The following is a 144179-nucleotide window of genomic DNA, read 5'->3' on the forward strand; positions in this document are numbered from 1 at the left end:
AGTTTTGCTACTTTCACCCAGATAATGCTAACTTCGTTCACAATGGATTTCAGTTAATCTCTCGGCTCAACAATATAATTGTTTATTTTCTACTCCTAAGCATTACAAATGGATCTATGATTATATGTTTGTCTGTCAAAAATATGTTTAAATATGAGCCAGCCCAAAGAGAAAGGCTTCCCCTGTCTACTCTCTGTTCCTCCCAAGGTTTCTTCCTCATCTACTTTCAACTGCTGCTGTCGCCTTTGGCACTACTCTCTGTAAAGCTGCTTTGGAACGATATGTATTGTGAAAAGCGCCGCACAAATAAATTAAATGGGATCTTGCGGTTAATTGGGCTCAATGAATGGATCTTCAGACCCTGCCATTACAGCATTCGAAAAATATTTTTGGGTGAAGGACAGTCAGACATACTGGCAGACGCAACTGAAATGCTTACAGCACATTAGTTACGTACATGTTGTTTTTGTACAAGCATATCTATACCAACTTTTGCAATCACATGTCCTCACATGAACAGTAAGCCATGTTTAGTATGTAGTTGTTGACAGTCGTTCCTGACAAAGGCCAAACATCTGACCCATCTGTCTGGTGAGTAGTGGTTCCACTGAGGTAAGAGTTTGAACTCTGTTCTGTTCTAAATCAATAAATGTACTATCAGTAAACAGGCTTATTTACCATGGGGGAACAGCCCACCGATCATCATGACCTGATTCCCTCCTTTCAGTCCCATGGACACCGTCCAACACATGCATCACACGTACTGCACGCCATCACGTATACGAAAACGAACAAATCCGTATTAACTCACAAGCTCACAGGGCCTGTTCATTCACAAACAAAATAGTGTTCACATTTACATAATGCTATCTTGTCGGTCCGCTACAGAAGATTACAACTTCATTTCCCCAACAGGCAGTTTTGTTCTAGTGCAAACAGGTGACTTAAAATGAAACAACAAGCAAATCTCTAATCAGTGCGGTATTGTTCTCAGCAAGGGATTTGGCCAAGCAAGGTCATTAAACCTTACCCAGAAGTTTAAAACTTTGCATGACTCTTTGTCATCACGTCAGTCCACACACACACCCAAGCGAACGAACAGCTGACGGCAGTGAACATCAACAACGCGTGTCCGTGAGAGGGAGGTGGTGTGCGTTCGCGTCATATGGCCCGCCGCGCTCTGATTGGCCAGTGCGACTCACCAGACATGACCGCGCTTGTTTTCTGCAGAGGAAGCGCGCGTGTGGCAGTATTGTACTGTGGAATGAAAGAGACAGCAGCGTTTCGCGAAGAGATGATGTGACCGAACAACACATCCGAAAGCATCTTTTGTTAGCTTAGCGTTTTGTAAAAGAGGTTTGAAAAAGCACAGACGCGCTGCGGTTTAGTGGAGAACACTGCCTAAGGATCAAGGTGGGTTTTCATAGCCTGTACTTACACTGACAACTCAGTAAGAACAGTTTGCGTTGCTGGGCTAAAAGTATTTGTAGCGTAATAGCTTGGTTTGAAGTATTATTATAACGTTTCTTTGAACATTTTCGTTTCTCACAGTGCCAAATGCCAAGACTAGAGGAACACTGTTGGAGCTGCTCCTGTTCATCCAGTGTACAGACGAAGGACCTGTCAAGCGCCAGCTGGATTGTTTGTAAAACGGGTGAAATGATGTCCATCATAACCTCAGTGCTGAGCCATGCGTACGGCTCTGTGCACAGCCTCCAGTCCGCTAATTTAATTCGACGGGGGCTTGTATTGTTTATCGTCGGAGTAGTTCTCGCCTTGGTGTTAAACTTACTCCAGATCCAGAGAAATGTCACATTGTTTCCAGAGGAAGTGCTGGACACGCTTTTTTCCTCGGCCTGGTGGATTCCCCTCTGCTGTGGCACTGCTGCTGGTAAGTCAGTAACGGTTGGGCTCGGATACATTGTTTTTTTTTATTGTGTGTGTGTGTGTGTGTGTGTCGATAGGACAAAAACTTTCCGGTTGGTGTGGGCCTTTTGTTATCGTATTTACACTACGTAAGAGTCCTCATACTGGTGATTTTGTTGACATTGGGCTCTGTCACTATCGGTTAGTACTGCCCTGGAAACAGCCGGGCATTTGGGGTCATTCTTTGGGGTGCTGCTCTTTGATTGGCTGCGCTCACAACGGGTGAGCTGCGAGGGAGGCACGCCATTGGCTGGTACGCCGAACATGCCACTTAGCTGAAAGAGAAACACGGAAGTCGTGTGCAGCAGAAATTAATAAATAATTCGGTCACACACAACTCCTCCCCCTGCATTCCTCGCAGTCCTCATATTGCACACATACCAGTATACATCTTTTTCGATAGAAAATGGCTTTTTGTGAACGTGCACTTATTTTTTTTGTTACGAAATGTAGTCAAACAAATAATACAAATTAGATTCAGATATCAGATGGGACTTTTTGCTCACTTTTTGAAGAGTTTGTGTTGTTTAAAACACTTTTGTTTTCTCTCTCCTCAGCTGTGGTTGGTCTCTTGTACCCCTGCTTGGATCACCATCTTGGAGAACCACACAAGTTTAAGCGGGAGTGGGCAAGTGTGATGCGCTGCATTGCTGTTTTTGTGGGCATCAATCACGCCAGTGCTGTATCCTTACCAATTCCGCTCATGAAACTGTAGCCATTGTGGACTTGATATTAAAACTTTGAACAGTTTTGATATCTGTGTTGTTTTAAAGCTGGAATACACCGCACAACCTTTCTGAATAGATTTAAAAAAAAACATGAGGCATTATGTCCTTGCTAACTTTGTAAATGGTCACTGAAAAAAAAAAATAGGCATTAGGTACTAAACAACTGAGGAGCACACAGTGCCAGACTTTCATGTTGTTTTAAACTCAAACTAATGTACAAAATGCACATCATTGCTAGGAGATGCTTGATAGATGGAAACAACATATTCTAACATTTGTACAAAAAAAAAGAGGGATAAAGAGAGTCTGAGTCTGTGCCAATCTGACTGCTCAGAATTGAACTCTTTCGCCAACTACCACTGACTCCTCCAAACTGCATTTCAGGGCAAAAATATGGGCTAAAGTCATGTAGCGTATTCCAGCTTTTAGTCAGAAACATACTTTTACTAGACTTAAACTAAACTTGTATTTCCCTTAAGTCAAAGTACCTCACAGAAACTGGACTTTGCCAATAATGTGCAGCTTTCATTAACTCTGGCTGCCCTGTCTCTGGGCCTCTGGTGGACATTTGACCGTTCCAGGAGTGGCTTTGGTCTAGGGCTGACCACTGCTTTTCTAGCCACTCTCATTGCTCAGCTGCTTGTCTACAATGGCATTTACCAGTAAGTTATGATTCACGCATATTGAGACACTGCAGTCAAAAAAAGTTTGTGATGCATCATCAATTACCAAGTGACAAGCTGAGTCATAGACTCACTTCTGTATTTATATTACATGTTCAGTCATTAAATAGGAGATTTTTGTAAATGCCTTAATGTGTCATTTTTCCCCTCATAGCTTAAAATGAACAGTTGTTATTGATTATTATTGTTTTTTCAGTACATTTCTTTTAATGTTTCTCAGGTATACGTCTCCAGACTTCTTGTACGTACGTTCATGGCTGCCTTGTATATTCTTTTCTGGTGGAGTGACAGTAGGAAACATCGGCCGACAGCTAGCTATGGTAAGAAACGTTCCCCTTTGTTTTTTGCTCACCAAACCCTTTTCCCGTCTTTCATATTCCATAAAATCACTGACGAACAGCACCTCTGTTAGATTACTCATGTATTGTCTTTAGTTTCCTTGAGTGCTCTGCACTAGGCCAGATGGCACTTTTGTGTTCACAAATGAAACTTAAATGGGGCACATATACAGAAGCAAAAGTGAAACTGAATATCCTGGAATGGTTCATCAGCTATTCACAGGACTCAGTATAAATGTTTAGCTCTTCTTGTAAACAGCCTAAATGTTTTAGGAAACAAATCAAACTTGAAGCTAGATCACTACACAGTTTGAGTGTGTAGAACTGAACACACAACTTTAAGCACTATTCAGACAGGATTAGTTTTGTAAACATTTGAGATATATGAGATGTATTTCATAGACTTGGTTGGGTTTCAGTTGGTGTTAAAGCTTTTAACATTAAGAAAAGGCAACACAATGACAAATTTAACTTTGATTTTTGTATCTGATGAGTTCATCCATATTGGATTTCTTTCAGGATCAAGTTGGATGAAAAGTGGTAGACGATTAGATGTTTGAAAATATAGATGATTTTGTGGAAAATCTAGACTGTACTTTATGCGTTATACATTTGACTATACACGTGTAAAAAAATTGCTTTTTTATCAAGTGCATTCCTTTATAGTGAGGAGTTTGTTAACAGTTACCAGTGCTGTGTTGACATCCTCACTATCTTGCTTCTGGGCTGAAGCGTCATGCCTGAACATCTCAATTAGCTGCTGATTGTAGTCTGAGGCATGTTTGTGCCATCCCCTCCAAGCCTTCTCAGTCAGCTGTGCCTCTTTGTCTTGCTGACATAACCTCATTCTTTCTCAATAAGGGCGTGAAAGCAGATTACGCTCCTTGTTTTTCATGCTAATGGTCAGAGAGATGGTAAACAAAGTGCTTTACTGGATCCAAGTGGTGCATTCTACATGTTGTTCCAGGGTGTTTTTTGTTTTCAAGTTGGCACCGACTGATTCCGCTTGACCAACTGGGATTAGCGCTCTGCTAGGATTTTTCTTAACTTTCTTCATGAAGCGGCTAGTTAAGAGATGCAATGGACTCTGAAACTAGATCTGAATATACTAAACAGAGTCTTCAGATGGCTGTATCTTCTAAATATAACTCCAGAATTAAAATTCCACATCTAATAGTACTAATACTATTCAAGCAATGGCAAAGATGGTATTATGATTACCATTTAAACCGTTTGCACTAGACACTGTTTGGCTTTGGAGGATTAAATGTTCTCTTAGAGATTGCTCTTTTTGGAGACTGGCCAGCTGAGGCATGTGAGACGGTGTTGGCCTATGAAGGGCAATCATATTTTACAGGGTGCCACATCCACGCAAGCCTTGCATAACTTGTGCATATATATATATATATATATATATATATATATATATATAATATGAGTCTTTAACAGATTCAAAACCAATTTTGTGGTGCTGGAACATATTTAGGTAGTTAGAAAGTAAGCCAAGTGCTTTGACTTCCAATACTTAATACTTAGTCAGTTGCTGCATATTAATTTATTTTAGTTTTTTTCCACAGAGGTACAGTTTATGCCTGTTCTTTTATTTTATGGTAATTAGGGGGTGAATGCAAATCAAGCTGTTTCCATTTTTTGGTTATGCTAGATGTGCAAACACTGCGTTTTCTGTACTAACAGACTGTCTGTTTCTCCACAGGGCTCAACTGAGAAGCCTCATAATGACTAAGTGGGTGTCAGAGGTCATGAAGTGAGCTTCGAAAAGTGCCAAAAAAAGAGGGCCTTCAAACTGAGACTCTATAATGGGTGTTCCTGGTTTCTGTCCAAGCGTAACTTCTGCTCTTAATTTTGCTCCTCTTTATAATGATACAAGAAAACAAAGAGCAGGTTGGTCTGAATTGGCCCGGTGTGCCAAGAAGAGCCAAAAGAATTCCCCGGCATTCATTACTACCATCAGCGTTGTCGTTGTTACAGCTCCTTGTAGTAGTGTTACTGGTAAAGTAAGTCTCCTTATTACCAGGTTGCTGGAGTGCCACTATTGGACTGTACAAATTCATAGCTAGTCTCAGTTTCACTCAAGGTGAAAAGTGGTGAAACTGTGTATACAAATGAGTGTGTGTGCTGGTCCGGTGGATAAGGCCAGGAAACAAACTTTGCCCTGGAGAACCGAAAGAGAAAACAAAGGGAAAAAAAATTAAGACTGTGCAAAATACCTAAACTATCCAAAGAGGTCTGTGTACTGTCTGTATAGAATTTGTTGTAGTTTGATTTTGGGGAAAAAATGCTCGCAGTGCTGCGAGTCTCTCATACCGACTGACCACCTTGAGTGTTATTTTGAGTACCAGAGAGGTTTGATTTGCCAATCACATTTGTGCCGACTGGTTAGCATAATATATTGACTGAATTGATTGTGTTTTTACCGTACTTTGTTGCTAACGCAGACCAAAAGTAAAACTAGGAACATTAGTTTTCCAGAATTCTTGAAATAAGAATCAAACATGAGTTAAAACATCAAGGATGCTCCTATTTGTATTAATGTAAACTCACAGAAATGGTGTAATGAAGTCCATTTAAAGGTTTCTAAATCAAAAGGATGAGAACTTAGGATAGCTAAACGTCCAGAAGACATTTGTACTGCGGCCTCGAAGGTTTGCAATCTGTGATTGCCTTTGTATTATACAATTAAGTGCTTTTGTCACTTCTTCTCCAGTACAGTAATTTTTCTTTTACTTTGTACTTTATTCATTGTGTATTGCTTATCACCTGTAGCTGCTTCTGTATCTAACATAAGAGGACTCACTAGGCTAGTGTGTAGGTAGGTTTGGGGGTCTTAGCAAATGAAGTGCAATCAGTTTCTTTGAGCCTGCTATTCTTTCATATTTATTACTTTTTATAATGTTAAGTTACCCCAGACGACTCATATGCAGTATAGCAACATACCAGCAATAAACACAATGTTTATACATATATGTGAAGGTGTAATATGACAGCAGACTCATTTTTAAAAGAAGTCACACACAAGATAATCTTGCAAATTATACCAATGACCATTTCCACTGTTCTGGGGGGAAAAAAAAAAAACACCATGTTGTTCCGTGTCTTTACTAGCAGTAGTAAGTTGGGGAAATCATTTTAAGAAAATGCTGTGTGTTGTATTTTGGGAATGTTTGAAGAAGAACATGAGGGAATGTTTTAAAACCGTGACAAAATGTTGCTCTCAGGAGTAACAGGCTCTTTTTGAACCTCTCTGCTTCAGGGAACGAGAGATGTAAAACTGAATGAAAGCTTTATTTAGAGGAGAGTGAGAAATGCAATAATGTGTTTCTAGGAGTGTGTGTGCATGTGTGTTTTTACCACTTCATTTATACTGTTTTAGGTTCAATGAATGAAATTCAATAAAATTGTGTGTTGTACAATGGCCTTTTGAGTTATTCATTCACTCTTGAGATTTGTGGGCTAATCATAAAAAATGCATATGTTTTATTCATTAATAAGAAAAATGGTATAATTTTACTTCATACTTCATACAATACTTCATATTGTTATTGTTACCTGGTTTAAATTATTTAGGCAGGTTGGAACCAACCAACAGGCAGAAAGTTTGTGATATTAAATGTTAAGTAAAACATTTTGTTTTTATTTATATATATCTTCATTTCTGAGTGTATGTGAAACATTACATTCTTGTAGTTTTTGGCCAATCTAATTACTATCAATACCAGCATGTTATGTATCGTTGTACAATAGAATATATTGTTTCCAGTCACACATTTAGTGTGTACACAAGTAAATACAAAAAGCAAGCTGATCTTAATTTGTGACATCAGTCATTAAGCTGATCAACAAGTTTTTTCCAAATAAATCCTTCTCTCGTCTCTCTGACCTGATTCTCTTCTCCTCAGTTTGGACCTATGAGGAAGGAGTCATCTGAGATGACTTATCCTACCCCCTCAGCTATTTATATCAGCAATTAGGATTGACCATACATGTAAATGTATGTGAAAGCACGTACTTGATAACCTTTTACCCATCCTACAATTTATATTTTCATAATATATATTCATACACAAAACCCCCATACATATTCCCTGTTACTGTTCAGCCTATAACATCTTTCCTTCAAAGGCAAACATGAGCTGTCCGGGTGCATGTTAAAGAAATGTTTAAGGGAAGAATCCTGATGTGCCACAGAACACACTAATGCCTCTTCATGGCAAAGTATACATTGTGTGCCTCTTTTAGAGTTGTTTAGCACTGGGTGCTTGATTAATGTTAATTTGTCTAAGCTGTTGTATATAGCTTGGTGTTTTTGTATTTGACAGTAATGATTTGACTCAGTGGTGCTGCTTGCTGTTATGAGTATGCTTATAAATGGAACCAAAGTTAACTACTATGTTTAGAATTTTTTTATACATAAGCACAAAAGTATAGCTACTGTTGTTTGCTGGAGCAGGGAAAGACAAGAATCTTCAGAACTGTTTTCCAACCTTTCATTTCAGCTGGTTCAACAGCTGCCCAGGAAGGTGGTTGCAATGAGATGGAAACCTCCCTATAATCTAAGGCCGCATTTACACTGCGGTTTTTGATGCCCAGTTCCGGTTTGTGGACTATTTCCCATTTACAAATCGAGCACTAGGCCTAACGAACGGCACCGGTTTGGAAGGATTTAGATTACAATGGGTGGAGAATGACGCCATTGCCCCGAATTGTATTTGTTACTTCTGAGGACGGGAAACAGATACGGGACAAAGGATATGGAACTCTCTTTTGATGTTTATGGTATGTTTTTTGTGGTGTTGTCTCTAACTTCATTTCTAGGTTGTTTGGAACATTAACACAAATCGATGTATGACGTCATATTTGTTTTTGGACAAGATACCACTGATTCTAAAAGTGCCAATTCTTTTCATACACAACTAATTATTTAACTTGGAAAATAAAGATGTAAAAAAAAAATTGGGCTAAAGCTAGCCAAATTATTAAAATTTGATAAAAGAAATTAAATAATATGGTACCACTTTGCACAATATTACAAACAGAAAAGCTACAAAAAATGAATGGCGCCGTTTTAAAGGTGAAGCAAACAACAATGACAGGGGTTTCCAATTTTCTTTTTGCAATAAAAATGCAGTTATTTAATCAAATAACCAGCATAATATACATATACAAGTGTAATCATACATCGACTGACAAGATAAGGCTAATTTAGGAAGAAATGCATACCATCTTTTCTATCTTTTTAAACACTTATTCCCTCTAGCATATAAAAATACTTAAGATGCAGTCAGACATTATCCAATATAAAGAGTAGATCGAAACAAAACATAATCCATTACAAATGGTCTATGTGTGTTTGGAGAGAGGTACCAGATGTGACTGTGGTTGCTTGGTCAAATTCATATACCAAGAAAAGTGAAGAAAAAATATTGCAGTATGACTTGCACATAATTAAATGTATTACATATGGCGTAAATTGACACATTTTGTCCCTTCGAGAAACGCTTTCATAAAATTGGTTCCAATTCAGTTCTGGTTCCAATCAGGAGATGGCAGTATTGCACATTTTTCAACAGTACTGCATTACATTAAAGAGGGGCCCCTCCTGGTGGCATGAACACTGCCTGTTCCTAGTCAAACTTCAACAGTGACAAGCATGTCATTGTGTGTAAAAGATGTCTCTTCATATCTACTACAAAAGCCAGATGTTCAAAAGTGATTCTGGACAAGTGAGAACCAAAATAACACCAAAATAAGAGAAAAGCTTTTAGCAATGTTTAAAGTACATTTCAGCATTTTTGTTAGTTACACAAAAACACAAAAATCAGCAACACTTGTTGAATAAAAAACAAAAGCATAAAGAATGTGTGAAGTTGCATCGGAATTGCACTTAGCACGGTGGTGAAAGTGCTTAGATTTTAACTTTGGTCAGGGCAATACAATAAAAATACATGTTTGTAGCATACATTATTTTGCCCTTGAACATGACACTTAACCTCAGGTTGCTTGGGAAGTCTGTTCCTAAAAACTGTGAAAGTTCTTTTCAATGAAAGTTTACAATCAACCATTCTGTAGGGCAAAAGAAAGGTACAAGCTTTATCTTTTGAAAAGATAAAGAACAACAAAATAAATGTTTGTGCGTGTTGGTGGATTTTCCACGTGTTTGTATGGAGATGACTTGCAGAGGCTTTAACAGGCGTTGAGGATTTAGATTGCTCTTTGGCCCTGGGTAAGGGCCCCCCCACCGCTCCTCTAATGGAAGATGATTCAGTCGAACGGACGAGAAGACAGAATCGCAATTACCCAGACTTATTGAACTCACCCCTGACATTTCTTTGGCTTCTGACTGAACTAGCACAGGAGTACAAGAGGACAGGGAAGTGGAGGAGAGATGAAGGGGAGTGGGGGTTTACGAAAAAGAGAGAGAGAGAGAGAGAAGATAGAATATGTTAATGACAAAAGAGACTGAGACACTAAGAAAATATAGATCAGACAGAGTACACAAGCTCTCTTAAAGGTGTCGTACCTGAAAAGATACAATGCAGCCATATAGGAACATGCACAATTGGACAAAAACACAGAGGCAAAATTAACCAGCACCTTTTTCAACTAACAAAATTATCTTAAATTGGACCGCCAGGCTGTGAAATAATTTCTGCCTCAGTCAACACTGTCACTGATTCTAGGGATTGACGTGTGCATGTTAAGCCACAATGGCAATCTCTCTCCGTTCTCTCATTCGGTATCTCTCGCTCATTGTCTCATCACCGTCTCACTCAATCTTTGAGGGTAGCAAGATAATGAATTGAAGAATTAGACCTAATGGGACACAGACCAGCGACGGTGTTACAGGAGGATGCAAAAAAAAAAAAAAAAAAAAAAAAAAAACAGAGCACCATTTCAGTCCAAATTGCCCGCGATGCCATTCAAATGCCAGTCTGGCATTTAAACATGTCTCACCCCTCACAACTGACCAGGACTTCCATTCGCCTCAGTCAGTCTGATTCAGCCCCGCTTGTTCTAATTGGTTTATGAATTCCATGGTCGATCACAAGACAAGGACTCTTATAGTAAAGGTGGTGGCTAAGTGCTTTTGGGTAAGGAGGGTCAAGGTCACAGGATTCAATTATAACAATAATCAACAAGGGTGTAGCTGTCATTATAACAGCATAACCCCCTTTCCCTTCAGGAAATATGTATATATATAAATATATGTAATATATATTTATATATCTCATTTAGGATTCACATCCTAGTCTAACTAATGCCAAATGTGTTTAAAAAATTCAGGTGTATGAAGGGAATGAGTGAGGACGAATTAGAGGTTAGGTCATTTATTACCAGGGCACTTTATATCAACATGCCATATAATGAAGATTACAACTGATATTCTTCTGGCATTGTACAAATGAAAATCAAACATACTTCCCTCTTGTGTGCAGTGGAATGAATTTCACAGTTCTGCGATGGCTGCAGAAAAGTAAATATCAGGTGGTGACACATGAAGCGTCTGATCCGCACAAATCCTTTACAGTGCAAATGAAATACACATGGCATTACGGTCTGGGATTAACTGTCTGCTGACTGCCGTTAGGCCTGCCACTATTACAACCTAATCAAGCACATGAAGACACACTCTAATAGTAGGCCTGTGCTGCAAACCCCTGTTCTTCAGGGAGTTTTTTCCTATATTTCTAAATGGCAATGTTAAAAATGCAATGGATAAACAAGTAAATAGGCAAGGTTTAAATAATTGTTTAAACAGATGTATCTACTGTTATTTAAATAAATGATAGGGAACAGATTCCATACTGTACATTTCCAATATCTTTTCAGAAATCAGCATGTGATGTTACTCAACCTGTAGAAAGAAATATGAAAGAAATAAACTTATTGCAATTTCCTTACATGTAGGACCAAAGTAATACAGTTTGTTTTTCAATTAAAATTGTGCTTTTATTTTCAATTTTACAGTTTGTATTTTTCATGAAAAAAAAAATCATGTAAAAGAAAAGCATTCACCTTGAGGTCAGTGGGCTTTTTATGGCATTCTGCCATGTCATTTTTAGATAAAGAATGTAATTCAATACCAGAGTTTTTATATTTAGTTATATGATGTAAATATTTTGTAGGGCCCCCTTTCAATATGTCTAAGAACTCCTTTGCCCCATCCCGGCCTCTCAAATACTTGTATAGCCTGAGACAGACAGAAAAATAGGATTTTAACTTCATCAGCATGAGCTGTTAACAGTTCACACTCCACTTTTGATTATAAAAAAAAAAAAAAAAAAAAAAAAAAAAGTTATCAACAAAAGCAGCATTTTGAACAGAAAATGAATACATTTTGTAAAATAGATTATTTTAAAAAGCAGTGTATTTTAAAAATACTGTTATTCCCTTGGTACATCAAAACTGTAAAACCTAAAATTAACTTTTAGGCAATAAAGACAATGTCTAGTGTTTTAATTCACAAATAATAAGCTACTTAATCTCAATTATTTTAAAAAAGCCTAAACAATGCACCAATTATTATTTTCTTTTAATTTTTTTTTCAACCCTGTTCTTAACTCATCCAAGAGTATCTTTATACAAATAACCAGCCCTTAGCTAATTATTTAGTAAGCCTAAATAATCATTATGTTCAGTCACCCATCGTCACCTTAATACGAGCAGTAGAAGGAAGGAGAAACGGGCAGTCTAGACTGGACACAATAGTCAAACAACGATCACAACCTTTATTTCTAACCCATTGGGAGCGTAACTTGCGTCCGCCCTCTAGTGCGTTATTAAACGTTTATCGGGAGACAGTCACGTTTATTCACACATTGTCTTTCATCTGTTAGTTCAGTAATCTTTATTCAATTTACGTTTATCACAAGTCGAATTTAGACTTGATGACGAAAACGATTCCATTTTCTTCAAAACACTGTGCAGAGATTTCTCCTTTGAATTCTTTTTTGACAAGTGATGTCAAATTTGTGCAGTCAAAGCATAAAGGCATAGGCAGCTTATGTACCGGAATATTTTAAAATTGAATGAAGAATACGAAGTGCAAAAACAGGGAAGTGGAGATAAATAGATTAGTGTGTGAAAGATGGTGAAATAACGCATTCCCCATCACAAAGCAGGAGAGCAGCTGTGGACGGAGCAGGTTCCGGTCGAGTACAGACGCACAAAAGAGGACTCCAACTTTCTCAGAGGGGCACTGGAAGGGACACTGGGGTAAAAGAAAAATACCCTAGCCACTGTGAAAATATCTGAGGTAGAAATTTATTCTGTATTTAAAACTTTAAAAATCGCAAGAAACAGACTGGGACCTTTGGCCGCATATCAGGTCCATGCCTTACCATGATTGGCAACTGGTAAAAGGCCTCGTTTCAGGAAGCCCTCTCATCTCAGCTGTGGTCAAAATAAATATCTTAGGGGTTAGGTTAAAGGTGGGGCACGGGACACATGGAATCAGCCTCTTCTCTATATATACATGCTTTCATGCTGAACCTGAAGATATGATTAGTGATGCCACACACGGAGATTATCCAACCCCATTTCCAGAAAGAAAAAAGCAACAACGAAACTTTGATACAAATGGCACTGTTAAATTTCGACTCATGTCAAACTGTAACCTATCAAATCAAGTGTTTCTTAACCAGCCCCCTTTTTTCTTTTATACTTGCTTCGTTACATATGAATTCGCCAACTTATGACCTTTTGCTGTTGTGTGCACGGTGAATTGACAGACTGGGCTAGGTGTAACTTGCTTATTATGTATTTACATGCTAATTAATTTACAATAATAAGTGACGCTAAAGTGAATTAAGCAACAAGTGCACAGTGAGGTGGAAGTGAGAAAAGTGTTTAGAGTCAAGTGATTATTGTGCACATGTCACGCGCCACACTTGTCGCGAGGGTCGTAAACAATCAGAAGCACGTGAAACAGGTGCCAGTGGAATTTAAAGCATCTAAACTCCCGCGAAGAAACCAGGATAACGCCCTGTGACCCACCCTGGGTGTTCAGACATCGGTATAGGTAACCAATAGCATGCGGACCAGGCGATGTCTAATGTAATTTATCGTTTCTTATTGTTTTCTGTAGGTATACCCATTTTAAGGCTCCCTCTATTTTTTTTTTTTCAATAGGGATGTAAAAACTTAACACTACTTAAGTGTATAGTCACCACGTGGTGTTTTAGTAAGTAAGATGTCCCAGCGCTTGAAGGGTGCATATACATTTACATTTATTCATATTCAGAGAGGGACCAACATTAACAGTGCATATGAAAAACAAACAAAGCCGCTATATTTGAGAAATAATTTAATTTCTTTTGCTTTTTAAACAGAACTAAATATATAGCACTGTGCTCTGGAAATTATTTAGAAAAGCGGGTGAATCATCTCCCAATCAATCAACGCTTATTCTTCAAATTTTGAGGGACCTTTTAACTTTATTTTTAACTTGATTCAATGTATTATAAGACAAACTAGCCTTACTAACATGCTAAAACTTATAAAAAAGTATATAAAAAAATATAAATATAAAAAATGAAGAATAAGTCTTAAAATAATTTTAAGAATTATTCTTAAAACGGAGAATAGTTTCTTAAAACTGCATATATAGCTTATTAATTATTAGATTAACTGGAAATGATAACATGAAATGGTACTAGGTATTATTAACGAATTCTGGTCTCATGCTACAACGTTAAGTTCGTATAAATTGACATTACCTAAACAGAAATTCTGAATTAAAGACTAAGCGTGTTTTGTTAGTTTAAAGAAACAGACCCTTTAGTAATGTTTAAAACATGACATACGCAATAAAATTTAATGACATTTATTTTGAAGAATCAACAATTTTGAAGTCATTAATAGAAAAAAAAATCTCGTACCTTTTCTAAATAAATCACTTAAAAATCATATTACTATAGTAGAATATTCAGTAGAAACGTGCTAACTTCGTTTTAGTAAAATAAGGTAAGAACAAACCGCCCATAAAACAAAATGAACATTTGAGTAACATCTGTCCCTAACACAGACTACAACAAATGAACAACATGTAAATGACATGAAATGAACAATTTGGAACAAAGTGAAAGAAGTTTATGCATGGCTGTAGCCTTCATTCACAAATACAATACAGATAGCATAATGCATAAAATTACGCACACTTGTTTTCATATAAAATATTTTTTACAACTTTTTTGTAAAAATGTTTTCAATCATTCCAATTTTTCATTTGAACCCCCCAAAAGTGAATTAATTAATGTAAATACAACTTATTCCAGATCAAACATAAAGAAATATTTCTAACAATTCATAACAGTGTAGACAAGATTTTTTTTTTCGCTTTTGTAAAAGTTACTGACAACTGGGCACAAACCAGTCTGAGAAAATGCGTTTGATCCGTGATGTTAATGAAATATAATGTGGGCTGACATGTCTGAGAGGCACTCTAAATGCGAGTTTTCACGGAGAGAAAATGCTTGGTATTTGTGAAAGTGAAAATGCACCTGTGACACTTTCTTGCATTTGAAAAGCCATCTGACATTACACGTCTAAAAATATTTTAAGCATCATCAATGATTTTTAACGTTAGTTGGGGGAAAAGGTCTAGTCAAGCAGGCAAAACCGTTTTGTCTCTCCGATTTACTGAAATCTTCAAGGTGGGATGACTGGAGAGAGATACAAGGCTAAAGCTTTGACTGTCAATGAAGCCATTTTCTCCAAAAAGGGTCTCAAGATGGGAGCAGCATTCAATTAACTTGATCCCATCTAAAGAGCCTTAATTAGGTTTGTGGAGGACGCCACATGCACGGTGGGTCAGGGACAGCGAGACTGCGTCGACTGAAAGGAGACTTATTTACGCCAGAACGATCAGACGCTTTAGAATTAAAGGCATTAAAACCTATCAACTCTATCCTCCCGGCGTTTTCAAAGTGTCCACTCTGCTAGGATCCGGACCCCGACAGTGTCCTGGCTTTGATGGAGGAATCTGGATTTAAAACAAGAAGCATCAGTCATGCATTTAGACCAGTACCCACAGAGGTATTGGTTTCACTTTTTTGTACTGGACCAAATATTGGCCAGTGGATTACTGACAGTATTGCTAAAATAATTTCACTTAAGTCGCGTATGTCAGGTACGAGTACGCGACTTAAACAATATTCCAATCGTAACAATTAAACAGCTTTACAAATCTTTGGGAAGAAAAAAGATATTTGAGTGTAACATCGAAAATAACTGTCATCGTGTCATTGCAGATCCAAGAGTTGTGGTTGGCTGGGCTGGATCCTGCCCTGCATGGTGTCAGGACTCATATCGCAGGCGTGCTTTGACTGACCGCGTTAGTATGAGTGTTTGCGGGTCTTTGAGAGCAAGACAGTGAGAGAGTGAGAGAGTTGAGGGGGGTGTGTTATCCTTTATATCAGGCTGCAAGCTCTATGATCACCAAGGCTCGCACACACATACACATACACACACACCAGCGCGTCCATTCACAAATCGAGTCAGCGCGTCAGCACCTATTGTAGTGACTGAGCCAGTGGCATATACTGTGTGTTAGAGCACAAGAGAGCCCAAAGACAACACACCGAGGGTCAAACACTAGGCACTTCCAACCTAAACTGGTACAACTCATTGATTCAAAATAAAACTCTGCCCTATACGCTGACTCTATCCATTGATATATATGTATATTGATAGGCCTATAGGGAGTCCTATTAATATAGTAAACACTGAGGTCATCGGTCTTTTCCAGAGCAGACGCATTTTCCTGTGAAAATTGAGGGAAAAAAAAAAAAAAGAAAAAGAGAGAGGGAAAAAAAAAGAGTAAGGATGTGTATCTGTTGGAATATTTTAACAAAAACCGAAAAATGCATTTTAAGGGGTTTGCTTATATCTGTATTTCTTCTGAATCTATGCCTGTGTTTAAACATTCATGCGTGAATATTAGCTGTAAATTTATACATTTTTAATCAAATTACCTACGCCCTCGCTGGCACTGACTTCCTTAATTGACGGGTGTTGGTTGGAAAACACTTTTGCCTTCCAAGTGTGATCAGTGTTTGCAGTGTCCTCCTTACAAACAGGAAAATGCTGCATAGACTATTCCTGTTGCATAACTAAAAGAATATTTGAAAATAATATTAATAGAATTGTTACGTTTACCCAATGTAGATTAATTCATTTTGCTTTGTACGTTATTTTGTCTGTCAAGTAAAACAGAGAAACATTATCGCACTCCGTCTATGCATAAATCAATATCTAAAGATGAAAACATGAACGAAACTTTTAGCAGAGTATAGCCTCTTTCTAACATATCACTAAAGCTTACTTTACACAATGTAAACACAAAAAAATATCTTGGATTACCTAAGAGCCAAAGTTATTGTCTAACCACAGTCAACAAAAATGGTAGCTAGAATCGGTTTATAAACAAGACTAAACGTTATATTTAATTGACGTCCTATACCCGGTGCCAATATTTTCTTTGTTGCTTCACTTGTAGACGTTTCTTGGGTGGAAAGCGAATAGAATTATTTAGAAATATATATATAAATATAGAATATAGAAATATTTAATTTCCTTAAAGTGCTCAGGAAGAGGTATATAGAATTGTCAACCAGACCTCATTGTTTTGTCTTTGGGCATAACAACGCAGTGAACTACAAAGCTCATCAAAATCTTTGATGAATAAGGTAATTGAGTAAATGACAAGTAAATGAAATGTCCCCCAGGGTGAGTTAAACTTTCTTTAAATTTTTTTAAAAAAAATCAACATATAGACAGGACACGCACGTGAACGTTCCTGTGTGCACGGTTGACACGTCACAGACAACACAAAAGACGGAAAGACTGATGTCATATCAAGGCAAATAAAAACATCAACGTATGGCCTTAATCTTATGCACAGTTACGGCTACCTTAAAGCTTTAATGTCTTATAAGAGCCGCTATAATGTGTAATTGCCTGAGAGAGAGAACTGCCTGAAAAGGTATCACATAATAGTGTAATCCATCATATTTTGTAATGTAATACAGCATAAAAAGTTAAATATTCAAGATTTACCCTTAAATAGATGCACTTTAGAAAGATATTACTAATGATTGATTGGGTTTTTTTTGTGCTGTATAACAGTCTCTTGGCGGTTTGTTATGGGAGGGGACGCCTCATATTGGTTAGTGACATCACAGGATACATACAGTAGAGGATGAAGCAGCAGAAGTAGAGGGTAAATGAGGAGACAGGGATGCCTCATTTATAGAACATCAATGATCTAATGCATTGCGGTTTTATTTTAAATAACCTAAGCTCTGGCTCTTACAACCCTATTAATGCTGGGATGATGCAGCCTAACTGTTGTCTGATAATGAATTTATTCTACGCGCAAGAAACAAATAATTGCGTAAAATGCAATTCGCGCTTATGCCAGGGCGAGCGTTTCAGCAAAAGAGAGACAGTGGTAGAGGGCAGACCACGGCGCTTGCGATCTGTCAACCGCTCTATTGTCTTTCACCCATTCCGCGCATGGAGTCTACAATGAATATCTTGCGGGTGATTAAAAATCGTTGTAAAAGAATGCCCTCTTGTCATTAAAGCCAAAGCATCCTTGAAGACCCTTAGATTAGAGCCGTGTCCTTTCCACTCTTGAGAAAGGCTGTATAACAGGCCAGTGGCTATTATACCGCAATGGACTATTCCCATGGTTGTTGTCGGGGGATCTCCATCATACAACAATAGGCCATCAGTATGAATGTAGCCAATATAAAACATGCCTAAATAATATTTTTGGCCCACAGTTTATTCCCCCCAACAACAGACATAAATCATGCTCACAGTAAAACAACATTACCCACAATGAAAATCAAATATATATATATTCGGACTGTAAATAAAAAAAAAATAATAATAATAATAATATTGTGTCATTAAAAGGTGTATTAAAATCATGAAAATACAAGGAAAAAATCATGTCTTATTAGTGGCATTAAAATAAAGTGGTTAGATAATATCCACCAATTTGAAAAGAGACTGCACGCTCTTGGCTCGCCACAGAAAGTTTATAATGGGAACTGCAATCACAGAAGGCCTCTTGAGAAACCTCTTCAGTTAGAAAAGCTATAGCTACTGCACTTTCATTGAGAGAAGCTAACCATCTATACTGGCAGCTCCAACGGGGTGATGTCTCTACAAACGTTATATTAAGGGCACTAGGGTCGTTGATAGTGTTGATTTCGATGTGATGTAAAGGTCACAGTCAATGCTTAGGCTCCTTAGGCACTATTCATAGACATACCGACTCTCGGTTGCCTGATTGAGGACAAAAAATGAAATGACTCCGAATCACAACGATGTGCGCGATGCATGGATTTGCTGCTCCGCAGTACCTGGAGCGCGCTAGACAGCAGCCGTATCTGCAAGGATACAAGGATCCAAACGTTGCCAGAGTGCCTATGCTCTGGTTAAAGCTTATCAAGTGAAAGAGAAGTTCTACAACTTCATTTTTGGCGCGACTATAGGCAGTTCGATATTTTTTTTGAAATACCAGGTTATGTTTAAAGAGCCATAAGGATGCAATCATCATTACTGTTAGAATATGGACTGCTCGCGTGGACAGATAAAGAACTTTCGGCTTGTATCCGTTTTCGTTTACTTTTTCTGGTTAGTGTGCAGTGTATAGTGCGTATAGCCTGAATAGTGCGTACTCATGATTCTGTAGTAGGAATGCCGAAAATCTTTATCGCTGTTAATCATGTAAAATTGAATACCGTTGCTCTGAATATTGAGAAACTTGAATTTCTCCTAGTGCTCTTCAGTAAAATGTCATCATACATCAAGAAAATTGTTATTATGACTTGGAAACACCAAGCACACCATTGCGGAACGGTGTTGCCTCCACTCGTTTGGGCTTGACGCATCCTATTTTACATTATGCGTTTTTCCAGTTGATCAAAACTGCGATATAAATAATGCAATAAAACAACTGACTTTGTATGAAAACTTAATAGAACTCAATAGTATCAACAGTACAACAATTTTAAGGAAAAAAAATCGGATTTTAAAATCTGTAGTTTCGTGAGTGAATTCGGAGAGTGAGTTGACGACCAAATCCGGTTACATGATAGAAATAATCTGCACAGAAAACATATTTCTGCTACGAGTAAACCTCTATGATTAAAACGTGAAGACCGTGTTCAGTATGCAGGCTGCGTTTTTGGCACTGCCTGAATTTGTATTTTGGTGAAGCACTGTGTCTTTAAAAGTGCAAGGATGAGTGTTGTCTGTTACTCTCGAATCAGGGCCATGTGACTAGCTCTTGACTATTCTATTGGTCAAAGGCACGTGTCTAGGATACCGGAGTGTAACGTCACTGGGGGCTCGTATTAAAAATAAGAACAAAAATCCGGAGTGAAAGTATTTCAGGAGCAGTTAGGAGCCCCACTTCTCTGTCCTCAGAGTAGCCACTGACGTCCCGACAGTTGCATTGCGCAGAAAACAAATAGCAGCAAACTGGCAAGTTACGGTTCATCAACCTTAAACAGAGAACATTCCGTGATTGGAAGGCGTAACTATGTTTTTCCTTTGTGACCACGGTGCGCAAAGGCTTTTTATTGTCGCTAAACCTCACTGACAGATTTTCTCGCTCAGTTTTAAAATTTTCCTAAAGTGAACAAAGTGGACGGAGTCGCCCGTGGAGTGGGGTGCGACTGCCTGAGTGCGGGAGAACGATAAAGGGTTAAGGACGGAAAGTGGAAAGTGTGTCTCAGCATGGATGAGAATGAGCAGAGCGCAAGAGACGCGGAACAGCGAGGAGCGGCGGACGAGTCCAACAGTGCCATACGACCCCTTCTGCAAGCTCCAGGGAACCTGCAGCTCCCGCACCGAATCACAAACTTCTTCATCGACAACATCCTGCGACCGGACTTTGGCCGTAAGAAGGAAGCGAGCATCACGCGCGATGAGGGCAATCTCGCCGCGCGAGAGAATCACAACCCTACGGGTCCTAGCACGGGACAGGTGGGAAGTACTGTACCAGCAGAGGGAACGTCCACAACACATAGCAGCGGAGGAAAGAAGGCAGAGATAGAGAGCGAAGAGCCCCTGAAGACCCGCGGGGAGAATGTGGATCAGTGCCTGGGTTCAGAATCGGATAGTTCACAGACCAATTCAAATGGACAACCTAACCAGCCTATGCTGTGGCCCGCTTGGGTTTACTGCACCCGATACTCGGACAGGCCGTCGTCAGGTAGTACGTCTCCCTTTATTTTCTTTACACCCTGCGTCAAGAAAATCTGTTCAATGTATGCAGAGTACTAAAAGTTCTAATCTGCACTACATTTCGATTCTACTCACGCATATCCCAAATTTGGAGGGCCATTGCAATTTTAAAACAAACCCAATACACTGAAATACAAACCGCCAAATTCTTGAAAACATAAATAATTTTTACTAAACACACCGGGTTAATTACAGTCTCACATCTTTTGTATTTCTAAACATGTAGCTATACTGGAAAACTTACGATGGGATTTCATGTTATCTAAAAGTAAACGATGCATGCTTACGATCGTCAATCAAAACGTGCAGAAAAGCACAAAAGTAGTTTTAACACAATTTACGTCAATACGACCAAACTTACTCCATTGTTTCAGAGTTATTCTTAATATATTTAAATCGTCTTTCGTTTCAATTCCATACCGTTTGCTTGTGGATTGGGAATGATAATGTAGTCTACCTATTTTTGTTGTCGTTTTAACGAAGAGATTAAGAAACAGAATGTGTCGGAATGGATGTGCTTTTTATAAAGTAGTAATCAAAATATCACAGAAAAGCAATTTTAACGTTGAAAGGCTGTACATGAGACGTTTTTCCCTGTGAGCCTTTCGTCTTTGTTGATATTTCATTAGCATATTTTTGACAATGGAGCAGGCCTCGCATCTACTACATTCTGAGTAAGCAGTTGCTTATGAGTGCTTGTGTGCAGTAAAGTATGTTTCGTAACTTGAACATTTAACTAAAATTGTATTTGTAATATTTCAAAACAGAAGGACGAAATATGTGCGTACTGATTGTCAGTTCAGCGTAAACTCGAGCAAGAATTGTCATTTAGCCTAGTTCGTCGATTTTTTTTTTACATTTAAAATATTTAGAAATACGGTGAAGCACTACTGACAAAATTTCTCACCTCTCAGTTACAGCTTAAACTAAAGAGCAGAATGCTGGTTGATAACCCACCTTTTAGACACGAGAGAGCGTATGTTATACTATGATTCGTACTCTAGCATTTTATTTTCGTTCAAAGAAATTAATCAGCCTATTTACTAAAATATTGTCTTCTCGCGCATATTGATTTTCGCGTTAAAATGTACTTAAAAGTCAACGTCTTCTCGTGTTAATAGCACGTTCATTTTGTACATACCCAAATATTCATGAAATTATTATTCAACTGCAGTCGGAGCGTTTTAGCCGTCGTAAAGCAAATTTTGTATTTTTCTCGGACTGCTCTCGACTGACACTAGCCTTATACAATTATGATCTCGAATGGGTTAATTTCACGTAAGATCGCCATATAACCATACTCATACCATTTCGATCCCTAAAAAGTCTTTTTAAACAAGAAATGTCCGATGTGGAGCAAGGCGCGAATCCCTCATTAATATTCTGCTTCATCTCTGAGGTTTCCCGCATTACCTATTAATGTAGCCTCCACTGAGCGACATACACACGTAGAGAGAGAGAGAGGGAGATAGAGAGAGAGAGAGAATCCATACTGCTCACACCCAAATGTGACGCAAAATAAATAAATAAATGGGTAAATAAATAAATAAATGAAGCCTACGTAAAACAGATTCATAAATTATAACTCTGCGTTGAACATGTTTACAGCCCCCTTCTCTTCAAGACCCTGCATGAACATAAATGCAGATTATATTAGGCCTGTTGTACAGTTTGTGCTTCGTTCTTAAAACGACATGTTATTTCGTCCACGCTCGCAGGTCCTAGATCTCGTAAACCAAAGAAGAAAAACGCAAGTAAAGAGGACAAACGACCACGCACGGCCTTCACGGCGGAGCAGCTTCAGAGACTCAAGGCCGAGTTCCAGACCAACCGCTACCTGACCGAGCAGCGACGACAGAGTCTGGCGCAGGAACTGGGACTCAATGAATCCCAGATCAAAATCTGGTTTCAGAATAAGCGGGCCAAAATCAAAAAAGCCAGCGGCACCAAGAACACTCTGGCATTGCACCTGATGGCGCAGGGACTGTACAACCACAGCACCACGTCGAAGGAAGACAAATCAGACAGTGACTGAGAAGGAGAAAGTGGGGAGGGGTGGACGTGATGGGTGGGGTGGAGGGGTGGGGGGCGCAAGGTTATATTTACAATGCAATAATTCAAAAGAATAAAGGGCCAGTTAATAAATATACCAGCATTACTGACGTTAAATAGAGGCTATATCGAATTATGTCAAAAATACATTTATTGAATACAATTCTCTTATGAAATAATGGTCAAATTATTTCAAAAAATAGGCTATATAGGTGCCGTCTTTTGCACTTGGGCAGAGTGGCTCTCTTAAGAAACAAGTGTTTTTATCGTTCTTCTTTGTCATGCTGTCACTAGAACCAAGCGTTTTCCACTATTAACACAACGGGCGTTTATATACATTTATTAGTTATGTGGAAAAAAAAAATGCGAAAACCTTGCTTAAGTCCAAAGAGTCTTTTCTGCTGCATCCAGGCAACTGTGAGTACTATGAAATGCATTAGAGTTGTTTTATTTCCACGTTTGTCGTATCCTATTTGATTTGATGTTTGATATAAAAATGGACGCAGCAATCGTCGGATCTCAGCAGGATTTTTTAAACAAAAAAGAAGAAAAAAAAAAACACTGTTCTTTTTATTGTAAATAAATTCACAGTCTTAGCCTGGTTAATTTCTAATGAGTGAATTGGGGGAAAAAAATCGAGAAAAAAAAAAAAAAACGCGCAAGAACGTCGTTAACAACAGTGCATTACATTGTAGGTTATCTGGTTGAAGTACCATGTGAAATAGCCTAACATATACGAAATAACAATGGATTAACCTTCATAGCCTGGGCAAAACATTTCAACTAGGTGCGCTAAATAAATAAACAAATGTACCGCAGCGTCTTAAATCGCATACATAGTTTTTATAAAAGAGCAATATAATCATCTTTTGTAGCAAAGTATGTTTTAATCATTATAATGCTGCCTATAAACGTGTAGCACTGACAATGATTTCGCTTATGCGCACTCTTGACAAAAGCCAGGGTAAGCGCCACAACACATCACACAGAAATAGAAACAAATATATAAATATACAGCTATATATAAACACACAACTACCGAATAAAAAAAATAAGCAAACCAGCTGTTTACTGTATGACAGATGTTAAAATACTGTTTTAATGTTGACTTCATATTTGTTATGTATTTATATAGATTATATTAAGGAAAAAAAAAAACTTTATCCAATGACCGGTGTTGCTTTTTATGTGAGAGTAGATTTCTAAGGTGTTTAAATTGCTTATTTATATTGCAATAACTTCTTTATGTGAATGAAGCGATGTTGGGGCCTTTGCATGAAAGCTGCAAATTGTCATATTAGGGCATATTCACGCGTGTTTAGAAAAGTTAAAAAGGTATGATCGAGATTTAAGTTGCAGACTGTATCCATATACCAAATTGTGGAATTTTTACTTTTTCAATCTTTTTGTTTTATACCTGAAAATAGTGTGTGACTATATAGCCACCAAACTTAACACACTTTGCCTTACAAGTTCAAGTGCGAACTTAATAACACAGAACTGTGCCGAATCAGAGAAACAGTATTAGTTCAATTGCATATGAGCATATCTATGAATATGGCCTTCTATCTGATATACGACCTACTGAATTTACTCATCAGCGAAGATCTATCTATAAAAGCTATGTTGAAAGCTGAAATGAAAAAAAAAAAATGAGATAATACAATGCTATTTTTATTTTGTGTTTACAGGTAATGTTTGTTATATGTGTAAATAATTTGTATCACGTACGTATTAATTGTGTAATTAACTGCCTCCTGAAATCTTGATAAGAATTAAATAAACAATAAGAATAATAATTCTCAATGTCTCCATAGCTTATTTATTTGCTTCTCCTGTTAGATTTAATAACTATCTCGCGCTTCAGCCTTATCTTGCTCTTTGGTTGAAAAGAACGTGCCATACTCTCATCAAATGGGAGCTGAGCCCAGCGGACATGACGTCACAGCATTGGCACACAAAGCTTTACCAAATCAGGAGTGAGTCGCTAATGCACCACCAGTAAGGCATCTGAGAAGCATTGCAGATATTTATAACGCCTATACAATAAAAACCCACAAACACACAGCCCATTGGGTGTTTTTTATCTTCATTTGTTTAACTTTCTGAAATCTTTGTATCGGAACTAAATCTCTGCATCAGCGAATTTTTGTTGTAACACTTTACCCTGCCCCATGCACTATGACTGGGACGACAGAAACAGAGTCATTGCCACAGAAGCGCTTGAAAGTTTACAATTGACTTCATTCCATATCTAGCCTTTGAAATCACGATTGCAAATTTACAAACACTGTAAATCTAATATTTGCCTGTTTGCTTCACACTCACAGAAATGCTGACACAAGAAAAAAAAAAATCTCTGTAAATCTCAGAAATCTCAGTAGCCCAGTCATGCGTATCCATAATAAAATATGCTCATTTTATTGTTAGGCTATAGTTATAAAAATACAGAATCTATGAACAAATTAAGAACATCTGCAGGACCGATCTGACGAACGGGACGTTCGGGAAGACGGGGACTCAGACTATATGTTCGGGGGAATTTGTGTACAGATTTTTTTGCTGACAACAAAAAATTAAAAAAGATATTTCTAAACAAAAAGTTCCCATTACATAGATATCAACATGCAAATTAGACTACATGGATTAGTTTTATTTAGACCTGGAACAGAATCAATGATTTTGGATAATGAATAGGCCTACAGCTTTTTAGAAAAAAAAAACAAAAACCTTTATTAACTCCTGTTAATACATCATAGGAACAACCGCTGCTTTTAACAAACGCATTAATTAACACCCATTGTTAGTATAATTTAAAAGAATCGCCACGCAATTCTTTTTTTGTAGTTAATTTTGCGGTGTTCATTTTAAACCGGACGCTGATATTTCACTCAAATGTTCAATAACAATTAAAAAAAAATCTCATTAGTTCAGAATCTCATAAAAAATTATACTGATCATTAAAGGTCACAACCATAACCTTCAATCACCAGAGAAAATACACAGATCACTGGTCAGCTTTTTTAAAGACTGGCTTTAACCAAAAGCGTTCCGCAAACAAATAACTGTAGGTACATTTAAAATATAAATCTGCATTTATATATATATATATATATATATAAACATTTTTGAATTGTGAAAAGTACACAAATTTAGTCAAAATATTAAAACAAGTGCATCTGAGGTCAAAGCCAAATTTGGTTACATTAAAGTTTTATTGTTTATATGCGCAGTACAACAAACTTCATGTAAACGTTGTAGACCACCTAATACAATATCTTACAATACAGACCAACAAACTTCATACAAACTTTGTAGACCACCTAATACAATATTTGCAGATGAACAATCATGTTATTTATACACACAAAATAAAACAAAAGCAGAAAATTTGCCTCCAAGCAGACAAAATGAGCTAACAACGTTTTCCGGGACGATTAAAACTAATGTTTGCAGAGGGGCTGCCGGAGAGCTCAGCCAGACATCAGGACTCAACTACTTTTTAAACACATACAAAAGACACATCCTTTTTGTATCAGTTAGGTGGGTCACTCAAACACTAACTTGACTTTCCCTAAAATATGTAAATGATCTTTAGTTTAAAAAAAAAATCATCTGGTCATAGTCTACCTGTCCTCTGGGGGGAGGTGAAGGGGGGCACAGACAACTGGCATTTCCCATGCACTGACCTGCTCAATGACAATGCCTCATCTACATTTCTTTTCTAGCGCCCCTTGTATGAGGAAGTGATGCCCAATGGTTGAGGGGAGAGGTCCCTGACTGGCTTTCTATAGAGCAGAAGTATGTGTGTTTGTGTGAGCAAAGTAATGAGAGAGACAGACAGAGCGAGAGAGTGAGAGAGAGAAAGAGATTTAGAGACAGAGAGAGAGAGAGAGAAAGAAACCCCAAATGAAGGTCAAAACCTCCTGTCATGGCTGCAGGTGGCTCATTTCCTCTGCAAGGAATAGTCCCAGTCCTGCCCACACCCCCTTCAGCTCTCGCTTTCTTCACCTTACACCCACATTTAACTTTCTCCATCACACACACATACACTTCATTTATATATTAACACCTGAACTATCCTCTCTAATTCATATACGTCTTAGAAGATAGTTTGTGTGTAAATTATGAGCACATAAAAATGCTCAATGAAAGATTCTAGGGTAAGGAAGTGTATTTACAACAGTGTGCTTTCGTTCATTTATACATCACAAAATGACACAATTTCTACCAAACTTCAGCTTTGCCTAATATCATGGCGATTCAGACAAATGACAGAAAAGCCTGAGGTGGAGGGAAAGTATCAGAATACGGATGTCTACTCGTCTGCTTTCCATACAAAAGATCCACACACCCTCGATGCCCCCCCCCGCCCCAAACTCCAAACACTCCCACTGTGCTTTTCTGCCCTGAGTTCTCCAAACGCTTCCTATGGACCACTGAGGAATGCGCCTGCGAGGTTCGGAAACGTCATTAAAGGAGTGAGGGATGCAAATGGAGGACAAAAGGGATGACATCAGGCCGATTTCACACCAGGCCCTCGGATGGCCAGACCCAAGCCAGGGTCCTCACTACGCACGGCAGATCAAAAAGACTGCTGCACATACGCAGACCGGTCCGGCAAAGCAACGAAAGGGACGGTGAAGAATGCTAATCTGCAGGACAAATATATTTTAATCTTGTTACAATACAAGTTAATGCTGCAGCTAGCTGATGGGAAAAGAGCATCTCTTATCTTACCTCAACTTTGTGTTTTACAGGTGCACACCTACAATTTTAACTCTCAAACTACGCAGGACTTTCACTGAGACATCCCCTGACTGATATATACCTTTATACTATTGCATAATGAGATGATATAGTTACAAGATGGAGTCAGTTCTATCATAACTAAACCCTTATCTTAGCACCTTACCGTTTTCAGAAAGCAACACACACATGCACAGGGGTTGGTTTTTCATTTAGGGGAAAGCTCCACTGGTGGTGTCAGTGACCTCTACTGAAACCCCAGCAGGGCTCTGACATGCAAAGGAAATGAGTCTGAGTGAATGAGTGCGAGTGTGTGTCTGTGTCTATCTCCTGAGCACCTTGGTAACTCTTGATCTCTCATGTATGGAACTCCGGCAATGGGCTCCTAAGAAGTCAACTCAGAGGACAAAAGGAAGCAGAGGCATTGAAACTCCAGTCTCTTGCTTTTTCTCGCTCTGTCTCTCTCTTAAGTCTCACACACACATACCACCACCACTAATTTAAAAAAAGCTTAATGAGAAATTTTAATGAGCACGTAAGGTACAAGTGCCAGTCATTGAAGTTAGTGCACCTGTTAACAGTGATTTCAGACTGAAACAGATATTAACAACTCTGAAGTTTAAAATAACTTCATGGAGACCACAAAATACATTTTTTGTCTGTCCTCTAAAAAGTTTTTTTTTCGTAACACTTTATTTTAAGGTGTCCTTGTTACACGTTACATGTACATGTAATTACATGCAAGTAACCCTAAGACAAACCCTAAAACTAACCCTAACCATATAGTAAGTACATGTAGTTAATTAATCTTACTCAGTACTTAAATGTATAATTACAGTGCAACTAGGACACCTTAAAATAAAGTGTAACAGTGTTTTTTTTTTTAAGTTATTCATTGCATACATATTAAAAACAATTAAGAATAAAATCGTACTCATGGAGGCATGGAGTGCGTCTATTACACTACAGTTCAAAAGTTTGGGGTCAGTATGATTTTTAAAAAATCCCTTATTTAGCAAAGATGCATTAAATGTATCAAAAGTGACAGTAAAAAATCATAATATTACAAACAATTTCTTTAAATAAATTTAATTCAGTTAAACTTTATATCGATCAGTTTCCACAAAATATTAAGCAACACAACTCATTTTTTTCAACACTGACGATGATGATAATAATTGTTTCTTGAACAGCAAATCAGCAGAATTATTTTCTAAAAATCACGTGACACTAAAAACTAGAGTAGTAAAAACCACAGAAGTAAATTTTATTTTAAAATATATTAAAACTGAAAATTTTGAATTTCAAAATGGTAACACTTTACTTTGTTTAGTTCGTCCCTGTTACACATTACATGTACTTTCTATTATAACAACTATAAATTATGCAGAATTACATGCAAGTAACCCTAAGACAAACCCTAATCCTACACCTAACCATATAGTAAGTACATGTAGCTAATTAATATCACTCAGTACTTAAATGTATAATTACACTGTAACAAGGACACCTTAAAATAAAGTTTTTTTAAGTTAATAATTGTATATATATTAAACACATTTAAGAATAAAATTGTACTTATGGAAGCATGGATGAATATCTATTACATTACAGTTCAAAAGTTTGGGGTCAGTAGGATTTAAAAAAAAAAAAAAATTATTCAGCAAAGATGCATTAAATGGATCAAAAGTGACACTAAAAAAGTCATAATATTACAAACAATTTCTTTACATAAATTCAATTCTTTTAAACTTCATATTGACATTTTTTTCAGCATTCATAATAAGAAATTTCATGAAAATTTTGAATTGTGAGAATATTTCAAAATGGTAACACTTTAAGTTTTGTTTGTCCTTGTTACACGTTACATGTACTTTCTATTATAATAACAATAATTTATGCAGAATTACATGCAAGTAACCCCAAGTCAAACCCATGTAGAAAATACATGTAGTTAAATAATATTACTCAAAAGTACTTAAAAGTATATTTACATTGTAACAAGGACACCATAAAATAAAGTGTATCCTTCAAAATATTTTTGTCTTTACGCTATTTTTTATTAAATAAATGCAACCCTGGGATTTGGTATTAATAAAACAGCAATGCTGAATATATTCCTTAAGTTTCTAGCTTTTAATAAAAACAAAACAAATGCCCTGCTATTTAAAAATTAAAGTACAATTAAAGTAATCTGATGTAGACATGTTCACATGCACTGTAGTGTACTTGCACACCAAAAGCTTTTTAAAATCACTCAAGTGAGCTAGTGAGGCTTGAAAACTCCTCTTTACATTTAAAATGTGTGCAGTGTCTAGAGAAGCACAGCACTTCAAAATTCTAATTAAAATAACCACACATTACATCTAATTAACCGTTTACTCAAAAACTTAAAAATCTGACTTCAATGCAAATGAGACCAGGGAATATTAAAAATCTTATTAGACAACTGAGAACATTTGGATGTAGAAGTTTGCTTCTGTCATTACTCAGTGAGATATATCATTAACTAAATCTAATATAAAGAAAATCAAAAGCTCAGAGGCGTCACTGTGGCACTTCGCCTTTGGAAACAAACTGTGGCTGACCTTTCCAGAATGGTTACTGTCATCTTTCTAATACAGCACGGCGACTTTTGACCTTATACTGTACGACATTTGGAGACATAATTGGCCGTGACTCCAACTAACCATGAGCAGGACAAAATAACCATTTAAAACATTCTATTCCGTTTAAAGGTCTACAAATATTAAGCGAATGATGTGTGTATGCTGGCTCCTTCCTGATATACATAAAAAAAAAAAAAAAAAAAAATGTGGGTACATGTTTAAACTTAGTTTCAATGCACATTATAAAGGTTTTCTTAGATTTTATTTATTTATTTATTTTTTTTTACAATTGCACCTACACTACAAGCACTCATTACTCAAACATAAATCCTAAAATCAGTAAAGTTCATCTAAAATGCAATGAGCTGTGCTTATTTAAAAAAACAAAAAACAAAAAAAAAAACAGATGAGATTTAAAAAACAGATTTACAGATGAGCCTAAATACTGATTTATCTAATTTGAGGCTCAATTACTTCCAGTGCTGGGAAGGTTACTTTGGAAATGTAATAGGTTACAGATTACAAGTTACTCTATTTAAAATGTAGTAAGTAGGGTAACTATTTCAATTACTTTATAATTGTAATGTGACTGATTACATTTGATTACTTTTCAAAATTTCTAATGAATATCAACAGTAACCATTTTGAAACATTTAAAATAGGCAGGGTTAACAGGATTCAACACAGATCACTGTCAGACTTTCAAAATCCTTCATCACTTCAATTTAAAAAAAATAATTTTAAAGCACAGCCACCACAAAATCAGACTTTAGCACCTCTTTTTACTTTGAGACCGTTTTGAGTTAAAATACTGATTTAAAATAAGATATAGTCTTTGCATATATGACAGAAAATCCAACAATTAAAAAAAAAAACAGTCCATCTTAAAAAATAAAGCATATACACAAATCCAAATAAAAAATAAAACAGTTTTCAAATAAGCATGTGTCCTATTCTGTGTCCTGAAACACTGGTATCTCATATTTTACAGCAGTCAATGCAATTTGAGAAAGAAATCAATTAAATTTGTATGTGTGTGAAAATATTCAGACATAACTCCCTTCATAATCGTTAACATTTTCATAAGTAACTGTACTTTAATTACACATTTTTCTCAGTAGCTGTAACAGATTACAGTTACATTTATTTTGTAATTAAATTACGTAATTCCGTTACATGGTAGTTACTCCCCAACACTGACTACTTTTTATATCAATATTTGATATTTATACTGATATTTTAAATGACAAAGGGTGAGTGATACAAGCTTGAACAAACAGGTCGGACATCAAAAACAAGTCTAAGATTGCATTATCACAGTGTCAAAAGAAATAGAAGTTATTGTAGCATTAACTTAAGCTAAAAAGCTAATATTAAACTGATTTTTAAATATGCTATATATCTGTATTGATCGTTTGTAGGTAGTTAAAAGCTGTTTTGCTTAGAAATAGTGGGAGTAAGAAAGTAGAGAGAACAGTGCAGTAAAAAGAGATATACATACAATTACATTAATATTACTACCTGTATCATCTCTGCAGACACATCATCTCTGTTCCTCTTCACTATCCTGTGACAAACAGACAAATTCACAAAAAGAAGATCAGTGAGACACATCAATGCAAAATACGAAAAAAAAATGCAGACTTAAAATCCAAGTATACAGCATTCAAGTATACAGAGTGTAATTTTCAGTCCGACATGCAATGATCTATTCATTTGAACTGTCGAGCTCCATTTTATCATCAACTCAAGCTGGAAAATAGGGAGGGTCACATGTTTTCCACAGAATAACCTTGACATATTCTCCTAACATGCTCACATGCACAAATGCATTCAGAGAGAGTCAATATCAGAGAGGGCAAAGGCAACGTGTCTGCTCTGTTATAGTATAGTCGGGGGGAGTTATATTACATCCTTCGTGGACCTGCCTTGCTGCCTCTCTATGGTGTGCTGGCAAAGCCAAGCACAAGACAGGCAAACAAACTGGGTCATTGTTTAGACTGTTTCTTGGTTACAACGATTTAATTAGACACTTTGGTGAGTTAACCTTTGCCATAGCATCTTAAATTACATGCTTTTGACTGCAAATTTAGAAACGTATAGTTACACGGAGTACAGAGTACCTTCATAAAAAACGTAATTGAGGAATTAATGATACAGCAAGGCAGGAGAAGAGTCTGGAAATGCTCACAGTACATATTGCACAGTATATATTTTTACATTTCGTGTACATTTTAAAGGCCTCTACAAAACACAATCAGTACACTTGAACAGTTCAGTCAAAGAATGGCGGGGAGTGTAAACACCTGAGCAAATCTACTCGTTTTCCAACAGCAATCCAGATTCTTCACTTTCAATCATCTGCCATGTGGGAGTACAGCAGTGAAAAACCCTGACTACATCCATTCATCACAAATGACATACATATGACAGCCTTCATTAAAACGTTCATGACGTTTTGACTGCCATGAAATGCATTTACTAAAGCATCCCCCGTATGAGGTAAATTACTCCTATTACATTCTTCATGGTTATGTACAGCGGTGAAGAACGCGTTCAGAGGAAGGTGTCTGTGTGCGAGGATATGGATGATTGAAGCAGAACATCTAGTTCGATTTTTTTAATCCACACAAACTCTTAGCGGCTTCGTTTTCTTTCCGAAACATGGGCATGGAGGAGCTGGCGTTAATAGTGTCAATGTTAAAGGTTTAAGACGTTTAGACTGCAAAGGACACAAGATTCCGGTTCATTTTACCTCAAAAGTGACAAAACATGGGAAAAGGCGAGCAGGGAAGATGGGGTGGGGGGATTGGGGAAATGGAGGGGTGGGTGGAGAATCGGTGTTCTCTTGGCAGCTCACTGCAGCTGCCATTTTCTTGGCTCTGAGTGGCTGGTTAGAGGGCGGGGCAGGAGCAGCCACACAGAGTACGCCATAACAACCCCCCACCACCCCGCCTTTCCTACAAACGGCCTCTATAACGGCCGTTCCAGGGTCAGATTTATCTAATCCGCTCAGAATCATACCTGACAGAACACTTGACCATCACAGACTCTAGATCTGCTGAGTAAACTGCTGCATGACGGCAAAGCAGCAGTAGCGGTGCAAGCACCCACCCACCCGCACAGGAACAACAACAGCGGCACTTCCTGCACTTTCAGTGCGCAAACTATGCCTACAGCCATTCATAATGAAAGGAAAACCAATGCGTACACACAACATTCACACCAGCATTTCAGTAAGATTTTGAAATCGCAATATTCCTGTGACCAAATTTTTCACCTGTCATCAGGTTTTGTGCATCTAACTCCCAAAAGGCACAATCATCATATTTTACCAGAGATCTTGACTCAGCATAATGCAAGAAAATAAGGTAGAAAATAAAATTCAGTGCCTTCCACTTTAAGTGTAACAAATATTTTTCATCCCTGTGTGGATTAGATATGAAACCAACGTTTTTTAAAATAAACTAATTAAAATAAATACTGTAAATAATGGAAAAAATTACATAATTGACATTAGGCTGTAATGTAATATTACAATCAAATCTAAAATATAACGCATTTGATATGCTATTCAAATGAATCGTCAATTAAAACTTTACCCCAAAATGAAACAGAAAAAAAAAAGAAAAAAGAAAAATAATATTGTAGTTTGGTTAATAAAAATACTTACAGAAAATGTGACGGCTCACAATGTGGGAAACGATCATTTTTTCTGACTTGTGTTGGAACATGTCACCAGGAATGATCCCAGTTTGAAAAGTTTAGAGAAAAAAAACAAAAAACAAAACAAAAATCTAAAAATACTACTCTGTACACTTCTAAATTCCTCAAACTACTGACCCTAGTTATCTTCAAAAATAATAAAGGAGAGAGAGAGTGAGTGAGGGTAGAAACGGTCTATCAACAACATGAAAAAGGTCACATTATCCATTTGTTAACAGCAGAGTCTAGACAGGTCAAGGTGCATTATGTTCCTTCCCAAATGCCCCGTCTCAGTATCTCCAGAGCCTTCACATGATTCTCTTCAGAAGGAGGGGTCAGCAGTGGCCAAGTGCAGGCTAATCAGGGCAGAGGGTAGTGTGACCCCCCAGTGTCTCCACTTGGCTAATCAAAGCCCCCAGCGCTGGGTGTCAGGCTCTGGGCTGCAGAGGGCAATGGGGACAAAGATAATGGGGAGGGGGGGAGTTGTGTCCACTCTCCTTTGTCTCCATTCAGAGACAGAGACAAGCTTCCACTCAAACAGATGACATTAGGGCCGGGTTCTTTTACTAAGGACACCCCTGATTTCGGAACGAATGTACAGACAGGCAGACAGACAGACAGACACTTCCATATAAACACACACACACAATGCTGCTTTCACACCCCTACACCATCTGGGGCCTTCATATCCCAAAAGGGCTGAGGAGGGAAACCAGGGTTTAGCACACCTCCTCTTTTCTCCCTCCCTCCCTCCCTCCTTCCTTCCTTCCATCTTCTCTTCTTCATTACTCGGGGCCTGTTTAAACAGACAGCCAGGACAGACATGGCAAACATACTGAAAAGCTTCTCAAAATCCTCATGCAAATCACAAGCCAATCTGTGTAGAGAGAGACAGAGGCATTTTGGGTTTGGGTGGAAATAATTAACTCGCTTTTCTATGCTATTTCCACCAGACACAGATGAGTCTGCGAGGCCTGTGCTGTGGAGGGCACTGTCCAAGTCTACTATGCTAAAATTAGTTTTATTAACTCACCACATCGCACACAGGACGATTATCATTATTTTTTTCTTGCGCCGTTGAATCACTTCGATATGACAAAAAAAGTAGACGCATATAACACGACATATCTATCGCAATGTAAAACAGTTAATCAAATTTATCATTACTTTCACTTTAATATTTCGATTTCTTTTTAAAATTCACCTTTCCGCTTATGATGCATTTTAAAAAAAATAAACGCAAACATGGTCTCTGAACTAATAAAATCAAAATCAAAAGCTAGAACATTTTTATACAAAAAACTAGAATTAATTACGACCATGCTAAAAAAAAAAAAAAATTACTCAGATATTGCCATCATGTTCTTTTTAAAGTTGCTTCTTAGTAAACATAGTGAAAAAACAATGTTGATGCTTTATAGCAAATAATTGTAATTTTAATCAAATTATCTCTTTGTTTGTTTACTTAAGTCTTTAAAAAAAAGAAAAGTACAATGTCTATTCTATTAAACAGTATCAATTACCAAGAAAACTAATAATACAATACATGTATAAAATAAAACATGCATAACATTATCACAGTTTATTCACTACAGTTTAGAAAATGGTAATAAAATGACAAGAACTCAGTGAAACTGTGTTAAACTGTGAGTTAAACTGAGTTTGAACAGTTAAACTGTGTCTGAACAAATTTATCTTGATAGGGGTGGTAGAAAGGTATATAATGGATTACAATCAACCAAAAATTCAGCTGTTAGTATGACAATATTTACACAACTATCAATACTTTGTTGACCAATTACTAAGCAATGCTTAATTTTGTTCAGTCTGTAGTGTAAAAAGGTTGCATTAGCAATTAAAGAAAAACACTTTGCACGCAAAATGGTCAGGTCAAAGTGTCTGAATAATTTTTGGTCCCAAATATTTATAACTTTTATTGCTAGTCCACTGTACGAAGACTTTTTGGGTATAATATGTCACAGTTTACTTTATTTTCCTATCCTCACTTACATAAATGAAATATAGTGTCCTGAACCCACTAGTAAAAAACATATTTTAAAATTATGTCTGAATAACTTTTGGTTTGACTGTGTATATACACACATTTATATATGTACACTCTTAAAAATAAAGGTGCTTTAAAAGGTTCTTCACAGCGATGCTGTAGAACCATTTTTGGTTCCACAAAGAACCATTCAGTCAAAGGTTTTTTTAAAGAACCATCTCTTTCTTACCTTTTTACAATCTGAAGAACCTTCTTTTGCCACAAAGAACCTTTTGTGAGACAGAAAGGTTCTTCAGATGTTAAAGCTTCTTTATGGAACCATTTAGACAAAAAAACACCTTGATTTTTAAGTGTGTGTACATATAAAGAAAAACACAAATATACAATACGATCATTTGCATGACTTCTCTGAAGCTGTGACGTACTGTGATTGAAAGTTGCTGCCATTATTACTTACATGTCAAAATCTGTCAAGTCAATTACATTACCTCTTTTGAAGTATATATATATAAAAAAAACACAGCTGAGTTTGATGGACATCCACACAGCTGGAAAGCCAAAGACAGCATGTGTATCTTACTGCATATTTGCCTGAAGCACCCGGTTAATGAAAGTCTGCGGCAGCATCTTTATTAAAACGGCATGAGTGGAGGGGGAAAACGACTAGAGAACATGAAGGAATGAACAAAAAATAGCTACACAATCTTTTCTGTCTTCTAACTGACATAAGATTTTAAAAAGAATCTCAGGGTGAAGTACATAATGTGTATTTGATATTGAGTAACACATTCCTATAAGCACATACTGCGACAAATGAAACGGCCTTTCATTCATGATTTCTAATATGCTCCCATTAAACAGAAGGATTCTGATTGGCTAGAGAGGACTGCATCATTTTGAGGGAGGCGTCTAACATTTCCCTCTTCCTAAGTTCTAGAAACTTATATCACAACATTATATAATCACTGAGATTACAGAAAGCACAGAAGCCAAATTATAATAAGGCACATAAGTGACTGTGTGGCATTTCATAATGTGTAGTTTACTGGCAACAAAGGTTAACAGAATATTGTCACATTCTGTACATCTATTGGTATGTTTCATTCATTTTGAATAATGACTTAAACACTTATTTACCGTGATGCTTACAGTGATTAACTGGTTGGACAATGTAGATAAACTACACTATAAAAGTGTATATTTTAAATATTGGTAGCAAAACTAGACACTAGACTCAAAAACAAAACAGCAGATAAAACTTTCATGAGAGATTAGTTCTAGTTTTATTTTCAAATGAAAGTTAAATACAATAGTAAGCTAATGTTTTCTTTTCCTTCCATAAAACCATTGATTTTTGCCATGGATTTTTCCCTGTAGCTTTTAAAGTAATCCAACAGAAACAAATAAAAAATAAAAACAGGTCTTATCTTATGCATATTTATTCACTCATTTAACACTTCTGACCATTAAAAAACCCATCAGAATCACCTAAAAAGTATGTGAGAAATAACGAAAAATTATAGTTGCAATTATAGTTAAGAACAGGTAACATCCTTACAGTCTTATTTATAGGGTTATTTGCAACAATAATTTTTCGTTAATCAATTTAAAAAATACTCGCACTTTATCTTTCACATTTAAGAAAGCTACGTTTCAAGCTTCGCTTCCTGTTAAAAAATTCAGAGAAATAAGACTTCTAGCTTGCTGCAGAGAACATCTAAAAGGGTTACATTCTGTTTTAAAAATACTGGCAGCGAAGATAAATTACAAGTGTTATTTTTCTGATGCTCACACTCCACAACTTCTTGAAGCATCGGCCAGAACAGGTTGTTCTTCATTAACTTTCTGCATTGGAGGCCAATTTTGAGAACACAAATGCATTTATATACATACACACCTTTCAAATATGTAACTATAATGCATAATACGCATAATAATGTCACAATGCAATGCAAACCTTTTTAGTGTTTTGTAAACAGTTCATTATGTTCATGCAAAATGTCAAAAAGTAACTCCTTAATTTTTTTTTGGGGGGGGGGGGTGAAATGTGACCACAAACACATTTTTGTGAAATTCAACCAAGGGCAGTTGATGTCCTTGCGCTCATTACAATCGAGATTTAAGGTTAAAATTCATATTTTATGAACAGAGCAAAATAGTAACTTAAGAACCTGTTCGTCTTTTCTTTTTCACTTTTTCTTAACTCCACAAGTTCATTTCAAATGGTCCTGCAGTCTGACAAATGAATATTTAAAAGTATAAATATTCAAATGTAGTTTCCCAATTATTGCAAGGTCAGAAAGCAGCAAGTAATAACAGAATGAGCAAAATGGTTTTTAAAAACATCGCAGGAAATTTAAACTTTACCAAAAAAAAAAAATTAATTCACTGTGTACCAGCACAAAGTAACTGGTAAGAAAGCATTCGCAGAAGGAATATTTCACACACAAAAAAAATAATAATTTTCTTTCCACGATTGTTTCATTGAATCGCCGTGGCCGGCAACTTTTCAATTTCTCTGGCTTAAGCCTACTTGAAGTTATTGTTATAAAATCTAACTTTTCTTGAGGTGATACTAACACCGGCACAGGTTCATGAATATAGAGTAAGGTCAGCAGCAGTTTATTCCCCGTGTGCCACGATGCACCAACATTAGCCAGACTCAAACTGTGAGTTTCATTCTGCTAGCCTTGTTATAAGAGAAATGCTGTCAACTCTGAATACATTGCTGATTCACTCTCACCTGAACAACAGCAGCATAACACAACACAGCATGACTAATCACCGAATATCTAACCCCCCTTCCAAAAGACATTCATGATAACATGTCCACAAAAACATATCAGTCTACTTCCCCTATTAAACTAGTAGTGAATACATAAAAATGACAGACAGAGGAGCAGACAGAAAGAGAGAGCGAGACAGAAAGAGGTCATCACTAATGAGGGAAGCAGGTGACCCCTGCAATTCAACAGTGATCCTATCAGCTTCCTCTGTGTTGCAGGGGTTAATCCCCTTTAGGCACTAATTGATAGGAGATAACATGATACTATTGCCAAGGCCCTATTTGGCGCAACCCCTGCACTCTCACACGTTGAGTGTCAGTGGGAGATCAGACGTGAAATTGATATTTGGGACGTTTGCGTGCTTAAGCGCGCCTCTTTCTTATCGAAGAGTTGCAGTGTTCATTTGCTGTTTATGTCACAGACTCTTTGCTGGGATTAACCACTTGGCCTTTAATCACTGTGACCAGTTCATTTGGTTTTCAACCCATCAACACATGCTTTAGCAGAACAGCATCAAAACCAAATTTACCCCTAGAACTGTTAATGAGTCTGAACGCTTTGACTGTTTGGCGAGCCTTAGCACCTGACGGAACCAAAATGGGGGTCAAGGTTAAATCTCAGCGTCACCTCCCGAGATCAATCGAAAAAAAATATACAACCGCAGCTGAAGACAGGGAAAGTCAAACAGCATGGCGGCATCAAAAGACCAAATGAAGATTGCATATGAAGCGATATCTGACATATCCGCAGGTTTGTGTATTTCAGAGATTTAATGTCAAATAGTGGCATACAGGGATTCATCGGCATCGTTCAGACTAATTAAAAGGCCATTAAGTGATCAGCAGCTGTGGAAAAGGAAAAATGTGTGTTTGTGTGTGTGTGTGTGTGTGTGAGTGAGAGAGAGAGAAAAAGAGAGGGAGAGAGAGAGATGAGATTTCATTAAAATACTGTGCCTTTAGGGAGGTTGGAATAAACAAACCTTCTTTCTACTTCTCCTTCAAAACTTAATAAATCATTCAGACAGCTTAGAAAACATGCATATAACAATAAAAAATAAATAAAAAGTCAACCATAACAAATAACATCATGCGTATAACTGTTTGCAATGAGAAAAGGAAGCAGAATTCATCTGAAAATGATTGTTTTTGAGTTCCACAAAAGCCTGAACAATGTTATTCAATTTTAAGATTTTAAATTACAAGCTGGTCGAAACATTCAAATGAAATCGCAAAAGAGTTTAAAATCCAGCCAGGGTGAACAATGCGTAACATAATGCGCTCGAAAACAGCATCAACAACCTCGAAAAGCCATTAAAGAGGAATACAAGTATACAAGGACACAGCACTTTAAAAAGTCATACAAAGATCACATCGAAACAAAGGTAAGCTGTGTGATTTGGCCTTACATTCTGTTAACAGAAAGTGAGTTGAATCTGTAAAATACAAGGACTTACCAATCATATGTGCAGGAGTTCATAAATTAAACCAAATGAACTACCCTCAGCGATGACTGGCATTTCATCTGGCATAGCCTTGAATCAGCTAATCGCTGGCCAATGCCAGCGTATCGAATCTTAAGTTTACTATCCGGCTCAAATAATCATGAATGCTATGAAAGGACTGACATGATGGCATGCAGTTGTATGCCAATACTCAGGAAGACTGTTCTAACTTTTACAAAGTACAAGCAACATCTTTGTTTTAGCATTCTCAAAAAGTCATTTAATACATTTTATGCTTAAAAGAATTCTAAAAATAATATAAAACCTCCAGAACTCTTGAATATTTCTGTGGAAAACGCATTTTAAAAACAGCACACAGTGCTTATAATTTTAGAGTAGACAGTTATGCAGATATAAAAGCAAAACATTATATATAAACATGGAACGAATAAAGAATTAACAAATAACCTGAAATCTGAATGAAAATTGCAAACATATTCCTAAGCAAAAGGATGTCTGACTTTTATCGCAGCAGTACATACCATTTTAGCTTTATCATCGATTTGTTTGGAAAAAAAACCTGCACATTCGTCAGTTAAACAACATTTTAGAACCTCTACAGCACTGCAACAGTCATATTTGTTTTCTACTGTTGTTACCTTTTCCTGTCCAAAACGACTATACAGTATTACATAACTTCTCATTTACAACAGTTAACACTTAAAGTGTTCAACTTAAAACTCAAAGATTAATACGTTAAGCGTTTACTAAATATTATCAGCGCTCAAGTATTATACAAATACACAGGGCAAATGTGAACGTTTCTATAATTTGTTTTATAAACGTTGTGTTTAAACTTAAAATGCGTTTCATACTGTTTCTCCTAATCGTATATATCTGAGTAATCACGGAAACACCCCTCATAAGTCTCGCATTTCGAAGCTTTTCCAGTTGCGAGCAAGAATTCAGGGCCAATGGGTCACTCAAGAGGCCGAATCTTCCAGAACATTGTGTACCTCAGATAGTGAAGCAGAAGGCCCCAGACACTAAGCCACAAATCCATCCTCCAATACACACACACACACACAGTCAATGGCACCTTTGTGGCTTTATACACTCTCTACACTCCAAACAAGTCTCGTTCGTATCATATTTGTTTCACATGAATCCTTCAAATATGTTTTTATCAGTACAAATAGACAGTTACATCAAAGAAATTAAAAGAATGTTTTTATTACAATAACAACACACATAACAATATTTACAAAATTAATTCAGTCTACACACCGATGAAACAGTCGAACCTAAATTTACATTATAAATACAAGACCACACTGATTTATAAAAGCAGTTTAAATACTTTTATTACATTTATTTAACGTTAATAATAATAACAACAGTTGCTGTATGTACAACGAACTGACAAAACAATATTTTTAACATTTTCATAATCACAGCGATGCTTTAAAAACATGCGAAAACACTTTAAGGTAAATTCTTTTTGCAAAATTGATTTGCTTTAATAAAGATTTCACATATTTTCATTTGTCCTGTTTACAACGCAAAAACTGAGACATAGTGAAGCAATCATCTTTAGAGATACTAACCAATGATAGAATCATTAAAGAATCATTACACAGAATTTTCTAATGCACGAGAACGAGTAAAGAATTTGAAATTAATGCTTTAATAAATACATAAAGTTAAGAACACATTCAAAGACTAAACTTTCGGGCAATCTGTAATTTGATATATTTTAGCTGTCTAATTTGCTACCTGGGAGTTAAAAAAAAAAAAAAAAAGCAAACGCAGCATAGTTACATGCCTGAGTGATAAAATAAAATAAAACAAATAACATTTCACAGCGGATTAGAGCACATCATCATTTACCAGTAAAATCCTGAGGGCCTGAAGGCACCATTTTATTTGGATATTATGATTTTGTTAGTTATATCAAATGCATGTTAGTTATATCAAATGCAGAAATGCGTTTAAAAAACAGATTAAAATCTTTGTGTGCGTGGCCAAAAAAAAAAAAAAAAAAACAATAACAAGGTCTAGAAATGTCATAATAACAGCTATGCGGAAAGTCACCTATAAAAAGCTTCAATTTGAGACTGGTAAACTATGCACCCAAAGCACGATTCATATTGTTCCATCTAATCTCCTATAAACACAACAAATACAATCGAAGCAAATTTCGGGCAAATGCATGACATTCGGTTAACAAATGAACATGGAATGGCAAAACGTAGCTAAATATTGCAGGCGATGCCTCAAGTCTGAACTGAATCACGCTGCAAATTCTGGTACTGTGGAAAGGGTATCCATCTTCCTCTGCAAAACTCCTCCCTAAAATGGAGGCAGCTGTCCTAATACATCCAATGTCTCGCTCCAGCACTTGGGTAAAGCTTTGAGAAGAGTCAGACGTTACGCTGCCATCAGCACGAGGACATGAGTAAAAGGAAGAAAGCAAGTAAGCCAGGGCAGCCACCAAAAAGAGAGAGGCTCTATGTTTTGGCTGCCTGCCAGTGATCCCTTTAAAATGCCATTGTGGCTTTGATATTGAATATATGCAAGTAATGCAGGAGAGTGAGAGCCTTGTTCTTTCACACACAAAATCCATAAGCTCGCTCCAAAAGAGCTACAGAGAGACCTGGGGGGCGCTGTTGGACATTACAACAAAAATGGCTGCCATCTTCATTTTGAGAGATATTTCTCACAAAAAGAAAAAAAAAAAAACATATTTCTGCAGCTTTTTAACCATCCACATGAAGTCACAAAAATGACTTATTGAGTGTCTCCCTGTAACCTTCACATTCAAACATTAGGCTTTTACTAGGCCAGACTTTCTGTAGAGTATTTTCTTTACCTGTCCATTAATCAACCTGTCTAATCACTGTGTTCAATGAAGAAATCACTTAAAAATTCATATAAGAAGCGAGTGCTGGAAATGATTGGTGTGCCAAGCTGAAAGTGCGATTACTCAGCAACATTTCAAATGTCACATCTGACAAAGAAAAACAGAGACTCGTTTCGGTTAGCATTAGCTTCTCTGATGCACACTCATCAGCCTGCAGGCTTTCATAATCGCACCTTTGCACACCTCTCTGCATTCCTGCCGTTCCACCTCTCTCTCCATGACATGCCCAAATGTGCTTCACAGAGTACTGGGTGGGAAATGCCCTTTTAAACCTACCGTCAGCACGGCAGCACAACTGCAGAACACAGGTATCACCTTTAAGTGTAGCTGAATCTGTGACAGCTCCAAGAGGTCATCGGAAGACATCAGAAATGTAATCCTCCTGCCTGTAACGAAAGCCCAAATACAAAGAATTAAAATCAATAAAAGTTCAAATATATTTATTGCAAAAGAACAGCTATGCTAATACCGCTCACGGTACAAATGCACATTTAAACTTCAATCAACAGACATTACATTATATTGGGAAATTGTAAGATATCACACAACGAAATAAAAACATTACTTTTTACTCCATAATTATGCATTTTTCAAAAAATCATGTACCTTTTACTATGCTCAATAAATTTAAAATGTATTAGATGGCCGTACTACATTTTTTTAACACTTTAAAAGCATAAAATGCTTGATAATACTTCACCTTCGAATAGAAATACTAATATAGCAAAATAATTTCACCAACAGGTTGTTGATGTGCACAGCAAATTCTTCATTTTCGAATACCAATCATTATTACAAACAAATGTGTTACGGGCCTGTGAGCTAAACCTACATGCACGCACACTTATACACACACAGTCTGGCCAGTTGAAACATGGAGTACTGAGGTTGGACACTGATAGGCCTGTAAGGTGAACTGATATACATAAGCGTGCAACGGAGCATTTATAATACCATCAAACATTACTGTAATGAAAACCCTGAGTCAAGTACACACATTCTACATGCACTGAGCTGCTCAAATTCGCTGAAAATATCGGCCCTGCAGTTTGTGCTGTAGGCAACAAAAATACACAAACAACAGAAAACACATTTCTCTAGGCGTCTCATATTGAGTCACACCTATTCTAAATTGACCATGTGTTCTAAAATGTAATAATCTGTTTATAAAATATTTAGCGAGTACCTTTATTGAAAAAGCATAAACATCGATGTACAGTTACAATTACTACTATTAAAAAGGATTCATTCAGGGCCCAATTTGAGTAGACTTTAGCCTAAACGCTGCAAAATGCAAAAATTAAAATAAATGTGTGCGTTATTATGTTACTGGAAAATTAAAACGGAAACCTTCACAACACTGTATGTCTAAAAAGAAAAAAGAATGAAAAAAAGCATTTTACAATTAAGATTTGTTTGAATGTAGCACTTGCTCTCTGTTAATTCTAACAAATTATATATGCGCTATAGCAAAAAAATCTATAAATAAAACATACATTTTTATGTGTTGTTTAATGCATTTTTATTTTAATCAAGTTACGCATAAACAGAACTTATCAAACCTAGAGGCAATTTATCGCTACAAAATAAATTAAAAAATAATTTCACACCATAACCTTGTGTGACTTTTAAAACATCATATATATATTTTTAATTGTTGTATCCTTGTGTTTAGACAATATACTTCATTATAATTTCATATCTGCATCTAGGTAAGTAAGTCAAGGATTTAAGTCTTGATTTAAATCTATTCAAGTATTCTAACTTGTAACATATAATTGCTTCATTTATTATTATTATTATTATTATTATTATTGCACAACCCCTCTGGGTCAGGGCACGATACCATCCTGTGAGTGCTGTGTCCCAATTTCTTTCACCAAGACATTTTACACTGACTCAAAACATACTAAAGGGACAACTATATCTATATCTATAATGTATAGACTTGTGCCTCCCGTGAAGCAGCCATCTCCTTTTGCATATGGCTGAAAAGCTGAATCCTATGACCACTTATTTCATATCAAAATCAAAGAGAGATGTCTCTGTCTGCTTTAAAACTATGAATGCATGAGCATGCAAAGCCAAACCACATGGGCAACAGATCCATGGTGCCTTTTCAAATCTGGACAAATGTGAACATACAACAGGTCAAAAAAAGGACGATTTAGAGCAATTTAACAAGAAGAAACCAGACCAACACTAAAAAAAAACATAAGACCGATAGATAAACGTAAAGTTAAGAAACGATAAATCCGAAAGGGGAAAAAAAAAAGTTTAATAAAAATATGACAAAAACGATCTACTTAAGGAAATGGCTCATAATAAATATAATGTTTTCATTATTTAATAATGTATAAAGGGGAGCCAGGACTAGTTGCTATAAGTTTTACTACAGCGAATATTGCTCCATATTTTCTGCAGTTATTTAATGTTTCGGCACAAACTCTAAAGTTTTGGCAATGATGAAAAAGACACACACTATCCTTTTGTGGTAGTGCATGTTGTCACATTACAGTGCTTAAGAATTAAACAGCAAACATGTAAAGGCTAATGTACAATAATTCCAAACAAATGTTTTGAGACGACAATATTGCAATTTATAAATCGTGTGTATTGTAATATTTTCACAATGTAATAACATGCCCCAACCTTACATTTATGAAACATGATTTAAAAAATAAATGAATAACTTTTAGCTGAAAAATCGTTTTCAGTTACAAAAAAATCTGTTAATATTTATAGTATTTTTTCCTTCATGATATAGTTGATTTTGTCTGTTCACTTCTTAACCCAACGGCTCAAAAATATAACGTTAATTTTACCTTAAAATTCACTAAAATTATTGCAGCATAAGCCAGTTTTGAACTATGAAGAGAACTCTTAATAATAAACCGCTGTCGTCTTTGCTCCAACTAGCCACTGTCTTTCATTTATTTTTGTCGGATGAATAAAATAAATTAGTTGTATTAAGTAACTTATTTGGGGACTTACGAAACATTTTACTAAGCTAAATCAAAGCAATTTAATTTAGTGCTTTACTATACTAGCTATGTGGGAACGAACCACTTATGGACGATACCATCCGAGCGCGCAATAACAGAACTGCACTGACACCAGTTGCGAGCTGTGACCGGAGACACCACGACTCGAAAACAAGTTAGCGCCACCGTATGATTACAGACACCGAGACGCGTAAGGAGCTTTTGGCGGTGTATTTTTTTTTTTTTTTTTTGTCAGTAGTTTTGCCAAATGCCTTTGAAGTCTTCGTACTGTCGTTAGACTTACCACTCCTAACCTAAAATCCAACATGTTTTTATTACCAAGAAAACAGAGTAAACGCCAAACCGTGATGAATTACAACGCAGTCGTCCACCGCAAGCGAAAATCTGACGGGCCTTAAATTGCGGATAAACGGCAGCCGACTTGGCGCATGGCGGCATGCTTTTTTACCGTGCTGTATACAGTCCAGACACGCTGATGTTCACACTGCAGCTGCAGCACAGTGTTTTGGCATCACGAGTTCATGGGGTTAATGAGAAACCGTGCTCACGTGAGCACAGGTGCGTCATCTGTCTGAAGAGATGATCGCGATAAACTCTTTCTTCATCCCGCCGAACGACATGCGGTAACATGTAATCACATTAAAATGACCACCCTGCAGCCGATCAGCGGTTTACATGCGCCGTCTTGTTTGCTATGATTAAGCAACATCGCACACAGTTAAGTAATATATTCATGAACAACACAATCACCATAACAACGGCAGACTGTATTAGACAAAAAGATTTGCGCCCCGCCACGATCATCTTACCTGTGAATTAATGAACTGTCTGTCTGGTGAAAAACATGGAATGAAACTTTGAAATGCGCTACAATAGAATCTAGTTTTCAAGCTACCAAATGACTACAGTGGTGGATGATTGTAAAATTCCGCTCTGCCTCCCTTTGTCTTTCTAATGACTATGAGCGAGACTCTGGATAAACTCCATCACCATTTTTATCAGTTTCAGACAGACTCCAGACACTCTCTGGCCACTTACGTGTCGTGCACTGTCTGCGCAGCGCGTTCACGAGCGTCGGCGCGCCACAGACTGACAAGCACCAGACCAATGGCGTCCCGAATTCGAGCATGATATCCAATAACAACAGCCCAAAAAATGATAACCTCTGAATGACTCCCCGGATGGATGCAGAGAGAAAATAATCTTTAGGAAACGCAGTCAAAGAAATATGATTGGAGGTGCGGATGAATCAGGTTTATCATGCAGACATTACACTTGCTGATATGGATATTGAATCGTATGGGAGAAGCAAACGGCATAATAATTCGTTACTCTGCATCCGAGCGTGGCTTTCAGCAATCTGGATTGCATCTCCAAAGGATAACATATTTATTAAAAATAGTGTACTTGCTGATGCGTCCCGTTTGAGGTGTATATAATTAAAACCATAAAATAAAACTATGAGTAGTTATAGCCTAATAAAAGAATAGCTGGACGTTCATAATAATATAATACAATAGTCTACCACAGACAGAAATCTGATCAAATTATTTGTGTTTATTAAACACTTTATTCTTTGATCTTAATATGAAAAAACAATTTTTACAGTTTTAAACTATTGAAGCCAAAGCCAAAACCGAATCTTTGCCAGTTTAAAATCTAATTTATTCAAGTGATCAAAGCTGAATTTTCAGCATCATCACTCCAGTCTTCAGTGTCACATGATCCTTCAGAAACCATTCTAATATGTTGATGTGCTGTTCAAGAAACATTTATTATTGTAATTATTATTTAAACATATAATTTAAGCTACACAATTTTTCTATTTCAGATAAATGCTGTTTTACCAAATTTTCTATTCATCAAAGAAACCTGAAAAAGCTACTTAGCTGTTTTCAACATATTAGTAATACAATAATAATAGATGTTTTTTGAGCAGCAAATCAGAATATTAGAATGATTTCTTAAGGATATTGTGACTAGAGACTTGAAATAACAGGAATAAATTACATTTTAAAAATATATTAAAATAGTAATTTTAAATAGTAAAAAATTTTACTGATTTTGCTGTACTTTTGTACTTAATGATTGAGTAAATGGATTAATGCTTTAAAAAAACATTAAAAATCTTACTGTTTAAAAACTGTTCAAATGATTTGCAATGGCCGCTTTGTCACGTCCAGTGTGGACTGCCTCAAGCTGTTTACTTATTTATTTATTTATTTTTAGCTAGTAGAAGTTATGAATGGCTGGTAACAAACATTTAATAGCCAAATTGGCTGGTGAGTGAAAAAGTTCATTTCAAACCCTGGACATACTTAAAAATCACATGAAGCCTACAAACATCAGTCAAAAATGTAGAATATTCAGGGTGATATGGACTATTGACAACAAAAACATGATTCTGCCACTGCAAGGGTTTTATTTTTATAAATAATAAATTCAACAGTGGAATCAGTGAAAAATAAATCCCCACTCTACTGTAAAAAAAAAAAAAAAAAAAAAAAAGTACATTGCACGCAGATACTATTAAATACAATTACTTGCACAACACACATGTTCTGTAAATACAATCAGCCTAAATATACAATTTAATAACATTATGAAAATGTATATTGCAACTTCCATATGCAATAACTACTTGGCTATCCAGTGAGAAAAATATCTGCAACTTCTAACAGTTATTTTACTTGACACATAATCATTGCCTAAGTCTACTGTGTCTATAACCATACTGAGACCAAAATCTTCACTGTGACCCGCTTAACATCCATTAATCAACAAGCCAAGCATTGATGGAGAATGTTAAGCGAGAATGAATTTCTGAATAATTCACTTATTGTAAATAGCTTTATACAAATAAAATTAAATATGTTTGTCGGCTTTAAATTTAATAAAAAATTAAAAGCAAAACTCGCCAAACTGAAATCTGTCTAACCTTCACCTGTATTGCTACGCACGGTACAGCTAAATAAGTCAGGCTGCTCTGTACAGTAACGCGCACCCTTCACAGCCCTCCTTACGGTTTCATACCCATGATGCAGCGCGGCTCAGTCCGGTCGCCATGATTCTTGTGCAGATGTTTTCAGAGCTCAGACTGGGGAGAGATCACGCTAAGCTAACGGCCTGAAGCTCTGCACTTAAATCAGTTTCAATGCACTCATCGACTTTATAGAGATACCAGAGTCTCCAAGATAACATACGGTCTTGGGTTATGGCGACCAATGCCGGGGGTATGATATATATGTAATATTAATTTACACTTAGTTTAGCTCTCAGCTAGTGCTAACAAATTAGCTGCTTTTGTTTCATAATTTGCAGAGCTTCTAAGATCTGCTGTTGGTTTACAGTTTGAACGCAGTTTACCTTTAGTTTGCTGTCTATTTTTATTTCTGTGGTGTGTCATATTGATGATCGTGAGTCGTTAGCAGACTTGTATTTACATTTTTTTTTACTCATTTGCGGTTGCTAACTAGCTAGCTGAAGGGTTGTAATGAATGCGCAGCCCGTGTGTATACAAAAATACAACGATTTCTATATACTTAGTGATTTTGACATTTATATGGTGGATGAGGACTTGTTGTGTGTAGCACCGTAACGTTGGGTTTGTATGGTTATGTAAGCATTTGTACCGCTGCCTCGACAGATGGCAGGACTGTTGTTTTGTCCAGGCCAGAGATACAAATGATGTGTTTTGAGAAGATCTCCATTTCAGTCAAAACTAGACTGTTTTGTCAATTTGTAATTGCACGTACGTGTTCATGTGTTAAATGTAGAAGTGATGTTACATCACGTGTGTTTTGTAGTGGTTTATTACAGAGAGCAGGATCAGTTCCTGTAAATCCTTTCAACCTGTCAATCGTACAGTACATCATTGTCAGCTGCAAAGTTGCAGATCCGCTTTGAATGCACTGAATTTCTAAGTTCAGTGTTTGATTTGGATTACATGCAAATGGAAATGTGCTTTCCAATGAACGAATTTATGTTTCAGATTGGTAGTTGTGCAGCTTAGAGAGTAAATATCACATGAACTTCTTCCAAATGACATTTGGTCTGGTTAATGTTTCTCTGGAACATAAAGCTGATTATGATAAAAAGTGGTTGCAAAATTAAAATTCTGTCATCTTCGCTCGCTCTCATGCCATTCCAATCCTATATGACCTACTTGCTTTTGTGAAGCATAAAATAAGAAGCATTTAAGAAGTTTCTCCTTGTCTTTTGTTTATAAAAATAATAGAGGTCAGTCGTCACCAGACTGTTTGGTTCCCAACATACTTAAAATGTTCTTCTTTAGTGTTCTGCAGAAGGAAGTCATACAGGTTTGGAGTGACATGAGGGCAAGTAAATTATCACAGAATTTTCAATTTTGGAGAAACAGTCAGTTTAAGATTAGAGATATTCTTCAAAGACTAGATTATGTGCTTCAGAGAAAAATTGTGCTGCTTCTCAAGCACAAAATATTGAGGTGCTAGGGCTGAGCATTACACACGAAGTCTGTTTTTAAATATGTAATAATGAAAGATGAATGTTTCATTATCTTGTCTGCTTGTAGATGATGAGTTTGATGAATATGATAAGCCTGGTGCTGAAAGGTCAAGAAGACGGAGGGGAGAAGATGACGACTTAGAAAGGTATGTCTTTACTGTCTGTCTCATTGCTGGCTTAGTTTTCATGTCTCTTTAAGGCAGGATGAAAAAGATGAATAAGGAGAGCATCACTTTTCCAGAAGCATTTATAGCTTTCATGGCATTCAAAATGAATCATGTCAGCATATGATATAGACTCTGTTGGTTGCTGCAGGGTGTGTTGTTTGAAAAGCAAATGAAATTGTTGCTTTAATATCTTGCTTTGCTGTTTGGAAATGGTATCAAAGATTTATTGTGAGAGCACCACATTTTTAAGTAATAACTTTAATTTTACAGTGATTTGGAGGAGGGAGACTTACTTGAAGAAGATTGGCTGTCATCAAAAAAGGTAAAGTGATTTCCATAATTGGCGGTTTCTCGCCTCTCTTGCAAAACATATATATTGTTATATAATCCTCTGTTGTTACCTCGTTGTTTTCTTTTTATAGTAGAGATAATAAATTTAGATTTTTCAGTTGCTGCCTTTTTGTGTTTTTTTTTAAGCAATCTTAACTGATAAGAAAACATAAATTATTTCCAGTAGGTGTTCTTAATGTTAAGAATTATAAGGCCAACAACATAAATATGAAACATATTAAGCAGGGAATTTTTAATTTATTCTTTTTTTTGTTTGTCCACCCCAGAACCCCTCAGAGCTGTCAGATGAGGAGCTAAACGATGACCTCCTACAAAGTGATGAAGAGGACCAAAATGCAAGGTACCCTATCGAAACATCCAAATAAAATCAAATAACCTCCTAGGCATTTCAAAATCTGTGAGTGATCTTGTATCAATGTTTTTGGTCCATTCTTTGCTGAAAAACAAAGTATTGGTTGATTTAGACAAGAGACATGAGTGAAAAATCCCTGCTACGATACGTTTTCAGGTGTGGTTTCCAAATAGACATTTGTTGTTGTTTTAATGTTTCTTCTCTTTGAGTACAAGACAGTAAGTAATGTTAGCACCCTATATTGTGTTAGAGGTTATATTGTTTGGTTTGCTTGTTTTGTATACAAGTACTTTCATGTTATTGTTTTATAAAACCCCTTCAGCACTGACTGAAAGTGCAATATGAAGAAAGTTTTATTATTGCCATTAGTAACTACTAAATTGCAAGACAGTTCTGGTCATATGATCGAAATACGGTGACGCCTTTGATGATTTTCCTTGTCTATATGTAGATTAAAATATTTGTTTTAGAAGATTGACATTACACTCCTATCAGTGCAAACATGTTTAAAATGGTCTTTTCTTTTGGATCTTCTAAAATGACGAAATTACAGTTGGCCCCTTCCCAAAGAGCTTGATTGACAGGTAATCTGACCAATCATTATGCTGAATCAGCTATTTTTTAAATCAGACAAATCAAGTCTTTCTGTGGCTGAAATAAAATACATTTTGATGTTCATTCATGTTTATTTTGTGCTTTAAAGTGCTCCTATTATGCCATTTTAAAGGTTGCTAATATTGTTTTATGAGTCTCCTAACACAGGTTTACATGTATGCAAGGTCAAAAAACACTTTAGTTTTCTCCAAAAATAGATTTAATTTTACCTAGTTTCTAAATGGTTCGTAAACGACTCGTGCGAAGCAGTTTGAAGAATCGGTGTCTCTAAACCCCTCCTTTCCGTGAGCCCTCTCTACTGTGATTGGTCAGATGGCGCAGTCCTTTATGATTGGTCTACCGCGCACAGCGCATGTCAGAAAACGAAACACCCATTGCCATAACTGAATGACAGCCCTGGATACTTGTCAATACATAGAAAACATGGCATTGATTTTACCTTACCAATTCGAGCGGGAGTCTGATGATGAAACGGTTGAAGTGGCTGATCGACAAGTTAGCACGGTCTACCGTGGAAAGTGCTTGCAATTTGCTTATGTAAGCAAACCGGGCACACCTCTATGTTGTAAACTTCAACATTGTATAATGCATTAAGGCGGCTTTCACACTAAATGCGGAAAGCGCTGCACTGGCCGCTGGGTTCTGTGCAGCCCTTCAGAGCGCAGCGGCAACTAATTTGAACTTTGAGCATGGCGTGCGCACCTTGCGCGCAAGTGGTGTGCTCCGCTGCTCCTTCACTTTGGTCGAAACAGAAACAAGCCGTCCTCGTGCGGCGTAAGCAATTGAAATGAATGGGTTTCATGGTGCAGCACTTTCCGCACTCAGTGTGAAAGCCGCTTCGCGTGCCATCCTTTTTCATTAATTACTCCAACTAATGAGACAGACAGACAGTCAAGCTGCATCGATCACAAATTTTGAACAACAGAACTACAGAAGCGTGATTTAGCCGGTTAGCAAGACATGTGCAGAGTTGTTACACAACATAACATACACAACTACGTATTTTGAACGATTCAAAATAGATTCATCTATTGGAAGTGAATATAAAGTGTAGGATACAGCGTCTCCTCGACATGACGTAAACCACATGGAAATTTTACTGTGTTTGTAGGCGGGCAAGTTGTTTGCGTAGACCGTGGGCGGACATTATGCAAATGTGTTACTTTGTGATGTATAGCCGTAACAGAATAAGATTGACGACTCGTTCAGGTGATTGTGAGCTGACTCTATTTATTCTTTGAATTTCTGAAAGGGGTCATCGGATGCTAAGTTCACTTTTTCATGTTGTTTGAACATTAATGTGTGTTGGCAGTGTATGTACAAATCCACCCTATAATGATAAAAATCCATGCAGTGGTTTTTAATTAATCTGTAAAAATAATATCCCCTTTTTCAAATCGAGCCGTTCTCAGAGGCCACTCCCACAATAGTTGATTGACGTGAGCTCTTACCTTAGATCAGCTGTCACAGTCCAGTAACTTTCCATGTTTTGATGCCAGAGCAGGGATGTAAGTTAGACAAGAATATCTCCGATTGAGCAATTGAGGTGTTGTTTTGCTGGATGTAATAATGAACATAGTGGTCGTCATTTACTCCCGACATCTGAGCCGCTGAAGATGCAGTAGATTACATTTGTTTGTGAATGGAATGCGCCTCCTGATCTGCATAAATGCGCATATGTTCGCGCAAATCATTCATGATCCAGCTTCACTTACAGCAGAAGTGAGTATAAGCGTTTTTTATGAATCTTTGCAATCGCCTTTCCTTATAACGTGGTAGTTAGGAAGTTTAGCAGCTAAACGCGGCTAATGTAAACAAGACTGTCTTTCCACAGAGAGAAGAGAGGGGTGGGGTGAGCAGAGCTCATTTGCATTTAAAGGAACAACCCCTTAGAATGAGATGATTTTTGAAGAGCTGATTTTGACTGGGTAAAAAGGGTGTTGTTCTACAAAACCATTGAGAATTTTTAATCTAAGTATATTAGAGACTTTTCATTAAGACCCTAAAGAATCATATCAACTTGTGGAAAATGGGCATCCGATGACCCCTTTAAAAAAATGCTAAAATTTGAAAGGTGAGTCCATAGAGTTTCATACCAGAAATAACCTGCTCAGTCTTGTTTGTCGGTGTATTGTCAGTTTCCTCTTTGCTCCACAATGTATTTTCACTGCGTGAGAACATGATGTGCAGTGTGAGAGCGGCATTGTTTGTTGGCAGGTCATTGCGAAGGGTCAGTTGGTGTAAGTTATGACTGTTGATGCTACTGCTTGCTGATATGCTTTTTATGATTATGAATGTCAAAATAGTCTGCAGTATCCCAAAGATAACCATTTTTTTTGCTTTTTATTATTGTTGCACAGATAAATGTAAGCTGAAAATTAATACAAAATACAGCATTACCTAAACAGTTCTCTTCTCAATCTGTGGGGTCAAAATTGGCTTCACCCCATAATTTATGCAAAGCTTCAGTGCTCTAAAATCAATAGAGCACTTCATCCATAACATAATTAGAGATGACATTGAACTAACTTTGACACCTTCTGCCTTAATCAAATGGCTTTCTTTTTTGAAATATAAAAAGAGTTGTTTAAAATAACAATATTAGGTGACACGCTTCACTTCAGTCTCTAATATAGTTATTGTGGTAACCCAAGGGCAAGCACAACACAAATCTACAGATTCATCACTTAATTGTCCAGAGTTTAACACATGTTTTGTCTGTTGATATCTTTGTGTCTGTGATCCAGTGGTCAGGGTGAGGTTGTGAGTTTGAATGCCACACTGGGTCTGGGCACATCTGGTAACCTTCAAGATGAAGACCCCGATGAAGGTGGATATACCGAATACACCTATGAAGAAACGGAGGGGGGCCAACCAGGTTTCTCCCAGGGTGCGGAGTATGAGGGAGATGAGTACCAAGGAGAAGATGAAGGGGTGGAATACACAGGAGACCAGAACTGTGAGGAATATCAAGATGAAGTGCTGGACCTACAGATTGACGAGCCACTGGATGACGATTTTCAAGTAAGTAACGCTTTCTCTTGCTATCTCTATTGCTTACAAACACTCTCCATAATCCCCCACCACATTTCCTTCACGTCTGCAGTTTGACACCTCGTGCTTTGTAACCCTAAGGCCCTCATGGTTTTGTTCAGGGCGAGACTCTTTTCACAGTCTTTGTTCAGCAGATGTCCTGCCAATCCATGTTGGCTAATGGGAAGAGCTCTCAGACAAGATCTGATAACGTTGGCTGTAGGTGAAAAGATTATTGACCTTCTTTAAAGTAGTCTTTAGCAAGCATGACACCTGGGCATGATTGATGAGTTGTGTCCTTTCTGTACATCTTTATTTATTTATTTACCAAAATCTTAAAGGGACAGTTTATCCAAAAATGAGAATTGCATGCATTTGAGCCCAAATCAGTCTAACTTCATTAATCACTCAGATCTGTTTTGGGAAATAATTCACTGAAAAGGTTCTTCTAAAAATGACAGATTATTTATATATTGGACATCAGACAAAGTTAGTAAGATGAATAGTGGAAAAACAAAGCACTGGAGATTTTTAATTCAATTCCAAGTAAAGTCTTGAGAAGACTGGACGCTGTCCAGATTGACCCTTTCCCAATCTATAAATAGCTGTCTTAGGTCAGATTTAAAGAAATTTTCTACAACGGCTACTTCTGTGCCAAGCTCTATGCCATTGAGAGGCATATTCAAAATTCCTTAAAGTATGATTGGTTCAGCAGACATGAAAAGGTATTTTGTTGAAAATACAAAGGTGATAAACTACCTTTGCCAACTGTTTGTAGCACTCTTGAAGAATATTGTCATTGCTTCAGCACTGCTTGAAATTCTGTGTTTTGTTTGAGGATATATCTGTGTTTACAAGGTTGCTTAGCTGCTAAAGCTTAGCATCTTTGTGTTTACTGTTATCCAGAGTTAATGTGTGGAACGGTTTAAAGGATTAACTATTTGCCCTGTAGGTGGTCAGTTCATGTGCTGTGTGCAGGAAAACATGTCGTAGTCACTTAGGTCTGTCTGTCTGTCTGTCCGACTTTATGTTATGCTTGATATACAGTTTTGCTTGGTATATTTACATTTGGCTTGTGTCACCTGCCAATTCTTCATTGTCAATGTGTCAAAATTAACCCATGACTTACTCACTTTCAAGCCATCCCACTTGTATTTGACTTTCTTCTTTCAGACGAATATAATCAGAGTTTTACAAAAAAAAAATGTAGTGGTTCTTCCAAGCTTTTTAATGGCAGGGAATGAGTGTTGAGATTTTGAAGTCCAAAAAACAGACATTGATCTTTACAAATCCTCGTTTTGTACTTTTAATTCGTGACTCTTTTTTTGTTTTGGCCTCTCCACTTTGCTTCTGTGCTGGTCACTTCTGCATTCATCACCGCGTTTGGCTACGTCCTACGTCATACGCTGGAATGCCACTCTCTTGTGTGCGTGCATATGACAGTTAGCGGAAGCTAGAGATTACGGTTTATAAAATCTTAAATATGGATTTTTCTCTTACACAAATGCATCATTTTGTTTCAGAAGGCCTTTATTATTGTTAACCCCCTGGTGCCATGTGAAGCAGTTTTATTGATGGATGAAAGCATTTTTTTAGCCTTAAAAATCTCAACAGCCATTGACTGACATTATAAAACCTGGAAGTAGGGGACATTTTTTTTTAACATAACTCTGATTGTATTTGTCTGAAAGAAGAAAGTCATATACATCTAGGATGGCTTGAGGGTGAGTAAATCATGGAGTAATTTTAATTTTTGGGCGAACTATCCCTTTAAAAATTCTCTGGTTTTGTCAGCGATACAAAATGGGCCTAGAGCTTAGACATGGCAGTTCCATGGTTTTTGTAATGTCTGAGGTCACGATATAGCAATTTTTTAAGTGTAACAACATATATTGCATGTATTAGTTATACTTAATTGAACTAAATGAACATATTAGACAAAATGTAGTTGTTTCCAAGCAGGTCCTTATCAAGATGCGTGTTTTCTCTTTTGAAAAGATGCCACTGGTGAAAATTCAAACTTTCCATGTTTTTTTTTCTTTTCTTTTTGTTTTTTTTTGTGTAAAAAAAAAAAGTGTTTATTATTGCAGTGTTTATTTATTTAGTTTTTGTATTACATACTGAGTTTTTTTTTTTTTTTTTTTTAGAAATTGAGATTTGTACTGAAAGAGATTGCTGAGCCAAAACTGGCATTTTGATTAAATTCCTATTAAATGCAGACACATTTGTATGTGTACCAGTATATAGGGGTGAGCGATATGACCAAAATCTTACATCACGATATGAGTAATTTTATGTCACGGTAACAGTATATATCACAATATAGTTATTTTCGCTTTAAATAAGGTCTTTAAGAAATTCAGTATCACTAAAAAAACTAATACTAGCCTAAATTTAGAAAAAAAAAAATCAAGCACGCTGAAGGCAAGTCAACAGTCAATGATTAAATAATAATAAGAAACTAATTACAAACAACACATAAATAAAGAAATGTGACCTACATTATATAAAGCAATCAAATGTGTAAAAACACTGCATATTCTTCGCTGTCTTCACTGCTCATAAACAGTCTCTCAGTCAGCATGTGCATATGCTGAAATGAGTTCTCTTTTGCTACTGATTGCATTTTAACAGCTTAAAGGGGTCATCTGATGCAAAATTCACTTTTACATGTTGTTTGAATATAAATGTATGTTGGCAGTGTGTGTACACATCCACCCTATAATGATAAAAATCCACCCAGTTCTAAGATTCTTGGCAGAGTGATAGTTCTGCACAGGCCCCTCCCATGACTGTTGATTGACACGGCAGTTTTAGCATAGACCCACCCTAAGTAAGCTGTAAACTGTCCGTCATTGTTTCGACGCCGGAATGAAGAGATGATGTTATGTTAACATTAAAAATGTGCAAACAATATGTTTTTGTGACCACGTACCACAGCAACGTCATGTGAGCTTGTAATCACGATAGAGACGATTGAAAATCTATTCCATTTGACAAATTTCTACCGGTTAATCACATCTACTGGTATATCACCCACCCCAACTATTATACATACAAGATATTTTTGTTTAAATTTATTTTCCAACATTTTATTTCATTGTTTAAAGACAGGCAGAATAGTTCAGAATTTAGAAATTGTTTGGTGAACTGTGGTCATGAAACATCATGGTTAGTCACTTTACACAAAGACGGAGAGACTGATAAAATCATGCAGGAGTCGAGGCTCATCAGACTGCTCCTTTTGTTCTGTCCTTCACTGACCTTTAATGCAGGACAGATGTCGTTGATCATTTCTGCCTGTCCGTGTGATCGCTTGATCATCAGTGTCCTGGATAGTACTGGCAGGTGCACGGAGGCTTTGGCCTCACATCACATTTTGCAAGTTTGTTTGTTCAATGTTAGTGTGCTCATGTTTCTGTACATTATAATAAAGGCGTATTCTTAGTACTGAGATCTAGATTCACAGTCACAAAATGACCTGGAGAGTTTTGTAATCGCATACAGCACACATTTTCTCAAGGATATGACTGGAAAAAACAGTGTCTCTTCAAATATAAGTTTGCTTGAGCACTCTTGACTTTCCATAGCAGTGAAATTTGTGTTGTCTAAATGCATTATAAAAGGTGCCCTCTGACAATAATTGCTATTGAATCATGCGCTAGTGCTTAAAGGTGAAAAGTTTGTCACTGTAGGCATGTTGGCAAGACTCTAATATGTGTATGGCTATAAGTGAGAAATACTGCTTTTTGTTTTTTTACGTGCGAGCAGCGAAGAAATAGAGTTATACAAAATGCAGAGTGGGACGTGTCCCAAATAAGCTAAGAGAAGGGGGAGCTTGTTGACATGTGGCAGTTTGACTGAAAAACAAGTCTGTAATTAATTGTACAGTTGTAATTGGTTGTACAGTTCCTTTAATCATTAGATCAGTGGCTTGCAATTAAAGAGCCGGGGGCCTCAGCAAACATCCAAGGGGAATGGAGATGATTTAAAAATATTTAAATTTCTAAATTATTTTTAAGTATACTAAAATAGTGTAACTACATTAAAATGCTAAAAACGTATGCATTAATGTATTTTTACTTATCACTACTGTTCACTGTCTTCATAATTACAGAAGAAATACAGAAAATGGGGTATTTGGATATTGTATTCAGATATTGTATTGGATAATGCAAGGCCTTCAAGTAAAAAATGTTAAAGGGCACCTATTATGCAAAATCTACTTTCACATGGTTTCACATACAACTGGGAATAAATCAAGGTTCCTTACTGATCAGCAATTTTCAATGCGTCCAGGTACATGGTAACAGGTGTCCACCTTTGTATAAAATGGATAGTTTCAGATGGAGTATGTTTCATTCTATAAATAGATTTAAGTTTTTCTATCCATTGGGATAGTAGTTAAATGTTTAAGTTGACTAGTTAAAAATAAAAAAAAAAAGTCAAATCTTAAAAAAAAAAAAAAAATCCAGATTTTAATTTTTTGCTATGTCGCCCAGCGCTAATTCTCATAGGTGTTTATTCTGCCAGAGTCTCTCCTCCATCTGTGTCTGACTCCGGTTCATACATGTAATTTATGTCTGAACACCGCTTCTCTCGCTCTCAGACATTTTGCTTCTACCGACTGTTTGTTGCTGTTGGTATGCAAAGCAGAGGTGTATACACTACGCCCTCGTCTGAAGACGGGGCGGGAATATGCAGCTCACTTGCATTTAAAGTGATAAACACCAAAATAGCCCTTTATTTATAGACATGCCTCAAAAATGACTTTTTCCAGTATTTTGAGCTGAAACTTCACAGACACATTCTGGGGACACCCAAGACAAATATTATAGCTTGTAAAAAGGAGCATAATAGGTGCCCTTTAATAACCACTTTTGACCCAACTGTAAAAAGTAATTATTTATTTATTTTGGTCCTGCCTGTTTACATAAACGGAAGACCTAACCAACTGTGTTTAGATCAATACCTTGTCATTATAGACAACTTGAGTGAATTTTGAGATATATTTGCCTATTCATGCACGTCAATAACAGACAAATCTTAAGTACTTTAATAGTGTAACAGCTGTTTGATTTCAAAGTTGTGGTAGAATAAGGTAGATTTTAATTCACTTAAATATCCAAAAAAGGCTATTTAGCACAAGTAGTTGTTGTGATTGTCCAGCAAACGTGATTATATTGTGGGTAGTTATAATTCAGTACTGCCTAATTCTACTTTAGTTTGCTAAGTTTAGTGCATCAGGTTGATTGCAACGTTTTCATATTCCCACACCCCAAAAAAAATCTCAGTTGAAAGAGTGTAATGTGGACTTTAGCAGAGGGAATTGTCTACTGGCCCAGTAGGTTTTAACAGGTGGACAGAAACAGGACCTGTAAGGGATAGCAGGGGGATGGAGACAGGACCTGTGGTGGCTATAGCAGCAGAAAAAAAGCACTGGACCTTGAGGAAGGGGACAAGACCTGTGGTGGAGGACTTGCGGTTCAGCAAGGTAGTCAGCAGAAGTCGTGTGCGCCCGTCTCTCCGGATGCTTTTGTACATTCTGTGCTCGAGCGTGTGTGAGAATTTGCTCTGAGTCAGATGATGATATTTTCCCTGTCAGTGAGTTATGTGTGCGCCAGAGCTTTCTTTGTGTCTGTTTATATGTGTGTGTGTGTGTGTGTGTGTAAAGACAACACAGTCAATGATATTTTCACCACCACTGAGCCGTGTGCGTGTTTATCTCCCATTCTCTGTGTATCATGTCAAACATTTACATCTCATTGAATTTCAAATATCAGCAGGAATGGTAATAGGGCATAGTAATGAGACTGGGCTCCTACTGTTATGCTAATTTAGGAAGACTCCCCTTCAGCGCCTCCCCTCCCCAGCTTCAGAATGCAGCACTGGGCCTTTCTGGCCTCTCTCTCAGATGTGGCATTAACATTTTCATTCAGAAGTGATTTTGCTTCATTCTAATGTTTTATCTTCATCAGTGTCGTTTTTGGCATCGAACAGGTTCTGGTAGTGCCGATCTACGACACGCTCCGCAGCAGGTGTTTCAGTGGATGATGTACAAGAGATCAGTTTAGCCCTGATGTTTATGTCCTGCTTCAATTTCCATTCAATTGAGTAAAAATTTGATTGTTCTTCACAGGTGGATGAGTACCCGACTGAGTATAGTGAAGAGCAGACTGACCAACAGGAAGTGCCTGAGAAGGAGGAGCATGACGAGGAAATTGAGGAGCAGGACCGTTCTCAGGTCACGGAATTAGAAGAGGTAAAGAATGGCTTCTTTAGATAATGTTTGCTTCTGTCTTTCACAGTGTGAGTCTGATGTTTTATGTGTGCTCTATGTTTCAGGTGGAGAACGAAAACGATCCAGAAGCTGAGGCCGAACCAGATGCCGATGTGAAGGAGGAGTCTGATGAGGAAGAGGAAGATAGTGAAGAATCTGGCCGTCTGCGATTCAAAACGGAGCGCAAGGATGACACAGTAGTCAGATTGTCTGATGCCAGCAGTAAGAGGAGGAACATCCCAGACACATTAGGTTAGTCATGAACAGATGAAACAATCCTTCAGGTCCCACAAATTCTTTGGTTTTCCAGCATTTTTGTGAATTTAAATCTTTTTCAACAATGACTGCATGATTGTGAGATCCATCTTTTCGCACTGAGGACATCTGAGGGACTCATATGCAACTATTACAGAAGGTTCAAACGCACACTGATGCTCCAGAAGGAAAAACGATGCATTAAGAGCCGAGGGTGAAAACGTTTGAACAGAAAGGAGTACATTTTTCTTATTTTGCCTGAATATAATTTCTTTTTCATTTAGTACTGCCCTTCACAGGCTACAGAAGATACTTATGTTTCCCAGAAGACAAAATAAGTTAAATTTACCCTGATCTTCAAATTCAAAAAGTTTTCACCCCTCGGCTCGTGCTTGCATCGCGTGTTTTTTTTTTTTTTTTTCCCTGCAGTCATCTGGAGTCCACAAGAGAAAATAATAGTTGAATTTATAAAAATGATCCGGTTCAAAGGTTTGCATTGTGTTTTTTTTTTTTCTGGAGCATCAGTGAGTGTTTTAACCTTCTGTAATAGTTGCATCTCAGTTGTCCTCAGTGTGAAAAGATGAATCTCAAAATCATACAGTCATTGTTGGAAAGGGTTCAAATGCACACATGCTGGAAAACCAAAGAATTTGTGGGACCTGGAGGATTCTTCTGAAGAACAGTGGGCAGTTTAACTGTTCAGGACAGAGAAGGGATTCATGAACAACTATCACTAAACAAAACAAAACAAAAAAACAGCTGTGGTTTATTCAGGTAACAACACAGTATTAAGAATCAAGGGGATGTAAACTTTTGAAATGCATCATTTTTATAAATTCAACTATTATTTTTTTCTTGTGGACTGTATGTAAACATCTTTTATGTGAAATATCTTATTCAGGTCAATACTAAATAATAACATACATTTTGTATGATCCTTCTTATTATGAAAGGGGGATGCAAACTTTTGGCCTCAGCATGTGTGAGTAAAAATTAATGTATTTTTATGACTTGTCCACACCAGTGTGACCTAACTAGTCATCCATTTGATTAGGCCGTCATGACCCATCCCTACACTTAACTGCATCTTCCTTTTAGTTAATAAGGTAGACTTACTGGGTTACATAATGTAATTAAAGACACAATGTGATTAATATTTATGAGCAAAGCCTTTCAGTTTACACAGATTTACAGATATGTTTTTATTTATCAGTTGTTCTGAAGGAAATCAGTGAAGGCTGATATATTGTTTTGTGAAGGGTTAACTAAAAATATTGTTTTTATTCATTTGAGTGTATCTCATGTTTCTGAAGTCATTTTAAATTTATTGGTCAATATTGTGACAGTAAAATTAAAGAAAAGAAAAGAAAAAAAAAAGCTGTCACTGTCTCCCAATTTTATGTAAGTGCTTATAAACAAAAATGTTATTATATTAATATTAGTTTATCTATTATTCTATTTATGATCAGGACAAAAAGCCCAAATTGATCCTCCATAAGAACTATTAGATCAAATAAATCTGTATTTTTATTTGTTGTTCCTTTTCAGAGCTCTCTGATGCAGCTAAAGCAGACCTGCGGGAGTTTGAGGAAAAAGAACGTCAGAGAAAGCAGGGCCGTTTCGGAGGACGAGGGAGAGGAGGAGATGGAGGGAGGGGAGGAATGGCCGGGAGAGGAGGGATCAGAGGAAGGGGAGGACCAGGAGGACGAGGAGTTGGAGGAAGAGGCGATTTCCATCTTTTTGGAATGGGAGGTCTCCGTGGTGATGGAGGTCGAGGAAGATTAAATGAGCAAAGGCCACCACTGATGCAAGTGAACTTGGGAATGCAGGTAAGAGAATGATGGTCTGAAATGTCACACACAAAACAAACGCTCCTACTGAACCTGTTCTAATAACACTAGTAAAATTGTGCGATAAGACAGCTTTAATTAAACATTGGAGATGCGCCAATCATATGACTATCAATTATTATCAGACAGTTCAATGCAAAAGGCCTGTACTGTTGTCATTGTTAAAAGTGGATAAAAGAGATTTTTTTTTTTTTCAAATAAAACCGACTCCTCCCAAAAAACATTATGAAAGTATTAACATTAATTTCATGGTGATTACAAACTTTTCAATGGGGTAAATTCAGGCCTAGAATGGTTCAGAAATAATAAAGTGATAACAGTAGTTCATCTGTAATTTTTCTCTCCAGGTGAGAAAGCAAATTTTATTATTATAATATGATTATAATATTAGGGTGTGCACTAGAGGTCATTACAATTATCTTTGAAAGAACTAAGTGTAACCAGTAAACCAAATGAGTAAAACTTGGTGTTCACACTGTTTAATGAAAATTCTGATTCACTTTAGTTTTGACTTATTTATAGCATCCACTGCTATTCACACAGTTTTTTGGAACCTAGTCAGTTTGAATATTACTGAAGTATTGATTATCAGGTTAACACTGGTAGCTACTGTGGACTAGGCAATGCTACTTCTCAAATTAAATAACATATAACATGTATTTCACAATATAAGACCTGCCAGCCCGTGCGTATTTTGCACAACAGGTACACATTTTGACCTCAAAGCATGCTGGTAGGATTTGCAAATCTACACAAAAAGCTGGTAATGCTTTTGTGTTCAATTGCGCATATGCAGTACACTAATCAAGCAAGAAGCAGCAGCAGTGTCTAGCCCAAGGATGGGCAAGTTTGGTCCTGGACATACACTGTCCTGCAAAGTTCCAACCCAACCCAAGCCAATCAGTGTCTTCCAGATCACTGGAAACAAAGCCAATAGAAGGTTAAGGCTAGAAGGGATACAGCTCTAGCTACTGGGTTTGTGCTTATCAATCTAATGTAACTTCCAAAATGCAGTTTAAATGCGGCTTCAAATAATCCTAAATGCAGTTGTAAACAACCCCAGCTGAGGAAGAAGTGTCTTAACTAGCGAAATGATTGGTTATTTTCACAAAAATAATACAATTTTTATACTTTTTAATGTCAAACACTCGTCTTGTCTTGCTCTGCCTGTCGTACTCCGGTTCATGACAGTTAGAGTATTTCGAACAACTCCGATCTCTTGTTCTCTCTCAACTTCAAAATCATCTTATATCGCTGTTTTACCTTTTTTGTTAAGGGTCTTTGATGATCTTCGCGTGTTCACTTTGCAAAGACGGGGTCAGTACTTCTGCAGCAGTGTAGGATGATTTTGAAATTATTTTTTAAGTTGAGGGAGAAAGTACAATTGATGTTTTTCGACATACCCTAACTGTCTTGAGCCAGAATACACAGAGTTCAGGGAGAGCAAGACAAGACGAGTGTTTAAGATTAAAAAGTTTTTTTTTTTTTTTTTTAATGAAAATAACCAATCGTTTCGCTAAATAAGACCCTTCTTCCTCAGCTGGGATGGTTTACAACCGCATCTGGCATCGTTTGAAGCCGCATTTAAACTAGATTTTGGAAGTTCAAACTAGGGGCACCATAGAAGTCCACTATATGGAGAGAAATGCTTGAATGTTTTCCTCAAAAAACATTTTCTTTACGACTGAAGAAAGACATGAACGTCTTGGATGACAAGGGGGTGAGTACATATTCTGTAAAGTTTTGTTCTGGAAACAGACTTCTCCTTTAAGACACCTCCCATTTATTCCTATGGTATCGGTAAATGGCGATTGAGTGTTGCACAACTCTGAACTGAAATTCAGTGACGTCAAGGCTGTAATGTGATTGGTTATCAAGGCACACGTGATCCAAATGGACGTTATGCTTTCTCCAATAGTAAGTATTACAGAACCTCTCATCTCCCAATAGTAAAAAAAATCTCTGCTAGAAAGCTACAGGCAGATGGGTTTAATTAGTGTTGGAGCTAAGGTCTGCAGGACAGTGGCCCTCCAGGACCATGGTTGCCCATCCCTGCCCTGGACTAACCTATTGAAAAGCAATAGAATACTGAATAGAATACTAAATGCATCTTACTGCCCCCAAGCCTTTGAAAGGTAGCGTATGAACAACATTCTTTACAACAGTTGGACACTTTAGTACTTTACCTTCATTGGGGGTCAAGGAGTTCTCTTGCAATTGGATTGTACCTTTTGTGGCTATTAAAGATTATGCATCAGTTTTAGATGTTGGTGCATTGACTTATGTCTTGTCTTGTGTCACCCTTGTGGAGTGGAGTCAGTTTGCTTTTGAGTAAAAGTCAATTATCACCGTTCTCACTCCCTCTTATCCATGTTGATATATGGATTATGGCAAATAACTTGGCGGGAGTCCATTGAGAAAGCATTACACCAAATTAAATTTGTACTTTGCTGAAGGATTTAGCTTCCTGCGCTTATTTTATTATTAAATATCTGTCGAGGGTGTAATCCCTTTGCGCTTGAGCTGTTCGTTCGTTCGCGCTGCACCTTTTTTTTTTTTTTTCTTTTTTTTTTTTTAAAGCTGATTTTCTTTTATAGAGAAGGCAAGCCTTTTCAGGCTTTTGACATAACTTGTCATTCCTCGACATTGATGTGTTCTTTTACATTACACTTCAGACAGCAGTATATAGGTAGCAGCACTGCCATAATGATTTAATTGAATTCCCATCCACACCTGTCTACGAGTAAAGTTGTCTTCATCTGATGACGAGTTAACAAATCTATTATGTATGTGCTTTGCTGAAAGAGACTGCAGTGTGTATTTCTGAGTTTGAGTCATCATTTGAAATAGAATATTGTCCTTTAGCATAAATCAGTAGGGGCACAGAGGCGCAATACATGTTTTTTAAGAGGGTTCTTGAACATTTTGTATTCTTCTTAAACTCCCCTTTTAATTCAGATTCACTCCCAGTAACATGGCTCTTATGATTGATTACTTGATTAAAGGGGTCGTCTTGAGACTCAAGGTCACAACACTACAAGATAATGATTTTTTTGGGGTGAAAGAGAGAGAGCTTATGCTATTGATTGATGGTCTTTCTATTTCACCTCTCTTTTTTAAAGCAGCAGCTCAGAATGACTCCTCCGCTTCAGCATCACCACCACCATCAGTCTCGTCTGCCTGGTCCAAGAGGCAGTGGAGGTCCTGGGCTATTCCCAGATCCGGGCACCCCGATTCCTCAGCAGCCGCTGCAGCTGTTGATGCCACGTCTGTCCCACCATTCCCCAGGGCCCAGAACACAACATGACACGCACATACCACGGTTGCTGAATTCACCGCCACGGCACTCTCACGGACACCCCAACCAACACCAGCAGCATCAACAACATCACCCCAAGAACATTCACATCAACCCTCACTTCAGAGGACCTTCCTCCTCGCCTGTGCAAGGTACGACCCCAGAGACTACCAACCTGATTTTTATATACTTGTTTGAATGGAGGCTGTCTGGGAGTCTGCTATGAGGTGTTTTTGACATTTTAAAGTGCCTAAAGGGGTCATGAATTAAAACTGTCCGGTATTTACACATAAGAGGTTGCTCTCTAATGGAAACGTACTGCAAGTTTCAGAACTCAAGTCTAACTCCTCAGTCTGAAAATATGAATTATTCTTTCCTGCCCTTCTTAAATGGTATAATTCACCCAAAAATGAAAATTCTGTCATTAATTACTCACCCTCATGTCAGAACACAAATTAAGATATTTTTGTTGAAATCAAAAGCTTTTTGACCCTGAATAAACGGCAACGGTACTGCCACATTCAAGGACCAGAAAGGTAAAGGACGTCGTTAAAATTTTATGAACGGGCAGTGGCACCAGCGCCACTAAGTTCTACAGCTGGTGTTGCCAGGTGCAGATTTAGAAGTAACATGCAAAATTTATTTTATATAGACATTTTTTATATATATTCTACTCTTACTTTGAGTAAATTATCTATGCATTTTTGTTCTGGAAGTGAACTTCTCCTTTAAATCTGGAGAATTGTATTGTCACTGTTCTCCTTGACCCGCCCCTTAACACGTGTCATTGTCGCATGTAATCAAAGGAGGTGTTCTAAACAACTCATCTGTCCATCAGTTTGCTTTTAGGTGAATTAAGTCTTTTTTTGTTGCAAAACATTTAGCAAACTTTGTAAATCTCAAAAACAAAAAAGTGCATTTCTTGATCGTCATGACCTGTGATTGGTGTAATACGTAAGGGCTCTAGTACAGATGTTCTTTGTTTACTACGGTTTATGCATTAGTAAATCAGGCCACTGACTAAATGATCAACTTCACACTGTTCCTGTTAGTAGTTTGAAAACCAACTCTTATCTATATTGTGAATATTTTTTATACAGAAAGATCATTCAGTTTAATTCAAGATGAGCCTATCAGTGATTTGATTTCTGCATTTTTCCAAAGTACAAAATTCTTTAATGCAGACACATTTTACACTGCTCAATGATTCTCTTATGTACATCAAGTTATGATGAAAGTATTGAGGAGACTGCAGAAGTCAAGTTGGAATATCATAGGAGATCATTGCATTGTGTACTTAATAGACATGACTTTGGCTACAGTGAAGAGCTGAAACCTTGATGCAGTGAGAGTAGTTCTAAACATAATGCTATAATTAACACTTTTTTTTAGTTAATATTGTTGGCTGTTAGAGTAAAAATTCAGTGAAGATTTCAAGAGAGTTCCATTTATAACGCTCAATTCATATGCAGAGATGTTAGCCAATCACAGCAGTGGGCGTTTACAGTGGAGCATTCAAATCAGGGAGTTGAAGTAATAGTTCACCCAAAAATGAAAATTCTGTCATTAATTACTCGCCCTCATGTCATTCCAAACCTGTAAAAGCTTCGTTCATCTTCGGAACACAAATTAAGATATTTTTGATGAAATCTGAGAGCTTTCTGACCCTCCATAGACAGCAAGGGTCCTACCACGGTGAAGGCACAGAAATGTAGTTAGGACGTTGTGACAACGTGGTTCAAACGTAATTTTACGAAGCTATGAGAGTGCTTTTTGTGCGCAAAGAAAACAAAAACAATGACTTTATTCAACAATTCTTTTCGTTCTTGCGCCATTACAGAGAGTGTCATGATGCATGAATGTGGTGCTGCTGATGTAGAACACGCTTACACTCGTTTACGTGCCGAGCTCATGCGTCGTGGTACTCTCCATGATGGCGCTAGGGTGTCGCGGAGGCAAAGAATTGTTGAATAAGTTGTTATTTTTGTTTTTTGCACACATAAAGTATTCTCATAGCTTCGCAAAATTACAGTTGAACCAATGATGTCACATGGATTATTTTAACGATGTCCTTACTACATTTCTGTGTCTTAACTGTGGTTGGATCCTTGCTGTCTGTGCAGGGCCAGAAAGCTCTCTGATTTCTTCACAAATCTTAATTTGTGTTCTGAAGATGAAAAAAGTTCTCAAGAGTTTGGAACAACATGAGGGTGAGGAATTAATTACAGAATTTTCATTTTTGGGTGAACTATCCCTTTAAATTAGGGTAGAAATGATCATTTATCTCTAAATTAACAAACATATGATAAGCACACCTCCCCATCATTTTTAAAAATGCATTTCATGACCCCTTTAAATCTGACATCACATGTTTTGAACACTGCTAATATACACTCACAGTGTGGTGTAATACTACTAAAAAAATAAATAAAATCTTGATTCTGACCCTTATCTCCATAGCAAAATCTCAGATGGCCAGACAGTGATTCATCTTTTATGTATTGTTAAAATATTGGTGCCTAGGACGCCATGAGCTCGGAGACTGTAGTGTGTACTGTAATTTTGTTTTTGTTCTTTTTTTTTTTTTTTAAGCTTAGCTTAAATGTGACCCCATGTTTAAACAGCGCTCATAAACGGCTGTTTACATGATATTCTCAACTAAAATGAGTAAAGGAGACAGTATTCCTTATGTCACGACTTAACAAGCAGATTCCCTGTTAATTTTTAGGCTTTGCACTTTTGGCTGATGCTTACTTGCATTTTCACTCAGGTCCTTTTACAAGTTTTTTTTTCGCCTTTGGTATGGCCTTCACTCTGTAGGCAATCCATCAGCATTAAACCAGCTTTCTGAAATGCACACATCTGCGGAGGTGAAATGATTCACAGCGAAATTACTCCTTTTGACTGTCAGTTTATCTCATTAGGTGGCCCAGTCTGCTTGAGAGAGAGATGCACAGTTTAATCAGCAGAACAGCCCTCTCTCTGTGACCAGCTGTGACAAACCATGGTTTAGACACGTGGCAAGAAGAGACATTTATGGTGTCTGTGTTACGCCGCCCCACTCTCTCGTTCTGCATCCCTTTTTCTGTCTGTCTGACTCGTGCTTTTTCTATTTCCATTTAATCTTAGTTCCCTCGATGCCTCCTGTGCAGAACCAACCGAGGCCTAACATCGCTCCACAGAGACTCCCGGTAAGTAACCTCACGTTAGAATTTAGTGATTTTTCACTCTGCATAAAACTGCCACGCGTTACGGTCGTGTCTCTGGCATGTAGCCACCGAAAGCAATATTTGTCTTGCTATGTGGATGGCATGTCTCTATAAACCTAAAAACATCCTCATATATAGGCTGAATTTGCAAGTTGAAATCGAGATAGAGACCGTGAAAACATAGAACAGATGTAAAAGCCCTTTACTTGCCTGTAAGGATGTAGAGGAACCATCAGGCAGCTGCCCGTGCTGTGGCTAAAGTGATTACTGCTGAGGAGGAGGCCATCTCAACACCCCCAAACTCCGTTTCCCGGTTCTCTTCTCTTTCCTACTTCCCTAAAAGTACTTTAATTTTCCCTTTTACTTTTGCTGTCTAAAGGATGCATAGTTTAGTGTTTCAGTTTGGAAAATAGCAGTGACAGAAGCGCTGTGCAGTGCTAAATTAAAAGTTTTAATCTAAAACTGTTTTAAACAACGTTTTTAATGAGCAATCAGAATGTGCTTAAACAACAAATTGTGTGTAATAAAACTTACAATGTCAGTTAGGACACTCAAGACAAACTTTTATTATCAGGAAATAATTCACCTAAAATGTACACTGTCTAAATTCTAACCTAAATTCCTGATTGTGAAGAGGAAAGTTCATGTCCATGTTATTTGTCAATTACTTGTGTACTGTGTCTCCTTGTTTGGACACACTGTGCACACTTAAAATGATTGGTTGTTCCCAATTTTGCTGAATAGGAAAGAAGTTTCACACATTTATGACACATTTCCAGCTGTCTGTCTCCCATAGCCAGTCTGGTACAGACAGGACCCCATTTAAAATGCCAATGGCATTTTGCAGGGAGAGGCGTCCATTAGCCCTCTGGGCACTTGATTATCATACATTAGCATATGATCACATCTCATCTTACAATAGGGTGATCCACAATTTCTCTATGAATATTTACTACTGGAGAGTTTTTGAATATTAATCTCCATACTACATATTTATATTGTATTTTATGTTTGATACTGGTCGTAGCAGAAATATCATAAAACTCTTTAGTATATTTGTTTTTAAAAAATTAAAACACACAGCCTGGCTTCATTTTACAAGTTGGTATAAGTTTCAAATTAGATTTTATTTTGTAAATAACTGCATAATGAGGCAATAGTTGAATGGATAATAGAAGGATTTTTGTACATATAAAAAACACCTGTAGAAATAGGAATATATCTAAAAATATAAGAGATTTGTTTTTTTTGTGTGCATATCTCAGAGTCAGAAACTAACAGGGGTTTGGGCCAAAAACACTACCAAAATGGGCAAAACTACCTCTTAAATTTAAGATAAAATAGCAAAAATATTCCCCTGCAGAATTAAACTAAATCTATTACTGCTTTTGCCATTAAAGTGAAATGTGAAAATGAAATGAAAAGTGTTGATTTTGGCATTAAATTTAGATCTGGTTACACTGCATCAGATTTCTTTTTACATGTTTTTGCAGTGTTGAGCATTACAACCAGTCACACATTTCTTTTGAGTGAATGAATACAGTGGCTTAGATTAGATTAAAAATTTATTCACTATTTTTTGCTGACGAGAAAACCAATATGAAGTATTGATTTTCTACTTAGTCATAAGCATAAAACTGCTTAATAAACGGTTTTTAGTTTCCGTTTCCATTTCCAAAAGTACAAAAATGCTTTTTACATTCTATTAATCAAAATGAATAACTATTATCACTATATCAAGTGCAATAATCAACATAAATGTATTTTTTGTCAAAATATTTCAGCCCTTTCCTGTAATAAGTTCGATCCTTTGAATGTAAAATATACTGTAGGCTTTTTACATTATGAAATTGTGTAAATACATGTATGCCACCTTTGAGCAGCATTAAACAATGTGTAAACAAACAAAAATGGCATGTTGCTGTTTATAAAATTGTAGTGGTAATGATTGAAGTGCTCAAATTTAAGTATTTGACATAAGAGACAACACAGATACAGTAGAGATTTGTTGAGGGGAATAAAAAAAAATTACCCTTAAAAAGGTTTTTAAAAAATGTCCCTTGAAATGGCAAATATTGCCCCTTAATAGAAAAGTAAATTTCTGCCCCTGGTGTATGTACATTTATAATTTTTAAAAATTTTGATCTTTGAGAATTTGTCAGATACCTGAACAGCAGAAATGACAGTTGCCGAGTGTATTTTGAGACGCATGAGGCTTGTCTCCAAAATGGCAGCAGCCCCTGTTTGGCATTTGTCTTTCGTACTCCCTCTCTATCTCCCAGGCAGATCATAACTGGTTACATATTGAACAGATCCATGGGTATTTACGGAAGATTAGCCCCCCGAAAGGACATGCTCCTTTTATCAAACGAATGCAAACTTGCAAAGGTATTGTGAATGTACTTAAGCTCCCATTGTGTTACAGGAGCTGACCTTTTGAATAGAGCAATGAAGTCCACAATAACAATGTGATTCTCTCTCGCTCCCTCCTGGCCATTGCTTAGCTAAGCTGCCTGATTGACTTTCTGTTAAGCAACTTGGCTGGCCTTGGTGACACTCACTGGCCGACTGAAGATCAGAGCTGAAAACGTGGATTAAAAGTTTGATTGCATCTTAAGTCATTTATAATGAGTAAAGAGGTGCTAAGCATCACAATTTGCTGGAGTGTGGCCCTTTTGAACGAAGGCTAATTTCTTAAAAGCGAAGGATATTTTCAAAGAATAAAGGAGAGGGGATTCGTATTCAACCGCAGGATTAGTAAGGATCGTTATCTTTCTTTCCTCTGGAAAGGTAGAGGGGGGATTTTGAGTTTTATGAGCAATGGGTTAGGTAAGCACTGAGAACGGATAAAGATTTATATTCAAGGGTGTATGCAAATCGTTGTCTTTCTGCCTAAAAGATTTTTCAGTAGTGTAAGCTGATGGTTATGATCTTAATATGAGGAGTTACATTTTAAAAAAGAAGATAAGGAGCACAAATAAGAAGCTTTTTGGCTTTTAAACTTATGTGTCAACAATAATATTTTGCTCTTGTCCGTCCTCCTTCAGGCTCCTCCTGATTTCCAGCAGCATCTCCAAGGGAATTTTGGCCCACCTCAGCGCTCTCTGCCCCCCCAGGAGCAATGGAGAGGACCACCACCACATCATCAGGATCCAGACCACTTCTTCCCTGGTGGTAAGGTCAAGTTAAGGCGGTCACACTGTTTGCCTGCATAGACTATACATGCATATCTGTTTTGACTTTTTTTTTATTCCATTCACTTGTGTATTAACATTTTGAATTGATACTGTAGGTTTCTGTCTTTTAATTTATTTCTTTTCTCTCTTCTAGAACCACGTTTTTCAGGCCAGCACATGTTTGACCAGCCAGGCCCTGCCCCCCTCATGAATAATAGTGTTCTTCCGTTATCGGGGCAAGGCCCTCCATCTTTCCCCCCACAAGGGGGGCTCGGAAGTCCTGGATTTGGTTCTCTAGGGCTCGGGCAGAACCAAGGGCCTCAGGGAGGAGGTATTTTCCAGAGAGAGCCCCTTCGGCCGGGTCTGGCCCCGCAGCATGGAGGCCCTCCAGGCCCACCTGGTCCCCGTGGCTTTGTGGGTCACAGACAGCCCTTCTCGCCCCAACAGCAGGGACCCCCCTTTAGCCCCCAGCACATGCCGTTTGGTATGCAGGTACGCCAGAGAGTAAGTCAGCTTACCAGAAATCTGCATGGCCTTGCTGGCGTGTTGAACCCTGCATGTTAATTTACAGCATGGCATAGAATTAGCGTGAATGATACAGTACAGTACAAAATAATGAGTTTTCAGTGTCTTTTATTTTGCATTTATTTTGTATTTTCCACCGTCCTGGAATTTAGTAGAAAATATGGCTGTCATACAAAAATACAAAAACAATTTTTGAAAGGACAATAAACTTAATTAAACACAATAAAACAGTAATATTAAAAAACATTGTTTTTAAACTAACTTTTCTATTAAAAAAAAAAAATTAAAGACATATTTTATTCCTGTCATAACAGTTGAAACTTAAGCAGCCGTTATTGCGGTCTTCAGTCTGACATGATCATTCAGAAATAAGTGTTCAAAAAACATTTCTTTTATCAGTGTTAAAAACATTTGTGCTGCTTAATATGTAAAATACTTTTTTCAGGATTCTTTTATGAATTGAATGTTTAAAAGAACAGCATTTAGTTAAAATAGAAACATTATAAATATTCCTATTGTCACTTTTTTAATACTTTTAATTGTCCTTGCTGAATAAACGTGTTAATTTCTTTAAAAAGATAACTGACTGACCCCAAACTTTGTGAACGGTCATGTATATGGCAAAGAGCCAAACCTAAGGTGTTTTAGCTTGGTTGGAAACCTGTTATTGTAAGCCGTGTAGGTGTAGTGGTTGAGCCTGCTGTCTTCATTTTAAGCAGCAGACAAGACTGCCCTCTTGTGTTAGCACTGTTTGTCAGTTCATGGTTATTTGAGGTCACTGGGTTAGTCGTTACACACCCAGAGGTCTAGCTTTCTTTCATGAAAATATTTTCTCTTGATTGTCATCAAACACATTTTTGGTATTATTTGTCTTGGCTTGAGATATAAACTGGTTTTAGCTGTAATTTCAGATAATAGTGTCAAATTACTTGTAAGACTACTAAATATACAGGGCTGACTTCTAGGGTACTCTTATTCTCAATCACGACTGACCTGTATTTCTTTGTAAATGTCCTAAAACTGGATCTGACTCATTTGTACGCTCAAGACTACAACTTTGCTCTGTTATTTTGTGTGTATTTGATTTTAGGTTTCATTCTGGTTATATTATTTGTGTTTTGTGGTATTCAGGGTCTAATGCAGCAGCCCCTGCACCATGATCTACCACTATCCCATCAACCCTTGCACCAGCACCAGCACCAGCAACACAGACAAGACCTGCCCCCCCAAGGCCTGTCTCACTCCCAGCCTCCACCCCAACACCAACAGCACCTCCAACACCACCCAAGGGACCAACATCCCATGGTGCACCTCTCACAGCCCCACTTCCGCCAGTCGATTCAGAGTGGCCATAGACAGATGCAGTCCCGACCACAAGGCAACCAGCAACGAAACAACCATGCCAGACCCAAAATGGTTAGCCATTCAAATGTGTATTTGTCACAAAGAGCAAGATTGCAGAAGAAATATTTATTATAAAATTAAACATACATTTCATTCATGCATGTCAGCTCACTGCTGTCAGTTAACAGATTTTCAGTGTTTGCGGTACTTTTATGAATGCTAACCCACTTATCTGATCTCCTCCTCTTCTTCAGACGCCTCCTTCTCCACTGCAGCAGATTCCTCCTCAACGCAACAGCAACCTCCGTGAGCTGCCCATCGCCACAAGCAACAATAACCGCCCGTCAGTGCCTAGTGGGCAAGCAAAGCCTGTTACCAGGGCAACACAGAATGTTAGGCAAGGGCAGCCTGCTCGTGCTGGACCAGCAGGAAGGGGAGGATCTGTGGCACAAGTGCAGGGAGCTGCCAAAGCGCCGGAGCAGCCCAGTGTGCCGGAGATGAAGAAAGAGTGTCCAGCTGCACAGTCAAGCACCACTCCAGAGGTAATACTGTGTAGTTTGATCATGTGGGTTAGGGTTAACATTCAGCATGTTTTCCAAACATAGACGTTTGCAATTTTCCACCCATAGACTTTTTCACCCAAAAATAAAATTCTGTCATTAGTTACTCACCCTCATGTTTTTCCGAACCCATAAGACCGTTATTCATCTTCAAAACACAAATTAAGGTATTTTTGATGAAATCCGAGATCTTTCTGATCCTGCATAGACAGCAACACAACTGGCACGTTTAAGGCCCAGAAAGGTAGTAAGGGCATTGTTAATATAGTTTATGTGACATCCGTGGTTCAACCGTGATGTTATGAAGCTACTTTTTGTGTACAAAGAAAACAAATATAACTTTATTCAACTATTTATTTAAAATGTATGTTTCATGGTACTCTCGTGAACATGCTTCAAAGACTGACATGGAGATAAGAAATTGTTGAATAAACTCAATATTTATGTTTTATTTGCACACAAAAACTTTTCTCGGATCTTCATAAAATTACGGTTAAACCACTGATTTCACATGGACTATTTTAACAACTGGTAGTTGCGATGCTGTCTGTGCAGGGTCAGAAAGCTCTCAGATCTCTCCAAAAATATCTTAATTTGTGATGAACAAAGTGTCTTACGGGTTTGGATCAACATAATCCTGCGTAATAAATGACAGAGTTTTCATTTTTTGATGGGCTATCCCTTTAAATGCTTAATTTGTTCGAATTGAACTGCATTTTGCACTGCGATAGCCTCATTGGTTAGTTTATGCGTAGCATAGTGCTATTATTGTTGTGGGTGGTTGGCTTTCTGTAAAACCTTTGTTTTTAAGCAGAATCTAGAATCAACTGTAGAATTTTTATTCTATAATTTTTTTTCTGACCTAAGTTTTGCCATGAAAATAGCTATAGGATTTTGCATGCCATTTGAAAATAGAGAAACAAAAAGATCTTTAAAATTACACTTTATGAAATGATTTATGAAAGTTTTTCTTTTTTTTTTTTTTTTTTTTTGTCAAACTGAAATCAAAAATAATGACTTTATCCAACAATTCTTTTCCTCTGCGTCAGCCTTGCGCCATTTTGAAGAGTATCACGAGTCACGACGCATGCAGGCTTTTCTCTAAATGAAAACGAATGGTGCACGTGTGTTCTGCGTCAGCAGCATGCGTTGTTTACATTCGAGAAAAGCTTGTGCATACATCGTGATACTCTCCAAATGGTGCTAGGCTGATGCGGAGGAGTAGAATAATTTAATAATGACGTTATTTTTGTTTTCTTTGCACACAAAAAGTATTCTCGTAGCTTCTATTACAAGAATATTTTGTCAATGTTTTTGGTACCTTTCTGGGCCTTGAACATGGTAGTACCCCTGCTGTCTATGGAGGGTCAGAGAGCTCTTGGATTTTATTAAAAACATATTAATCTTACAGGTTTGGAACAACATGAGGGTGACTAATTAATGACAGAATTTTCATTTTTGGGTGAACTAACCCTTAAACCTTTTAGATATATTGTGAACACTTAAACTTGATAACACACAAAAACTAAACTAACTTAAACTTAATGAATTTTACATTTTTTTTTTTTTTCTTTTTTTAATCAAGCCAAAAAAAAATGTACTTCTGTTCATCCTGAATTTTTATTCATCATTGTTTAGGACCCAGATGAAGATGAGGAGACCCGTCAGTACAGACTGAAGATCGAGGAACAGAAGCGTCTGCGAGAGGAGATCCTCAGGCGCAAAGAGCAGCGCAGGCAGATGCAGGCCGGTATGCGCAAAAAAGAACTGATGGACCGGATCAGCGGCCAGAACCCAAACCAGACTCCACAAACTCAGAACCCCACACAGCCCCCTGTAGTCCAACCCCCACAGCCGGTCCCTTCACTGATCTCCAACGGCACCCCTCAGAACCCTTCGCCATCTCTTAGTTCCCCTCGTCCAAATGTAAAGGCCCGTCTGCAGAACACTAAACCTCAAGCACAGACTTCAGGCTGGCCTGGGCCGCAAAAGCAACAGAGCGCTGGTCCCGATGCCAGCCAGCAGGGCCAATGGCAACCACAGCAGAAGAGGATCATGACCCCACAAAACATTCAAAGACAAGGTGCTGCTCAGACCAGCCCGTTAGAAGGGCCACTGGGTCAGCCTCAACCTGGGGGAAAGAGGACAGTGATGCAAAGGACAAACAGCATAGAATCACCACAGGTTCCACAGAAAGTGCGAGTAGTAAAGCTTCTGGGAGAGGTGAGTGAATATGTTACCGGTTGAAACTCTAGATGTGATCTTTAAAGTTCACTGATTTCTCTTTTTGTCTTTGTCCTTCAATGGTTTTCTTGAAGTAGTTGTCACCAGAGCTCTTTATAGAATAAATCAAAGAACTCTACAGGGAGGATTTCCAATTACTCTAAAAGTCAAGGTGTCTATTTTTTTGACCACTAAAGTTTTTAGAGCTAAAAACTCTTTAAAGTATAATGCGATTTTCTCTTTTTGAAAGAATCGATACGGAAAGTGGTCTCTATGCTGTGATTTGTGACGGCACGCTTAATTGACCGAACACTTTTACCTTTCAAGCCCATAAATGGCACTATTCTGGTGTCATTAAAGCGAGTCACTTGGCATTTGCGCCTTTACTTTGAGTGACAACGGATCCAGAGGTCCAAAGGTTCGCGTCTTCTTTAAGTCAAGGTGCTATTTTACGTGACGATCCGAGCGAGAGCTGATAAATGTTTACGTTGAGGGTTCCAGCAGTCATTTAGCATTAGGACTAGAGTTTGAGGTAGTTATTTACAAATCTGACAGGACATTTTCTGCATCTGGACCAAGAAAAGGAGGACCCAAGGATGATTTATGGGCTCTAAGAGATGATTTGCTGCATTGAATGAGGAGAAAACATCCTTTTCCAGTCTCCTGCCTGAAGCGAAGCTAAATATTTCCTTTGAGTGCCGGATCTCTGTGGATGAAGATAACTGTGTGTCAACTTAGTTAATAGAAAGCTACATGCAGCTATCTGAAGTGCCGTGGCTCTGACTGACAAAGAGGAAGAAGGGGGAGGGGGCGTCAGACCGAGAGAAGCTGATCCTCTAGGTGCTTCTCTTCTCCTGCTGTCAACCTCAGCTGCCTGACAATGTTATCTCTCTTTCTTGTTCTCCCTTCTAACTTGCGCTCGCTCTGTGTTACTCTCTTCATCTATCTCGTCTCGCCTCTCGCTTTATCCATCCATCAGCTCATCATTGAAGTGTGTTAGAATAGGTGTCAGTCCGGGGACATCTGCAATTAATCTTCCTCGTCTACGCTGATATGGGTGTAATAATACCTGCGAGAGTCTGGGAGAAAGAGACATGGAGGTTTGGGCGGATTTGTATTTTTTCCCCAGCTTAACCATACAGATAAGAGCAAATTAAATTTTCATCAGGAAGAATACAAAGCCTGCGCCGTACAAAAGCAGCATGGGGGATGGAGGTGACGGGGTGGGTGGGGGAGGAGGAGGTGCTTGTCAAGTGTCGTCACCCCGCCCTGGTGTATTGCAGCGGTGCATCTGATAGATGCAATCTGAAGGTGTGGATTTTGTATTGAGCTAGATTAATCCATTAACCCCCTCAGATGGAGACACAATTGAGATAATGCACATGGTTTTGAAAAAAGGATGAGTGTAGCAGCTTTGGCAATTATGTCTTTGTTGTAGACTGAAGGAATGTGTTTATAGGGAGCATATTGATGCTTTGCCAGCCTGAATATGCGTGTTGCTGTCAGATAAGGAATACATGCTGATTGTAGTGGACAATATTAAATTTAGGGATGCACCTATTCAATACTAGCATTGCTGTCAGGCCCGATACAATTGATGTACTCGTTCTCGTTAAAATGTTCCTGTACCTGAAAACCGATACCATGCGGTGTTTGCACAGTGTGCACTGATGAAAGAACGAACAGGAAACAGAATGAAGATTTTAAAGATGTCTATGATGTAAATATTAAACATGAATTTGCATTTAAACAAATTAAATTCTTTTTGCCGAGCTGATTGTGTGCACAGTGGCACAGACGTGCAAGCGTTTGCATATCTTTCTCCTAAACATTGCTGGAAAGTTTGAAGTTGAATTGTCTGTGTGTGTGATCTACTGGCACAGACAGTCTGGTTTGTTAAACTGTATACTATTAAATTAATAAGTAACACATTTATATATAAGTTTAGCATGTGCAGGATGATGACACATCAGCCGAAATGTTATTAAGGGAAATAAATAAAATAATAAAATTATTCGAAAACCTCGTAGAATCTCTTACCCCTTGAGTAAACGTTTGCAGAATATATAAATGACTTTTGGTATTCTTTTTCATATTTATATTTTAGTGTCATGAACGTAAGACGCTAAATCAACGTTTCTTTTTAAAATTGTGTTTTGACAATTTAGTTGAATAATGGAAAAACTGACAACAGGCAAAGCAGAATCACAGTAAAAGATAATCATCTGAAAGAATGTTTTATTCTGTGATTTATGTAAAGAACTATGCATGTTAAATTACATATATTTTACCTGGACATGGCATAATATCAACACTATGCATTAAAATAGACTGATTTCACTCAATTAGCCAAAAAAAAAAAACAGATTTACAAAAATCATTAAGTGTATTAAATTACAAATATCTCAAGTAAGAATGTGACACTTTGAACCTTCTGTCCATCTTACCCAAAGAGTCTATTTTTACCTTTTCAGTTCAAAATAAACAATAATAATACAATAGTAATGTGTATTAAGCAATACACAATAAAATAAAATAATATAAAAGATTTATTTATTGATTATTTATTGAACAATATGTTTATATTAATAATTATGTATCATTATAAAAGTATATAAAATAAAACAAAACAATGTGTCCACAAATCCCACATCAACATATAGGCTACGTTTAGATTGGCCAGTTTTTGGGATTTGCAACCGCATTTACTTACAGGTGTGAGTCTCAAAATGTCCCGTTCGCATGGTAGCAGTAGCACACAGTCCAATTGAGCTGCGAGTTCCTTCATCAAACCGTCATTAACTGACAGCAGCTTTTATGTTTGTGTGGAGAGCGGAGCATTTGAGTCACGTACAAGCACAAAACGGGCGGGAGTGGCTCTGGATATAAAACTTTCAGATGACGCACAGCTCATTTCTCTGTCACTGTAAGTTACCAAAACCATGCGTGAAAGCATGCAACAGACGGTAGACGCACGTTTGTGCAGCAGAGCAGCTCTCTTGCGCTGGAAGACGTGATGGACAACTAGTTGTCCAGCCCTGTTCCATTGACACGGGTGTGAGTTCGGTTACAGAATACGATTGTCACACCCGTAAATAACCGTACTGTGTGTGAACGCAACTGTTTTAGGGACTCAAATACAGGACTGACAACCGTATTCTGCTGCTGTGTGAACGTGGCCATTGACGCAAAAACCTTTTACATTCAACGTAATACATTGTCATGGTTTAGAGTTTTCCAGTGATACAAATTAGGCCAGTTAACAGAGAATTTTTGTGACTGAGTAAATCTAACAGCTGTTGATATTTAGATCACTAATGACAAAATTAAGAAAAGCACAGCAATTCATTAAATGTGTTGAGATTTTGTGCCATCTGTTGTCAAGAGAATAGGGGGCGTCTTTCCCTGCTTACCCTATACAATATGAAAAGAGCCCTTTTTATGAGATTCAGTGGTCCTGTGAGCAACTTTAATCTGGCCATTTTCAAGGCCTTCAACATCTAAAGAATGCCAGCAGCCGGCAGCCATCAGATAACGCAGACACTTTGAAAGGTTTTCCTGAAGATGAGGAAACAGAATGACTAAGAATTTTGAGGAAGGGCCAGAGGCGGTTTATCTTAGACAGGTCCACATCCATGGCATTTGTGCTCAGAGATGCAGTCATCACTGCTCTGAAAGATGTTTTAACGAATTCTGCTAAACCATATCCTCTGAAAATGATCTCAAAATGATGACATCCCAAGAACACATCACTTCATTGAACACTTATTTTTTTTATTGCTTATTCTGTTACTCTATGCCAGTTTAAATTGATCACACATTTGTGTGCATTTTGGTGCGCTGTAAGACTGCCATTGTATTAGTGATGACCTTAAATTGTGATGCAGTCAGACTTCATCATGATGGACCATAATTATTGTTAATCTTGTGTGCTGCTGGAGCTTTTCTTTGTGTGGGTTGTAAGATGTGTCTGCTCTGTATTCAGCAGGCAGATGCCTGTCCCAACACTGGTCCCCCGCAGCAGCAGCAGCAACAGCAACAACCAATTGGTCGGCCTGCACCCCAACAGAGACTTGGTCCCATCAGGAAAGTTACCATGGCAACTGGTGGTGTACAAAATCAACAACAGGCTGGCCGTGGCATGGCAAACCAAACGAACCGGGTATGACACTGAATCTGGATTACTCTCATAAGCCCTTAATTGGACAGGTGCACAATGCCATTTTGCACAGCTGACACTAAGCCCTGATACTAATGGTGCTTTCAAGTCATGTCGAAATGAGTGTATTTACTACTTTCTTTAAGCCGTGGCTTTCCGAGATGGGAATGTCTGAATTAAAGCATGGTGGTGGAAGCAAATTGCTGTGAGGCATAAGTTGTAACTGAAATGTTTTTATGCAGTTTGTGAGGAAAATGATAAAACTTGCCAGAAAACAATGCATTTAATTTACGATGGATTAGATTGAATTCCCCATAAAAATTAATAAATATTACTTTTATTTTTTTTTATTTATTTATTTTTTTTACTAGGGCTGCCCTTGACTAAAGATTTTTCTGGTAGACTAGTAGTCATTCATTTGAAGTATTAGTTGACTAATTGCATGTTTATTAATAAACCATTTAAATAATAATAATGAGCATTTAATGCCTATATAGCTTAATAGGCTTTACCACAGCACACTGGCAAAAGTAATAATTATGAAAGTGTCGGGAAAACAGTAAGGAGGCTGCATTAACGTTTTAATAATTTCTTGATACGCTAGTGCTTTCTTTGTTGTCTTTGTGTGTTTTTGGCTTACGAAATAAAGTCGGCGACACGGACTCGTCATCTCCACAGTGGTGCACCTGTTTGCATGTTTCATAGAGATTACATAATCTGAGAATATTTGTTTTCCACTTGAATTGGTTCTTTTGAAAGTAGACACTCTATAGATACATTTTTAATGTCTAGGCAAGTATACGCGGAGTTTCGGTAAATTCAGTTTTTTTTCTTGATGCACTTAAGTTCACAGACGCTGAGATGGCAGAAAGCGCATTTGCTTTCATTATTTTACAAAGGCGAAATGTTTTGTTGTTATTTTGAGTGCACACAAATGTAGAGTCTTTACAGATTCAAAAGGTGTGTTTTGCTCTTATCTGTATGATTTACGAATGACGAAGTATTTTAAAAGCAAGTGACCACAACGGTACCTCCATCTGTTATGCAGGAAGCACGCTACTGTTCAGCTTTGCTTTGATCACTTTACTATGTTAACATTAGATTGAGCGGCCGGTAAAGTTGCTACTACTTGCATGTTTTAGATGATAAACCATATTTGAGTTCGATGAATGATAGGCAAGAAGTTGGATGTCCTGCCCAATTCACATGGACCAGCCGTTTACAATCTGTCCGTCACTGACTGTGTGACTTTGCCACTTCCTGTTAATTATTTTTTTTTTCTGCAACTAATAAAATTTTGGTCGACCAATCCTCTTCTGGTCTAAAAGTTAGTTGACTATTAGGGGGCATCACTAGTTTTTACTGTATTTTTGATCAAATAAATGCAGGCTTGGTGAGGATAAGAGACGTTTAAACGTATAAAATCTTACTAACCCCTAATGTTTGAATGGTTGTGTACATAAAACATCAGTTACACACTTATTTTGCTCTTCGTTGTTGTATTAGCTCTCAACAGTTTCATGTTTTTGTCAGGAAGTGGACAAGAGAGAGAAGTTTGAACTTGCCCATGAAATTGGTCATCATCTGACCAAAATTGCTTGAATGATATTTTATTTTTGAACAGAACTGTCGCTATTCTTCTTGGACTTGTATAGTGTTGTCCAGAATATACAATTCACATCTGCACTGTTTGTTAGGCTTCCCACTTTTTCCCTGTCATAAAGAGCTGCTCTAAGTGGTTCTCTCCCTCACGCTTCAGCACTAGTAAAGACGGCAGATTTGGTTTCCTGCTATGGCTCAGCTGTGTCACTGCTTCTCCCAGGGGACTGGTAGCTGTTTTGGAGGAGAGCAGGAGCAGTAATGATATGGAACAGAGTGCCAGGTGTGATGATATTGACAGGCTGAAGCAGGAGAGATGAAGATCCCTTGGCCTTTTCAGCACGCTGCCGTCTCTGTACAGTAGTCCATTCTCAGGGGATAAATACAGTGCTAACATGTGTCAGTCAGTCACAGCAGAGCGCCTTCCTGCACAGCCGCTCGCGCTGTCTCAGTCCGACTGTCTTGCTGCATCTGGCTGAGCTCTCATGTTGAGTCAGATATTCTAAACACTTTCTGCTGTTTACTGATATAACCGTGGCCTTGTAAATCACTCACTGACATTGTACCCGGTGTCTCGCTTCGAGCAAAAGTGAATTGTATACTCAGTAAGTGGTGAGAGAGCATCTAGCTTCATAGCATTGGGTACCCATAGGGGATTTTTCAGCGTGGCTGCTGCCCTTAGTTGGATCCAGAACCAGCCAACCTGGGCCTTTTGATGTCTCCCTTTCATATAAAAAGATGGACTTTATGGGAATGAAGTGACTTTGCATTGTACCGGAATATTTTATCATCACTCCAATTTTAAAAATACAAATTTAACACAGTTTCTTATACATTCAGCAACACAATATATAAACGCATACATAAAAATATTTTCATTTAATGTATAAATATTTTAAGATTGGGGTCAGGTTTTTTTTTTTTTTTTTTTTTTTTTTTTTTTTTTTAAGAAATTAATGCTTTTATTTAGAAAGGATGCATTAAAGTAATCAAAAATGACAGTAAAGAAATTTATGTTACAGATTATCTCTATCTCAAATAAATGCTGTTCTTTTGAACTTTTCACTAAAGTACACTGAAAAAATGTATTGTGTTTTCAAAGTTAAGCAGCAAAACAGTTTTAAACATTGATAATAAGACCTATTTTTGAACACCAAGTCAGCAGTGTTGTAAATCAACTTTTAGTATATATATTCTCTCTTATTTGTTTATAAAATCATACTTTGCGTTTTGGCATTAAATTGCATAAAACTTGTTTACACTGCTGCATGAGTTTCTTATGCAGTGGCTGATGGAGCGATGGCAAATTTAACATTTGTCTTTTGACCGATGTAATCAATCTCTCTCTCTATATTTGTCCTCTTTTGGAAAGTTGTAGATTTCACTAGTATTACTTAGTTTGCATTCAAGTTTACCAAACTATGACAACTTCCTCTTTTGTGGAAATGTGAAAAGAGTCCATTAGAATGATGTCTGATGAAATCATGTGACACTCAAGATCGAATTAATGATGAAAAGTCAGCTTATTATTATCAGCAAATAATAATAACAATTTAAAATATATTAAAATGGAAAACAGTTGTTTCAGATTATATCACAATTTTTGCCGTCTTGGTAAACATAAGAGACTTTCTGACCCAAAAACGTTTGAACAATAGTGTAAATCTCCTGAATTTCAGTTTAAATTATTTTAAAATAATTTGTTCAATGTTTTAGTTTCAGCATCTGAAGCAGTTCCATAAGGAACAGTGCCTTAAAAAATAAAAGACTTTATTGCCTTATAAAATGAAAGGCTTACGCTGAAGCGTTATCTGTCTTTGGTTTGTGCCCAGCACAGAGCTTTGCTTTCAAGGCCAAAGAGCTCAGCTTCAGTCTCAACAGACCACAACATTTTCATTCACCAGGTTTTGTCACATGGCCTCTAGCAGACTCCAGGCGTGACTTAATGATGGCCTTTTTCAGAAGTCTCTTCCCTCTAGCCGCTTCACAGGCTTAATCAGTAAAGTGCTGAAGAGATTGGTGGACTGTCTTTTTTACTTCAGACAAAAAGCACTTTGTTTTGATGTTGCAACTGGCTTCTTCCTGGCCACAAATACACCTTTTTTTTTTTTTTTTTAAACCATAAGCACAAATAGCAATGAACAAATGGTTTCAGTAAGGCAGTTTAACTATATGAACTAATATTGTGTAGCTTTGATTATTTAATAACTGGTAATTAAATCAAGGCTACAGGCAATACCATGCTTTTTGCAACCGTCTGTTCATATGGTTAAACCATTACAGTCTGATAATATAAACATTAAATGAGTATGAATTATAATGTCTGTTTTTAAGAGCAGTTACTGGCTTGTGATATTTCCAATGAACCTCTGTACAAAAATGGCTTTTTATAATGTCAAAGTGATTGTTAGCTTAGAGTGTACTGTTAATTGTTCTTTCCATCTTTATTGAGTATTCCCCTTCCTGATGTCCATAGGTGGTAGTTCGGGGTCGAGCGCGTGGACGTGGTGGGGGGCGTGTGATGATGCAGCAGAACCCAAGAGCCCAGGACTGTCTGAGAAGCACTGTCTGCATTGAGGGTTTATCCACCACCACAACCAACAAACAGCTCATGAACCTTCTCAACTCCATTGGCCCTGTTGAGGTAAGGCTTCCTTAACTTTGTTTCTCACTTTTAAAAACACATTCCTGTCATAAGTTTTTATTAGGGATCAAGCATCAAAGCGGAGTGTATGTGTGTGTGAGTTATATGTATAGCTTGTATATATCATTGCTAAAAAGCCCTGAGCTTGCAATAACAAATTGATGACAGCACCACCTGATGGCCAAAGAGCAGAAAACATCTGTGTTTTTACATTATGCTTTACTAAGTATCAACTTCAAGCCGTTTAATTGTTTTGAAGACCATAATATCTTTAGAACAAAAAATGGTCTAATGCATATTCATTCAAACAGTTTAATGCATTGGCAGTTCAAGTCAGTTTGATCACTGTTATAAATAACTGTACTACCTTCATTGAAGCACAACCACAAACATAGTCACTTGTACTCAGAGAAACATTTACGAGCTCAGAAACTTGTCAACTCTGCCCTGCATCATTTATTACTAAAATAGTTTAAAGGATTAGTTCACTTCCAGAATAAATATTTCCAGATAATTTACTCACCCCCATGTCATCCAAGATGTTCATGTCTTCCTTCAGTCGAAAAGAAATTAAGGTTTTTGAGGAAAACATTCTAGGATTTTTCTGCATATGGTGGACTTCGGTGGGGATCAACAGGTTGAAGGTCCAAATTAGTTTCAGTGCAGCTTTATAGGCCTCTATACCATCCCAGCCGACGAATAAGGGTATGGAATGTTTTCCTCAAAAAACATAATTTCTTTTCAGCTGAAGAAAGAAAGACATGAACATCTTGGATGACATTGTGGTTAGTAAATTATGTGGGAATTTTTATTCTGGACGTGAACTAATCCTTTAAACACTGAAATGCTACATTATGCTTCTCAGCTAGTGTTTCTAATGTCGCTGATTTTAAAATAGTTAAACTCACACCTTCATAATTAGTAGACACATGCTGCACAGGTAATTCATATATGCACAATCTTAAGAATTTGAGATCTAACACCCCATAGATAAATGGAAGTTAACTCTTATTGTTGAGCTGTGCGATATTGAAGAAAATGCAATATGCGATAACTCATTGAATAATACAATGTTCAGTATCCGAAATGAAAAGTGCCACATGCTCAGATGAAACTTATGTTACTGAGTCAGTTCTGTGAACTTCTATAACTATCTTGTCTTATTTATAAATGGTTATTTATATGTATGTATCAAGAGCTCCTATAAAAAAAACAATTACTTGTGTTTGCACACACATGGCGAATAAAGCTCATTCTGCTTCTAATATAATTAGCACACGTTTCACTTTTTGTGAGAAGAAAGTACCCCTACGACAACTTCTTAAAGTGAACAATAGTGCTTTATCTGCCGTTACATAAAATTATCATTTAAATAATAAAAAGGAAAAATAAAACACTGCTTAGTCTTCACTCTATGAATTTAATAAGCACTGTTTCTTATTTAAGCTACAAAAGTTATTTAGGCAAGAACAACGAGAAATTTTCTCTGTCTTTTGTTCATGGCCCCAAAATATTGCAAGCTGGAGCGATAGCTACATTTGCGATATTACGATAATTTTGATATATTGCACAGCCCTACTTATCTTCATCTAAATTTGCACTGCAGTTATTAATGACAGTATTACCTTGTCCTTGCTGGCAAATGATCATTGAATTAAGTGGGGAAAATGCAGATGATGGTTTTTTTTTTTTTTTTTTTTTTTTTTTTTTTGGCTCCATTTTGTTCTTTAAAATCATTTAATGCACTCTTAGCTGTAAATTATCCCTCACATGAACTTCATTAAATATCAAATGGAGTTTGCTAAATGCCTTGACTTGGGAAAAGATTTGTTTCCTGACTAGACAGTGACTCCAAGAATAAACTGTTTTCTGGGTAGAGTGTTCTTCTCAAAATGTTACAATAGCGCCATCTAGCTGTGTGCATTGAGGCCTGTGGTCCTGTATGATTTTCTCTCAGCTATTGAGGTGTATCATACTCTGTTACAGTGTAAAGAAGCAGAGGCCATATTTTACTTAAACATGAGCATTTAGACAATAAAGCCCACTACTAATACTTAAATTGGTGATTATTATTTTTTTAATAGATGTTTACGATGTTGCCAGAGCAGCGGAAGGCCATTGCCAAGTTTGTGAACCCACAGCATGCAGCGAGTTTTCAGCACAGCTTTCACAGGTAAGCTTTTGAATTCATCTTCAACAGCATTTTGCTATTTCTTTATGCACAATACATGAAAGTCATCGACATTTTATGGAGAATTTGATTTTTAGAACCTTTTTTTCAATAATTGTATAGAATAAGGCCTATTCACACCAAAACCAAATATTCGTTGTGAATGTCTGTTGCAATTAAGATTTTGAATAGAAAGAATGGATACCTATCCACCTTATTCTTCAAGGCTGAAGACGGTCTATAGAGAATTAACAAGAAGAATAACAACGTGCAGTAAACTGTAAAATTTTCATAATTAAGACAATACATTAAAATAATACAGTAAGACACACCAATTTGCAATACCAAGCAGCTAAAAATAGCTGGATTTTCTACAGCTAAGAATAGCTGGATGCAAATGAGACCGGAAGTCAGACCCATAAAATTTACAAATGTCCATACCTGCTCTTACGGGAAAAATAAGGTGGATATACCTATTTTTGTTTGTTTCAGGTTAAAAAAATTTGAATATAAGGTGTATTTTCTATTGGTGTTACTGGCTGACACAGATCAGAGTTAATGTAGCTGAAGCGCAAATGAAATGTCGAAACAGCATCATCAAGTATTACTCATCAAAGCACAGAAAAGAACTCTACTGTGACTCTACAGATTGTCATGTTTTGATGGAGATGCCTCAGATTAGCTTGCTTTTAAGTGCGAGTGTCTCATTTCCATCACATGTTCCCTTGATTACATAGGCACATGATAGATTTGTCTCACATCGATGTTTCCATTATTGACGGCTGAGGAACAAGTCAGTTCAACAGACAAGACGACGAGAAGTGAGCAAGAAGAGAACGTCTTTTTCTGAAAGACAGACGCACAATCAGAAGGCCTAAAGCTTTGGAAGCTGTGTGGAGAGTGCCGTCGACAAACTCAAGCCACATGCATGAAAGAATCAAAAACAAAGAGCCAAACACTAGCTGTGTCCTGCTGGATATGGCACAGCATCGAACTCATGTTGTGAACGACTTTGGCATGAAGTCTCGCTCTTGTTTCTGTACTTTCATTTGTATATGGAGTAATCAGTACTGATCTGAACCAGCAGGTGAAAAGAGACAGAGGTATGAAACAGGACATTTTTATGCCAGTTGATAATAGTTGCTCCCATTCTCTAGCTCTCAAGATAATTAGGAAAATTCTTGGTCAAATAGGAATTCTTGATTTATTGTGGAATTTCCACAATCGTTGACTTGAACAAAGTGTTAAATGGGTGTTTGGGGCTGATTTAAAAAAAAAACAAAACAAAGGTTGTGTATGCTGCAGTTGGTTTTGTCACCTGTAGAGGGCAGCAGATGTCTTCGGTATGGAGCTCTTTGTGTTGGGGCATAGCTAAGGACATCAGAGTGAAAAGCACTGCTTGGTAGAGATGTTGAAGTGCTGTTATGGATTTCAGGGGCATGTTTGGGTTCATTTATGTATCTTGGAAGCCGCTGTGATATTGCAGGTGTCTCATTTTTGGGCCATTTTCTACGCCTACTCGTGATCTTAAGTTTTGTCCCTTTCGTTATTATATTGCAGTTGATATTTGTTCTGCCGAGCTGAAGTGGTGGTTCATGACGTGCGTCTTTGTGACCTAAAGATGGATGAAAATCAAACTAACAATAAATGGCTTTTATACTTTGGTTTTAGTTTTTGGTGCTGGAGTTGCATATTTAGATTATTTTAATTGTTAGAAATGACTTGTAAGAGTATTAAAGGCAACCAGAAAGTCTCCACCTTTGGTAATACTCCTTTTTAATGTGTTTAGTTTTCTTTCCTCAGAGTTCAGCACATGTGTATGTAAGAGGATGACTGAATCATGGCCCGTGTGATGATTCGGTAGGATTTTATTGTAGGTTTTGATGAAGCTGTTTGCTAGATCACTAGATGCATTTATGAATGGTGAAGAGGTCAGAACTATCCTGTTTACAGCAACCGCTTGGTTATTTGTTTGTGTAGAGAGGTATTTTGGACTATTTGTAATTATATGCTTATAACCTTGGCTCAGTTAATTGTTTGGTTAGACGGGAATACAGGTTACTGAATCTGAATTGTGAGTAGTTATGGATAAGGACTGGTCAAAATCCTCTTCAAGTATCCTTCTAAAGTCTGTTATCTCAAATTCCTGCTTTATTTTTCCATTTATTTTATCTAAGCTTTAGATTTTTGGTTAGTGGATCTTTTTTTTGTTGTTGTTGTTTTTACACAAATCCCATACATCTCCAGTAAATATAATAAACTCCCTCAAGATGATTTCATGGCTTAAATCATGAGAGATTTCACACCTTCAATTGTTCCTATTATATAATTATTTTTATATTGTTAATAATAATATTTGCAGTACTGTGCAAGCATAGTGCTTGATGTCTAACTGTACAGCTTAAACGTAACTGTCACGTTATGGCCCCAGAACTGGTCTTAGATCTAGTGCACAGTTTTCACATTTAATCCAAACGCTTTACATTTATACGCTACTCGTGTAGCAAAAAGTCTTGTTATAGTATCTAAAATATCTCCATTTTAGATAATATAACAGTATAGCAAAATCTAATCAGAAATTATGTTTGAGCCATTTCAGTTAAACTAAAATATGTCTGTAGATATTAACACGTCTAGGTCTGCAATTTCAAAGGATTTGGGAGCAACTGTTATCAGTGGTCACTTTCTTGTATATAATGAAAAAAACAAAACAAAAATGTGTATGAAGATGTCAAGTCTGTTGTTTTCTCATCTTGAAATCTTTCCATGTTTGAAATGGTTTGAAAATACTAGTACGTGACAGGTGAATTTCTTTTCTCGATTTGTTTTTATATATATATCAATATAAAACGTATTCCTTGGTCATTTTACAACCGTTTTGTTATTGGAGAACTTAGAGCTTATTATTTGAGGATATTTTAAAGATGAAAAATAAAAGATGGTCACATATATACCATGTAAATACGGGTATGTGAAGCCAACTGTCTTTATCACATTAACTGTTGTCTGAGGTTGTTTTGTGTTTGAAGAATTTCTCTTGCATCCTAAATGATGTGTTTTACAACGTACTCATTTCCCCAATTTCCTCCATCCTCCTGAATGTTTCTCTGTTGCCACCCATACAAACTGATTTTAGGGGGAAAGTTTTTGTTTCTAACTAAGGTGCAACAGTTTCTCTCAAGTCAGGTGAATTGAATCATCTGTTACGGTTCTAATGCTGTCTATGAAGTTAATTTGTAAAGCTGCTACCCTTCCACACCCTGTTGTTTTAAGATGCACTTGTAATTTGCTGATATACCATCTTCTATTATAATATAGTAGTTGGGTATGCTTAATCACAGTACATTATTTGTCTATATGTTTGTGTTAAACCATGAGTTTATAGGAATTACAGAAATACATGGGTAAGATTATGAATAGTGTTATAAATTACATATGGATCCACTTAAAATATATAAGCTAAGCTTTTTTTATTTTGTTTATGTTACCTTTGATTTTTCTAGACATGTTCTGTTTAGAATTGGCGTAGGGCACAGATTTGTTTTTTTAGTTGTGGATGCACACGTTTATTTATTTATTGATTTTGAATGTATTTATGTAAAAAGAGTTAATCCTATGGATTTAAAATGTTTCATCTAGTCTAAGCGACTTTAATATTTCTAAGTATAAATCTTATAAGACATAATATATCTAACTGTCTTATAAGAAAGAGAAAACTGATTCATATTGAAGCTTTGAGTAACTTCACTGTAAGTGTAGAATACCTTTGGGGAAACTGTCCGTTTCTGAACTGTAATCACACATGTGATAAGTTTTTAAAAGATTGACGTATTTGTCTTTTGGCAGATATTTTTGACAAGCTGTATAGAGCAAAATAATGGAAGAGGTATTATGTGGTAGAATCAAGAGTAGGCTAAAGGTTTACTTTTTTGTTGGTATGTTTTTGTTGAATCTTGTTTTGTTTTTTCATTTCTGTCAATTGCAAGTGGCTGGTACACTCCCACTGTTTCATTTTATTTCTTTTTTTAAACCATGGATCCTGCTGTAGCTAAGCAAATTGGCCATTTTTTTAAATTAGCCAAATACCAATATTGCTTATTGCTTCAAGATTAGATCTTTAACAGTACTTTTATTCCTTACAATGATATTTGTGGCATTTTTCCCCCAAAATACAGGGGAAAAAATGTTGACACTTTTAAGTACTGGTGCTTGTTTTGTATAATCATTTTGCCTTATTTTACTCACTGATTTAAGCGTCAGAGCACTACACTGCTTCCCGTTGGCAGCAGTTTGATTATTTGTAACTTGTAATTAAACCATTTTTTCTCTTTTTCAGGACAGAGCTTCCAGGAGCACAGAAAGGAGGGTTTTTCATAAAACAAATTCTCAGCCCCCATTTTCATTCTGAGATGGCATTGGTTTTCAAAAGGACTTTTTAGAATTGTACAGATTATGTTGAACTCCAAAAGAACTTAAAGGGTTTTTTGGTGTTGTAGTAGCAGATTGTTTGAAGTAATACTTACAGAGAAATTCTGTGTAGCTGTTTTATACATTAGTGTTGGAGTCGTTCTGTGGCAAGATTGAGAGTTGAGAGATTTTTCGCAAAGTTATGATTGCATATGTGACCCTGGACCACAAAACCAGTCGTATACGGGTATATTTGTAGCAAAAGCCAAGAATACATTGTATGGGTCAAAATGATACATTTTTCTTTTATGCCAAATATCATTAGGGTATTAAGTAAATATGTTCCATTAAGATATTTTATAAATGTTTCTACCGCAAATGTATCAAAACAATTTTTAATTAGTAATTTGCATTGCTAAGAACTTAATTTGGACAAACTTTTCTCAATATTTTCATTTTTTTATTTTAGATTCTAGATTTTCAAATAACTCTATCTTGGCCAAATATTGTCCTATCTCAACAACCCATACATCAATGGAAATCGTATTTATTTAGTATATAATTCGGTTACACTTTATTTTGATAGTCCACTTTAGACATTCTACTAACTAGAAGTAACTTTGCAACTACATGTCTACTAACTCTTAGAGCAGGTTTAGGGTTAGTAGAATAAGTTGACATTTTTAGAAGAGTGTTAGAAGATATTAAGCAGACAGTCTACTAATACTCTAATGACTAGTTGACATGCAGTTGCAAAGTTACTTACTAGTAGTAGAATGTCTAAAGTGGACTATCAAAATAAAGTTTTACCTACAATTCATGTATAAATCATCTCAATTTCAAAAAATTGACCCTTATGACTGGTTTTGTGGGCCAGGGTCACAAGAGTATGATAAAACAATTGTGACCTGATGAGATTGTGTTTTGAGAATAGTTATATATAGTCACACTAGCAAACACCCATTGCTGATGTCATAAAATATGTAAAGTCTACAGAATGGCAGATTGTTTTTGATTTCAGTTTTGCTCCGTGCTCTCTTGATCTGGTGCAGAATTCATTTTAACTCGGCCAGACTATCAGGTTTATGGCTTCTAAGCAAACCTTAGATTTTGTGCCTTTTATGTTAGATTTGCGCCCTGTGTATTAGCTTAGGGTAATGATTGACTGAAGGTAGAAGTGTTTATACCTCATACGTTCCCATACCTGCATCCTACTGCTGTTCTCTTGAATTCTGGTCCAGACTTGAACTACTTGCATTAAATCAAGGAGACCTCTAAAACGTCCAATATCAATACTACCAGCAGCCTACTGTACTGTGTTGAGCTTTTTAGAAATATGTTCTGTATAGATTCTGGTGGTAGTGATAGAGAAGTATTAAAATGTACAGTGGTCAACATTTGAAGTGGATAAAAGTTCATCCAAAAGTTGTCCTAAGACAAGAACGGGAATTGTTTTGGTTTTAGAACGACTTCGATGAAAGGTTTTGATCCACTTCAATTGTTGACAACGATTTTTTGTGATAAAACGTTTTTATTGAATTTCGAGTGACAGTCGACAAAGAGTGAACAATGCTTTTGAAAACCACTGCAAATGCAAATCAGACAAAAACTGAAATATCAAACTGCTATGAAAACCCCTCCTTTTGGTTTCAGTTCCAAATAATGTCATGTCTGTCTACAGTAGAGCTGCCTCCAGATGATGCTAACTTGTCTTAATTTCTCAACAGGTGCCAGATATGCCTTCTCTCGTGATTTTCCTCTCTTTCTTTCTCGCTGTCTCTCTCAATGATTTTCATTCCCCCTCTCTCTCTTTGACTGGCTCTTTCTTTGCTGTTTGAGGCTGGATGGGAACGCGCTTGTTAATCTGAATGTGGTGTTTGTGTGAACATAATCCTTCTGTATTAAAGCAGGGGGACCTTGCTTCTGGATTTCCTTTCTGTATTAGCCCACGTCCGTGGAAGTTTTGCGTCTGTGGGACCACACCCTACTGAGTTCCAAAGTTCAAAACCTTGCACAAAGCCCAAGAATGATCTGTACACTCTTGCCAGCTATACACACGTTGTGTTGTTGGATGAAAAGAAAACATTACTTGGAAATCATTATTGTATGGGGGGAAGTGATTTATGCTGTTTTGAGCGCCGTTTTGTTGTCCCTCGCTCTTGTACTAATGAAACTGTTTTGTGTCTGAAATGTGTACGCCAGACTGTCCTACTTGTTGAATTGGGAAGATTATAAATGGTGTTTGTTTAGTAACCTTTGACGGAGCTTGTCAAATGAAAACCGATAATATGTCTTGACTGTACTTGTAATGAAAGATTGCTTGAAATAAATCCTTTGGCTGGATTTTATCTTCTGTGTTGCCCGTGTTCTTTTTATTGACTGATAAATGACTGACTTTTGACACTCACCTTGCATCTGCTTTCTAAGAGATGTTTATTATCAGTTGTAAGCCGCTCATTTATATACAACTGTTAAGGTTAATAAATGCCGCGGAAACGTTTATTGTTAGTTCATGCATCTCCATTTTAAAAGCAAGTTCAGTTTTGGACCATTGGGTAAATATTTCTGCAATCAAGATGAATGATTGGAATTTAACGATAGGCCGGCTTTATTTCATTCGCACTTCCCAACAGTTGCCAGTGGGGTTTTGTTTGCAAATGCCAGCAAGCGTTTGTTGAAACAGTTGCTCTCTCTGCAGACACAAGGCCCCTCTGAAGGATTAGTTGGTTTTATTTACCTGCTCGGAGGAATGCTTTCGCCCGGTCGCTTTTGTGTCTGTGTAAATGCTCAAGGTCAGGGCTGAGAGTGAGCCTCACCAACAGCTCTAAAAAGCAGCAAAACCTGCAGCACAATGAAGTCTTCTCAAGAAATGGTAGTGGAATTTCTATTCGTGTTGCGACAGAGTTCAAAAGCTCAAACTTCCATTCACTCACTAGTTAACACCCTTCAAAGTGTCCGTGCACACACATGCACACATTCATCATTAAGGACAAAAAATGGATATGGTTGTATATGTTGTTCGTGCAACACAAAGCTAGTGAAGACACTAGCCTAGCCCATCTTTTATATTTATTGATCCTTTTTTTGGCATTGCTGCCTGAATTTGCATGCCAGTCTGTCAACCATTTTTTTTCTTTTTTTTGTTTTTTTTTAGTAATACCTATTTTATCCACTGAGCTCACACTGACTGTGACTGTTTCTCTTATTGATAATATTGTTTAACAGACTTCACATGAATGATATCAAGGTCTGGGAGGTGATATTTAACCACTCAGCTTTACAAAACACTACTGATTCACTCTACAGTGATCAGCTTTTTTCATTTCAAGGGTGAATGCTGTAAATGCTTATTCCTTTCGCACACAGTAGGGAATGTCTACTGTCTAGACTTGTGAATGGGTTTGGGGCTCATTATTAGATGTTAGTTTGCATGCATGTAGAAGGCACATTTTACATCTCAGAAATAACCAAAGGAAACCTAAGTTAGGGAAAAGCCCCTGCACTCCCTCGTGCGTCGTGTATTAGATGGGAAGTGGAGCGCTTTCTCACTTCCTCTCGTTGCACCTGGTGCGCCACCTGTTTCATTTGTGCGATCAGCTATGAAATCCCAAATACATGAAGAATGGAAAACTGTTAATGTGTTTAATCTCAACCACTGGGTGGTGGGGACTGTCATCAAATGTGTGTGTGATCGCGTCACATTTTTGACGTGATTCTCGTAGAGGTGCGTAACACCATAGACCTCCGCATGTGAAATCAGCAAACAGACTAATATGCAGAGCTATTTCCGGTGGGAAATGTGTTGGTGCGTTTAAAAGCACGCAAACAGTAGCCTTTTTAATCTGCGTGAGAGATTTTCAGATGTTACTTGCGAAGGACTATCCTCTTCATATTTAACACGGGACCACAACTTTTCGCAAGCATACAAAATCCAGATCAAAGACTTTTTCGCGTCTTACCGATAGCCGTTTTCAACAGTACGATTTAAGTTCATTTCGCATTTCCACACGTTTGTTTGAATGGACTTCTTGTTTCTCCCACTCGAGCTTTATGCAAGCTGAATAGCCCGATTTTCATGGGTTGGAAATGGAGAAACAGGCTGTTATGCGCCTTTGGTCAACTCTCTTGTAACAATAAAATCAAATTGTATTTAATTATATGCATTTAGACAACCTGTAGGCTGTATCGTTTTTCTTGTGTCATGTGTAAAACATGACACAGCAATGAACATTACCAGCCCAGTTAATATTTTAATAGCAGCCCCTGAGAGCCGCCTTTAAGACAACAGCAATAGCAATGAAATATTTATGTGCGTTAATAATAATGGTTATCGAAATGTAGGTGAAGATGTTTAATGTCTGCAAGGATGTCAAAGAAACAAAAACATAGCAACGAGCAGTTTGAATATTTTCTTTATCTCATTCATTTATAATAAACATATAAATAATAAATTCTATACATTTCCTGACACCTCGCCTTGATGAAAGGTAGGTTAACCGGTATGGCCACTCAATCATATGCTATCCAAACTGTGCATCAGCTGCATTTTATTTCTATAAAACTATTTACCTATTACAAAATATGAAAAGAAAAATACATTTTAGTAAATGTACAGTAGTTACTTATTAATTTGTTTAACGAAAGCCTTTGTTCTTTACTGTGGGACTGTTATCGTTACTGAATTGTCAGAATGTGCATTTCGTATTTTCTCAAAGAAATACAATGAAACCAGAGAAGAGTGAACAAAGGACGTATATGTCTGTCCCACTCTGACAACCAAAACAATGACAAAATCATAGAGAGTTCTAAAAGAGAAAACAGCACAAGACTCTGCACCTATTTAAATTAAAATATATTCTCGTATCTTACACTATTTCAAATAACGAAAAGTGATTAGGTAACGATCGGTCAAAATCTAATGTACAATTCTGTGTATAAAAATATAATTTCTGGAGCCCCACGGCGTTTGCTTACCCCTAAAATATAACAGTCATTTGCACATATGCACAGAATGTTACAACCTGTCATGAAAGTTTCTTTCTTTACTTTTCTTACATATTTTTTTTTTTTTTTTTTTTTTTTTTTTCCTGTTTACATGAGATATAGTACAAAAATAGATTCTGCACCGCTGGATGATCACACTGCATTCGAATCCGTTTGTGTGCCACCAGCCTGAGTTCACGCGAGAATAAATTATGCAAAGAAAACTTTTAAGGCTCCATTTATTCTTTGAAAATGACATTTTTTCCTTTTAAAGTCATTGTAATAAATATCCCAACTCCGCTCGGGGCCTTTGTCTCTCTCTTTCTCTCTCTCTCACTCTCGCTCGCTCTCTCTTTCTCTCTTGCTTGTACTAATATTGTCTTATATCCTACATTAGTGTGATTTCTCTCGCTTTATTTCCAAACGAGGGGTTTCAGCTCGAGTTTACTGACATCCCCAAAGGATGAAGCAGGTGGCTGTCCAGTAGCCACGTTCCCATTTGATACAGGAGCTTGGAGTACCAGTGGACTCCTTCCTGTTGTAAAGTCGCATTGGTCTGACTGATAAAGTTTTTGGGGAATAGGGCCGATGACACGTCATAATAGAGCCTGACGGGCGCGAAGGCCAAATGCGCCAGACTCTGGTCCTCTATTACGGCGTAACAGGACGCCAGTATTCTGTCGACCACAATGGTTCCATGAGCAGTCACTGGTGCGAACGAGCCCTGGTGCACCTCTGTGTATATCCGCTCCACGATGACAGATTTAAGCTGACCGCTATCATCAACAACCATCACCTTTTGTCCGGCTCTGACACTGCTGGCAAACGCGGCGGTCATGCTGTGGAGATCATCCGTTGAGTTGTCGAGGACAAAAAGGAGATGAGCAGCGGTGAGGGTGATCTTTTCAACGGGTTCTTTCGTTTCTATGACGTAAAACACACGTCGCGTCGCCGAGTCTCGGTCTGTGAACATGATGAAGTCGCTGTACACGAGGTTCCCATCGCCGTCGGCCGCCAGCACCTTGTCACCCGGGTTCAGGTCCTTCACGGCCTTCCGTCCCCCGTCCTTGAGCGTGACCAGAGCCGAACCTGGGAAGCAGCCTCCGGATTTCGCGGCAACCGAATTTTCTGTCGAGATAAATAGAAATGAGTGAATCACTTCATCAAGAAGTTGCATTATAAATAAATCACGCTAATTCATCATATTTTCAGTCGTCGCTGCTAGTCAAAAAAGCTGGAAAAACAAGCCCCAAAGTCGCCTCACGCATAAGAACAAGCCTGAATAAACAAAAGAAAACGTGGCAACGGGAATTAGGCTGTAAATCGAAAGCTTTCCCAAAAAACAATGTCTTTGTGTGAGATGAAGGAGGAAAGAGTCTGGACTGCTCTAATTAAAAACCAATAAAGCCCGGACATTGTCATTCTAATGCAGCTTGTGTACAGAGCACTCTTGGAAAAGGACACTTCTGCCTTCCCTTGCGCCTCTTTCATATTTGCTCAGGTGCAGAAACTTCTATGTGACAATTCACACTTATAGAATGAGAAAAGCCCAAGCAGGCTCAAATAGTATTTACTCAGCCCAGACACTTTTCCAAGGCTCTAATGGCGTAGATTTGAATGTAAATTAGAAATGCTAGCGGTAGTCAATCAATGCCCTCTTCTTCTTTCCTTTCATTTTTGAAACCATCATGCTCTCCGTTGTCAAGCTTAATGACAATAATTCGGGCCTTGTGGGATCTCTTCACATTCCGATCTCTAGGATGGGTAAACACCGCTATAGAATGGACTTTTCCTCTAATCCTCTCATAAGATTCTAGGGCATGGAATAAGATGGTGACAATTGAGAAACAGATTTGGGCGAGCGAGATCGACCCGCCTCTGTTCAAAGCCTGTAATGTATTTGTAAATGTGTTTGGAATTTAAATTATAAGATTTGGGGAAAGCTTACGGGGCTTTGCCAATATGTTCCAGCTAAATTAGGCCTACCTTCGATCAGTGTTAAACTAAATAAAATCCTGACGAGAATTACATCGAATTTGCGCAAGTGACGCATTCGTCGTATTTTTACAAGCGCGCGTGTAAAAATATCCTCAGTTTGTTTTCATATATCTCTAGTAAAATGTTTGTACAGTGAGTGTTCTTGTGATGACTTGATAAGCGCTTCCTTCAAAGAGACAGAGTGGGGCGATGTAAGATCAGTTAATATATTGCCTGGCAAGTCTTTCTGCATTTTCCCTCTTATGAATTTCATAAGGTGTAAACGTTTAAAAGGGGAAGAATAACCCTAAAACAATTTTTAGGGTTTGGCTGCTTATCACCTGATAATTATTACTAAAACCTAAAATATGCAATAAATCAATTAATTAGAATGATATTTGTTAGAACAGATGTTATTTTTGTAACACTCATAAAAGCTAAGCCCCTTTTTAACTCTTTCAGTATTTAAAAGCAGTTTATCATTTTAAAACGGCTTTTTTTCACATGAAATCGAGTGTGAAGCATTGTGCCCATCACTTCTTTATTTTGCCGTTCCAGTCAAGCTGCCATGGTCTTACCTGCTTTGACAGAGCAATGGATGTGGGCTTTGGATTCGTAATAGACCCAGTCAAATCCAGCTTCCACAGCTAACCTAGAGAGTGTCCCGTATTTGCTCTTGTCTCGATCAGAGGTGGTGATATCAACAGCTCTTCCCTCGTAGTGGAGTGATTCTTCAAAATGGTGACCGTCCTCATCCCAGCCCTCTGTCACACGCAGCTTAACCCCTGGCCACTGGTTCATTACAGAGATGGCCAGTGAGTTCAGCTTGTCTTTGCATCTCTAATAGAATACAGAGAGAACAGGAACAGTAGTAATTAACTTAGTTTTAATACTCTGAATCTCCAAAAATAATAGTATAGCTTACATGTTTGCATCCCCTTAAATAAACCGACAGGTCTAATTTATTTAAAGAGATGAACCGCTTTAGTAGTATCTTAACATTTTCTCTAACCTTGTCAAGTATCACAGCTCTCTAGATATCACTCACTGACAATAATTCTGTAGTATCCCAATAGATACATCCAGACAAATAAGCCGACTGACAAATAAGTCTATGAGAAACCTGTATTTACACTGGAAATAATTCAGCCTTGCATGCAAGGATATTCTGCCCAAAGAGCTCAATGAAAAATTGATAAGTTATTGCATTCGCTTCACTGATCTAAACCATATAGATCCAACCAGGGAAAGGTGTGACTGCATCAAGGCCTCTTCTCTTTCAAAGGCCAAAATACATGCAGTAGTAACTTGAAATTAGAAGATTAAAAATACTAAATTAAGTGATTTGTGTTATAACCTTAAGGTTCAGAGCAGTGCCTCGAACTGAGGTGCAGGTAGCTGTGGAATATTAGGCCATGTTTGGGTGGTGCACCCACTAACCTTTCCCGGGACCTTGTGTTGAGATGCTTGGCCTTCTCCAGGACAACTCTTCCCAACACTTAACCAATATGTCAAATAAAACACCACAAAAGACTCATTCACTGAGTCCAAAAGGAGAAGCAACTACTCATTATTCTTGCAGCACAGGTTTGCTCAAGGGACGTGATGTGATTGCTTAACCGACGGTCTTTCAGAGGTTATATAAAATCTATTCAAAATATGCTTGCAAATTGTGACACTAAGCCAAATTAATACCTGCAATAATTCACACACATACCCTCCTAGCTTTGACTCGCTCGCTCGCTCTCTTTCTCTCCCCCCTCACAACACACACACACCATTCTTAGCCTATAACATACACATAAATTTCTGTACCAGGCTATTATCGCCTCACTTTCTACAGATTTGCTTGACCCTCTAATTTTCATGTCTGCAGCGAAGGCCACAGGCACCTTATTGCACTGGATTATATTCCATCATACATTTAAAAAATGAAGTATAGTCAGTTATAAAATACAAAATGTTTCAATTCACTCCATTACATCTCTAGTGTCTATTAGCCTAAACAAAGTGTATACTGTGTATAACATATCTGTGGATCTGTCAAACCACCAAAAACTTACTGCACTTCACAAATGCATCCTTATGTTTGGCTCTCTGTGGCCTGAATGGAAAATGACATAATGGTACTTTACCCTAATAGAAGTAAAACAGATTTTCTGTAACTATGATTATACTTGGAACCTGCCGTCTATTAGCTCTACAGCACTTGTGGCACTTGAATGAGAGAGGAAAATACAAACGAGTCACCGAAAGATACAAGCTAGCACATTCTGAGCAAAACTACTGGGGATTCAAGAGCCGTGAAGCCTAAACTCTTTATTAATTCATTGGGTCGTGTGCCGCAAATCAAGCCAAATTCTGTTCAGCCACCATGAAGCGCAGCGGGAACCCCCTGTGCCGCCGCTTTGTGCTCCACACGAGGTTTGTTCAACAAGCCGCCTAGTCACAGTCAGCCACTAATCTCCTCCCAAAATGAACTGTTTTAGAGGAAACACTTATCAGCTACCTGTCAGAGCAAACAGCCTCCTGGATGCTCTCGCAGTTGCGCCTAATTTCGCGAGCAGCACCGTTAAGCCCAATTCATTACACACAGCGTGCTCAACCAACAAACCATCTCTTACACTCGGGTGCGCTTCTCCAAAACATTTGTTAACAGGACACCTCGTTAACTCCCTTTGAAAGACTGAGACGTTCATTTGAAGTTACAAGATTGCAAGGGGTGCTTGCCTATTTTAATGGCAGCGTGTGTGCCCGCGGGTCATCGCACACTTGTAATCACATTCACCTTAACTAGAGTTTGATATACATCTGAGAAAACCACACCAGACAGGGGTTTCATCTTTTTTTAAGGAGCAGAAAAAGGGAAACTTTGTAATGCACCTGCGCGGCGCGTGTAAATCCACTTCGGTTGACATTCGCACCTCGTCCAAGCGATAACCGCTCATGACTTAGACTTTGAACCGAAGAGCTATTCAACAAAGACAGACTAATAAAAATATTTTACTAAGAGTAATCACTTTGTAAATTCCACGGAAGCAATCCTGAATGTGCGTGGTATCGCAAATATGTTTTCGGTGCACTTGCTAAGCAGCAATGTTATTGTTCTTTTGCATTGGCAAAGGGTCAGAAGTTCAAATGATCCTTGCTAATGCGACGAGAGTGGAAAGCCATGTTGGGGACAGACAGCTTATTCCCGAAGCTGTCTGACTTTTTCCAGAGGCCTAGCTTTGCTTAAAAATAAAATAAATAGAAAAAAGAATGAAAGAAAAGGGGGGAGTTGTGTGAGACGCCATAAATGTTATATACAAAAACAAACAAACAAACAAAAAAAGCTTTATATAATTTCTGAGCAAAAACACAACTCTAGCATTAACCATAAAATAAACAGATCAAAGTCTTTCCCCCAGTTTCCCGCATCTAAGTTATTGTATACCTATTTACCAAAATAATTGCTATTAAAATAATGTTGCACTGTAGTCTACCCCTGGAGTGTACCACATAAAACTTACTTCAGACTGTGCGTCGCTCTCTGTTGCATATATATCGGTCAGTTGAGCAACAAATATAGATTATACAGCATCGCATGTGGTGTTACAATTGCCAGGAGATGAGCAAACTCTTGTATAATATCGAAAAAAGAGAGCTGAAGACAGATAGGCCACTGTGTCTGATTCTAATCTGTCACTAAGTGGTACCGTCCTGGCCCATTAATAACCAGAAACAAACTGAAGAGCATCCTTCGAGAAATGTCAATATTTTCATGCCCTGATAAGCAGCGTCTGAGAGCGGGTGGGCTGCGGTCTGACTAAGCGATCCCATGAACATGTATGCTTAATTTCGTTCTATATTTAGCTGTCATGAGATCGGCATCTCCTGACCATCACAGTCCAGGTGCCCATACCTATCTAGCAGGATATACACGTTTTATAAAGCAGATAACGCACGCCCCATGTATCTCGCGGCGCACAAATTTATAAGCGCATAAATATTTCACGCAACCTTCCACAATGAGGGTGAGCAAGGAGGCGAGCAGCCGGTCCTCTCTGGATGGCATTTCTCTTGCACAGCTTGATTAGACAGAGCCATGCCGTAAGACTAATTCACAATCCCTGCACGAACTGTACTTTCCGAAGCTCTGACTTGAAACGAGCACCGGTGCGGTTTCAGAAGGGCAAGGAATTACCTGTGTCATGAGTCTGTCCGCGCCCGTGTTCTCCTCATCCTTAAAGATAATGTCGGGATTGTAATTGGGAGTAAGTTCTTTAAATCTCTCCGAATTGCGCGTTATCTTGCCCTCGTATCTGCCGCTGGCCCCTAAGGTCTTCTCCGCCACATTAGGTATGAACTGCTTGTAGGCGAGAGGTGTCAGCTTCTTCGGATGTCTTCTTCTGCCGTAGCCTCTGCCAGGACCGCAGGCCAGTCCGGACACCACCAAGGACAGACTGAGAAGAGACACCAGCAGCACTCTCGTCATAAGCCGCATTTTGCCGCACGGTGAATCTCGCTGCGGTGTTCTAGAGCGCCCTGCGCGGTCTGTCTAGCAGGATTTCTCGTTCTCGCTGCGCGGATCTCCGCTGGCGATGTCCTTGCCGTCTCCTCAGTTTCACGCGTGTCCCTCAGCGCCGAGCCCTACCGTGACAGGTGCGGAAATGTGCGTCTGATAACGCATCGGAGGTTTGCGGCGTGGATGTGAAAGGTAAGACTGACCTCGAAATCACAACGTTACTTCAAGCCACAGCCACTTATGCGAGAAGCCTCTTTACTCCTATGTATTATAGCTGCGATCTGAGGTAGGGAGGGACCTGATTGGCTCGACGGGACGAACCCTTCTGATGTTATCCCACAAAACAGACGCGCAAAAACCTTTCAAGAAGGTGGGCTTCAGGGGAGGGACACGGTGAGATGTGAACGCATCAGTTTTCCCCGCCGCTACTGCCTGTGAGGCTGCGACATGCGTGTGTGCTGCTCAGTTTGATACTGGGATGCAAATGCCCCATCCGTGTGTGACCTGTTAATGGACCATTTTTGTTTAAGTCATTTTGTCTCTATTCATCTTCCTGCTTAATAAACTGGAATAAATCACGCGACTTTCAAAGTTTCGTTTATCACAGTCAGTGCAGACTGTGCTTGTGCACAGTAATCCGAATTAATCATAAAATAACCTCAAACAACGCGATTCCAAATACAATCCAAAATGACAAGCATACATTTTTAATTGAACGTAAACTTTTTTCGTTTTCTTTTTATCTCTTAAATCACATACTTGTCAGGTTAATCACTTGCTGTCCCATCAACCTGAAAAAAGCTGAAAGTTATAAAACCCAAATAAAGTAGTTTGCTTTACAATAAATGGAAGACCTGTCAGATCTTGCATAATATGTGACCCAGGACCACAAAACCAGTCATAAGGGTCAAATTTTTGAAACTGAGATTTATACATCATCTGAAAGCTGAATAAATAAGCTTTCAACTGGTGTATGATGTATTGTTAGGATAGAACAATATTTGGCTGAAATATAATTTGAAAATCTGAATTCTGAGGGTGCAAAAAATGTTTAATGTCCAAATGAAGTTCTTAGCAATGCATATTACTAATCAAAAATTAAGTTTTGATATATTTACGGTAGAAAATTTACAAAATATCTTCATGGAACATGATCTTCACTTAATATCCTAATGATTTTGGCATAAAAAGAAAAATCGATAATTTTGACCCATACAATGTATTTTGGGCTATATAATATACCCGTGCTACTTAAGACTGCTTTTGTGGTCCAGGGTCACATACTTATTATACTTTGTGCACTCTCAGCTGTATCAGCATCTTTTTGCAAAGGTTTAAAAGTGGAAAGTTCAATTTCTAAATATTTTACAGGATTTAATTTTCTTTGAAATATTGTCCAAACTCTATTTCCAAACTTAGGATAAAATGAAATAATCTCTATCAGTTGCAATTCCATTGGCGTATGGATCTCGAGAGTAGGAGACAGAGATTACGTTGGCTCTTCTGCCCAACACAGCTTATTTGAGATATTGGAAAGGGCTCTTCCTGTGCACACAAATGCTAAGCTGTCTGTTTGGGAGAAAGATCAGCCTGCAAAAACCCTGTCACCCCTTAAAGTCCACTTCAGTGACAGATTAAGCCATGGTAACCACTGTGTTCCCTGGCCCATAGCAGCGGGTAAGGTATGTGTTTCATTGTCTTATTTTCCCTTGTTTTCACACGTTTTCCAGACTGCTCTATCAAAGATGGTGGCTGCTTGTCTTGAGAAATACATTACGAAGAGTAGGGCCCCTGCTGAAGGTTTTGTTCAATTGAGCATGACACAGGTGATTTGTTGTTCAATTGGTTTGGAGTGTGCAATTTTCCGACTGCAGAAATTTCACTAATGCTAATATGTGAGGAGCAAAACACTATGTTTAACATGCATCACAAAAGAAAAGTGCATCTGTTTCGCTTTCCCAAAAACAAATTCTTTTTTGGTTTAGTTCAACTAAAACTGAGTCTTGATCAATTAAAAAAAAATAATTATACATTATATGAATCATTAAGGTGGTTTTGGAGGTTACCAATAATCTGTATGCTAGTGAAAAGCTAATTCTTCAACAGATATTTTACCTTTTGCGTATTTGAAAATCAAGAAAACAGAGGAGACATGTTGTAGCGAAGCATGATTTTCTTGCTCCTCTACAATTAGATCTCCGCAACTGCATTCATTAGCAATTATGAGATCACTGATGTTGTTTTTCTTTACCACACTGCAGTAATTCTATGGGAGCAGACATCACAATTACGTAGACATCATATATCAGGCCATTCAGGTATGTAACTGTATGTACGGCACGAATAAGCCCTACAAACAAACACAATGTCGTATAATTCTGAGACTCCTACGAGATCATGTGCCGCCCCAACTGACTAATCCTTTGAGAATGACCCTAAGCAGTCCGTGTACGGCGAAACGGTCTTAAGGACAAGCATTCTGTGGAGGAACACTTAGCCTCGATTTCGGGCAGCTCTTTGTGTTGTTGTGGACTGCAGGGAGTGGAACGTGGGGAATTTCACAATCGCGTACCTGAGGTTCCAGCTCAGCTCCGTCTCGGAGTGTGTAAAGAGTTTTTTATTTGCCTCGCTCAGCCGCTCCCTCTACTTAAACACAGTCGCAGTCCTCTCAAGGCCAAGGCAAGACAGCCAAGCCCCAGGTCAACCCACACAGCGGGAGGGAGAAGAGAGTCTTAGAGATGCGCAAATACGTGCTGTTTTCAATTCGAACTGAGATTTAGGGGGCTGCTGAGCACTAAGAGTAACCCTAGAATGATGAAAAAAAGCCTGTTATCAATAGCGTTTTCATATTGACTTATCACATTCCAGTCAACGCAGTGATAGAAAGAAATGTCGAGGCTGAGAAAACTAATTTAGTTCTTATCAGCCATTATATAATACTAATACTATAATGACTAGTGGTAGCAATGGTGCAACCTTTGGTTGTTTTCAATACTGTATGTGGTGTTTAGAACATACAAAACCCCTGGAAACGAGAAGTGGTGATGGACAGCGGAGGAAAATATTATTGCAGTTACATGAGAAAGTTGAGGATACAAATACGTGAGCACATTGAGTAAACCATCTGCTGCAGCATGCTTTGTTCGATTGCCATTTGACCTGAGGACACAGATAGTATCTATTTAATGAACTTAGGGTGCTTGTGGCCTGTGCCATATCACCTGGAGCAACAGTAATTTCTCTGGAAATTTAGTCAACGCTCAACACGGCTGACCACAGTAACCACTGAAAAGTGAACACCCACTCGCATGTTAGTAGCCATGCAAGTCACAAGAAACACTGCCTTTCCACCTAAGTGTTCAGACACATTAAAATAGTGAACAGTGATTTCAAAACATTCCCACACTCAGTAGTCTCCTGGACGGGTTCCAGGATGTTGCTCACTGAACAACATTACAGCCAATATTTTTCATATTGATTGTAAAATTAATTGTTAACTACATGTGTCTGCATGCTTCAGCTTCTGAGGTGACAGATAAGGATGAGTGTTGTAACTTCATCAAAGATCAGGAGTGGAGCAAAATGATCCCAAAGACTACTGCTGTGGAAGAAGAAGAAGAAGAAGAAGAAGAAGAAGAAGAAGAGAAAGAGAGAGAGAGAGAGAATGCAGCAGTTCCTCATCACAGCCTTGGATAATGACCTCATTCCGGTCGCCAGAGTTTTGCGATCGAGGGCAGCATGATTGTACAAGAAAGAAGCAGAGCCTGAAATGAAGAGAAGACGAAAAGGTGTGAGAATACAGCAAAGGCTTTGAGGTGAGATTTATATGTAAAGACCAAATGATGCTGTGGTCTCTCTCAAGTCTTCAAGAGTCATCTAGTGATCTGACCCAGATGGTTCATCTCTAGCACTACATCAGCATTACATTTTATCAGAATATTAGCAATATTAGGGTCCTGTGAAATCTGTTCTATTTTTCCTCAAAATTTTCTGGGTTCCGTTTTTTCCTGTTTTCATTTTTCTACACTTTGTTATAATGGTTAAACAAAAACTATTAATCAAAAAGCATGTCTAATTAATTCAAATCTTGAAACTTGCACAATTTAGCAGCAATTTATTAAAAGTTTACAAAAATTAAATTTTTATGGCCCTATTAAATGTTTTAAATTTAGTTTCATTTTAACCAAATTCTGTATTTTCATTTCATTTTCTCGATTCCATTTGAATGGTTTTTATTAAATGTTAATAATCAAAAGCATGTCTAATTAATTGATTTTATTATAAAAATAATATTTTATTGTGTATTTACATTTTCTAGTAAATACATTCTGGTAAATAATTTTTCTGGTAAACCGCTCAAAACACACAAAAATCATGTTTTAACATTTTTAATAAGTAGTAGTACTATCATCAGTTTAAGTAATATATTTCTGTCACAATTTGTTCAAGTTAAACCAAACTTTTAAATCAAACTTAATGAGGAGGCAGAGGCTAAAAACGAGAGCATCACGCGCACTTCAGTATGCATGTAGTAAACAAAACGCATGTCTGCATCATTCATTCACACAGAGACACGCAGAGCATGCAGGACTTAAATTATCTTTTGGCGGCGTAATATTCACAGACACTAGTCCATATCGTGTTTTGATTTAAGTGTACTGACCTACATTTGATTTATTCATCCAAAACTTTGTGACATTCCGTGTTATACAGTAAATTCCGTTATTATGGCTGGATTCCACAATTTCGTCCGTGTTTTTTTCCACATCCCAAAATCAAAGGGCCCTAAAAAATATTTAAATCCTTGTCGAAGTTGCATTTTCTGATGTGTTTTGCCAACCCCATACATATTTTACAAGGTGGCTAATTCGTATGAATTTGTATGACCTCGCTTTTGCTAAATCGTAGGAATTTGCACAAAATAGCCAAATCGTAAAATACGAATTGGTCATGAAATAGCTTTGGTTTTGTGCTACATTTTTTTGAGCACCTGGTGTGGTTATTGTCATTTATTATGTGGTTCTCTGTAATACTTGATTCCACTGTTAATTTATGATGCAATCTAGGAAAACCCAACACATGGTGAAATTTGACCTTTTTTCGGTTTTGATACCATATGAATGCTGGGTCGTTTTTATTTTGTCCATAGCTTGAGTGTACTAAAGTTATGGCTATCCTAAGTTGGCTGATAGCTATCTTCAGAAATGGAATTTTGAGAAAAACTGGTTTAAAGTGAGACGGCTTTCACTTCACGGGTTTAACAAGAGCTGTCTTTCAAAGCACTATACTGCATCATTACACAAAAAGACTAACGTTTCCTTGAAGAGGACAGTTTTCCGTAGTTTATAAAGGACATAGTCTCTGAACTTTTGATCACCCCTTGTATGTTTAAGACAGCATAAATAGTGTACCTTGTAGTTTACATTTAGAAAAGCAAGTGCAGCGTAACTGTGCACTATGCATATAACAGACTGTCATCAGACTCCTCCTCTTTAGTAACTTCACCATCCGCTCCTTCATCTCTGGATGTTAAATATTCCATAATAACATCATGTAGGGCACTGACATCACCAAGACTGAATGGATTGAGACGAGAAAGATTGTTTTAAGTGAGCAGCTACAGTACTTCAGACTGCGTTGTTGTGTTGCGCTTCGCCATCTCACAATATTAAAATATAAAAACATAAAAAACTTTGCGTGCCATAGTTTACACAGGACTAGCGGGGAATGTGCATTGATACACCTTTATTAAATGTTACGTGGTTTGTTTTGATAGGTTAACTGTTTTTTGTGGTGTTAAAAGAAAGCACCTCCGCAACTCGTTCTTAACATAGGAGAAAGACAGTCATTTCTGCTTTTCTGCTCTAAACAAGTGAATTTTGCAAAGATATTTTCAGAGATTATAGACAAGATGTTATAGAATAATAATTGAATGAAAACCTAATTTACATTCAACCTATTTTCCGAAATTTCCTGAAAACGTCCCAGCGCGACATCCGGCGGGTTTTCCCAGATCACATTTTCATTATTATTAATATTATTATTTTGTATAATTACCACTAAACTGTATAATTGACTTTTGTCCCAAGCAACCAGTTTGATACAGAACTGTGCTAGTTTCATGTTTTTATTTATTTAGTTAGCTAGCATTTTGCATCTTCACTAAACAAATCAGGGCCCTGATCACCCTGTTTGGGGTTTTATTTTGCGATAAAGATGGGTTGGCTGTACATTATCCCTTACTTACGTGCTACGAACTAATGTTGAAAAGAAAAAAGCAAATAAGAACCCTAAATCCCAAGAACAGCCTAAAACAAATGGTTGAGAAAGTCCAGAACCGCGTCTGTGGGTTTATTTAACATCCTCACCTTGTTTTACAGGCTCTAAAGCTCTGATGTCTTGTGGTAGCTTCAAAAGCAAAATCAGCTTTCTAAATCTATTTATGGATCTTAATAAACTCCAGACAAACGTGCTTCAAGAGATGTTTATGGTTCAGACATGTCTGTGTGCTTTATATTAGGTATTTGTTCAAGGCTCAGATTCATTTCTAACTAATGATCATTCAGAGCAAAGGCACTTGTCAGTTTTATGAAAGCCAGCATCAACTTTCTCAGCTATCCCGAAAAAAGAGATAATCTCTAGTTATTGAAACTGACAGTTTTATTAATCAGTTAAACTTTACTTTTCGATATTAGCTTTATCGAGGTAGAGTCTGTTCAAATAATAGTTTCCTGTAGATGAGTATCATATTAGAAGCATTCGAAAGGTGTGGTTCAGATCTGTGGAATTTTCCCAGAACAAGCAGGGGGGATTACTGTATAGACAGATAGACAAACCTGCACCAGCCTTTCCAGGTGTGTCCTTTTGCTAGAACAAAAAATCCACTTTAGACCTCACTTCTACTGTTAACCAACAGCCATCTAGAACTCAATGCCTGTTAAACCATCTAATGCTCGTTCTCTGTGACTCTAAACGTCTGTGACTACATACTCACGGCTCTCTTCATATCCACCTTTGTTTAGCATGTGGCAGAAGCTCAGCAGACAGACACATGACACATGCTTGCAAAGCTTGCACCAGGTTGAGAGGCGGTACATCTTTAAAAGAATCGTTTTTTTCTCTCTGTTTTCTATTTAATTGATTTGGTTGGTCCCTCATATAGCCTATGGCAAACACTACAGCCTTGAAGTTTACAGATGAAGCTTCACATTTGGAGAGTTTGTAGGATTTTACTTCATGCAAATATAGACACCTGTCATATTGAAATATTCTCATCTTGGCTTTAACCCTATCTCTGTGTTCGTCGATTTCACAGTCAAATCAATCTCAGCTGTAATCATAAGATTATGTTAACACAAACCTAATACAAACAAGCCGAAACCATAACATGCAACCATCAACCAACTGTTTTTGTTGTTTCTGCCAAGAAGCCTTTTCTGTAAAATGTGATTACTTACCCACATTTTACAGAAGACAATAAAAATGACTACTGAATGTACTTCACACAGCTTGTAAGAACAAGCATTTTAATAAGTTCATGAAAGCACACTTTTCTCAGTGATGCAACTTGAGGAAATGTTGTGCACAGAAACATCAAGTTCCCCGTATCTATAAATGTAAATAATCAAGAATGTTACTGAAAATCTGTAGCAGCTGCTAAATCACAAGGAACCTTCCAGTGTTCAATCACACTTCCCCTAAATGACATCCTGATACGTAATAGTACGGATCATGTTGGCAGGTGGTTCGATCGGTATGTCTGGACAGGTGGGAAAGCACCTCTACCTTTATCTTTATGACTGTAACTCTGTCTGACTGGAAGGGGGTAGGGCGATTTAAAGCACTTCTACTAATGTGATTAATGTAAGCCATAAATGTGAAAACTAGCATCACAAAGACAAAGATCACAAAGGAAACAGACAGGTGTGAGCGTATATGACAGGCAGAGGTGTAAGAAAGGTGTACATTCATACATATGCAATAAAGTATATATGTACACACGATGACCTAATTGCATTTTTATAATGAATCACACTAAATGAGTTATTTGTAGGTTTTCCGACTTGATCAACATGAAGTCAAACTGAGCCGTGTGAGAGCCGCCACATCCGCGGGCTGCGCCGCTCCAGCATAAATGACAGGAGGGTGCATAAAACCTCACCAACTTGTCACATTAGAACAGAAGACCCGGCGCAGACGAACACTCACCACTCACAAATGTGTTGAATTTTTCTCCACTCCAGTGCTGTTGTAATATATATGTCTATGGTGGAGTTGCTCGAGCAACTTTCTCAGCTTTTGTATTTCATGCTGCCCTCTGCATTTGTAATTGCAATAAACAAGAATGTGACATGCTCTGATGAGTCAAAAATGTTCTTCTCTTTCTATTGTTTCTTTTTTAATATTTGTTTTATTCTTTTTATTGTTGTAGTGACACATTTTTGACATACAGTGGGGAGGCTGAAGTGGAGGACACTGTTTCTATGGCCTTGCTGATCCAAGAATGAAACAAGTGCATGGCATTAAACATCTGTGGTTCAATTGTTTGAATCAATGGATTACTGTCTGTAAGTATGCAGAGAATAACAATGGAGAAAAATGTCAAATTATCTGGAAAATGTTACAGCGAGTAAGCAAAATACGTGTATTTTTATTTCATTTGTTGTTGTATTTCAGGATCTATATGGAATTGGAACTACAAGATTTGAAGAACTACTGTAAAATTAAATCCTCATATTACCCCAAAACTGCATTGTTAGATTTTATTTGATAAAGTGTTGTCACATACAGTACAAGCCACATATAAGCCTGGTTGCTTTGGATTTTACTGCCTTTCTAACAAAATCTGGACTTTTATAGTCCTGTTAAAACTCCATAAACCCCAGGATGTATTAAAGTTTTTTCAATTTCTTCAAAATATACCTTTGTCAGATTTATTATATGAATATAAAAATCTAAAATTAAATACAGATTTACACACACACACATATAAAAATATAGTTAGTTCTATTAAATTATTTTTCTTATATACACTAGCTGTCAAAAGTTTTTGAACAGTAAGATTTGTAATGTTTTTTAAAGAATCTCTTCTGCTCACCAAGCCTGCATTTATTTGATCCAAAGTATAGCAAATACAGTAAAATTGTTTTGCTATTTAACTGATTTCTATTTGAATATATTTTAAAATGTAATTTATTCCTGTGATTTTAAAGCTGAATTTTTAGCATCGTTACTCCAGTCACATGATCCTTAGTAGAAGTTTGTCAGGTTTCTTTGATGAAATAGAAATCTTCTGTAAAATTATAAATGTCTTTATCATCACTTTTGATCAATTTAAAGCATCCTTGTTAAATAAAAGTATTAATTTCTTCAATTACTGCTTTTGCTGTATTGAGCAAATAAATGCAGGCTTAGTGAACAAAAGAGAAATGTTTAAAAACCATTAAAATTCTCACTGTTCAAAACTTTTGACTAGTAGTGCATGAAGAGTTTATTTGCAAAAACAGATAACTCATGTTTTTTTTTTTATTATATTAACATGTTTTTATTGTGTTTTATTGTGTTAGTTAGCTGTATTATTTTTACTTAATCAAAATAACCCAACTGCAGTTCGACTGAGATTAATTGGAATCCACATGAAACATGATTGAAAATTTTATTCTAATTATTGCTTATTTTTCATGGGCTTTCTGTTGATGTAAACAGGGTCATATTTACATTTAATTCCATGTTATTTTATTGCAAATGAAATCTCAATGATTAATGATTAATCTATCTTCGCCGGTTCCACCAAAGCATTGATGTATTTCAATACATCAATACATCTTTTTGTTCATTGTATTACAAATTGGATTATTAGTGATTGGATTATTAGAACCACATCTCAGGACATTCCCAATTCAAGCCCAATAATTTAAGACTTCTCCTATCCAGCACCTCTGTTGCTTCCATGCTTTCTTCCTCCATACCAAGAACTTCTAGTAATAATTCCATTTGACAATCTGCTTTCTAGACCAGAGGGTCATTCCGATCTTTTGGTGTCGGTCTGAAATAACGTGTGCTGTGATGCAGGACAGGACACCGGCAAGCAGCATCAGACAGACAACCCAATTAGAATCAAGCGTTTCCTGTCTCTAGGCAACCCTGGCATTGAGCATGACCCGAACCAGCCAATTACAATTTATCTCCCTGTCCCACTGACACTTTGATGTTCAAGAAATATATAATGACTTCCTCTGAAACACATTTACCTCAAAAAAGCCTCCACATCTCAACACCATTACTTAGCATGTTTTGAAAGGAAATAACCATCTTGAGTAACATTGCTTGGATTAGGATGAATAGAAAGTTCCTAAGCAGGTTTCTGATCCCAAAACTATTTTAAGAGTCTTATTTAACAACGAAAATCCTTGCCAAGCAATAGGCAATGATATTCGGTGCTTAATCTTTGAGGTAAGCCAAAAGCATTCAATCCATTCAGTCCATTCGGGGGAATAAACTTAAACGTTTTATACCGTATCATATCATATCATATATCATATCATATCATATCATATCATATCATATCATATCATATATCTACATGCTTCACTTGCTTTACATCTTGAGTCCTGAACACGAAAACTCTCCTGACTCTCTGTATAATAAGGGTATGTATGATTGCCCACGTCGCAGAGAAAAGACAGCAAATGAGACCAGGGCCAAAATATGAGTTAAGGAGACAGAAAGCTGTGGGGACAAACAACTGACTGCACACAAGAACCTGATGTATGTTATGTATAAAGGCACTGGTGGGGGTGGGGTGAGGATTTGTATGAGGAGGTGGCTAAAGACTTCCTAACCAAAAACGTAGGATAATTGAATCTGAGCTTGCATAAAATGGCTCTGAGAGCCATGCTCTGTTTGACAGATTGAGAGGTGAAGGGACCAATACAATGTGAGCTGCAACATACTTTCTTTGTGTTCAAAGTACTACAAATAGCCAATAGGGGGCGATATGGAGGTGTTCCCTAACTGTAGTAAGAGACCCTTCTTGTACTGTTGTTGACACCACATTAATATCAGCAGTGATTAGAGGAAGAAGTGGCTGCATTTGGGATACAAATGCTGCATTTTAAAAGTCAGTGAAGAGTAACAACTGCCGAACAGAAAGGGGACCCCCAAAATATATATAACAAAAATCAATAAGGTACAATAATCATACTGGAACACCCTCAACTTATATTTGCATCAGGTAGGAGTGAGGGACGTACAGTCACATCACTTAGACAGATAGAAGATTTAAGTTCAAGCAAGGACGATCACATATAGAGAATGTAAAAAAGCCTTTTAAAGGCTTGGAAATTCAAGAATTTAAATGGATATTTCACACAATCATTTTTTTCTGTTATAAAACACAAAAGAGAACACTATTTCAGTTTTTGATCGTATAATGAGTCAGTGGTGTCCAGTGCTGTTTTTGGACAAAAACATTCTTCAAAATATCATACTTTGCCTTCCACAGAAAGTCGTAAGGATGAATAAATTATGACCGAATTTTCATTTTTGTGTGAACCATCTCTTTCATTTCTAGAGTAAATGTATGAGACGCAAACCTATTCCTCTACAATAACCCTACAGCTATGATGGTCAAAATGAGTGCACACGAACATCCTCACAAAGAGACAATACATCAGTCTGCCCAGCGACTGGAAAAAAAAACTAGTGGTGCAGACAAGTAGAATCTTCCAGACTTCAAGGTTAGTGTGTGTATTTGTATGTGAGAGACAGACGTATGTATTTGTGTGACAAAGATAAATGAGGTTTAGAAAGAGATGCGACGCCTCAGCTGCACCCAACCCTCCAACACTGATCAGTAGATTGATTTGAGTGACAAGAAAAACGAATGTACGTCAATCAACAGCTAAAGTTGCAGAAAATAGGAAGACGCAAGTAAACAGAGATTCAGAACCAGTGATGAGTTGTTTAAACTTAGTAATGGCCACATTATACATATACAGGCAGCTGTGAGGACATAGAACTTCCTGCAGTCGTAGCTAGATCAGCAGGCTATTGTGTAACGACTTCCTCGACAAGCATCCACTTCAACAAGCATAATGCAGCATAGATTGGCAGCTCACATCAATAACTCTTGTTTGGAGCATAATGACGCTGATGAGCAGAGATTGGTTCGTCTGTTTGGTTCTGATTAAAAGCAGAATCAAGATACCTACAAGTACACACCCACACACACCGCCGTCGGCTCTGATGGTGTGAAGCGCTGTTCTTGGGATGGTGATAGGCCTACTCGCCTTCATTTAGCAAGGACACGTTAGCAAGGGCAGCAGGTAAATAAACCAGCCTGCTCTAAATATAGAGACTACACTCCTGCCCTTCATCCACATGAGAGATGTGAGACGAGAGGATGATAGATGGAGGAGATACAGACTCTTTCTTACAGAGAATAAGGAAGACTGGGAGGAAAACAGGAGTCGGGAGACACTGAACGGGATACGGCAATGACCTTTGGAGAGGAAGTTGCAGTACAGCAGAGTTAGTAGAAATAACTGTGGCTTGATATGGGTCCTCCATATCTTAAAAAAAGAACAATGGAGAAATGCTTCGCTAAAACCTGATAAAAAAAAGTGTTTTGGACATTAAATGCCACCCAAAAATCTCTTCCAAATCTGTATGAACATAAAAGGAGATAGTGGAAGAATTTCAGCTGTTTAAGAGGGGTCCAAAACTTTCAAGCTCCAATTAGGACATAAAGATAGTGTGAAATGGATTCATATGACTATATATGACAGTATATTTTAAGGGACAGATTTACTAAACGGGGCAAATTAGTGTTATAGCGCAATTCCATAAAAGCGCAGATGGGAGGGGAAAATTCTGAGTGTGATTTACTAACAATGCGCACATTAAAGAACACAGACGTAGCCAGATCATTTCCATAATGACCAGAGCAATCTACCAAAAACACAGCAAATTACCACCTACTTTAAGACAAGCTTTTTAGGCCATTAAATAATGGCACAAATACCAGTAATTTGACAAGCACAAATGTTAGTAAATCACGTTTTGTGATTAATAATACTCGCCTCCCATAAATTTTGCGTCTGAATAGGAAACTCCTACAAATGCATATTCAATAAGGTCAGGCACAAAAATAACTGTGTCCATGCCTTTTCAGTGCTAATTCTTCACTGTGCGTCTTTAGCAAATCCTGACAGTACTATTTTAACAAGACAGTTTGCACTCAGTTTTACTGACTGTAAAAAGTGTAAAGTGTAAGTGTCTTAGTAAAGTAATCCATTACATTACACATTTTAGGTTATATAATCAGACTACTGTTAGATTACTTTTAGATTACTTTTGACCTAACTTGAATATTTAAATATGATAATCTTGTATCATATTGATACAAAAATACAAAAAATAAGAAAATATATTCCATTTGTTGTTATTAAAAACATGAAGTGCATTAAACATTATATTACATCAAGGTTTCCCAAACTGGTGTTTGTGAAGGAATTGCAGGTTGTTTATGAGTTTTAATAAAAAGCTCATAATTACTTAAATGATAAAAATGTTAAATTAAAATAATTTTAAAATCAGTCAAAATAAAAAAATTACTAAGAAGATGAAATATTGATATATTTGTTTACCTGCATGTCATGTGACCACAACCAACGTCATAGTACCCATGAACATGCAAATGAGATACTTATTAAAATATTTATTTTAAAATCTCAGGTGTACTTCAAGTAAATATATTAGGTGAAAGAGGATCAGATGACAAAAAAGTTTGTGAATTTGTGCGTTTTAATGTGTTTGAAAGATAAAAGCCTTCCAAAGATATAGGAATACATGGTTAATAGTTTATCACTAGTTGATGCAATATTCTTAAACCTAAAATTACTTTTGTAAATCAGTGGTCAAATGCTGTGTAGCCACCTGACTAATGACTGATCTGTGTGTCAGTGTTCACAAAACTGGAGGACTTTCTGAGTATATATAAACAGTAGGCTATTTTAGAAAGGAAAATTTAAAAGACGAAAACGAGGAATTAGGGAGTAACAATAAATTTGTATAATTTATTGCTATTGTGTAAATAATATGTAATCATGTAATCCATAAAACAGTCACTGTAGTCTGATTCCGAATATTTTAAAACGTAATTTAATCTAATTACAAGTACTTAATTTTTGGAATCTGATTACGTAATCCAGTACCCAGTCACCCAGCTCTGTCTGTATAGTCTAAACATTTTTCATAATATCTTCTTCTGTGTTCCTCAGAATTTAGAAAGTCATAAAGGGTTGGAACAATGTTAGGGTGAGTAAATGATGACATTTTTAAAGGGGAGGTCTAAGGCTGCATTCACACTAGTGCGTTTTCTTTTTAAAACGCATAACTTTTGCTAGGTTACGCCTGTCGTTTACACTACTTCAGCATTTTTGACCCTCGTAAATGAAGACTTTTCAAAACACTGCAGACCCTGTTGCAGTTTGAAAACTCCAGAGTTGCATTTCAGTGTAAACGGACAAAAACGGAGGCTTTTGAAGACGATGGCATGGCTGCCCACATTTGGTCTGCGTATCCTTGACGACCGTGTAAACAATAACATCATGCTCATTGTTGTACCCATAGATATGTATAGGTAGATGCCAATTTGACTGCTCCAAGCATAGGGAATCTACCTATACACTGCCCTCCAAAAGTTTGGAAACACCCCTGGCAAAGTGTGGTTTTGGACGATATCAGCATAAATCCTTATCATTTTTTGGTGCAAATACATTAATGTAACTTGACATTATCATTGAAGACCAGCAATAATAATTTTAATTTTGATTACATAATAATGGCAATATATACATGTCAAAGTCAGACATGCCCCTTTGCCAGCTGTGATGCCTGGTTACTGCTTTAAACTTGGCCCAGGTTTTTAAAAGATTTTTGGGTCAGTACACCTGACCCAAAACAATTAATTGCCAATTAAGTTTAGAATACAATGAATTTAGGCCCAGATTATGCAAAGCTGTAATAGCTGCTAATGCTGGATATTTTGATGAATCAAAAATTTACGTTTTTTCTATGTATAAATTGTTTATGTAATAAAATATTTTCGTAGTTTGTGTTGTCCCTTATCAGTGTAAAATTATCACAAATTCAAAAGGATTCATGCCAGCATTGTCCAAAACCCCACTTTTCTAGGGCGTTTCCAAACTTTTGAAGGGCAGTGTACATATCTATGGTTGTACCTGCGTAAATGGTCATGTGACATGCGTTTTCGGTTGTGTAGTGTGGACAGAGATCGTTTTTGAAACGCAGTAAAAACGCCAGTGTAGATGAGGATCGTTCTCATTTCATTTAAAGACTTGGATTCTCAAGCTAAACATGACCAAAGTCTCAAGAACTAATTGAAAAAATTGCCAGATACACACTTCTCCAGGGCTGTTTTTTTTTGAGTATGGCCCTGTATGACATCATAAAAGGCAGAATTCCTTATATGGGCACTTTTTGGATGAGCACACGCACTGTTCACTCTTCAATATAATAATAGTAAATAGTTTTTGCGCATAAACGTTAAGACTCTTATTTAACACATCAACCAGAGCAAAAGCATGCCCATCAACTTGCTTTATTCAGGTTACGAAGTTGTCGGCAGTGCTGCACAGGACTTGCTCGAGAAGGATTTTACATTTTATTTTTGACCACAAAAAAAAAAAATTCACCAAAGAAGTGTGTTTTTCATTGTGAGGAAAAGATAACCTTGTTCCGGTTCCCAAAGAGCCAGGGTTGCCAGATTTTCACAACAAAACCAGCCCGACTGCTACTCAAGACTAGCCCAAACCTAGCCCAATCGCGTTTTGAGGGGGGTCCCCTGTTAAAAATCTTGTTCTGGTGGATAAAACACAATTTTTTTTGTCAGGGTTCCCCGGGTAAATTCTTATTTCAGGGGCTAAATTTGACGTTATTGGGGTTGCTTCAACCCACGGACATCAAAAGCAACAAGCAGCAACAGTGTTAAAGTAGACGATTTCGCCGGTAAACCGCAGACTTGGCAACACTGCAAAGAGCCCAGCGTTAAGGGAATTATGTCAATGTCTCAGCTTGTAGACAAACGCTACACAAAAGCTTTGCGTGCTTGTTGACTCTTTAGCTCCGCCCACAGCACGCCTCCAAGAGCTTGGCTATTTTTGTGGTAGAGCTGTATCTTTCTTTCATAAATCTGATAAAACGAAGGACTCTTTAGAGATATGAAGGATGCAGTGCTATTCTACAGGTACTCAAGATTAACATGAGATTGGCAGAAACTAAAACTAAAACTATCCCTTTAAGTGCACTTGCACTGAAAATTTGACACACAGATAATAGAGTAGGTGAAAGGACATGAAAATGTCTGTGACCCAAGGCTTCCTCTGCACCACACCATCTGTCCCTCTCTCGCTCTGTCTGCGTGAAATATATAGTCCTCTGCAAGCCTTAAAAGGATGAGACAATGATGTCAGCTCAGTATTCAAATTCAAGAAGAATAAAAGACAGAGGGAAAGAGATAAAAAAGAAACCAATTTGTTCGATGAAACATGTCTTGTGTGTGTGTGTGTGTGATTTAGAACGTCTACTGTGCACCAGCTCTCTTCTGGGACAAAATGTTCTGTCAATCTAGCCAGCCAGACTTTCTAATTATAGGCTACAGACACAAGAAGGTGGAAATCTTATTAAAAGTAAAGATTAAAATTCCCTCTGCATATTAAAATCTCTGTCTAACATGACCGCCACTTATTTGCAAGCTCACAGAACATTACATTGCAAAGAAGCTCATAACAGTGGGGATGTGTTCGAGTGAAATGCATGTGATTCAGGAAACGAGGGCCACTGTTCACTCTTCAATATAATAATAGTAAATAGTTTTTGCGCATAAAAGTTAAGACTCTTATTTAAACTGTCATATCATGCTCATAACACATCGCAAAGCTGAATCCAAGTCTTTCAATGTGCACACAGGATAGCGAAAAGTCTCTTGGTCTTGATCTAGTTTCTTTTGACCATACCAGTTCCGGATATGAGGGAATTCCACATTGTCCAAAAAGCCCATTAGCACCCAGTAAAAAATGTTAAGCTGTTTTGGTCATTTTTTTTTCATTATCTTTTCTCTCCGTCTCTCTCTCTTTCTGCCTGCAGCGTTAGTCTTTTTCTTTTACCTAAAAAAGAGCTGTGTGTGTGAGTTTGAGGTGTGTTGGAGTGAATGAGAGGGCAGGGGCTCAGAGGTGCCAGGGCAGCACAGGGGCAGAGCTAACAGCTCAAAGACAAGACTGACGCAGGTGTTGGCATCCTCAGAAATACCACACTTCATGTTGCATTCCCTGACTCCAACCTGTCTTCTCACACATCACACACTCACTCTAGGGCTGAGGCAGTGACACACACACATACACACACACTCTGTCTGAGCCATATAAAGTCATCAGTCTGTAGACACAGTGCTATAGAAATGCTCCTGATAAGTGTAGTTTAGAGCTAAGTTTGCGGTGGTGTCTGTGTGACAGACGAACCTTTGAGGTGCTGCTGCAGCTTTGAGACTTTTACAATGTCAGACGGGGTGAAGACACATCTCTCATCCACTGTTTCTTAGACAAACAAGAGGGAGAGGATTGTGAAGATGAGCAGAGGGCCAGAGGAGCTGATCTACAGAGAAACACACACACATTCCAGGGGCGTTTCATCCGAGGAGGCAAGGGAGGCAGTGTCTCCTCAAAATATTGGATGAGAAAGCACATTTGTACTACAAAAATGAAACAACACCAGTATTACAAAATATAACATTAGAAAGTGTATAAATGACTCGTTTTTCTAAAAAAACAATGTCAGTGACACCAGCAGATAAAGTTACAGAGGGAGTCTGTGTCTCTCTCGTCTCCCCTGAGCCCACTGAGTTTTAACAGACCCGCTAAAGCACATAGTGCCTTGAGAATGAATGGGGAAAAGTCAAGTAAAAGGACGCAATGCTTTCCTCGCGATATGACTGGATATAACTGGTTATGTTTGGCTGTGATTGGTTCTTGCAATAAATCTCACCTCTTGCATTTGTGCACGTTCACAAATCAGTCTACAATATAATGGAAAGACTAATTCAAAAAATTGAGTAAACAACTTACTCACTTATATATAACCACTTTGTTACGTCAAAATAATACTTGAAATGACATGAAAACATGATCCGTGGGAGTTTTTAGTGCACAATCAGCTTGGTGAAATTTAAGGTAAATCTGTGTGTCTGAGACCAATTTGATGAATTATGACTTTCAAAAAAAATTCAAAAATAGTTAAAAGTTAATTATTAAAAAGAACAGCTGATCATAAGGTTCACAAAAAATATATATTGTTTAAATTGTTATTATTTTGTAATAAATGTAAAAAGGCCTAAAAACACTAACTTGATGAGATTCATACATGGCTTTAATAAATGGAATATTGATTACATTGTTCATGTAAAATTATAAAATTACTTTTGATTTATAAAAATAAGAAAAAAAAAACTTTGAGTACTTTGCCTCCGATTTGGAAATGTCTCTTGATTTCAGAATATATTTTTTAAATGTCATTTATGCCTGTCATCTCAAAGCTGAATTTCCAGCAGTCATTGCTCCAGTTATCAGTGTCACATAAACCTTCAGAAATCATTTAAATATGCTGATTTGGTGCTCAAGAAACATTTCTTATTGAAAATAGTTGTACAGTTTAATAGTACGGTTTTTCAGGATTCTTTGATGAATAGAAAGTTTACAGGGGTCGTCGGATGCCCATTTTCCATTTGATATAATTCTTTAGGGTCTTAATGAAAAGTCTATAACATACTTTGGTTAAAATTTCTAAATGGTAGTGTAAAACAACACCCTTTTTACCTTGGCAAAATTAGCTCTGCACACAGCAACCTATTTTGTTGCATGCCTCTTTAAATGATAATGAGCTCTGCTCATCCTGCCCCTCTCTTCTGCGGGGTGACGAGCAGTACTGTTTACCTTAGGCGCATTTAGCCATGAAACTTGCTAACTAGCACATTACGAGGAAAGGCGATTTGCAAACATTCATAAAAAACATTATACTCATTACTTCTGTAGGTGAAGCTGCATCACTAATAATTCACACAAGTAGATGCATTTCGACAGATGGGGAATTGGCGCATTCCCTTTCAAAAATGAAAGTAATATTAATCCTCTTCGTCTTCTGCAGCTCAGATGTCGGGAGTAAATGACGACTGCTATGATCATTATCACATCCAACAACAAAACACCTCAATTGCTTATGAGCCATTCTTGCCTACTCCTGTGCCAGCGTCGAAACAATGACAGTTGGACTGTTACAGCTCATCAGGGCAGGTCTAAGGTAAGACGACCGTGTCGTAAGACGACTATCGTTGGAGCAGTCGGTGACGTCACACAGTCAAGAAGCTGAGAATGGCCTGATTTGAAAAAGGGGATATTATTTATAAAGACTAAAAAAATACCACTGGGTGGATTTTTATCATTATAGGGTGTTTGTGTACACACACCGCCAACACACATTTATGTTCAAACAACATGTAAAAGTGAGTTTTGCATCTGATGACCTCTTTAAAATAGCATTTAAATAAATAAATGTTTTTTTTTATTTTAACTTTGTTGAAATTGGTCTGACAAATAAAATATTAAAGAAATATATTTACTAATTATTACATGTTCAATATATATAAGAAATTTGGATCCAAAGATTTTTCTTTTGCTCAATGATAAAACCATGTTACTGGAAATCTACATGGGAAAAACTCACACCTGCAATTACTTCAAACTTCCTTAGTTCAGTGTCTTTTTGAAATTCATTTTCCAAATTACGCTTCATCCACACCACCACTTTTAATAGCAGTTCAGAGCGTGTGAGATCTCTGGCCAGTCTACAACTCCTCCTCTGCGCTCTCCTGCTTTAATCTTTATTTGATGTGATTTCAACAGCCGTCTCTAATACGAAGGTACCTGACAGAATTACAGGACTGCTGCAGAGAGTAGCGAGATTCACTTTCTTGTGGCTTACTAAACACTGTTTTTTTGGGCCAATGTGGAGCTGTGAAGTTTAGTGGAGATTAACCAGTCTACAGTTTTCATACAAGGCTTTGAACACAGGAAGTGCATGCTAACTCGCTCTACAATTAATTGAACTCATTCTAAGGTAATGCAGCAGCATAAAGTTTTATCCAAAGACCAAAGTTATAGGTTATTTCATTGAAAGCCTAAGAAAACAGTAATAAATAAATAAGATTATTATGTACTGATGTTGGTATACCAATACCTATACCTTTTAAAAAATATCCATTAGATCCCATAGCTCATTTTAATGTGATTAAATCAATGAAGAGACAAACAGTCTAGTGATTTAGCCACTGATATTCATCTATCATATGGCATAGTCCAGGCTTCTTAATGTGATGCTAATTTGGTATTACGTTTCCAGTTTTACAGCGACAGTAGCTTAATTATCAGCTGAGCAGAAGGTTGAATAATGAGCTGAGAGGCTGATGTCTAGTATTGAGGGGACTCTGTTAGTTCTGGGTGACAGACTTGTAAGGAGCAATTACACCCACCCAAGTCCTGTCTGACAGTTTTATGCTTTAACATCCATTTTTTTTATATCCTCTATCCTCTGCTCGGCTTTAAAAGTGAGGCGTATAGGAAGAGCGGCTGAAGGAGGAGGAAAACGCGGAGAGAGAAAGCGACTGAGCCATAAATGACGTCACCCTTTGGTCTTTTCGAGGATCCACTCGAGAGAAGGGATAATTATTACACATCAGAAAACAAGATTGATTCGACTCTTTATGCCCACAGAGCGCTAAATCTTCAGGATGAAGGTGGGCAGAAATGCAGAGTCATTGTATCTCACTTTCATACTCATTATGTGATCATGCCAAATGATTATAATAATTCAGTCAACACATTCATTTTGGGAACATGTCCTGCCAGGACTGCACTAATATCACTGAACTAAAAATCTCGCATAGCAGCATGCGGTTCAGTACTGCATATTTACCTGTTACAAATGCACTTGTAACTCTTTTTGGTTCCTGCATACCCTCGTGCAGACCCTTTCCATTTATAGACTCTTTCCATTGCTGTCTACACCAATTACATTATAGAAATTGATGAGAGAAAAGAGGGGCCAAACTCTTAATTAATTTTGCTGCAAGAAAGTGCATCACTGTCTATTTACCTTTGATCCAGTTTCCCGGCAGTAAAAAAGGGTGCTGTACTAAATCAAGAAAACGCATGCATTTAGCCCAACGGAATCGGATCCATACTGACATTTAACGTGCTGCTTCTTTGAAAGGATATCATGCGTGTTTATTTGACAAGTCTTTGGACAGGCTGATCATGGCCACAGGCCTCAGCGCATCTCAGTTTGGAAAGGCCAAAAGAATTCGCATCCTCCAGACATATACTCGCCATCTTGGCAGGAAATATTCAGAGAGTGTGAGGAAAAAATGTGGTTTTCAGATGATTTACACCTTCCATTCAGAGCTATTGCCTGAGCTTTATCTGAACTCCGATCATTTTGGCACTTTATCAAATTTGGGATTAGTAATTTGGGACATACCCGTGTCTGTTATACAAATGACTTTTTTTGCTTATGGTGAAAAGTATTTTCACTCAAGTTGATGATTTATAAGCAGTAAGATCATGCAAATGTAATGTTAGGAATTTTGCACTTTCTGATCCTTTAACAACATTTACATTGTGAATTATTTGTAATATCATTGTGCAGTCAATACTACATACCTTACCAGATTTTTAATGTTTTTAAAGAAGTCTCTTCTGCTCACCAAGCCTGCATTTATTTGATCCAAAATATAGCAAAAGCATTAATATTGTGAAATATTTTTTACTATTTAAAATAACTATTTTCTATTTGAATATATTTTAAAATGTAATTTACTCCTGTGATCAAACAGCTACATTTTCAGCATCATTACTTAAGTCTTCAGTGTCACACAATCCTTCAGAAATCATTCTAATATGTTGGTTTGCTGTTCAAGAAACATTTATTATTATTATTATTATTATATTATTAATATTATTATTATTATTATTATTATTATCAATATTTAAACAGTTAAGCACATTTTTTTAGGATTTTTCAATGAACAGAAAGATAAAAAGATCGTCATTTATCTAAAATAAAAAGCTTTTGTAACATTATACACTATACCATTCAAAAGCTTGGAGTCTGTATATTTTTGGGGGGAAAAGAAATTATAGAAATTAATACTTTTATTTAGCAAGGATGCTTTAAATTGATGAGCTTTAAAGTCATGATAAAGACATTTATAATATTACAAAAGATTTCTATTTCAGATAATAACAATAGAGAATAATTCTGAGAATAATAATAAGTGTTTTTTGAGCAGCAAATCAAAATGGGAAAGGGAAATCCCTTTTGCTATTAATATGAAACAGATTCCCAAATTTAAGTCCCCAGTCATCAAAAAGCCCAGGAAGCACCAGCAGATGTAGAAAATGACTTTTTCCAACACAATTATGTTTTTACAGCACAAAAGATTTTTACAATTACCCTACCAAAAGACATATATCAAGGCTGCTTCACTTTTTCCTAGGCCTTGTTCTTCTTGTTTTCACTAGTCACCAAGTCACCAAGATCGTATAGAATACAACAACCCCAAATAAACACAACACCACAGAACAAGCAATTAACATTTCTCGGGTGAAAGAAAATCTTTCTCAACAGAACAATGCGTAGTTAAGTATGTTAAGTATATTTCCTGAGTGAGAAAATGATTTAGCTCATGTGAGACCTGATCAAATCACTCAGACTGAACTAATTCAGATTGCTAAAGCCTAGTTCAGACTACATGACTTTAAACTTTGGCAGATCACTGCGCTGTTCTGACTACATGACTTGTGGACTGTCTTAAGTTGTTGTGGTGTTCACACTACCTGACACTATGAGGTCACACACTACACAAGCTGAAAACAACTATGTCACCCAACGACTCTATCCAGTCCCCAAACCACGTTATGGATGCAAAACAAATCGAATGACGCAAAACAAAATGCGAAATACGACGAAATTGCACAAAGATTTTTTCTTAAAAACGTAGCTCTATTTTTTGCGTCAACACTTTTTTTAAAGCCATGTTGCTGCTGCTGTTTTTCTTCCAGTGACCTCAACACATGCCTTGCTCTTTCATTGGCTGTAGCTCGCCGCGACACCTGACAACACAGGATGTTGAGTCGGCCGACAGATCCACATATTTAGCATGCTAGATATTTGTTCGGCGTCAGCTAGGTATCGGGAAGGCGTCAGCGAGCCTCTTTGATGCATCATTGAGTAGGTCAAACACAAAGATTGCCGAGTGCTGATCACCCACTGATTTGCCCCCGATCACAGCCCGACCTGTCGACAAACTCGTTGACTTGCAAATCAGGCTTAAAGTCCTGTATTGTGAGCTTGTTATAACCCGCATGACCAATTTCTTGAAAAGACTTGACGTAAAAGAGTGATTCATTCGTGAATCAGCATGGCTAGTTGGGAATCTTTCTGCATGTCACATCATTACCCTAGTAGGTGGCGACAAGTGACTTTCTTTTTGAATGATTTAACGATTCAGTTAGTTAAATGAGACAAATGAATCATTCACTCAGCCTATTAGTTTCAAAAGCATGAGGCCGCGATCACACCGAACGCGTTTTTGCAGCGAGAGGCGCCTTTTTTGAATTGTGTTCTATTGGCAGTGAGCGTTATGCGTGCTGTTTATGCGCCGCGGGCGCCTCGCGTTTTAACCGCTTGCTGCGCCTCGCGTTTTTGCCGGAGCGCTCTAAGCGCCTGAAGTTGAAAAAAAAGCAACTCTGAGCGGAAAAGCGCCCGACGTCATAGCGTTTTTTTCCATTGTCCAATCGAATGAATGGAGAGGCGGGCCTTCTACTGTGGTGACGAAAATTTTTGGTGTCTATCGCGGGTTACCCTAAACTGTGTTTTTTAAGGTTTTTGCTGATATGACAGTTTACTAAACAGCTAAAAACCAAAGATTTTAGAGCGCTGGCCTATAATCCTTTGATTAGATTGACAGGACGGCTGATTTAATGGTTGCCTAGCAACATAAAAAACCGCAACGCACTGCTCTTTTTTGAAAAAGTCACCAGAAAGAGGCAGTGCGGTGCGCCTCGCGTTTTTAGAACTATCCACGCGTTTGGTGTGATTGGGGCCTCTGATTCATTCAGCAAGGAAACAAGTCTTTATAAACGAGTCATTGAATCATTTACTCAACCAATTTGTTCAAAACACTCAATATTCAAGAAAAAACACCTCTTCTGTGTGTTGCTTGATGATGCTGTGGCTTTGTTTGGAACTCACTTTTAAAAAGTACAAGTAAAAAAGTAACTGCCAACATTGATTTTTTGAAGTAACTCAATACTGAATTGTTTACTGAACTGTTGCATGCAATATCACACAGTAGTGCAGACTTCTTGCTATATTAGTTTTGTTTGAGAGCGGTACCATTCCCATACGTAAATGTTATATTTATGTCATATATATTGCCATATATGTTACCATATAGAATGTACTAGATAACGATATAAGTTTATAACGTACAGAAATCCCCAGAGTAAAATTTGTAAATGCACATCATTCATAAACATACATATTTGTGTTGGTTTGAAATACATTTACATTTCTAATAGGTTTTATTTATGCTTCGTATGACATCATATGCCAGTATATGTATGACAATATTTGGGTTGTTTGCAGCCGCCGTAAGCAGTTAAGATGACTGATGAGGGTGGTGATGGTTCATATTCAGTGGGGCAGATATCAGCAATCACTGGCCATTATACAGCAAGTATAGGGAAGCGGAATATGCTCTGTGATTATGATCTTATTGGTGTTGGAGGGCAGAAAGAGGACAGGGATTGGCTCACAAACCTGTCTGGCATGGTAATGGGCTGTGATAATGCTATTGATGACAGCATAATGGCTGCCTGTGACCATGAATTAAATAAGATCTGTGATGATATTTGTTCAGCTCTCACATGGACTGCTTTGTGGACAAAAGATAATGCTGAGGCAAAGTAGGCGAAAGGAAAAGAAAGAGATCACAGAGAGGCAGAGAAAGAAAGGGCGAAAAAGAAGAACAAGAAGTGGATGACGTAAAGGAACAAGAAGGAGAAGGGAGAAAAGAACGATATGGACAAATCTGTTAGGACTTGTCGGCATTGTGAAGGCCAAACGAATGGTCAGGACTATCGTCTCTGCGCTACATGTCCAAGCATAGCATGGCACAGTCAACCTGCGTTATTCAGAGCTTGCATGAGCTCTTTGTCAGGGTGCGAAACGCTTTAAAACGGTCTCAGGGGTGAAGCCCTATCTTGAGCGGAGAAGAGCAGAGGCCTGCTTCTATCTCTCAATCTGTGCCTCTCAATCCCAATCACAGGCACATTGTTCTCATCATGTTGTGGAAAAGGCTTTTGACAGGGCACAGTGATGAATCACCCACGCCAGTCTTTCAGCGAAGGAAATAGAGTGAGCAAGTGAGCGAGAGAGAAAGAGAGGGAGCCGGAGAGATAGAGCGACGGGGCCTCACAATGTAAGGGCAGCAAAGAGGAAGGAGAAAAGAGGGAAAAAAACATCAACCGCACAGCATTCAATTCATTTCTGTACCTCTTTCATGTCTGGCTCTTTTCATTGGTGCGACGGTGTTTTAAAGTTATTCGCTCCTTTTTTTCTCAGGATCAGGTTGAGCAAATAGCGAGAGGCAGAGGCTGAAAGAGGAAGTGCTTTTACCTGAGCAGAGGTGCTGATGGCCGTGAGCTCCCTGTTATGTTGGAGACACTTAGAAAAACAAACGTTAAACAGACTCAATTCCTTAACTAATGAGCTAGCATTCTAATCTCTGTCAGAGTTTAGCCTGACACAAAGAGAAAGCACCACAGCAGTTCCTTTCTTTTTTTTAGTATTATTATTTTAAAAAACTATATTTAGAGAACACATGATTTCTGGGGGCAAAAGACACATAATTTCAAAATATGAAATAGATGGTTACATGTATCTTTGATCATGTGAACATCTCAAAATCAACATTGTATATATATCTATATCTATATCTATCTATCTAAATATCTATCCATCGATCTTCATATATATATGTATATATATATATATATATGAAACACAACATATAAAACAGAAAAATTATGTTTTTTCTTTGTGCATTCCAATTAATCTCAATCAAATGCAGTTGGGTTATTATGATTTAAAGTAAAACTACAAAAAAAAATACAGCTAACCAACACAATAAAACAGAATGAAAACATGATAACATAATAAAAAACATGATTTTTGAAAAAAAGAAAAAACAGAGTTATGTATCTATGTGTGTGTGTGTGTGTGTGTAGAAACACAATTACAGTGCCTTCCCAATTTGTTTAGATCCAAAATGTATCAAGGTATCCACAAAAATGTTAAACAAGGATTATGTGACTTTGAAGACACTGAATATATTAAAATAGAAAACAGTTTTCACAATATTACTGCTTTTATTGCATTTTTGATCAAATACATGCAGCCTGGCTGAACATAAGACACTTTCTTTCTTAACATGAATCTTACCAACCCACATTTTTAAATGGTATGTAATTGATAATGTAATAACACTATTAATATAATGTAAAATCAACATTATAGCCAATGACTCATTACTGTATTATGTTGACACATCTGTCAACTTTACCTCTTTGAGGTAATCATGAATTGATCTGACATTTGATCTGGGCTGGACTGCATTGATGTATTGGATGTAGGATTAAGCATAACTTACTGCACAATAATGAAGCAGTATGAACGCGGGAGGAGCCAGGCTCAAACCACATGCTCCAACCACACCTCCTCAAACCCCAGACTAAACAACACGTGGTGATTGACAAGTCCTCAAATTTACTAGGCATTCCCATTCTCGGCCTGCTGCCAACCAAATATCCTGCTTATTAGCAGACTAATTTCATTGTCCGCTGGACTTTCAAACAAGCACAAAATGTTAAAGCCATTCACTACATCTCTACAAAGATAAATGGTCTTTAATAAGACACAGTGTGATGCATAGTGAACTTCTCCTTGCCAAGCGCCCCAGGTCATACCTTTTTTAACCATCTGAGTAATTATGCACTTTATTCTTGGGCCATAAAACTTAAAACTTTTGCGCAGGGTGAGTAGGGCTGTGTTGATAAATGGGCTTTGGAGTGAATAGAATGCTTAGCTGGGCTAGTTAAAGCATGCACGCTGCACATAAACAGGAAACGGGTCCAGGGCCCTGACTGCCACAGCTGTGGCGAAGGGTTCGCCTAGCGCTTTGTGATCAGATACATATACATATTTCATATCTATTCAGGTCTAATCTCCCAACCCCGAGATGGATTCTGTTTGGAAAGCTAGTGCAAACATTGCAAAACAAAAAAGAATGCTGATAATGGTCACGACTTCCGAAACTTTGCGAAACCAATGAGCTTTCTTGGGCTTTTTTTTTTTAATGGCTTGTCTGAATCAACCTGTTGGGTGCTTTTTGTGTGAGCAAGATATTGCGCGCATAAAGGCCAACAAGGACGATGAGAGCAGTAGGTTAAAAAGTGAGACGCACCCTTGGCTGAGTGGGTTAGAGGGACTGACACCTGGGCAAACACTGCCGAAAGACTCATCTGTCATCAACTCCGAGAGCGAGTTAGAAACTTAGCCGCTTTTGTCGAGCCACAACAAAAGGGAACATATGAATTAATTTAACACTTTGCATTCTGTGGTCTCTGAGGTTGAGGTCTTTTAAAGCCAATATTATGGGTTAATAAACATGGTAAATTGCTTGTGTCTGCATCCCTGTCTTGACTACATGCTGGACGTAATCTGCCTTATTGTTGTTGTTGTGCTCTCTGATCTCCTCGCTCCTACACGACTCTTCATTCAACGTGTCCAAGACATACATGGCAATTATCCTCAAGTCTTCATGTCATACCTCCGTTTCAAACCCGAGGCGTTCTGAATTTGAGATTAAGTAAAGCACAGTAGGAGATTGCTAAAAAGTCTGAAAAAGATGACATGTTTATATTGTCTGTGCCTAGTCTTTTGTGACGCATACTTGGGGGCTGAGGAAAACTCTTGTGTGGCTGGGAACGCTAAGCCATTAAGGCCCAGATTCCACGGCGAGCTCAGAGCCATACAGGCTGAGAGTGTCACAATTACAAAAATCAGAGTATTAGCAACGAGCTTACACCCCTTAGCCTTATTCGGTCTCAATACTTACACTGAGCCCGCTGACAAAAGAGTCAATATATGGAGTAGGGGTAGGCGAAATAACAAAAATCTTATATCATGATGTGAGTAATTTTATTTCACGTTAACAATATATATCACAATATAGTTGTTTCTGCTTTAAATAAGGTGTTTATGATATCAAAATTTTTGATGCCATAGAAATGTCAGAATTTTTGTCACCAGTGTCATTATCACAAACTAAACTAATACTAAATTAAAAATCAAGCATACTGAAGACAACTCAGCAGTCAGTGATTGAATAAGAATAAGAAACTAATTGCTAGGGTGACCATACGTCCTCTTTTTGGACCTAAAATTACGCTAATTCTAAATCGCCCAAAATGTCCAGGATTTCAGCTTTTGCATTCTACAGTCGTCATTCATTGTGTGTATTTTTGCATTAAAGCCTTGCGCAGGACTGTTTTCTTAATCCTGCTCCTGCAAACATTCTAATATTGAATATCATTTTGGGGAGTCACTATCAATATTCAGAGTATTTAAATCAGGTTGCCAAATCCACATTTTTTCCACAGAATTGGGCTGATTTTAAACTTTTGCGGCGGGTTGATTATCTCCCTGGGTTAAAGGTTTAAAACAATGCATAAATTACATTTGACTGAAATGCTTGTATTGAAACATTTTGCATTCTATCTGTGATAAAACTGTGGTAGATATAAGTTTTGTGAAGGCTGGCCATAGTGGTAGGAATGGAAAAGACATATTTTGAGGTTTGATATGGAATATGGTCAACAACCCCCCCCAACCCTCCACCACCACCCCTCCCCGTCCTCTTTTTTGAAAACTAAATTATGGTCACTCTAATAATTACAAGCAATAGGACAAAAAAAAACTACAGGAGAACAAATAAAGAAATTCTACATACATTGTATAAGGTAATCAAATGTATAAAAAGACTGCATACTCTTCACCATGTAAATTAAATATATATTTCTTCTTATTAAAGTTACAAAAGTGATTTAGTCAAGAGCAGTTAGAGATTTTCTCTGATTTGTTGTTTGATTAATATTAATGACAGACAGAAGGAATATTAGACTGCTGTCACTTTAAGAGCTGCCGGATCCAATATACTGTTAAACACGTGTTTTCTTTCTCAGCTGTTTGATTTCACTTAAGACCAAAATGACTGTTTACAAGGATACTTGCAAAGACGGGCATTCTGACACATACAAGTATGTATATTTATCTGTTCAAGGCCCATAAAGTGGCAAAAATAACTCCCGCGCTCTGTGAACACAGTCTTCACATGACGAAATGATAATTGCATTTCAACGGCTTAAAATCATTGCGGTTTAAAAACAAGTCCAAGCAATAAATTTCCCTGACCACATAGCACAGCAACGTCACATGAGTGTGTAACCCAGATAGAGACGATTTCTACTGGTTGACAAATTTCTACTGGTTAATTCTGTCTACCTAATTATGGAGCTTTATTCTATTATATATTAATTGGGATGTTATTTGATTCTAGAGACATCTGCAGAACAAACACAATGTAATAATGTCCGTATCAGACATGCATTTGCAAAAAAACGTGCTTTTTCAATAATCATCAGTGTCAAGCGTGATCACACCCTTCTTAAATTATCAAGAGAGCTTCTGCATGTGATATGAGCACCAATATGTTCGCTGCTGACTGTGACACTGAGTTGAACATAAATCAGCTAAGCACATCAGAGAATGAGCTTCAGAGACATTTCCATGGCAACACATGCATTGAAATTGCAGAGACTGATTGTTTTCTGTCAAAGGCCAGCTACACGGACAGAAAACCTTGAGAGACCACGTCGATGAGCACTGTGTGAAGGCTTTCACTTTTCAGCAGCTAAGATGAAGCACAGCACTCGGACTGCTGTGCATGTAGAAAAGAAACTCTAAGCTGTTTAAGTCAGCCAGTAATCCAGCTATGAGTGCAATGTGACATGACCACTGGGGACAATGAGGGCATGCTCATTCATTCATTGTCCCAGCAGCCTGATATCATCTCAATGTTATCTAAATCTGCTACCAGCAGAGCATTGGGATTCTTACCATCGTTATTAATATGTTTAGTCTAATCAGTGTCTTTATTACACCCTAAAGCTGCCCTAACAGGATTTTACTTATTTGTGAAATCCCCACAAATCCTCAGAATGGCTGCCACAGATTTAGGGTCTTCTGTGAATTCTCCTCCATTCTTAACATCTACATTCAGCAATTATTTCGTTTCCTGAACCTGAGTCACTAGACGACACCTGTGGGAAGAGGGGAAACTACACCCCCTATTGCCGCTTGTAATTTTTTTAAAACAACAACAGGTTTATAGTTGCAAATATTTGTTCACTATGCCACAAATATTGTGCACAATTTGTAATATTTTGGTGTACACATGCAAGTAAAAGGCTGTGGAACCACATAATACTGACACGCGTGTTTGACAAACCAAATTGTTCTAAAACAGGCACAATAAAACCTGACGTAACATGCAAATCACTTAAGTACATAACAGTAGTAAAGTACTGCTTAATGACACTGAACTATGTAAACATGTACAGTATATGCTTTGTTAAAATATATTAACAACAGAGTAACCATATGCTGTGAACTCTGTTGTAGCACAACTAGGAGGCACAACTAAGTTCTCATTCAAACTATACCTCTTTCAAAGGCTGTTTTGTGAAAGACAACAATGAAACTGTAACAGTAATTGAAAGAGAAATATAGGATATGGCTATGTGCTATGTGTGACTAACTCACTGCTATATATAGGCTATTAAAACTGGAAATGCAGAGTAACAAAAATAGTGAATAGTGGCAGCAGGCTAGAGCTTGAAAATACAAAAAAGTCTCCACTTATCTAAAATCTATTAAAAAAGACAACTAGCATGTAAAAAATTCTTATACCTTTAAATGACAAAAAAATGATTATTGGTGAATAAAATGATTTCACTGCTGAGTCATTTTTGTGCAGCTTTGATACGCAGTACAAGCACAAACAGGAGCAAGCTTTTAAAAAGTTAGCATGAGGATTAACACCCCTCCTATGGTAAATCTCTGTACTGCATGGCGATAAATCACTCCACTTAATTTCATTACATTTTCCATTAATCCACAGCATTTTTGGCAGTCAAAATATTTTGTCTTAATGGTTTCCATACAGATTAAAAGCTTTGCTATTGCCCTTGTGAAAGTCTGAAATGTAAGTGATTTAAGGAATTTCAGGAATCCTCAGACAATGAAGTGCATTTTATACTAAATGTATAATTAGAAGTGTTGAACCCCATCTATCAGCCACCATTGTTAAGACATTTATCTCTTCAAAAGTGTTCCTGTTTTGAGAAGAGGCACTGAAATCATTAGAGTTTAAGAAATGTGGGTTACAAGCATTTGACACCCACAGCCAAATCACAGTCAGCTTAACTGAGAGCAGCAAAACTTACCCATTCTAAGGAGAAGTCGTGTGATCAGAAATGGTGATCTTTGTAACACTGATTGGGTTTGGGATTTCTGTCACAATCTCAGAAACCTCCTGCAGTTCCACCATAAACCCCTAGGGGACCACATATCAATATAACTACATTTCACATGCCATAGGGGCATGTTGTCACAGAAGGTCAATGTTCAATATGCAATGATAGTGGAAATGATCAGCAGCTGTTTTTTTGCGGCCAAAAAGAAACTAGATAATTTGTAAAATATATATTTATATATATATTTTTTCACTGGTGTATGATGTGTGACAACTAACCCCAGTCTTTCCCGTCCATGTCCCAGTCCAAATTTATTAAATGTACACTGTACACTATATATTTTTATTTATATTTTACATACATTTGTTTTTCATCCACTGTTTATCCCCAATAACTTCTAAGCAATATTCCAAAGCAAAGTAGGCACAAAGCAGGAAAACTGCTTTCCCACCATTGTTAAGTTAATGGTAAAATACTAGTATTCAGCTTGTGTCTCTGTTTGCTGTGAAAATAATCAAAGTCTAGAATCACGCATACACCTTTGCATTACCATAACTATCCCTCTTCTTCTCAACTACAGTGTAAGGGTGCATGTGCACTGCAATTTAAAGATGACAGCAGGAATGGGAATCTCTTCTAATGGTTAGATGGGCATCACTGATTGGGAGTACTCCCTTGTCTCCAGCTCAAGAAACCAGTCATAAAAGGATTGGACTCCTCAGACTGCATTGGCAAATAATAATTAACTCTCCTTTGGTCTCACAGACACAAGCAATAATTGACAAGGCAGATCTAAAGACCTCAAAAGACACTTCACCGTGTTCTTATGATGGATTAACATCTGAAAAGCATCCCAATAGGACATTATTCCAAATGCTCGTAATATTTTCAGGAGGCGAAGTGGCTGAGTAGACAACAAAAGGACATTTAGTCGAGCAATCTGTATAGTCTCTATTGCCATATATCCAATTATTATAAATCATACTGAGCAGAATGTCGGAATTTGTGTTACTGGGAAAATGAACTGTTACAGCTGAATATGAAAAACATAATGAAGAGAAAGTGTGTGTGTGTGTGTGCGCGTCAGCATTATATGGTGGAACGAGTCATGATTCTCTATACAGAGAGATGTGCACAGATGCCATTGCTCTCTTTATACGGTTTGTACATTTTATCATCTCCTAGGCCGAGATGTGTCACTGCACTGTTCTCAATCTGATCTGACAGAGTGCTGGTGTTTTCAGTGATACAACATCTTAGCAAAGTGCTCCAAAGATGAAACCATGTTTTATTCATTTCATCTTTATAACCCATGAAAATAGACAGAGATGCAACTTCGTCCTAGTCAAACATGCTCGCTGGGTCTGACAGAACTACACATATTCACACCAAGCTTCGCCTAATATGATTTATTTGTATTTGTCATTATTCCACCATTCATTCAAGACGATTCATAAATGTATGGTTTTATGAAAATGATGTCTCATGATTGATCATGAGCTATCACATGTAATTAAATGTCTTTTAGTGCTCAAATATAGTAATGGTTCTTAAAGGGGTCATCAGATGCCCATTTTCCACAAGTTGATATGATTCTTTAGGGTCTTAATGAGAAGTCTATAATATACTTTGGTTAAAATTTCTCAGTGGTAGTGCAAAAAACACTCTTTTTATCTTGTCAAAATCAGCCCTGTTTAGAGCGAGTCATAATATTGCATGTTCCTTTAAATGCTAATGAGCTCTGATCACCCCGCCCCTCTCTTCTGTGGGGTGACGAGCCGTTCTGTTACACTGGCCGCATTTAGCCGCTAAACTTGCTAACTAGCACATTATTAAGAAAGACAATTTGCAAAGATGCATGAAAAACCCTTATACTCACCTCTGCTGTAGGTGAAGCTGCTGCATCACAGATGATTCACTTAGCTTTTATAATATTATAAAATAGTATGATTTCTGCCTCATTCTGTGATATGAAGCCACGTCTGATCATAAAAGGTTATTTCAAACACTCGATTATGTTATGAAGTTAATTCAGAGAAAAAGCATGTCAATAAACTGTATCTTTGTTGGGCAACAGGTTTGTAAACAGGCTCATACACATGCAAAACTGTATTGCACACGTGCTACTGTAGACTTTAACGTTATTATCAAGGAAAGACTAATTCTTATTGTGGGGAAATTTTTGACCGTTATATCGCAAACGGTAAGATATCACCCATCCCTAACACAGACACGTTTATGTAGGTCGCCAGGTGCATTTCCTTCTAAAATGAAAGTAACGTTAATCCTCTGCGTCTTTAGCGGCTCAGATGTCAGGAGTAAATGACGACTTTAATGATCATTATTACATCCAACAACAGAAGACCTCAATCGCACAATCTGAGAAATTCTTGTCTTCTCCTGCACCAAAGTAGACCCAATGGTGGTCGGAGTCAGACTGTTACAGCTCAGTTAGGGCGTGTCTAAGGTAAGTCGGTCATGTCAATCAACTATCGTGGGAGCAGTGTGACGTCACACCGACAAGAACCTGAGAATGTCTTGGTTTGAAAAAGGGGATATTTCTTATAAAGATTACAAAAATACCACTGGGTGGATTTTTATCATAATAGGGTGATTGTGTACACACACTGCCAACACACATTTATGTTCAAACAACATGTAAAAGTGAGTTTTGCATCCGATGACCCCTTTACTAGTTCATCCCAGTGCTTTAATCTCTGAGCTGTAAAATCTCTGATCTGTTCCCAACATATGCTGGATCTTAAAAGGGTCAATTTATAACAATAATGTACTATATTATTTTAATTGCTGTTAGATAAATGTAATTGTTTTTATCAGGACCTTTTTTCAATATGCCAGAATAAAAATTTCCTGAGAAATTACTCACCCCCATGTCATCCAAGATGCTTTTTCTTTCTTCAGTTGAAAAGAAGATTTTTCCAAGCTTTTTCTCCATATAGTGGACTTCAGTGGTGGCCAACAGGTTCAAGGTCCAAATTGCAGCTTCATTGCAGCTTTAAAAGGCTCTAGACGACCCTAGCCAAGGAATAAGGGTCTTGTCTAGCGAAAAAAATAAAATGTATATACTTTTTAACCACTAATGCTCATCTTGCACTAGCCTGACCTCACACATTACATAGTCACATTGGAAAGGTCACGCATGACGTAGATGGAAGTACCAACCCAGTATTTACAAAGGAACGTGCAAAGAAAGTCAAACGCCCTTTACAAAAAAAAAAAGGTAAAACAACTACCCTACCTTTTTGAATCGGAGTACAAAGACGAAGAACTAATCACACATGACCTTTCCAGTGTGATTATGTAATGTGTAAAGCCACGGACACCCATTGTAGAGCTAGTGCAAGACAAGCATTTGTTTTTTATTTTTTTAGAAAATGACCAATCGTTTAGCTAGATAAGACCCTTATTCCTTGACTGGGATTGTTTAAGCTGCATTTAAACTACCCACGGACACACATCGTAGAGCCTGTGCTACACAAGCTTTTGTGCTTAAAAAGTATAAAAAAATTATTTTCTGAAAAAAATGACAGATTGATTCACTAGACAAGACCCTGCTTCCTCGGCTGGGATTGTTTAGAGCCCTTTGAAGCTGCACTTAAACTGCATTTTGGAAGTTCAAAATCGGGGCACCAATGAAGTCCATTATATGAAGAAAATCCTGAAATGCTTTCCTCAAAAACATAATTTCTTCACGACTAAAGACAGAAAGACATGAACATCTTGGATGACAAGGGGGTGAGTAAATTATTTGGAAATTGTTGTTCTGGAAGTGGACTTCTCCTTTCATTTCTTTTCGACTGAAGAAAGAAAGGCATGAACATCTTGGATGACATGGTGGTGAGAAAATTATCAGGAAATGTTTAATCTGGAAGTGAACTAATTTTTTAAGCAATGAACATGATCTTACACATTTGATAGACGTTACACAAATAAATGCTCTTATAAATGTGCTGATCTGATTGTGGATGAGGCCAATCAGCACCTCCTTACATCCAAAGCAGAAATTTACACTATACAGTAGCTCTGGGCCACTGACCACCATCAATATTTTATCAGGCCCCAACCCTGACACATAATTTTTTCATGTGACACTTAAGCTGCTGTGGAGATGGAGGTTTCTAGGCATGTCAGAAAAACTGCATTATTTTGTTCAGCAGGATAAAAGATTGTTAGGGATACAAAATGTTATTTCTCTCGTATGTGCGCACACATGTTTCAAATATGACATAAATATTGTAGATATTCATAATCAATGCACATTGACCTACAGCAAATGCGTGATTCAAGAATGCAAGAGCTCCAGGAGGGAATTACGGCCGAGGCATAAAATAATAAAACATGACTTTTATGGCAAAAGCCTAAGGTCATAACCTAATGAAATTATTTTTATTGGTACAATACAATGGTAAAATAAATCCAGCCCAACACTTACTAAAAGAGAATCCAATCCAAAGATATGCAATAAAGATGAAGGTGATAATTTACCAACTTACTTCTTGCTTTTTTACAATTTCTAATAAACAGAAACAATGTTTCTTGTCAAAAGGACTAAAGTGAGGTGACAAACGTTTTACTGATATAGAACTCATAACAATTACAGTCGGATATTATGGAGGCTGAGATCAAGAACGAGAGAAAAAGAAGAGTGTTCTGTTTGCCCAACAGTGGTATTTGAACGACAAGGATGAGAAAGGATTTGTGGTAAAAAGGAGGTGTGGTGGGGAGGGGGGGATAGGTGGACAAAAAAAAAAAAGGACAAAAACTTTTCAATAACTCTGCCGAGTGTTGAGGCCTCAGCCCTGCCTGTCTGTTGCCCTGGGTGCGTGTGAAATGCTTCCAGCGAACAAAGTAAGCCATGGGCGCATCCCAAAGGCCTTTGTGGCCAAAGCCTGGTGAAGAGGCTCTTCACAGCGCCAGCAAACACAGTCTACAGCCTCTCACCACAATTCTGCAGATCCTCCCATTGTGTCCCAACACACATTACACACTCGAGAGGGAAAGAGGAGAAACAAGGCAAAACTAATGAAAAGCTTTGAGTGGCTGCTCTTCTCGGAGCACACCCACACTCTAAAGCCCAAGAACTGCCCCAGACGCACACACGCACACATACCTCACTTCCAGCTAATAATTGCTATTGAAACACTTATTTGCTGTTGTTACCTGCACATCCTGCCACATCAAGTGGGATGGTTTTGCCGTGGTGTTACTTCAGCGACCTGGAGGGGGAGGCGTCCTATTCCTTATCACATTGTATCACATAAGGCAAAAAAAGTCTATTTCCTCCTCTATGAAACAGTGAAAAAGAGGTTCAGCATCAAGTTAAGTAATGTGTGTGGGAAATGTCAAAACAGTCAGCGCATGACAAATTGTACTGAGCAAACTAATGCTGGTTAGTACAAATAGAGTTTTCACAGAATAGTCCAGACAAAGAATTGTGCCTTGTGTGTACACATTCATAACAGCATAAACAGGACTACAGTTTTAGAATTAGGACAAAGCCTTTTACTTCTACCGAACCTAAGAAAACAGAGGGAAAAAGTCGGCTTTTACTTTGAATTCTGTTTTTATATATATATATATATATGGACGTCTGTTCCTAAACTATGATATTGTGTCTTTAAGACACAATATGCTTCATCATGTGTCAGTGATGCAGACATATGATTTGGCATAAGAAATTACAGGCCTAAAACTCAGATCTCTCCTGTCCACCCTTCAACATAACACACTGCACAGCTTATTGACAAATGACAAATATGCTAGCTTTCTATGGAAAATTCAGAAAAATGAGGCTTCAGGGAAATATTTCCTGAGAAAGAAAAGGAAGACTGAGGTGAAGGGAAAGTAAATAGCAGAGTACAAAAGAAAATGAAAGAGTCGGTTCAAAAATACATAGGACAATGATGTTAAGAAGCAGTGGTGCTTCACATTAACATGGTAGACAGACAGACAGACAGATAGACGTCTGCTGAAAATTCAGCTTTACCATCATAGGAATAAATTACACGCAGTGTTGGGAAGGTTACTTTAGAAATGTAATAGGTTACAGATTACAAGTTACCCTATTTAAAATCTAATAAGTAGCGTAACTATTACAATTACATTATTAATGTAACTGATTACGTTTGATTGCTTTTTGATTACTTTTCTAAATGTCTAATGAATGTTTTTAAGTGTTAATCATTTCACTTAACACTGATCAGAGTTTTAAAATCCTTCATCACTTGAATTAAGATTATAATAAATTAATTATAAAGCACAGCCACAACAAAATCAGACTTTAGCACCTTTTGTTGTTTGAGATTGTTCTAAGGTTAAATGCAGATTTAAAATCCTAACAAGAAATAGTTTAATAGCTATGATACTGTTTTTTAAATAATTTTTTTTCATAGCTATGACAGGAAATACTGGCATCTAACAATGCCTTGGGGAAAAAAAACAGTATTAATCTTAAAATAAAGCATTTACGTAAATACTCCTGAAACATTGGTATCTCATATTTTAGAGCAGTCAATTTTTGTGCGTGTAAAAATGTTCAAATGTAATCCCCTTTACGTAATTAAGTAACTGTAATTTAATTACATTTAATTTTTTCTCAGTAACTGTAAGATTACAATAGGCCTGTCATTAATGATTTTTTTGTAATCTGTAATGCGAGTAATCTGACGATTATTTGAGTAATTGGATAATTATAATAAATTTTTTGTAGTAATAACATCACATAATAGATATATGTGAACAATTTAAAATTACTTAAAATACATATATAATAGCAATAAGGCAATAATAATTAGTTCAAATAAAGTATCAAAAGCAAGTAATCATATGGTATTATTGAACAATTGTTAAAATACATAATGTATTATAAACAATAGAGCTAATGTACATTATGCATTATAACAAATGCTTGCAGAGGGCGACAACGGCCTGACAACTGTTTTTACACTTTACTGCGCAATCTAATCAGTGTCTAACATTGACTCATTTAACTCAAATTACTACTTAATCTTTAATATTTGGCCATTTTTTATGATAGAAAAGCTACGGCCACTGTAATTTCTTGAATATGTGTACATCAAAACTCAGAGTGAGGGCTTAAAGTTTTATTTTGAAATCAGGATGAACAGTTAACATAGCATATTGAGAATGATAATGGTGTATTCTCCTGTGTTTGCATACATTTATAAATGATTGCCTTACAAATCTGATAAAATAGGGCACGTAAAAACTGGTGCTATTATGCTTTTTCACTTTTTTGAATTTTAGTCAGTGTATGGTGTGTATTTTTGGGCATAAAAAAGATCTACAAAGTTACAAATCTCAAAGTCCACTCCAAAGGGAGATATTTTGTTTTTAAAAAATCTCTTTCCAAGAACTACAACAAATGGCTCCTTTGGACTATGGCATTTGTTTTCCGCAAGCAACAATGTCACAACGCGGTCTATTAGAATATCATTAAATTAAATCCTGTCTACTGAAATTCGAAATTGTTGGGCGTTGTTAAGGGACGAGGTGGGGGATTAGCCTAACTTTAGCGATGCAGCGCAGAGAGCTGCTTCAACAAGCCGCAGCGAGGCGGGTATAAACACAAGTATTGACTAAAGTGGCCACTTCAGAGCAGTAACGCGCCGCAGACGTGTGCAGTACAGGGGGTAGAAACACGTGCCGAAGCCGCGATCTACTAACGTAACGCGCCTCAGACGTGTGCAGTGCGTGGTAAGAGATTTATTCATCATACAGTGTAGATAGCTTCACTTATAACGCAAGTGTTTTTTAAATGCGTAAACTTGCACTAGAATAGGCTGATCAGTGATGATGTTTTTTGATAATGTTACGCTGCTTTTAGCCTAATGCTGGAGCTGATTTCGGGCAATGAAACTAAGTATGTAAAATAATTAAATAAATTAGCACGATAATATCATGTATGGGCGATCTCGCAGGTAGAGGATAGGACTCAACACTACTG

General features: G+C 37.4%; 4 protein-coding genes and 2 long non-coding RNA genes across 12 annotated transcripts; 4 read left to right on the forward strand and 2 right to left on the reverse strand.

Annotated features, from left to right (window-relative positions):
* The first annotated feature begins 1084 nt into the window (after positions 1-1084).
* insig1 (insulin induced gene 1) lies at positions 1085-7108 on the forward strand. The gene is made up of 6 exons (XM_051114857.1): positions 1085-1413; positions 1552-1891; positions 2484-2608; positions 3150-3316; positions 3558-3657; positions 5390-7108. Exons 2-6 carry the CDS (start codon positions 1558-1560, stop codon positions 5417-5419), a joined length of 756 nt encoding a protein of 251 aa, XP_050970814.1. The 5' UTR covers positions 1085-1413; positions 1552-1557; the 3' UTR covers positions 5420-7108.
* A 1701-nt stretch (positions 7109-8809) lies between these two features.
* LOC127168219 (uncharacterized) lies at positions 8810-47284 on the reverse strand. 2 transcript variants are annotated; one of them, XR_007828084.1, is made up of 4 exons: positions 47046-47284; positions 43508-43617; positions 31893-31938; positions 8810-10038 (listed from the first exon to the last, which is right to left on the reverse strand). It is a non-coding gene; the product is annotated as an uncharacterized LOC127168219 (long non-coding RNA). The 2 variants fall into 2 exon arrangements; XR_007828085.1 differs by lacking the exon at positions 8810-10038 and adding an exon at positions 14301-15676.
* en2a (engrailed homeobox 2a) lies at positions 19973-24812 on the forward strand. 2 transcript variants are annotated; one of them, XM_051114826.1, is made up of 2 exons: positions 19973-20932; positions 22680-24812. In XM_051114826.1, exons 1-2 carry the CDS (start codon positions 20452-20454, stop codon positions 22994-22996), a joined length of 798 nt encoding a protein of 265 aa, XP_050970783.1. In that variant the 5' UTR covers positions 19973-20451; the 3' UTR covers positions 22997-24812. The 2 variants fall into 2 exon arrangements, with proteins under 2 accessions (XP_050970783.1, XP_050970784.1); XM_051114827.1 differs by having other exon boundaries at positions 19980-20929.
* A 2002-nt stretch (positions 47285-49286) lies between the features above and the next one.
* rbm33a (RNA binding motif protein 33a) lies at positions 49287-95286 on the forward strand. Of its 5 annotated transcripts, none has more exons than XM_051114801.1 (19): positions 49287-49469; positions 50789-50867; positions 51159-51210; positions 51506-51579; positions 54954-55230; positions 61379-61501; positions 61585-61771; positions 63323-63603; positions 66747-67074; positions 70052-70113; positions 73179-73305; positions 73462-73811; positions 74964-75248; positions 75431-75718; positions 77375-77959; positions 81945-82121; positions 86194-86361; positions 88446-88534; positions 89269-95286. In XM_051114801.1, the coding sequence occupies exons 1-19, from the start codon at positions 49451-49453 to the stop codon at positions 89315-89317; spliced, it is 3600 nt and encodes a 1199-aa protein (XP_050970758.1). In that variant the 5' UTR covers positions 49287-49450; the 3' UTR covers positions 89318-95286. The 5 variants fall into 5 exon arrangements, with proteins under 5 accessions (XP_050970758.1, XP_050970760.1, XP_050970761.1 ...); XM_051114803.1 differs by having other exon boundaries at positions 81948-82121; XM_051114804.1 differs by having other exon boundaries at positions 73462-73799.
* A 2073-nt stretch (positions 95287-97359) lies between these two features.
* shha (sonic hedgehog signaling molecule a) lies at positions 97360-104864 on the reverse strand. Its single transcript, XM_051114821.1, has 3 exons — positions 104085-104864; positions 100477-100738; positions 97360-99049 (listed from the first exon to the last, which is right to left on the reverse strand). The coding sequence occupies exons 1-3, from the start codon at positions 104382-104384 to the stop codon at positions 98355-98357; spliced, it is 1257 nt and encodes a 418-aa protein (XP_050970778.1). The 5' UTR covers positions 104385-104864; the 3' UTR covers positions 97360-98354.
* Positions 104865-107993: 3129 nt separating this feature from the next.
* LOC127168220 (uncharacterized) lies at positions 107994-113280 on the forward strand. Its single transcript, XR_007828086.1, has 3 exons — positions 107994-108220; positions 112837-112972; positions 113082-113280. It is a non-coding gene; the product is annotated as an uncharacterized LOC127168220 (long non-coding RNA).
* The last annotated feature ends 30899 nt before the right edge of the window (positions 113281-144179 follow it).

This window comes from Labeo rohita, chromosome 7, assembly GCF_022985175.1.
Source record: "Labeo rohita strain BAU-BD-2019 chromosome 7, IGBB_LRoh.1.0, whole genome shotgun sequence".
Classification (NCBI taxonomy): domain Eukaryota; kingdom Metazoa; phylum Chordata; class Actinopteri; order Cypriniformes; family Cyprinidae; genus Labeo; species Labeo rohita.

What these genes read in the sequence shown, in the direction of transcription:
- rbm33a (XM_051114801.1), top strand. An exon ending in GAAGAGGACCAAAATGCAAG is followed by an intron (nt 51,580 to 54,953) that starts GTACCCTATCGA and finishes TCTGTGATCCAG; the next exon opens with TGGTCAGGGTGAGGTTGTGA. An exon ending in ACTCCATTGGCCCTGTTGAG is followed by an intron (nt 86,362 to 88,445) that starts GTAAGGCTTCCT and finishes TTTTTTTAATAG; the next exon opens with ATGTTTACGATGTTGCCAGA.
- shha (XM_051114821.1), bottom strand. Translation starts at nt 104,384, where the DNA reads ATGCGGCTTATGACGAGAGTGCTGCTGGTGTCTCTTCTCAGTCTGTCC. An exon ending in CGGACAGACTCATGACACAG is followed by an intron (nt 100,739 to 104,084) that starts GTAATTCCTTGC and finishes GTATTCTATTAG; the next exon opens with AGATGCAAAGACAAGCTGAA. An exon ending in CCATTGCTCTGTCAAAGCAG is followed by an intron (nt 99,050 to 100,476) that starts GTAAGACCATGG and finishes TTATCTCGACAG; the next exon opens with AAAATTCGGTTGCCGCGAAA.
- insig1 (XM_051114857.1), top strand. Translation starts at nt 1,558, where the DNA reads ATGCCAAGACTAGAGGAACACTGTTGGAGCTGCTCCTGTTCATCCAGT. An exon ending in CTGCTGTGGCACTGCTGCTG is followed by an intron (nt 1,892 to 2,483) that starts GTAAGTCAGTAA and finishes CTCTCTCCTCAG; the next exon opens with CTGTGGTTGGTCTCTTGTAC. An exon ending in GTCTACAATGGCATTTACCA is followed by an intron (nt 3,317 to 3,557) that starts GTAAGTTATGAT and finishes AATGTTTCTCAG; the next exon opens with GTATACGTCTCCAGACTTCT.
- en2a (XM_051114826.1), top strand. Translation starts at nt 20,452, where the DNA reads ATGGATGAGAATGAGCAGAGCGCAAGAGACGCGGAACAGCGAGGAGCG. An exon ending in GGACAGGCCGTCGTCAGGTA is followed by an intron (nt 20,933 to 22,679) that starts GTACGTCTCCCT and finishes CCACGCTCGCAG; the next exon opens with GTCCTAGATCTCGTAAACCA.